The sequence below is a fragment of the Pelecanus crispus genome, chromosome Z (genome assembly GCF_030463565.1).
Source record: "Pelecanus crispus isolate bPelCri1 chromosome Z, bPelCri1.pri, whole genome shotgun sequence".
Lineage (NCBI taxonomy): Eukaryota > Metazoa > Chordata > Aves > Pelecaniformes > Pelecanidae > Pelecanus > Pelecanus crispus.
Window position 1 is genome coordinate 73226845 of NC_134676.1, and position 144179 is coordinate 73371023.

The 144179-nt window shown below is 39.0% G+C and overlaps 5 protein-coding genes across 8 annotated transcripts in view; 3 read left to right on the forward strand and 2 right to left on the reverse strand.

Annotated features, from left to right (window-relative positions):
* Window positions 1–2056: 2056 nt before the first annotated feature.
* On the reverse strand, window positions 2057–44323 carry TEK (TEK receptor tyrosine kinase). The gene is made up of 23 exons (XM_075726777.1): window positions 44000–44323; window positions 31303–31614; window positions 25935–26045; window positions 21526–21678; window positions 19262–19393; window positions 17943–18083; window positions 17103–17231; window positions 15905–16059; window positions 15477–15618; window positions 14925–15086; window positions 13831–13965; window positions 12764–13057; window positions 9960–10259; window positions 9311–9465; window positions 7855–8065; window positions 6763–6873; window positions 6219–6409; window positions 5714–5827; window positions 4777–4847; window positions 4134–4174; window positions 2897–2993; window positions 2331–2430; window positions 2057–2219 (listed from the first exon to the last, which is right to left on the reverse strand). The coding sequence occupies exons 1-23, from the start codon at window positions 44049–44051 to the stop codon at window positions 2145–2147; spliced, it is 3384 nt and encodes a 1127-aa protein (XP_075582892.1). The 5' UTR covers window positions 44052–44323; the 3' UTR covers window positions 2057–2144.
* An 11139-nt stretch (window positions 44324–55462) lies between these two features.
* Window positions 55463–97793, reverse strand: IFT74 (intraflagellar transport 74). The gene is made up of 21 exons (XM_075726778.1): window positions 97689–97793; window positions 96839–96979; window positions 96282–96417; window positions 95733–95781; window positions 94787–94885; window positions 94560–94620; window positions 94029–94088; window positions 92889–92950; window positions 79452–79590; window positions 78366–78428; window positions 76656–76799; window positions 75956–75996; window positions 74628–74707; window positions 74496–74498; window positions 71413–71466; window positions 66585–66682; window positions 65478–65604; window positions 61353–61516; window positions 60599–60724; window positions 58100–58160; window positions 55463–56323 (listed from the first exon to the last, which is right to left on the reverse strand). The coding sequence occupies exons 2-21, from the start codon at window positions 96953–96955 to the stop codon at window positions 56208–56210; spliced, it is 1800 nt and encodes a 599-aa protein (XP_075582893.1). The 5' UTR covers window positions 96956–96979; window positions 97689–97793; the 3' UTR covers window positions 55463–56207.
* Window positions 83703–92759, forward strand: LRRC19 (leucine rich repeat containing 19). Its single transcript, XM_075726779.1, has 5 exons — window positions 83703–83758; window positions 86296–86388; window positions 89015–89525; window positions 89724–89933; window positions 91210–92759. Exons 1-5 carry the CDS (start codon window positions 83735–83737, stop codon window positions 91533–91535), a joined length of 1164 nt encoding a protein of 387 aa, XP_075582894.1. The 5' UTR covers window positions 83703–83734; the 3' UTR covers window positions 91536–92759.
* Window positions 97794–97915: 122 nt separating the features above from the next.
* Window positions 97916–120642, forward strand: PLAA (phospholipase A2 activating protein). 4 transcript variants are annotated; one of them, XM_075725814.1, is made up of 14 exons: window positions 97916–98202; window positions 101372–101565; window positions 103352–103452; window positions 103535–103655; window positions 103976–104143; window positions 105756–105891; window positions 106391–106560; window positions 107500–107657; window positions 108602–108821; window positions 109917–109985; window positions 111581–111652; window positions 112507–112608; window positions 115497–115661; window positions 117174–120642. In XM_075725814.1, exons 1-14 carry the CDS (start codon window positions 97916–97918, stop codon window positions 117737–117739), a joined length of 2529 nt encoding a protein of 842 aa, XP_075581929.1. In that variant the 3' UTR covers window positions 117740–120642. The 4 variants fall into 4 exon arrangements, with proteins under 4 accessions (XP_075581929.1, XP_075581931.1, XP_075581930.1 ...); XM_075725816.1 differs by lacking the exon at window positions 97916–98202 and adding an exon at window positions 100189–100222; XM_075725815.1 differs by lacking the exon at window positions 97916–98202 and adding an exon at window positions 100854–100869.
* A 3520-nt stretch (window positions 120643–124162) lies between these two features.
* The window catches only part of CAAP1 (caspase activity and apoptosis inhibitor 1), a 21191-nt gene continuing 1174 nt past the window's right edge, over window positions 124163–144179 (forward strand). The window contains exons 1-5 of the mRNA XM_075726464.1: window positions 124163–124294; window positions 125266–125466; window positions 126985–127069; window positions 128036–128111; window positions 137012–137085. Of these exons, the coding sequence (XP_075582579.1) occupies window positions 124163–124294; window positions 125266–125466; window positions 126985–127069; window positions 128036–128111; window positions 137012–137085 (568 nt within the window). The remainder of the gene's footprint in view (window positions 124295–125265; window positions 125467–126984; window positions 127070–128035; window positions 128112–137011; window positions 137086–144179) is intronic.

A 144179-nucleotide genomic window follows, 5' to 3' on the forward strand; every position in this document is an offset into this window, starting at 1 on the left:
ATCTGAGACTCTGACAGAATGGGTGGACATTTCTAATAGCTGTAGTTCTGTGACATATAGACTGAATAGAGACATCTCAAGCTGTGTATTGGAGTTACTGCTTTCTTTTGTGTATTTTTTGAAATGGCAAGTTAAAAAAAAAAAAATTCATTACAGCAGATTAGAAAGCTAATGCATGCCACAACATTAAATGAAGATATGAAGAACATTTATAAGGACACTTAAATGACCTTCAGCTAAATTTACAGTGAGACTTGAGCACTTAAAATGCAGACAGTATTAAGACCTACTGGGTTGATGAATGACTCTCTGATTCTTTCTTTATGTGGCATATTGGTCCAAGTAAAAGTTTGCCACAGAAGAAGGGGTTCACATCAAGTAGCAGAGTAGTCAGTTGTGTCTGCTTGTTAGAGATGTGTGAGACAATGAGTTGTTTTGGACCCATGAAAAATTCTGTACAGAAAGCGGAGCTGTTCCAACAGAAGTTGTTAGCTAGCTTTGCCTGGCAGCCTAGAAGGCGCCCATGGAGGTCCATTCCTATTCACCTCACTGATCTGTAGGAACCTGGTTGGACTGCAAAATGCAATGCCCATGCTTCAAAACTGCCTGGCCAAGTAGTCTTTTATGAAAAATATAGTGGAATTTGTTTCTCTCTCCCATTTTGGAGTTGTTCCTTGGTCCAGTGAATCTGTGCACTCTTTGTAAACTCAGGTTGCAGCACCTGTACTTACAGTGCAAGTTCTGCCTATCTCAAGGCTACACAAGTGATCTCAGCACCCTTGTTTGTTGACTTATTCCCTTTTAATAAAGCTCTTAGTGCTTCCTCTATTTGAGTCAGCCTGGTGTATGCCAGTAATGTTACTCTATGCTCTGTGGTGATATCCTTGCCTTGTGACCAACCCAATATCCACCCACAAACTAAGTATCAAAGGGGAAACCTTTTTCTCTCTCTAGCATTTTCCTCCAAGTCCTGAGGTCTGACCTAATCCACCCAGCTAGAAAGCCACTGTGGTCTGATGGTTAGTTACGAGCTGGTGAGTCACGGGGGGATAAGGGGAACATATCTGCAAAGCATGAGGTTAGCTGATACATGAAGTTTGAATAGGGTAAGTCCACAGGGTCCCCCGGGGTTGACTTGATGCCAGAAGCTCAGGCCAATCCTGCCTCTATTTGTCTAACCTAAGAACTAGGAAATGTTTCTGGCAGGACAAATCTCATTGTTTTGAAGCATTTCAGTACAGTATTTTTAAGAGGCCATACCACACCATAAACTGCATAAGGGATAAAATAAGCAAAAGTAAGTAAGTCCTGCTGGTATATAATAGGTAGTAATTTATAATTAAGCAGTGAAATTATTAAATGAAATACAAATTGAATAAGCCTCATGTATATCCAGGCTAATTGTAAAATGTGTTTTACAATATGTAGGACGTTCCTCAGCCCTATGCTTCATGGTAATTGCTGTTTGTCTGCTTTTGATAGCAGTAAACACTTCAAAATTTATGCACATTTTGCATATAGGCAAATGCTGACTGTTAAACTGGAGAATGAAAGAGCGATAGCAGGCCTTATATCTTACAAGTGTCAACAGAATTTTTGAACAGATTATTTCTACTAGCTCACTTCTATATTCAAATACGAGTCTTATTTAATAATTAATTATCCTTAGTGAGCATACTGGATTGACATCTGCTTGCAACTTCCATTGTTGCACTAAGCTTAGCATTTTTATTTGAAACACAATGAAATGTCTATGAAATATTGCTATAAGATACCGACTTTGCTATCAATAGCTCTTGGAAAGTATCAGAAATATCTAAGATGGCAATACCTAATGCATTACAATAATCGTATGTATACACTATATCTACATGACAAAGAAAAAAGAAAACCCTGCATATGAAACAGTAGATTTCATTACTTCAGTCTATTCCTACTCTGAACAGTATATACACTTCTACAGTCTGTGGAGGCAGAGGTTACTGTATGATATACACATACATATCTGTAGTAAAACAGTATTACTGTATTATATACAGTTAGAGCTGTACACAGTTCTACACAACACATCACATTTTGGGCTCCAGCAGATTGAGTTTTGGTTTTCTTCAATACATCATTCATGAGTGAAGATTTGTCCTGTCTTAAGCAGCTTCTTCAGCGGAGCAATCAATGCCTGCGTAAGTAAACTTCTCATATAGGGTAGTATTCACATAGGTCTGGGAAGGAAATCAACAGAAAGAGTGTGATGCAAGGTGCATTACCTCAAGAATCCTGAACTATACTGAAATTATTCAAGGCTTAATTCTTTTCTAGGGATTCATTCTTACCTTCCTTTCTTCTAACATCCTGTTCAGTGACACCAGTATCTGAGCGAATGATGGTCTTTCATATGGTTTCTCTCTCCAGCACTGTCTCATTAGGTCATACCTTTAAAAATCAAGCACCATCATTTGACAATTTAGATACATGGGTTAAAGCTACAAATTCGTGTTTATTGGAAGATTGTGCACATTCCATTTTTCAAAAGAAAATGGATTTATGCATAGCTGGAGTTACATTTTCCCAGCTGGTTGCTGTCTGAAAGAATTTTTTTTTCCTCTTGAATAAGCCAAAACCTCTCTTTGAGCTAAAGCACAGCCATGTTGTGTAAAGAACAGGATATCTGGCAGGAGCAGAGATCCTGGGAATGGGTTCATGATAAATAACAGTGCATACGGTGTACAAAAGGACTTAAGTAATTATTGCCACTTGTGCATCCTTTTCTTTTTAAATGTAGTTTTTATGTTTTCCTGAAAAAATGTTTGGTTTATTAGTTTCTTGTAGACATCATATATTTCCTATAGCAGATGCTGTGTTACTCTGTCTTCATTTTTCTGCTGAGGCAGTTACTTACACTTCATCATCACAGTTGAGAGGCTTTTCCAGTCTGTACCCTTGAGGCAGTTTTTCGTAGAGTTCTGCACATGTCATTCCACAATACGGTGTTCCACCTAAAGCAGAGTTTAACCATTATCATGAACACAAGGGGTTTTTAATAAAAGAAAGTTTAATTTCATAGCAGAAATTAAGAAGAATGACTGACTCAGTAACAGGTAAATTAGTCCAATGTTAGGGAATATTTTGCAGCTACATTTCTGTTGCTAATGTTTCCTTACTGCTTAAGGCACAGTATTGAAGAGAAAAATAAAAGCAAGTATAAACTTTTATTGTCTGTGGGGCTGGCCTAAATTTCTCTGCAACTCTGACGGCCTGCATCTGATATTGTATTGCAACTGGTTTTGCAATACCTTTGATGGCAATAGCCAAGTCATTCTTTCATTAGTATCGTGTTAATAAGATCCGGTATGGATTCATGGAGCTATTACTGTCAAGCTGGTTTGCCCCTTTTTGCAGATGTTTGGTTGCTTAGACTCTTGATTTTCCACACTGCAGTGTGTTAGTTCCCATAGTTCCCATCCATATCTAGTGCAAATCCCTTTAATAAGGAAAGCTGGGAACAAATTAGAATGCAAGAGTTCATGATTAGTCCAGTATACAATGTACACCTCAGTCAGTATGTATCTCTTGGCCAGCAGACCATGGGACACACTCCAAGGCAAATCATAAAGGCTATGTAACACAGTCATTTTGAATGGTTTGAGGCTCTATCCATATATGATGAGTAGAAGTGTGTGCAGCAATGAACTCTAAATTTTATTTGAAGACTAATGTTCAAAAATTTTATTCAAGAATACTCGGAGGAGGAGATGTTTGCCCCCCGGCCCCCAAGTCATTAAAATATGTCTTAATTTAAAACTCAGGAAGGCTAAGGAAAAGCCACCCATCAAACTCAAAACATATTGGATTAGGGCTATAAATCATGTGATATGCTGGATTTTTTATTTAGATATGGCCTAGGTTTTACAGTGCAATGAAAACATGGTCATTATGTTTTTCTCATTTAGCATCATGCCTGAATTGAAAAAGTGACAATTGCATTTCCAAACATACTGAAGCTAAATAAAATTTAGTAGAATGAAACAGAAAAAAATGAAATATGTTGCAAAGGAATAAATTTTTAACAGACTGAGTGAATGGAGCTGGCTTGGCTCAGATTGGTTTATTTGTGCAGTACAAGTCCAGATACTTACCTAAACTAACAATTTCCCATAATAGGACACCGTATGACCATCTGCAACAGAGGGATATTATGGAGTGCAACAAGAATGCAACAAGATTTCATATTTTAAAATGGTAGATAGTTTTGCTAGTATTCAGAGAACACAGAGAAATGTGATTAATTCTTTTATTTTTTTAATTAATTTTTGTATAATGATAGGGTTCATAGACTCAGAAAGCAGGAGTGAGATCTTTAGCAAAATTAATTCACTGTGAGTCCATCAACCAGAGTCCTTTACTAGACTGCGTTCTCAGCAAATAGCGCTGTTACAAAATTGCTTTGCCAAATAGCACTTCCAGTTTCCTGACTAAAATACTGAGTTCCTCTGGGTTTCCCAAGGATTCATCAGGGTTCTGATTTCAAATGAGAAATATAATTAAAGTAGTGGCCCAAATCCAACTAGCTTGTGAACACAGAACTTGTTGAGACACTGATGATGAAATAAAGTAACATTTTTTTTGTGGGTTTTATTTTTGCTTCCATTGCTCACTCATGATGACATGGCTACTGAATTTTTTGAGTTAAGAGTGGATGTCTCATCCTAGCTATTAAACTTTCCTTCATATTGAAAAATATTTCTTTATTAAAAAGACACCACTTGAAAACATACTTACACATCACTGTTTGTGGTGTAAACACTGTAATTCAAGGATTCAATTGCCATCCATCGCACTGGAAGACGTCCCTAGAAATTATTTCATGAAAATTTACTTGTTAGTGGTTGGAATAGCAATATTGCAATTTATATCACAACAACTTTAATGCATGTTACCTTAATGAAAACTGACTTTATGCAAGTAAGTTTAATGAAGTAAATAAATAAGTTGTGCATTTAATTCTCAAAGGGACAGTTCACACTAAAGCTAATAGAGAATGTGTCCAACCAGCATCAAGAGGAAATAGAATAATTCCTGAGTGATGTCTTATAATGCCTTTAACCAATCCTGTTCCCTTGACCACCCAGTGTTATTCCTGGTCTATGCCTGCATAATGCTTATTACACGTCTTCCTCTCTCAGATCTTCCAAAGCATTAGCTTTGGACAGCTGGTTTTTCAGCTCACAGATCCTGACACACCTCTGATTACCATATTGCTAGTTTTGGTCTCATTCAGTAGAATTAGACAAGCTTCCCTCTGCTGGACAAATTCTGGTACAAAAATATTATTTTCATAGGTGTACAGATCCACCCACATGCACATATCCTCTTCATATGTCAAATGTATATTATATGTGGTTTTATAATACATTTTTACTAAATCTTATAACTGGCTGCAAAATTGGTTATTTTACTGCTATCCATATTCTTATAAATAATTTTCAATTACATTGTATATTATATTACAAACATGGTATAGAATTGATTTAAAAGTAAGGTATATATATGAATAAACACAGTATAAATATTTTTCCGTGTTAATATATAACATTTAAATAATCAATTCTGTAGTACCCATGAGTTTGTGGTTTTGTTCATATGAAAACATGAAGTAAGAAACAAAAAAACAAAAAAATTAGGAAAATAGACTATATCAGTTTGTTTTGATCCCTACCATGGTCTTCTTAACATAAACTTCTTGACCTCTTGATAAGCCGAAATCAGCTATTTTTGCAACATAATTTTCTCCAACCAAGATGTTTCTTGCTGCCAAATCTCGATGAATAAACTAAAAGTAAAAAAAAAACCCGAAAAAAAATCACCACAGTATCTGTGAACTTTACATGTAATATTTTAGTGCTAATACTGAAAATTGCAAGCATTCAGAAGAAGACCAAAACCCAAAACAAACAGCTTGGTATGTCACTACCAAGAACATTTTAAACTTTATCTGAAGATGAAAGCAGTTAGTTACCATGTCATTTGTAAGTTTTAATGCCTCTTCCTTGATTCCCCATGACCATAGCATTTGATACCGCTAAGTGAACACAACAAAATAAAACTCATCCAGTAGGTGCTATAGAAGCTAAAATTAAAACCTTATTTTGATTTCATTAAAAGGCATAGTCCCCGAAAAATGAATTTCTGTGCTTTCAGTGGGTAGAGAGTTGAAGACTGACCTGTTTCTGGCTCAAGTAATCCATCCCTCTAGCAACGTCTGCTGCAAAATGCAGAAGTTGCTGAGAAGAAAGTGTAGATGCAGTACTGTTGGCAATAGCAAATGCTGGGTCTGTCTCTAGCACTCTGCTTTTCCGAAGGAAGTCCAGTAAATTTCCATGGGGAGCATATTCAATAGCAAGATAAAGATATCCTAATGAAAGATCACATAGTGAGCATATCACAAAGTAAAAGATAGTCAGTAATAGTATTTGGACACTTATGTTGCTTTGAGTGAAAAAGAAATAAACATAAAACAGACTGGAGAAGAACTATCAAACAGCATAATTCCTAGGTGCAGAGGAGAATGTAGAGCTATTGATGAGCATCATTTCTGAAGGATTAATGTGGGCTTGTAGATCTAAACCTAAGTTTATTTGGCTTTTTAACAAATGTTACAGAAAGACCTGCTTATAAGCTAGTGTTTCTATGGCCTGTATGGGCTGTACTGTGGGTTTTTTTAAAAAAACTGATTTTTAAAGTATATGTATTCAAGAGTCATCTTACCCCGATGTTCACATGCTCCCAGAAGATTTATGATGTTGGCGTGATGACCAAGTTTACAAAGAACTTCAAGTTCTCCAGCAAAGTCTCTATGATCATCTTTTGAGGCATACTCTGAAAATCAAATAAGCATGCATTTGTTTTCCTTGAATTTATGACCATATTGTTGTCAATTATGAGGACTCTGGTCTGCCTGGGGCACTACTGCTTCAGTCCCAATAGAAGGAGAAAAAATCTTAAGATGCATTAGTATTTACTGAAAAAAGTAGGACTTTTCAATCAAAGGAAAAAAAGAGAGAATCTGATGTCTGTAGCAGCCACCTGCAGAGAAAGAAAGTGTCTTAATATACCACATCACTTCCCTTATTATTTGAGAATGTAAAATGTCATAGCAGATCATATGAAAACTAGCTGCCTAAAAATCTTTCCATGTGTGTGCTGTTGATTATTTCTGCCTGCATGCAGAACTTGGCTCTTTTTAAAATGATCATCGTACTTTAGAGTGTCTTCCAATTTGCCTAGATAATGATCTAGTGAATTGCAAGAAAATATATACATTCTTGCAGTGTTCTATGTATTGTAGTTCCCTCTGGAACATAGCAGTCATGCCCAATGAGTACAAAGAAAATGAGTGATCCTCATGGTATGTATACACGTAGATGTATAGATACAGTTGTCTCTGAATGGCTAAGGTAAAGCAAGATGAGAAAATGCTGTGCCCCAAGGCTAGCTCTGTGCTCCTCTTTCTATTAAACACATCTTTTAAAGGCTCCCACTCTGCAGGTGAACTCACACATGAAGTTCATACTGACCTATGAATTGAAAAATACATAATAATTAATGATATTAACAATTGATACATAATAATGAATGATATTAACAATTGGAGAGAAATAGAAACCAACTTGACTGTGCAGAAATACAGTCTTTGCCAGGGGACAAATCTTGGCCTAGTGACAGTTGATACAATTTCACTAGCAACTTTGAATATTTATTTTAGCTTTAGGAGAGGGCTACTAAGCATTTCTTATGATAAACACTTGGAACAAACAACCAAGAATAGTCTTTAGTCGCAGAGTCTCCAATCTTTACTACCTTTCATCCGTTTAATTGCAGCATCCATGCGTAAGCCATCTTTCTTAATGCGTGCTTTCAGGACTTGCCCAAAGTTACCTTCCCCAATCACATCTTGAAATTTTATGTCGTTCCATTCAAGAACTGGATAAATAGTGGGATCTGGGCTGTTTTTGGCTTTCCTGCTCAGGGTGAGAGTACCTGAGTTAAACTGTACAGCTGGTTCTTCCCTCTGTAACAGAGTTAAGCAAATGACATTAACGGTGATTTCTACTGTACTGAGCAATGCTCTGATTACACTCCCCGAATACATGTGTGCTCAGTCATGTACACACACATACATGCAGCCTGATCCGTCTCTTGCTTACGCAAGAGTGAGTACAGTAGATTTACACCTACTTTAGACACTAACTGCATCAAGCACTTCTGCCCAGATCCACAAAATTAATCAGGCTCCTAATTTATCCATAAGTAGACCTAGGCCTCCTGACCAGTTTTATAATCAACTTGAAGATGAAGGAGGTGGGCAAAAATAATTTGGTAAAACTGATCTCAAAACCAGTTTTAAGCCTCAGGTTTGAGATTTATCTCATATTAGATTTGACTAAATCCTGTGCTGATCAGGTTCAGTAGAAAGACTGAGGAAAGAAGAAGCAAGGAGACAAAAGAGAGAGGAAATTATCTTACTCCACGCTTGAGGAGACATCTCTACTTCAGCTACATATTCCCATGAAATACTTCTGTGGGAGAAGTTTCAGGACAAGGAGCAGGAGCTATTCTGTGTGGGTTGGGGACTGATCATCTTTTTGGATGAGTCCCCTGGCCCCCCATTTATGAAACAACCTGTGCAGATCCTGATGGAGAAGCTCTTTGACCCAGCTTCATTCTGCTTCACAGGTTTCTCTCTGAAGTGAGGGAACAGCACTGGAAAGCAGAGTGATAAAGAGACTACAGCAGGATACAAATATATACATGTATATATGTATATATGGAGAGAGATATCTCTACATGATGTTATAACCTTCAGCAATTTCCTCACAGCCAGAATTATGATGTTGCCATTGACTGATCCCTGGTGTGCTGTCCCCAAGTTGAAAAGCCATGATGAAGCAGTTGCTGATGCTCAAAAGCCACATTAAAAAATATTGTAGTTTTCAATATCAAGCAAAACTTCACAGAGGGAGAACAGGCTCCTCCATTCTGTCTGTCATGCACAGGTGCGACAAAGCAGAACAGGGAGAATGGTAAATGGTGTGCAACTTTTTTCAAGTTGGGTTTTCTACCTCATAGCCTATAACTGTGATTGATTTAGCTCTGGGGTTGCTAGCAGAGAAGCTTTACAACAACAGTACTAATTGCACACATGAAGAGAAGACAGTATTTGGGAAGGCCAAGGAAAAGGAATTGGAAAAAACCAGTTAAAGATGCGACCAAAATTAATAACCGCACCGGCACAGGAAAGCTGGAAACCCACCACCACATTTTGGAAAGCCTGAGCCATTCGGCGCTGGAAGTTGGCTCGCTTTAACTGCAGCATGATGAGAAAGGCCAGGAGAATTGTTACACACGTCATCCCTGCAGAGCCAAGGATAGCAATAAGCAGCATCTTGCCTCCTTTTGATTCATATGGAGCTGTTGAGGAAGCACATAAAGACTTCATCATTATTTCCAGCTAATTCTGAAAAAGCCATGAACAATGTATAGCTAAATACTTCTGTCTTGTAAACTGTATGAAGACATAGAGATACATCCCTTTGTTTTCCAGAAATGTCACAGACGTTGGATGCTCTGACTTTCAGATGTATGAGCACCTGTAGGTCCCACTGAATTCAGGCAGAGCAGTGCTGAGGTCACATTCAGTGATCTAATAGTCCTATTATATGCAGCTCCTTTAATTTATGAGCTGTTGAGGACTTTCTAGTGGATACACACAAATGTGGTATGTTGTCACTTCACCAGTACCATGCAGTGAACTGAGAACCAAATTTTGGTGGTGCTGTGTTTTGTGTCAGAATTAAGAGCAAAAGAAAACTAATATTAAAAATAGTATTATGACTTTGCCTTACGTAACTATTTTAAGCCACCATCCCTGGTTTGTGCAAGTCCAGAATGCTGGAATAACCAACCTTTAGTTTCTGGAAGAGTCTTCAGTTCAAACGATGTGTTTGGGTTGCTCAAGCCAACGTTATTCTGAGCATTAATCTGAACCTGGTACACAGTGTTTGGCTCAAGGCCCTTGAGATGGTATTGAGTAATGCTCGTGTTCTTTATGATAATGTCGATGTGGTTGTACTCAGCCTTGCCATAAATTTTGTAGCTGATGATGATGGAGGAGATGGAATGACCCTCAGCAGTTGTCCAAGAGATGACTGAGGATGTGTCTGTGGTGTTAGAAAACCTGATGTTGTATGGTGCAGGAGGGATTCCTGAGAACAAACACAAACACACACAAAGCGTTGGAGTGTACATCCATCTCTTTCTCCTTCCTGCAGTGAGCCAAACACTTTCCTCAGTACTTTTGCTGTGGTAAACGAAAGCAGAATTTTGTTGACGAGTTATGGCAACTGAATGCAACAGCTTTATGAACTTGATGTGCTGTGTCCTGTATTGCAGTACTCCATGCTTCCAGCAGAGGTTGGAGTGGCATTCAGTATACTCCTGTCCTTGGATGGAGATATTAAAGCTCTGAGCTGTATGTAAGGACAATATGATTGCTTTCAAATTAATGCAGAAAGGCTTAATTTCCTTCTATACTGAATCATCAGCCCCATGTGATTCCCAGGTCCCATACTTTCATTGCTTCAGGGAGCAATTCCCTGTCAGGATACAGGCTGTAAGAAAGAAGGGAAATCAATACCAAGCTGGTGAAGGGTCTAGAGCACAAGTCCTGTAAGGAGCACCTGAGGGAACTGGGGTTGTTTAGTCTGGAGAGGAGGAGGTTGAGGGGAGACCTTATCACTCTCTACAACCACCTGAAAGGAGATTGTAGTGAGGCGGGTGTCAGTCTCTTCTGCCAAGTAACAAGTGATAGGACAAGAGGAAATGGCCTCAAGCTGCGTCAGGGAAGGTTTAAATTGGATATTAGGAGAAATTTCTTCACTGAAAGGGTAGTCAAACATTGGAACAGGCTGCCCAGGGAAGTGGTTGAGTCCCCATCCCTGGAGGTATTTAAAAAACAGGTAGATGTGGCACTTAGGGACACACATGTTTTAGTGGTGGACTTGGCAGTATTAGGTTTACAGTGTGACTTGATGATCTTAAAGATCTTTTACAACATAAACAATTCTATGATAACATTTCCACAAATTTCATCAGCAGGGGTGAGTGCCGGACTTGTGGACACTACCCATGATTACTAAGGTAAGTGTCTTCTCCTGGAAAACAGCACCTTATGTTTTCCTTAGTGCAGGAAACTGGACTGTCCCATGACAGCCATTGATACTTAGAATCATAGAATCATTTAGGTTGGAAAAGATCTTTAAGATCATCCAGTCCAACCATTAACTTACACTACCAAATCCACACTAAACCAATCAAGGGTAGACTAGACTAAACCATGTCCCAAAGTGCCACATCTACCCGGTTTTTGAACACTTCCAGGGATGGTGACTCCACCACCTCTCTGGGCAACCTGGTCCAATGCTTGACTACCCTTTCCGTGAAGAAATTTTTCCTAATATCCAGTCTAAACCTCCCCTGGCACAGCTTGAGCCCATTTCCTCTCATCCTATTGCTAACTACGTGGGAGAAGAGACCAACACCCACGTCACTACAACCTCCTTTCAGGTAGTTGTCGAGAGCAATAAGGTCTCCCCTTCGCCTCCTATTCTCCACACTAAACAACCCCAGTTCCCTCAGCGGCTCCTCAGAAGGCCTGTGCTCCAGACCCTTAACCAGCCTTGTTACCCTTCTCTGGACACGCTCCAGCACCTCAATGTCTTTCTTGTAGTGAGGGGCCCAAAACTGGACACAGTATTCCAGGTGCAGCCTCACCAGTGCTGAGTACAGGGGGACAATCACTTCCCTGCTCCTGCTGGCCACACTATTCCTGATCCAAGCCAGGATGCTGTTGGCCTTCTTGGCCACCTGGGCACACTGCTGGCTCATGTTCAGCCGGCTGTCAACCAGCACCCCAGGTCCTTTTCGGCCAGGCAGCTTTCCAGCCACTCTTCCCCAAGCCTGTAGTGTTGTTTTGACCCAAGTGCAGGACCCGGCACTACTTCTGTTAATACATGTGGGATCTCAGTGAGGGCTTCCTCACACGACCTGTAAGGATGAAGAAGCCCACCTTTCCAGTGTGTGGTATGGGCAGTGGCACCCATCAGCCATTCAGATGAACATCTGTTTAGATGGTACTTCATTCAGATAGGGCATTTTTTGTGGCATTAGAAAGGACACTACTCACGCTCAGGGAGTTCAAGGGCAGTCATTGGTCTTCAGTGTAGCACAGTTAACTACTCTTTGTTCACAGGGGCTTTACCCTGCATTGTGTCTTCTCTTCCTTCTTTTACTGCTGGCTATTTCTGTATTGACATAGCTGAATTGCAGTGTCTGAGTGGTTTTTTTGAGTAACAAAAGAGCTTGAAGTAGGGAACTCTGGGTTCATCATTATGAGGAGGAAAAAAAAGCTACGTGTGTCAGAAGCATGAATCACACTGAAATGAAGATGTGGATTCCTAAGCTTTTAATTTGTTTTTCCCATTTTTTTTCTTCAAGCTGATCATTAGTTCCTGATAATTTCCGGTGTAAGAATTTCTTTGGACATGGAGCTATCTTTGTAATAATAGTAATAACAACCACAAGTGATCATCAGAAACTGAGTGTTACCAGAATAAAGGATTACACTGAATGTAGTCATTAAGTGACAATCAGTCTGATCACTGGGGGAAAGAGGAAGAATTAAACAGAAGGATGTGAATCAGCTACTTACTGTCACTGAAAGTCCATGCATACAGATAGTTGCTCCATTCTCCTTGGGACCTGGTGTTCACCCGTACCCTGCACATATATTGCTGTCTAGGCTCAAGATCTTTAATGATCAGGGTGGACATATTTCCTGGCACTTGAGTAATAACACTGCTCTCGTCACCATTGTCATTCACGCTCTTCCTTTCCACTTCAACACGAATGTCATCCTCTGTCCTCAGTGTTAAAGGATGCCATGACAAATTCAGTGATGTCATACTTTTTGGAAAGAGAGTGAGACCTTCTGGTGGAGGAAGACCTTGGAAAAGCCACAGTGAGACAGGGAACAACATTTCATGTCTGGTATGCAAGCTAAAATAGGGGTACCAGTTATTCACAACCACTTGCCCTAGCTTGGAGTGACAAAGGGTAATTCTCCCCGCCACACCACCCAGTTTGGCAGAAATTACATGTAAGAGGTGTTGATAGTCCCAAAGTATCTTATCAACAGCTGTTTTGTCAATAAAAAGGTCTCTTCACTGAGCTGGTGTTGCAGATGCACTTTTTAGACATGAGAAGCCAGCTCCTTTGTTCTCTTGTTAGACAGTTCCTGGTGCAATCCTCATTTATTTTGTATATCTGTGTTCAGTTTGGGCTGTATCCTCAGTGGAATAAAAGCTTTTCTGCTTGTTCAGACATCTTAATTTTTAAAGTAAACTGATCTAATACTAAGGGGAAGGACTGATATGCTATTAGGAGGAAGGACTGGCATGCAAAAGAAGTGATTTCTATCTCCAACTCTGCTGCACAGCCAGCCAAGATATGTAAGTTTTCCTTTCCCAGATCCCCCATCTCTAAATCAGGGAGAATAATAGCTCTGATAGCTCTGCCTTTTTCTGGTTTTTGTCACCTCTGATTGTTTTTTTCTTCTTTTTTTTTTCTTTGCCTAAGATTATTTTGAAAGACTCTACATAGTTTTCATGTCCATCCTTCTGTGCTCAAACGAAAGTGCTCTGGCAGAGATCAGGGAACAGACCACAGAGAAAAACAGCTGAAACAGCCCTTTTGTGAAAAGCCAAGATGATGACTTACCAAGTGCAGCTGTTGTGAAGCTAGCCTGTGGTCCAGGGTGGCCTTCCCCACCATCCCCTTGCCGACTCAGCTGAACACAGAACTGATACTCTGTTTTTGGCTCCAGATTGTCCAGTCTTTTGGTTGTGCCTTTTACTGACAACGAAAGGAGAAAGTAAAGCCATAGACCATGCTGAAAAATGTTAAGGAACAAAAGGTTTGGAAAATGTTCCTGAACCTCTAACCATGGAAGGTAAGATACTCAGGATCTTCTTTTGTTCCTGATTCACTAAGATAAACTATTTAGGCCAGGCTGGATGGGGCTTGGAGCAACCTGGTCTAGTGGAAGGTGTCCCTGACCATGGCAAGGGGGTTGGAACTGGATGATCTTTAAGGTCTCGTCCAACCCAAACCATTCTATGATTCTATTATGATTTAGAAGTATGAAATACGTATTTTTAAGTTGAGCTCCAATCCAGCCCAAAGGATGCTTCCATCTGCCCTTCCTAAGCCACTGGTTGCTTAGGCAGTGTGCATTGTGTATGCAGATCTTGGGTTATCTTAGATTAGTAACAATAGTTGTTTGTTACTTGTTAAAGTTCCTGTAATGTTTCCTATAATATTTTAGGCCTTGCATAAAATGTTAAAACAGGGCTGGAAGAGGTCATGCAACTCACAAGCAGGCTTCATTTTGCCCGTACCGTTCCTGATAAATATTTAGGCAAGATATTTGTCTCACCAAGGGCATAATAGACATGAAGGAAGATTGTAGATGCTCCAGGATGTCTCCATACTGCTCAATACTTTTTAAAACCTGCTATTTACATAGGAGTTTTCCACAGCTGGGCCCAACATTGAGTGCTGTTTATCTTGAGAAAGGAGGGGGAATCCTTTGGTTACCAAAAAATGAATATACACTTTTGACTACTGTTCATGTACCACATCCACATTAACATTATACATAGTGATATGCAGAGAGCCATGTGTCCAGTCATAAAAGATTTAACTTTTCTGTGTTGTAGAGTTTTTTGAGTCTAGTCAAGAGCAGATACCACATTATGTTTCAGCATGCAGCTGAAGTTTGTGCTTAAGGGAATTAAAGAATGTCCTCTTACCTTCCACAGACATCCAGGACTGATAACGTTTTGCTGGTTTGTACAGGAGTTTTGTTGACACAACAGGTCCATCTCCAAGATGTAACTCAGCATTGATATCAATTATGAGAAAATTATGTCCACTGTCTGTAAGCCTTGGGGCATACTGGGGCACAGGAGGAACTGAGCAAGAATGCAAGTATTAAAGCAGCCTTTTAATTCCCTGTTTCAGTAAAACTCTGGTATCTTCCTAGATCTACAGGAAAATGGGAGATGTTCTTCAAAACTCTTACAAAGTTGACAGGGGTTTACACCCTAAAGCTGACAGTTTAGATCTTTAAAAAAAAAAAACAAACCTTGGGCTTTCTTCTAATCCTTACCATCACATTTATTTTTTCAATACACATAATTAGTACATTGTTTATAAAGGGTTTCTGTTCATATTGTGACTTTTCAGAATTTATTCAGACATTTTCCTGCAGTGCAGAGAACAGAAAGCTCTGCCATGTTAGAGTATAAAGCTGCCCTTAGAAGCAGAAAGGCAAAGACATTTGAAGAGATTCATGCTTTTACCTTTAACTGTAACTTGAAATGGTTTCTCTGCCATTCCCGCTACTGTCTGCACACTGCAGACCCAGGTTCCTGTATCACGGGGTTGGATTCGATTAATTGTAAACATGGCTTCAGAGCGATTACTGGTAACTATTAGGGCAGGCTGAAATGAGAAAAGGCGTACAGGGCCTGAAAAACATGGGCATTTAGAAATATTGCCATGACACTTTCTCACAATTTAGGAACTCATCTAGAGTTTAGTGATATCAATAGAAAGGATCTACAATGGTCAATTCCATAGTTTCATATGTGCTCCAGGTCATGAGTTCATGAGGTATCCCAAAATATTGAAATTTCACATTATGCTTGCAAAGCATAGTGTGCATTAGCTACAGGTAAAGTCAATACAAACATCAGAAATAATAGGGATCAATTAATCAGGAGCCTACCCTTAGGACAGTTCCATCTTGCTTCAAAAGTTTAAAGTCTTCAGATTTAGGAAGCGGCATCCCAGTTGCTATACAAGAAGGCTTGAACTCGACGCCCGAATTGAGTTCTACAGGGTCTAGTAAGTTTTCTATATGAGGTGAGAGATCTGCTGAACCTACAGAAGATATATAGTATTTTAATGTCAGCCTTCAAACAGAACTTTAAAAAGAAAGCACCAAACAGTTTTAGGCATACAATGAACATAGGCAGCATAGGTGTCTGGTTCTCCCTTCACTCATGTGGGCATATGCAAGGATCATGCTTACCAAAGTCAGCACTGTTACATCAGTGTAAATATCATTGAGAAGGAACAAGCCCTGTGTCCACTTTTCTTTCTTTTCCCCTCCCCTCTCTTTCTTGCTGACATTCTAAGCACAAACAGTCTAGCTATGGCAAAATCATGCACACATTTTGTACTGCATGTACAGTATCTATTTGCTCTCCGTTTTGTCTGTTTATAAGAGCAGTCAGATCACAATGGTATAGTTTGGCTGGTTGGATCACAGTCTTATTTCTCTGCTTGTTCTTGCACTTGAAAGCTTTTACAAGTTAACAGTAGATTTGTCACTTATTTATCAAGCAGAGATAATAGATCCTGTGTGCATCTTATAAAACACTGTGTGTGAACTTTGCCTGAATCCAAAGAGATTCTGAATGAGGTATGTTCAGCTTTGCAAACTTAACTCTCTTTCAGAGAGACAGAGCTGGTTTAAACTCTCACATTGTCTTGATGTCTCAGTCATCAATTTTGGATCATGAGACACATGGTATAGGAGTGTATGCAGATGAATAAGAGGCTGGTAATGGTAAAATACCATGAGCCTATGCAAAAGCTGATCATGCAGGTATGATGAGCAGCTTCTGCCAGTAATTAATATTAAGGTCAGTGTCAAATCCTGTGGAGTGAGGTTTGCAAATCTACTGCTAATGAAAGCAAAATCAGATGAAAAGGTAGCATACCAGCCTGCTAAATGCAGCACATGGGGCAGAGGTTTAAAAATACTGCATTGCGATAAAGATGTACAGAAGTGCCTGGGCCACTGGAATGTAATTGGCTGAGCAAGGATACCAGCCTGGAGTGGAAATGCTGTACCAGTGTGAAGATCTGTTTCAGTTACACTGGGAAAAGCCATTTACTACCGTGTTACCTTGCTTTACCTTCTTTTTCACATTGTAGACCATGCCATCCGAGGGAGCAGATGCAGCCCTTAAATCTGTCGCATGTCCCTCGATTGTGACAATTACATTTGAGTTTGCAATTGGACCCATAAAAACCAGGTTTGCATTCTGCAAGTACATATGTTTCCAGTTAGTGTAAAGGTACTAGAAAATGTCTTCCATTAGTTTTCAATCTCATGCATCGATTCTCCAGTAGGGTTTAGTTCCCTCCATTGGGTTGAGTTTGAAACTGTGTGTGGTAGCACTAAATCATGCATCCTGAGAACTTGCTAATGTGAAAAAAGTAGAGCACGTTTGTATCCATGCCTGTCATTTGTAGACTAGATGCCAATATGGAAGCTTCTTCAATCTCTACTGTTGTTTCACTTGCACTGTGGTAGTGTCCAAAGGCTTCATCAGAGTTATGTCACCACTGAACAAGATGGCACATATTCATAAAGGAAGATGTGCTTCATGTCCCAAAGAGATTGCAGTTTAACTGACATGAACAAGGCTGATTATGCTCATTATCACTCAGCAATGGATAAATGTTTGGCACCAAATTGCTCAGTTTGACTTGTAGAAATAAAGCAGGACTGTAGCTGCTAGAGAATATTTAACGTCTCAGTAGAACTTTGATTCATTTTGCAGAATAATTTGAATAGCTTTTAACTTTTCTATGTCCTTCTTCTGAGAATCTGACATGGGTAAATATTATTATCCCTCTTCTACAGAATGTAAAAAATCCTGCCTTTTACTCCCCTCTGTTAGTTCCCTTCTATATTTCTTACGTGCAGCACACTAAGGACTCTTCACCATTCCTTGTATTTTTTACTATACCTTTATCACATTGCAGTCCCATCCATCCTGTGGCGCAAGAACAACCATATGGATCTGGTAGACAAAACATATAGTTTCTGCAGCCATAGTTTTCTTTACAGCTCTCTTCACATGTTTTGCCAAATGTATTGGCTCCACAAGCTATTGAAGGGAGAGAGGGAAAGAATAGCCCGAGAGCATTAAGTCCACAAAAGAGCTAATGCTTCTAATGATAGAGCTTTAGACAAGAGAAAACATGAATTAAAATAAACCCCAGCATTTTTACTATTCAGATACCAGATAGATTACATCCATAACTACTTAAGCCACAGCTGCACTAATGGTTAAGTTCAGGCAGCAGAAACAAGCATAACTTTTTCCCGTGTGAGGATACATCAGCAACGCACCCACTGCTTTGGATATGTGGGGACAGAGCTTCAGCAATAAAACCTCTTTATAAGCCTTTTTAATATAAAATGGACAAACAGTGCCATGAAAACCAAATATTCCTCTTAGAGGTCAGTGCATATGAAACTGCCAAGCTCAAGGTTTTGCTTTTCTGATATGATCAGTGCTACAAAAGAGTAGTTCAGATGTCAACTATTCCAATAGCTTAGCTCTAGTATTTGCAGCACTGCAATGCAGTCCAAATATTAGGATACATATTTAGCATTGGGCCCAAAAGTTGCTTGGAGAGATCAGAGCAATATGATGCCTGCTGTAATTATTCGAGAATCCAAATTGTCACAGACACAGATATACACAAACAGACATATACTGTTGATACGCCCCTACAGAGACAGATCATCCTGTGAGCATGTTAGCAGCTTGTTCAGAAGTAGCCAGGGAATCTCTCACACAGGGCTTCATTTCCTAGTGCCAGTGTATCCTTAAGATCTCCTATTCTATCATGCATTTAACAGTCAGTCAGAAGCTTCAAGCATAATGATTTCAGGGGAATCATAGAACAGCCCAGGTTGGAAGGGATCTTGAAGGACCATCTGGTCCAGCCTCTCATGGGAAAGGAGCCTAGAAGAGATTATCTAGTGCACTGTCCAAGTGCATATTGATCAAGAAGAGTTGGAAACATTAATCTTCCCTGGCAATATATTCTCTACTAGGAAAAGAGAGGCAGATGTTAAATCACAATTACAAGAACAGCCTTATTAATTCAAGGTTCATCTCACCCAAAATTGTCATGTCTCCAGCACCAGATGTAAATGCTATAGCTATAAAGAGTAAAACAAGGCTACTCCATTAGATGCTTCCCTCAATAATCTGCCAGCTTCTGCTACTGAGAACAAATTAATAAGCAACCTGTGAAAATAATATTTGCTTACCTTTCTCACATGTTTTTCCCATAAAACCTGGAGGACAGATGCATTCCCCAGTATCTTCATGACAAATGCCATTGTTTGTACAGGAAGGGCAGTGGGAACTACAGGAAGGGCCCCATTTCTGAGCTTCACATCCTTTTATGCAAAAATATAATGACATATTTGTTGTCTTATTCAGTAACCAATCAAGTAGTAAAATTCTTTTTTATTAAGACAAACAGTACAATACATAAAAATATGATCCATATGGACCCCCTAAAGCCCCAGCCAACTGATCTAATGTAAGGAATCACTTTTTTCATTGTGGAAGTGCCCCTATTTCTGGAGCAGAACTGCTGCATAGTATGGTGTAATACTATGTAGCATCTTCAAGGAAGGAACTGAAAAAGTCTTCCATTTTTAAAACTAGAGATAGATTTTTTCATTTGGAAGTTGACAAAGATGTTATATTTAACATTTCTGTGCTTGCAGCAGGAATCTGAGACCTACAAAAGGTCCAGGCTTCACCTGGCGCTGGCTGTACTGGTAGTAAGCCAGCAGGACCAAGTTTGGCATCACTGGCATTGTACCAGCATTTCACAAGTCATGATTTTTTTCTGTAACAATATTTTTCTTGAAAGTTCATTAGACCGGATTCACATCTGTTGTATCTTTACTGTCTTCACTGGGTCTTTATAAGAAGGATCAATCGACTGGTCCCCTGTTTCTGGAATAAATGGATTAAGAGCAATCAGTTGTTTCAATGTGTGTCATGATTTTTTTTCCCACTTCATAATTTAAAAAGATACTGCTACCATTAATCCTGCCAGTGAGAGTTCTTATACTGATTTCATAAAAGCAGAGCTCAAGCTCTAAAGAAATATATATGACCATCATACAAATGCTTAATCTATCCCTGCAAGATGCAAACTTCTCTGTTTTGAAATCAGGGGGAGCTGAGAGGACTCAATAATTTTCAGTATTTGATTTGTAACAATGTTTCTTACATCACAGAAACTGACCTTTATGACTTCCTCTAGTGTAAAGCTAGGACTGCAAAGATAATAAACTGGAAAGTCCTGGGGCAGGCTCATTAAAAGTGGGTAATCCAGACTTGGATCAGCTTTTTCAGATTTCAGCAAGCATTTAATGAATCAGCATGGTACTTGGTGCTCTATTTAATCCTTCTCCTGGAATGAAATTCTTACTTATGGATACTTAAAAAAAAAGCTTTGCTGAAAATCATCAGTCTGCGTCTATACTGCTAATTCAAAGAAAGGCAGGATGTGTGTTTGAGCAGTGCCATGTAATCATCCATTCTCTTTGTTGTTAGTGTGTTCCCTACCACTATCCCAGGCCATGCTCCAGGAGTTTTCCTAATAGGCAGGATGGCCTAGACAAAAGCCTATTTCAATGCACGGGGCAGAATTTATGGATAAGTCTTCTGCTGTGCACCTTGGCATTAGAGCAGAGAACAGATCTTGGACCATTTCATTTAGTAAGGTGGCAATAGGTTCAAAAGCCAAATTCAGGGCATTATAATGATTCATTTGTGACTCCTGGAACTGTCCTGTGGATGTTAGCAAATAAAGTATGTTTTACCATCAGAAACATTTTCTCCATAATGTAAGATATTTGAACAGCTATTTATTTTACATATCAGTTTTATATATCTATTCAAGTTAATAGAATATAATTTTCTTTATATCTGATGAAAATGAGCATAGCAGCATGAGCCACAAAACGTGTAGAATGCTTAGTGGAAGATATCCACCTGCACTGTAAACAGGTCCTGTCATCCACTGGGAGGTGAACTTTAAGAGCTAACTAAGGCTGGCGTAATTTATGAAATTACAATAACGTATGCTAAAGATGAGAAATCATGGGATAAATGGGGTTTGGATATAGCCCAGCATAGAGAACAGAGACATTTGAAAATTCCTGGTTTGTGTTCAGACCTACATCTCATACTCATGGGAGACCCAGTGCCACCTTCTTTGTTCATGCTTACTTAGTGTTTGAAAAGCTGAGATGCTGAGAAAAGAGCTCGCTGTCCTGGCAATAGCTAAGATTAATTGAACCTATATCTGAATTTTTTTCTCTCTCAGCTGCTTAAATCAGCATCAGCTTGTGCCATAGATCCTTGGGAAAAAATTTCTTCTGACATAATTTGATGGCAGCTTATGCCAAGAAAGATTTTGGCCCTTATTTGGGCACAGTGTAAGTTTCATTTGAGATTCATTACAACTTTAAACAATTAATCATCAGCACACATTAATGGAACTTACGTCTTACAATAAGCCTTGTGTAAGCAGAAGTAAAAAGGTTTCCTCCTATATATCTGGCAGAGTAAACCCCTGCATCCTGTGGTTGAACTTGAGGATAGGAGACTTCCAGCTCCCTGGGCACTTCATGCCTGGGCACAGAGTGGATGAAGGAACCTGGGGAAGGAGCACACAGATACAACAGACAGAAGTCATTCACTTTCTACAGACAGAAGTGAGTTTGCCTTGGTTACTGAGGCAGAACAGCTGGGATAAGCTAAGCAGCAGAATCTAAATATTAGTTATGAATTTGCTGACAGCTCTTTAGCTATACTAGTTTTTGATAATTGGAGAGGTGCAAGTAAAAAGGAAGCTAGATCTTGAGGAGATTTAGTGGATGAATGGGACAAACTACTTCAAGTTCAGCATTGCTTTATAGGAATGTTGCTTAGAGCCTGGTGGTTAAAAGTGTTCATTTTGTTTCTTGGCCTTTCCTGAAGTGAGGGGTGACCATCTACGAGGAGTCCAGTGTGGCTGGAAGGAGTCAAATAGCAAATGCCAGCCAGGGTCCTTTTTAATCTGAGTAGCACAAAGATTTACTTAGCAGACCAAAGTAGGAAAAACACAGCACAACTTTATATTTTCTTCCCAGACTTAACATGTTTCTGTATCTTTTTTTTTTTTTTTTTTTTTTTTTCCACCAAGAGAGCTTATTAGTGTTATTCCAGGTTTGCTGTAGTTGGTCATACATGCTTGCTAAGTAAGGCATTTGTTCTTCTATCCCTCTGGGTCGCCAGGTAACAACATCTGAACATTGATTGCTGTCAAAGAGAAGCTGCATCCAGTAAACTTCAGGACCCTGGGAGTTCTTCCACTCCAGACTGTTACAGCAAAGCTGCTGCAGTTGGCTAATGCCAGGTCCAGCCAGCTATCACCAAAACATACATGCACATGCTCACACACACTGTACTGACAAAGCCAGCCACCAACAGACCTACAGGGCAGAACTGTGCCTTTACAGGTACTGCATATGCACATGGGACTCACATACACATGAACAGCCCAGACAACCCAATTCTATTCTCACTTGCCAGCTAGTCAGGCTTGCTGGCAGATCTCATACACTCATACACCAAAAATTGTGTCTTAGCTGGCCTGGACCTATGATGTCTCTAATAGCTATCTATCAGACCTCTTATCAACTCGCTGGTTAGCCTGGCTTGAAGTTCACTAGTGTCACACATACGCACACGCATGGACACACAAATGGGTCCTTGCTATAACTGGCCTTAGACGCTTAGTCTCTCCAGTTGCTAGCCCCAGACATACAAGCCCCTTTGATCCTGGTATGTGTTTCCAGTTACTAGGGGTCAAACCTGTTGTGCCTTCTAGTCTGGCCTGAAGGTCACTAGTGGATTATACCTATGCATACCAGGCAGCGAGTACACTTATGTTGAAGAATAATTAGGAATGGAGTTGAAGGCAGATCAGACCAACTGTAGTGCAGAGCTTGGCCAGATGAGTGTCCTGGCCTGCAGCTGGCACACATGCCAGTGGCACCTTTTACCTGCCTCCTGCCCCATTTTCCCATGCTTGTTCCTTTCCAGTTGACTTTGAGTCTTCCCTTTCTCCTGTGTCCTGGTTTCGGCTGGGATAGAGTTAATTTTCTTCCTAGCAGCAGGCATAGTGCTGTGTTTTGGATTTAGTAGGAGAAGAATGTTGATAACACGCTAATGTTTTTAGTTGTTGCTGAGTACTGCTTATGCTAGTCAAGGACTTTTTCAGCTTCCCATGCTCTGCCAGGCGCACAAGAAACTGGGAGGGGGCACAGCCAGAATAGTTGATCCAAACTGACCAAAGGGCTATTCCATACCATATGACGTCATGCTCAGTATATAAACTGGGGGGGGGTGGCCGGGGAGCAGCGATCGCTGCTCGGGAACTGTCTGGGTATCGGTCGGCGGGTGGTGAGCAATTGCATTGTGCATCACTTGCTTCGTGTATCATTATTATTATTATCATTATTATACTGTTACTATTAGCATTACTATTTTACTTTATTTCAATTATTAAACTGTTCTTATCTCAACCCAGGAGTGTTTCTCACTCTTACTCCTCCAATTCTCTCCCCCATCCCATCGGGGTAGGGGGAGTGAGCGAGCGGCTGCGTGGTGCTTAGTTGCTGGCTGGGGCTAAACCACGACATCCTGTTTGGCTCTTTCTCTAAATATTCCATTATTTCACACATGCTCACAGTCCCCCTCAATCAAGCCGTGATAAGTTTGCTCTTTCCCCCTGAAACCCATGGTAATCCCGCTCCTTGCTTCTTATACCTACAAAGCTCTGGCTGTAGTTGCTCAGGACTTTGTGTTGTTTCCTCAGTGGCCCTCAGAAGCTGGAAAGCTCTGCCCTTTGATGTTTTTGCTGTCATCTGCTACTCCTTAAGGCTTGCGTGTCTGTTTTATTACTTCTCTTGTTTCTTGTCTTAGTCTTTTATGCTGAATGACCATTAACCAGATGATACTCCCACAAATCAAATGCCCTTACTTTCTACATGCCCTTACAGTAGCACTGATAATGAAACAACTTTTTTCACTTCACTGAAATAATTTAGAAGGTAAACTGTGTCAGGCAGGACCTTTATTGTTTGTGATCATACATACTATTATACTACCAATTTGACTATACTCAAATTTCAGGCAGCCTAGAAACATAAAACTTTGCTAAGGACTGTAATCAAAACAGCAAAAAGATCTTGGGTCAGTTTAGTCCATGACACACATAACAGTTCTTCAAGAAAATAGGACCAAAGAAAAAGAGCAAATAATGAAAGGGATTAGTTCTGAAACTGTGGGGCTTTTTTTTTGCATATCTTTTGATTTACAAGCTGCAAACAAACTTGGCAGCAAAGTATTGCGAAAGCCTTATGCTCACAGTCTGTTAGCAAGGTTCAGTTTTTGTGGCTTGTTTTCCAAGATGGCACAAGTTATGCCAATGTCTTAAAGCAATCTTGTTTAGCATAACAGTTTCATTTGCTAGACAGCCTTTGTGAGGGTCTGCAAGGGGGAAGTGGTACTTTAAATGACTGAGGTGAAAGACTGCAATGGTTAAGTATAACAGGACAAGTATTTTCTCTTCTTTGCCAGATCCTGTATCAGGAATCCTCAGGGATGCTATTTCAGCTGCAGTCTCAGGTGAATAATTTGGCCTACTGTCCAGGGTCATGGTTAATTTGAGTTTTTTTCCAAATTTCCAGTTTGAATCCCAGCTAAGGCAGCACTATGATGTAAGCACTCCTGCTCCAACATATCACCCGCTTCTTGTATGCTGACAGGAGATCACATTTCCCTGGGGACCCTGAAAGGAGAAGTGATGGCAAACTTTCTCCACTGTGCACTGCCATAGCTGAATCAATGAAGAGCAAAGAAACAGGTCTTTAAGAAACTCTGTTTTGCATATTGCCTTTTAAAAAAACACCTTTTGGTTATTTTTCTCTTCCAGCCTGTAGAGAAGTGCTCCAAGTATTCAGTAGCTCGGGCTGAGGCGGACCCACTGCATGCATTCTTTTGCAGTGGGCTGGCTTACCTCATCCTGCTCTGTTTACTCTGTGTATCTTAGTAGCTCACTGTAAGCTAGACTATCAGCAGACAAAGATGGGCCCGTACATTACATGTGCTTTCCACAACTATAATTTGTTGGGGTCTAACAGTCTCATTAAGTATCAAGGCACTGTGAGTTTAGAGACCAGTATTTTACTACATTTCTACAGGACGTAGATAGCAAACTGCATGTATTTCCAAGTGTCAAGCAGTAGCAACACACAGCTGAACAGTGAGTTACTTGTGATTTAGGTGCCAAGTTAGATAGAAAAGTTGGCATCATAAATTTCACAACCTGACTAATTTTTGTAGTTGAATGAAATAAGGATTAGATTTTGTTGACATTTTTCCCCTACAAATAGCAGATTAGTAGTGCTTAATTTCTTAGCCTGAAGAGCATCATAGAAGCTAAATGACCTCTAAAAGCCATTTGAATAAGGAAAGGTATGCACTTGAAAAGCAGTAGAAATGCAAAGAAAGATGCAGTAACTAGGCCTTCACAGTGGCACAGAAAAAAAAAAAAAAAAAAAAAAGATGCTAAAATCAGTCAGGCAAATATATGAGGGGTTATAGAAGGAAATCAAAAAGGAAAATGAGAAGCAAAGCAAAGGTATAAGTAGAGGATTTGGCATTGTGGTGGAAGAGAAACAGGTCAGCTCAATATATTGGATATGGCAAATGGGTCCTTTAGGGAACATTAAATGCATGAGGAATTTTGTCTGCTCCAGTTGCACAGTACGGGCTTCATCAGCAATGACTTTAAAACAGTTACATGGCACTTGGCTATGAGAAGCATAGCAGTAAGAGAAAAGACAAGAGGGAAAGGTTAATTACCATTTTTGTAGATCACTGCATCTTCCTCTTTTGCTGTTACTCTGATGAAGGAAATATTCACATGTTCTCCCTTATTTGCTGTAACAGTTAATGCCACCGGGTGGAATGAGGCTGAAAACAGAACAGGACAGAAGTATGGGATAAATAGCAACAGTTATTCTCTCTATCTGGTCTCTGGGCTGAAAGCTGAGAATGGACCCTGACTCAGATTTTGACATTTAAATTTCCTTAGAGCACACACTGACTCTATCACCAGCAACCTCAACTCTACGTTTTGGCAAAGACAGAGGACTCACCTATACCCTGAAACAGCAGACTGCTACTAGAACCTGGGGCATGAAATGTAAAAAAAAAAAAATTATTTTGGCTGAGTAACTGGAAACACTTCCTAACTAGGAGCTCCAACTGGCTGTAAAACACTTTTCCAAGTTTCTTCATCCCTTGAGACTTTTTTAACGCAGAGTGGATAAAGTACTAGAAAATGTATTGTAGGGAACGAGCTGTCATTGGCAGACAAATACCCTGAGTGACTCAGTTCTTTTCTGTTTAAGCTTTATGATGCAGAACAGTCAAGATAGTTCAGGAGACCACAGTCATGCAGGGTCTGGGGGAGATGCAATAAGATAGAGTAGGTCTGTGCTTGTGGTGGTTCACCATGCTCTCTGTAAATACTGAGTGTTGGCTTGCACTAAGAACAAAAAAAAAAAACAACAAAAAAAACACATTCACAGCCAGTGGTACTTTCACCAAAGTATTCTCATCTGAATATGTGACTTAATTAAAATAAAAATTCTGCCTGAGGAACTGTCTAGATTGGTGATATTTTTCAATTTTCCAGTTGGGCAATTGAAATTAACTTTTCTGCTTAAACAGAAAAGTATTTTAATACATTTGTTTATGGTTCTTGTTTTAAGAAAAAGAACAAGGTAGTAGATAGAGGGATTTTCCCAAAATTTTTGCCTTTTCCTTATCATTACTAATGGGAAAAAAGATCAGAAGATAGTTGAGAAAAGGGACAGAAAATCTCAAGAAATCTCAACTTTTTGAAACCAGTGAAACAATAATTTTAATTGCAACATTACTTTGAAACAAGTTAGAAATTAATGATGCTTTCTTTCATTTAGTTGGAAAATTCCAAGGGAAAGCTGTGAGGTTTTTTGAAGACAAATTCAGGTTTTCTGAACATTTTTAGCCCTGGGATTTTATGCCATACTGTATTTGATATGTCATATGGCAAAAAAAAATTACAGAAACTCTTCTAAAATTAGGCAAAGTTAACTTCCAAACTATTCAGCTCTCTATCTGAGTGAGAATGTTACACCTTTGTACTTCCCCTTTTAGAGCACCCAGGGGAGTGAGGCATTGATTTTCACCAGCCCCTTTTCTTTTTCTGTTTTTGAGGCTGTCCAGTCTTAATGTTCCTCCTGTGCAAGTTCCTCTTGGTAAGTCTGTCCTGGATCTTGTTTTTGTTCAGGTCCTGGGAGCCACGTGCCTCCCCAGCAAGGTGAGGGGGACCTTTCCAACAGAAAGACCCACCTGAGCCTCATCTGGAAGGAAACCTTGAAGAGCCATTCATAGTCCTAGTTGGCTCTGCATTTGCACAGGTTCTATTTCTATTAAAGTTGCATTTATTTCACAAGGCATATTTTGTTTAAGGAACACATACACAAGTTACTATGAACTGTTAGACAACTTATTACTAAAAGATTGCCATTTTTCTATAGCCCTCTTTTTTTTTTTGGTCCATTTTTAGGAAACTGTCAATAAAGTATTCTTTGGTTCATACCAAGTTGCAGAAAACAAATTTGGAGTCTGTGGCTGAAATTTGGTGACAAAGAAATACACAGAGATAGGATCAGAAAGCCAAGGAAAAATTATGAAATAACTTTCTGTTATATTATATATGTAATAGAGCTGTAAAAAATGAGCAGGTAGATGATAGAGTTTGTATGAGGCTGAAACTGCATTAGTACCTCCACAATATTATCTGAAAGGAAAAAAAAGAATAGTATTCTTGCAATATTTGAGGAAAGAACATTTTAATAATTCCATTTCAGAATGGCATTTTAATTAAAAATCAAAATGTTTGTGTTATGTCATGTAAAATTAAAGGATGAAAATTTGAGTAAAAATGAAGATGTGTCTATCAATCCATGCCAACCTCTCTCCCAGAATTTTTCCTTGAGAATTTTGACATTTTAATCTCTTATTTCAGATTGGAAATAAGACAACTATTGAAAACTCACAATTTTTTTGCAGAATGGAATTTCCATCTCCTGTGCAGTTCTAGTGTTTATGCTCTGAGCCTCTGCCACATGTTTTCACTCCTTTGTAAGTGCTATCCAATTGATTTCAGCAGGACTCTTCTTGCATGATACTAAGCACATGCATGGGAATCTATTGAGCATTTGCAATGTTACCTAGGCACTGGTATCTGAACTTACATCTTAGAGAAACAGAGAATTCTAATATAGAATAATGAAATAAGATCTCATTAGAAACAGGCAAATGAAAACTGAAAGCAGTCCCAACTCACTGTCAGCTCCCAAGTTAGAAGTTATTTATGAATAACAAATGCATAGTGAAAATCATGATCTATTTAGGAAAAGAAAATTCAACAGCTTTCCTCAAAATGAATTGTTAGTTACAAATGATCCTAAGTGTTTTAGTTGCAGTGTTTTTTGGACCAAATTTAGTGAGGCATTACTAATTGTTTTAACAAGATATTAAACTTTTGTATTCCCATTTTCTTTTCTTTGTATGTTGTTTAGCTTAACCACAAGACTTTTTCTTCAGAGTATTGTTGCAATGGAAAGGAACCCACACTCCCTGGTGGGCTCAGTTCCAATGTATTTTTAGATTGTGACTTGTATTTCATGATTTCACATCTCAAGTGTGCCAATTCCTTATAGAGACATAATGAACTGAGTTGCAGGGCAAGTGCCATAATGCTCTGTTGCTAGCATTTCCATTATTGTCCCTTTGCCTGCCCTTTGCCTACCCTAGAGAGTTTCTGAGGGGGAAACTCTGTCATATATATTAAAATAGACATTTATTGTGTAGAGAAATTGGATAAATTATATTTGACTAGATGCAAAACAGGCTATGCAGTGTTCTATTCTAGATATGTGTGTTGTATACAGTATAAGCGTTACTCCCCATATATATAAAGCATAATCTGTTCCCTCTCATTGCATGTATGAATATTACACATGTAACCACAATGCTAAAATATAAAGAATTCAAGACAATGGACTCATTACTTTCAGAGTGGCAAATGTGGAGAGTAAATCAGGAAAATGAACCTGTTATCTTTCCATATTATACAGCAAAAATCTTCACTGTATCTGCATATCTGATAATAGGTGCATAATCAGGCAGATAACAGTTCCCACTGAAGTCAGTGGGGCTACCCCAAATGATTAATGCTTAGTGAGGATTTCAGCAGCTTCTTGCCCTGAGACTGCAAAACAGTGGCTGGATTTTCAGGAGTGCTCCTCCTTCCCGTGCCTTTTGTGTCCTCAATGGGAAGCTGCACATTTCAACTCTTGCTTAATTTTTGGTGTTGAAAAACACACTATGCCTTTAGAAATTATTCGGACGACAACAACAGTAAAGGGGAAAAAGGCCTGTTTTCCAACTACAGATGCTTTGCCAAACCTCACAGTCCTTCGCTGACCTCTTCTTCCTCTTTCTGTGCACTTTCATAGCTTTGAGAATTTCTGTTGTGCCTCTTTCTCACCCATCTAGCCTGATTAGATTATACACATTCACTGACAAGTTGCTAGCTCAAATTTTGTCAGTGAAAGCTGTTGCAGAGAAAATCTGAGAAATGGATTCAAACCCAGAAATGATTCAAAGAAACCTACCTACGGCTGGTGTGAATGTTGTGTTATTTCTGGTTAGAACAACTTCCGTCCCATAGGAAGTTCTCAATGTTTGATTACTTTACATTCTCTGCCCTAGGTCCACAGATACCAAGTGCAAAAAAAATGATTGATTCAGAAGAGACTCTTCCACCCATGGAGGTTGTTCCACACAACAGCCAGAGATGTACTCAGCTCACTGGCATTCTGCCACATGCAGGGTCACACTGACTTTCCATGGACTGTTATTTTATCTCCTCCTCCTCCTCCTCATTGCATCCTCCTTTGAAAAAGTGGACTTGCCAGCCTACATCTGCAGAACTTTCTTGGTGAGCAGTCCAACCCTTCAAAGGCTACATTCGGTCAGAGAAAACGTAAGCCAAAGAAAAATGCACTTGTTCTGCCCACCTTGCTTCTAACATTCCCATAGTAAAAGAAATAAATGGACACTAGCTGTAGCTCAGACAAATGAAAAACCTCTTTTTCTAAATTTGCTGTATAATTTCAGGAGATAACAACAATGATAATTCCTCTTTCTAAAACCTTATAAAGATTAAAAGTGTCAAGTCTTCTCACAGACCAGCTGCCATGGCACAAAACACTAGCAATGCAGTGAAGTCTACCAAAAAGAGGCTGAAGTTTTGAAGACTTGATTTGCTGTAGAAAATTAGCCAAAATTTCTTACACTTTTCTGTAGTTTATGGTGATCTCTTTGCTTTGGAACTTTGAAATTTTGCACATAAGAAAATGTTTTTTAATGGCCAGAGTGCTGGATCTTAGAAATCCCCCCTTCTCATCCCACCATCTCCCTGCCATGTTTGCTTTTTCTACTGTGCATAGCCTTAAAACCAAAACCAAGTCAATAGTGAAATCCATAGTGGATTTTTGTGAATAACCTTCTTAGATTTTGGGAAACTTTTATGGAGTTTCTTTCCAGTGTTGAGCTGGATTGGGTTTTTTTCATACTGACACAGACTGTGCAGATCCAATGTTGCTGATCTGTGGCTTTACTGAACCTTAGGCAAGGCAGTTATTTTCTAGGCTCATGTTGCCCATTTATTAAAAAAAAGGATGCTGCTATCTAGCTGTCTACATCTTAGACCTGTCAAGACTTTAAAATGGAAGCATGTTTAGAAATCAAGGGTCTGGGATGTGAAAAACCCAGTGCAGGAGTTACCATATGTGTTATTTCATGATGTCACTGAGGCCAGTACTTACCTTATTTGCCACCTGACTTTGTGTTCCTGGCAGTAGCCAGATACAGGCAGAATACCTACAGATGTCTGACTAACTTCCACAAGGAAATGACTAGCAGCTAGTGTCGACCAGTTGTCTCTGCACTTTAGAAAAAAAACATGGGCTTGAGCCAAGTCTATTTTTGTTGACTCCAGACTGCCTTGCCTGCTCTGGAGCCATGTTTGTGCCCACTTGTGTCAACCAGGGGTAACGGCCAGTCTGCAGGCAGTGACATGCAAAATTCAAATCTGACCACCATACAGTACCTCCCAGCGGCATCTTCATGGTATGTATCCTTGTCACCTCATCCTTGAGTTTCCCTTCACAGTAATATGCTCCAATAGTTTCACTGGCCTGTTCCCTTTTCCACACCACTGTTTTGGCTGCTGCTCTCTTTGAATCTTCATTAACTTCCAGTGGTTCCCGGTGCTGGTTTGTCACATCCTCCTGGTCTCGGTCTATTGTGATAGATTCACGGGAACGCCATTTGGAAGTGATACAGATAAGTGATGTCTCAGAGTTGCCCACCAGAGGGAATGAATTGATCAGTATGAGGTCCAGTGCCGCTTCCACTTTACCTAAGGAAAAAAGCAGCAAGTGAAAAAATTTTACTGCAGAGTTTGAGTATGTGTCTGATCAAATCACCAGATAAGCTGTTTCACCCAGTACTCAGGGTTTCTCTGGCTGGTGTCTTGCACAGCTTTTGTGCAAAATAGGAAGACTGTAGATTAACTATTCTGCTACACTGACTTTAGGATTTACTTTTCACGTCATGAACAGATGGAGTTTGTTCTTCTCAGAAGAGGAAATAAGTCTTGCAAACTTGTGGAATTTCTTTTAAGAGCTGTTGCAGAAGACCAAGGAAAACTGTGGGTTGCAGAAGCAGATAGATCCTTGGACAGTTAGATAGGTACGTACATGCCTCAAGTATGGTGCTTTGGCTGGTAACAAGGTCAGTAGATCATAAGGTTGTCAGTTTAATAGTGTTTCTTTTATGTTCTGTACATGGATTTAATACATATTAATTGATGTAAGGCAGGTATGTCTTTCAGTTATAGGAATTGGCAGTACTTTGAACACTTGGAGTATTTTTTTTTTTGGCTGTTGTATGAATTTGGATTAATGATTTCATAATCATTCACCTGTTAACCATTTTAAACCCTAAGAGACAGTAGCAAGAACCATGGCACAAAGAAACTTTCTCAAAAATGAAGAGCAAGTCAGTGGCACTAGCAAAGCCATTTTTTATAAGGTTAGGTTTAAATCAATCAAAATGGCTCCCTTTGATCAATAGAACTGCCCCAAATACATGGGGATGGAAGTTCTTTGAAAGTGATAGATACAGGCCTAATTAAAACAGTGTCTGGTAGAGTGCTACAGATTTATTTGTTCAAATGTGCATGGCAGGAGGGAAATACAGCTCTCCTGTAATCAACAGTTTGCAAATAACAGGCGTTTCCCTTTACTTTCGAAATTCAGGGTAAGGAAAAGGGAAGCAGTAACATTTTTTCCAGCTGAAACAGGAAGAATAATTGATTTTTTTTTATTAATCACATTTATTTTCCTGCTTTGGATACAAGTATATTTTGTATTTACACAGAGACACCCAATATTTAGTGCCACTCAGCTTCCAAGAGTTTCTCTGATTGGAAGGAAGGGGTATAGCCTTAGATAAGGGAGGTCAAAAGGTCTTAGTGCTGACTGTAGTCTTTGCGTGTGTCTCTGCAGTGCTCCGGGCCAAGGGAGGAGGTCCTCCTCTGCTTTCAATGCCAGCAACCACTCTGGGGACTGAAGTATCTTGACAGCACACTGACACTCACCACACCCAGCCAGCCTGCCACAGTCACCACCCTTTAATGTGCCAGCCCAGATAACTTGCAGTTACATAATGGAGAAATGAAACCTTCTGGAAAGGATGCGACGGCTGTTAAAGTAAATATTGCATAAAGGCGCAGGTCAGCGAAGTCAATTCATCCTGCTGCACATTACAAAAATAAATCCTTTGAACAAAGTTAAAGAAAGATGTGATAGAAATGAGGCCAGACTTGTGTATTCATTTTATAGGGCGTTTATCTCAACTTTTTTACTTTTATATGAGGAACATTTGTGCTCTTTCTATGGGTCTGATGCATCAGCTGAAGGCAGGTGTAATTCAAAAGTCACCAACATTGAAAGCAGAGGGCTCCAGTTTATATCAGCAAGGATCACATGCCAGGTAGCAATATTCTTAAAATCACAAATTGCAAGATCCTGATTTCTGCAAACTTTTGTGCAACTCAGAACCAAATCTGGATCCAAACTCCATGACTTGATGTCATTATCTGTGTTGAGGTCAGGCAGGATGCTGCAGATCAGAAATTAAATATGTTGATGTTTCTGCCTAACATGCACAGGGCACAGAGCTGTAACTGTCTTTCCAATACAGAGGTATGGGCCCAAGTTGCTGGGGTCCTTCAGAGGATGGCTGCTTGTCCAGGGCTCCAGTTCCATTTCTCTAGCGTTTCTCTGTCCCCCTGACTTCCAATACAGACTGAAAGGTGAAAATAACACCTCTTTCCCCCCCTGCATCTCAACCTTTTAATACACTGACAAAAAGTAGCAGGAGAAGTCTGAGTTTTGAGGACTAGCTTTCATGTTGCCTTTGATCCCTATGCATGACATAGCAAAGCAATATCAGATCAGATTCAGGGCATTTGCTGCATACTTTCCTGTTTCATTGTAGTAGTACAAATCATGTAATCAAGGTATAGAACAACCGTAGCTCAGGCATATTGCTCATTTACACTTGTGATTATTCCAGATGTATCAAAATCTAGCCACTGGTGGATGGATAGTGTTCTGATTGATTGTCTAAATACAGGTCATTTTTTTGTCGTATTAGACACTGCAGGGTAACCCAGACACCTGCGTGAGGCAGACAGCACAGATGGAGTTTCATGTCTTCCTGGAGAAACACTAGAAGGCCTTTCTGTGTCTCAAAGGGAGTAATATCTATGCAAAAGTATGGAATCATATGCCAAGCGTGATTTGGCAGCTAAGTTTTCACAGCTGGCATATATTGCAAGCAGAAATTAAAATATACCCAAGTGAAAGTATTGCACTAAGAAAAGCTATGCTCGAGGTGTATTTTGAAAAAAAAAAGCACCCTGGCAGCACATTGACTTGAAGGCAACTCAGTCGTTCAACTCCAAATCTAGCAGGACTGGCATTTTACAGTCAGCCTAAGGCCTCTGAGGTGATAAGAAGGCTTTCTTTGACTCCACTGGGAGTTGCTGCCCTCAGACTGTGGAAAAAGAAACCACCCAGAAAAGTGTACAATGCACATATGTTTTATGGTTAGGAATGTCTACAGCATCTCTTTCTGGTAATGGAACTTAAACTAACCCAACCGTCCTTGCTAAAAAGGAATTTACCTAGTCTGTCAAAACTTAGGCAAATCTTACCCTTGATGTTAAATATGACTTTGAGTATGTAAGGACCAAATAAGGACAACAGGATTTAGCTCTCTGAGAAAAGCACAACAAATTCAGTCAGGAAACAGCCTGTCTCTGTATCAGTGACAATCCTCTGTGCTTCCTTGAAAAGGCCCTTTGACTCCTGCCCTGGTCCTTGAAGAACTGACCTTATCAGGAAGGCAATTTGCTGTGCGTGCAAATAGATTTTGAGAAGAGAGAGCACTTGCAGAAGGCTAATGCTGGAAATGGGAGATACCCTGCGGTGAGGATTCACTGCCCAGTATTGATGACACATACTCATTGTGGTGCAGTACTTTGAGCCCTTCCAGCACAGAGAAACTGGCATGCACTAAAGCAGTACGTTTAAATAATAGCACACCCACTATAACTTAGATGGCAAAATGAATGCAGAGAGACCTTTGCAGTTGCTCTTGGCCCACTCTTAACAGCAGGATTGTGCTCTTTCTTGCTAGGGGATACCTGGCTCTATCTTTCACAGCTTCTCTGGTGCATATTCACCTGAGGAAATTGTGCTGTACAGAGAATAAGTGTGTATCACGCTGTCTCTGCAGCCCGTGTGTGTTCCCATCCCTACCAAATTCCCATTCATACAGACACAGAGTCATCACGTTTTCTGTACTGTGTTGCACCAGCAAAACTCAGCCAGGACCAGCTGCAAGAAACAGCTTTCAGAAATTCCCTGGAACACATCCCAGACACAGGTCTGCTCAAAGAGCAAGTAAGTCTCTGATAAAGTTTAAAACTTCACTTCCCTAGATCGGAATTGGTGCTAGACACTAGTTCAGGAATGAAACAATGCAGCTATCTTGAGCTGAGATAGGTTAATGCCATAGATGAGTACACACAACAAGTCTTACGAGAATAGAAAAGTGTTATGACTTGCCCTTTGATCTCATAAAGTCCCTTCCCAAATGCTTACAGATTTACACTGTTAACCCTTATCTGGTCCCTAGGAGAACGTGGAAATATTCAAGAAAATTTCTACCTAATGTTAGGCTTTTGCAAAGTTGCCTGTTAATTGGGAAAGTGTTCAATACTGTGGAGTGGCTAACACTCCTCTACCATAGCAAGCAGCCAGACTGGTCAGCTGTCCACCATACCCCACTGCCCCCCGAACACATATTTAATCACTAGTCCATATTTGCAAGCTGTATTGAGAATGCAAAGTTCTAAGTAAATATTTTAGCTATTAAATAATACTGAGTAGCAGTGGAAGGAAAGAAATTGTTTAGACATTACAAATCTAATGATGTATTTATTTTTCTTATATTTGTAAAGCTTTATTATTAGTTGCTTGAAGTGACTAGAAGCTGGAAGTCTTTCCCGTGGCATTTGGAGCACAACAGAGGAAAAAGAACTGTGGTAAGAGGTAAGTGGAAAGATGAATACTTTTAAAGTATTAAATATTTAAGAGAAGAGGGGAGGGCAGAAAATTCCAGTAAATTCCACCCTTTTGTTCATCAGGTGAAGCAAGATAGATACTATACTAGCAGGAAAAAAATAGAATCTGTGCTTAGTTTAGGTTTGGTGAATGGTGGAAGTAAAACAGTCAGTTGCATATGACACTCACTGCAGGATTTAAAAACCATTTTGAGACTGATGGAAACATATGTCCCAGACTGTCAAGTCATCAACTCCTGCTCCTTCAAGTATCTTAAAAAAACCACCACCAAGTACTCCCTCCGCTTGAAAGAATAGTTTTGATTTAGAACAAGCCTAACTTGCTAAATAGGCTGCACCACAGTATTTCTCATTGTGTCTTGTTTTGTAGCTACAAGTTCAGCTGCACCCTTCTCAAGTGTATTTTTCTGTGTAAAATCACACACCAGATTAAAAGAATTTAACTAATCTATTTAGGAATATAAATAGAAATCATGTAAACAATTTTGCTGAAAAAGTGTAGCATTTGATTAATTCTTAGTGAAGTACTAAACAAATTACTTTGATTTTTTTTTTTAAATGAACTCATTAGCCAATTTGGAAAACAATCAAGAGGGAAATCATGCACGTGAAATATGAAGAAGTTAACAAAATAGAGATCCAATCCCCATGCCTCCTCTCCTTTAAAAAAAAAAAAAACAACCAACCAAACAAGAAGAACACATAGAGTACTCCTTACTTAATATAAAGCTAGTCAGAAACTAACCCAAAACATTAGCTCTTTGGGGATATTTTTTATATGGAGAGTGGAACATACACCACACCAGAATTTGGTAATGTTTGTTTCCCCTTTTCTGTGCACTCAACATTTCTCTTATCAATCATGGTTATTTTTTGTTATTTCTCTAAAAAAATAAATAATTGTGTATATGTGTGTGTGTGTGTGTATGTGTTTGAAATCACGTATTCATTTTATGGGCTCAATAGTCTCTTGGTGTCCTGGAAACCTCATCTGGGATGCAAAGATAGCAGCAGCTCAGGTAATTTCTCCCAGTGAGTCAAGTTCTCCTCTGACAGCTCAGTCCTCCACAGGAAAACAAGGCTGAAGTTATTATTACCCAAACAGATTAAGATTCTCTGCCACATGGCAGCAGCAGCAGGGCAAAAAGAGAGAGACAGAAATGCTGCTGGAAAACAGCTCATAAATGAGCAAAAAGTCAGGTTTTCCAATAAAACCTTTCTTGCTGTCTGTGGAAAAACTCTTCCTGCTTGTATCTTACGTGATACTACTGGGTAGCTGTGGGACGGCTCAGAGCTCAAAGAATACCAAGACCTCTTGCTCTTAGAAATAGGGCATTATTTGTGGAGGGAAGGTATTATGAAACTAATAAGAGACAAAAAATTAGTGACAGAACATCATTTTGCTACTTAGTAGTAGTGGGAAGACCAGAGCACAAGTGTTAAAAATAAAATAGTCTGTCAAAGCTATTAGGGCTAATGGTTTCTTATGCACCCTTGGGCACCTCTGGAGCAGCTGAAAGAAATGCAGTTGCCTTCTTGTAAAATAGAGTGAAATTGTTTTCTCTACACATCAGTTGTTTCACAACCCATCAAAGCAATGTTGTAAGATGAAAAAGCTAGGAAAGAAACACTGGTGCAGCTTGGTTAGCGGTTTCCCAGTGAGGGTGCCTAAATGGGCGTGTGTGTGTAAGTAACCACAATGTAGTTTTCTCACGACTTCTTCTTAGGCCTGGTTGACCATAAGCAAGTAAAGCAGAAAGCAACGTATCAGCAGAAATTGCTTGTTGAGCAACCAGCTGACAATATGCTAGGTAATGCTCAAAAAGAATGAAGAATGTGGGAAAGCTCGAGTAGGACAGGCTTGTAGTTCAGCTAAATCTGGATGGATTTGCAGCTAGGCAAATACAAGTACTACTATCATGAAAGTACTTGCAAACAAGAATAACTATGTCCATAACAAGGGTGGTCCTTGCAAGTTGCATTATGAAGCTGCTGTGTGTACTGCATATGTATAGTCTAAGTTGTTTGTATGCATGTGCCAAGCTGAAGTATGCAAAATAACACAGGTAATTAATTAGTCTTCACAGGATATATCAATGCGTACAACATGCATGAGATTAACTGTCTGGAAGCGTCCATGAGCATTGGCTGCTGGTCAGACATACCCTCACTTTGCTACTTACAGATTTTTCTGAGTAGAGTAGAATCATAGAATCATAGAATCATAGAATCATAGAATCATAGAATCATAGAATCATTTAGGTTGGAAAAGACCTTTAAGATCATCCAGTCCAACCATTAACCTACACTACCAAGTCTACTCTAAGCCAATCAAGGGTAGACTAGACTAAACCATGTCCCAAAGTGCCACGTCTACCCGTTTTTTGAACACCTCCAGGGATGGTGACTCCACCACCATCTCTCTGGGCAGCCTGTTCCAATTCTTGACCACCCTTTCCATAAAGAAATTTTTCCTAATTTCCAACGTAAACCTCCCCTGAGTAGTGGGAGATGTTTCTGATGCTAAGCACACTTTGTGACTAATGAGGCTAAGGTCCCTGACCAGTGGCAGGTCTGGGATGAACAGCCAGAAAACAATAAAAGAGAAAGTCATCAGCACAATCAGAAGTGCAGATGGAACTGCATTGTCAAGAGAGACTTGTTACACTCTGAAGGGGAAATTAACCAAGCCACTTCATTAGACAGGCTGACACAATGCAAAAAGTAAGCAAAATACAGCCAAGCACAATACTGACCTTGAAGCAAAAAGTTTACATATATTACCCTTGAAAATAGAAATGTCATTTGTGAACCTGTCTTTCAAAAATCCTTTCAGAACTTAGTAAAGGCCTAATATCTTCACACCCTGAAAGTGCTTGTATTTCCTAGTGATGAATTACAAAATTAATTCTGATGGTTTTTTTTACTTCTTTATGATATGACCCTTGTTTAGCATTATTAGTGCATATTCTTAGTTTAGGTGTTAGTTGGAGAACAGTTATCAAATCTGTACCCTAAAAAACAATTAGCATTTTAAACTTCTTCCAGGAAAGTCTCCAGTTCAGACATCAGCTGGTTCTTTGCTGTGTGTCTCCACTGAAACCGCAGTTGAACAGCATCCTAAATATGATCTTGCCACTAGCACAGGGTAGATACAGTCTTTGGAGGACAGTTCTTTATTGAAATTTCTCTTAGATTTTCATCCCTCCAGTCCCAGATAGATCTTGCATCACATTGGGAGTTGACTGTGGAACTATACATCTATCTCACACAAGTGGTAGGTGCATCCATTTTTGGTTCATTTCTTCTGTGCCTACCCAACGATATCCACACCACAGTGACTTCTTGGTCTTCCATGGAAAGCTGAACAAGTTTTTGTGTGTCTGAGAGACAGGTCTGGGCTAAGCAGGCTCAAGTCTATGTGACCGACACAGAGCAGGTTTCCAACCCAGGTAATTCTCATTGTGGGCACATGAAGCACCAGCTCCACATCTCCCCTGCCCTAAAGTCAGCTGTTCAGCTGCAGTCAGTCTCTCCAACTTCTATGCTCCCTCTTGTCCACCTAAAGCCTTCCAGATGAAATTCTTGTCGGTATCAGACCGTCTCTGCAAAATGTTACAACTTCGTTTTTTTCCCTGACATGAAACTTTGGCAAAAAAGTAATCCATCCAACCAGCTTAATTAAGAATAAATACCCAAACAATCTAATATACATATACGTGTATATATGAAATCTGTATCTAAACAATAGCATATGTTAACGCTTGTGAATGTAGTGTGGTTTCATTGCACCCTTCTAGATTTGATTCCTCTGGGTCTGATGCGATGCCTTTTCACTCCTGACTATTCCCAGCTGCTGATATAGCCTTTGGGAACACAGGCTTCCTGAGAGCTACTCTACCTCTCACTAGGTCTGAACCAGGCACACACCAAAAGCAAACTCTAAAGCTAAAAAATAAAAGAACTGGAGACAATCAGCCCACTTTTGTTAATTCCACTTAGGGTGGGGGCACAGACCTGCCTGCACAGGCTGAAGCTATTGGTTTTGGCTTCCAGCTGCAGAGTCAGGGAGCAATGAATTAGGTCACAGCTGGAACTTTTTTCTTTGCAAACATATAGTTAGTAATATAAATAAAACAGAACAGATCTCTTTCTCCCATAAAACAGATCCATCGACTTTGTAGTCATGGCCATCCTAACAGAACTGTGCAGAAATACCAATATTCAGCAGGTCAGAGATTCAACCAGTGATTCCTGTGGCAGGCCCATCATTTCTGGATTAGATGGAGGCTGCATCTCAAGAAGAGACTAAATTCCATGTAAATTCCAGACTCATGAAAAAGGCACCAGGATACTATTCCCTCTGGGAAAATAACCTAAGTGTGGCAGGCAGATGCAATTGCTGGGTCTCACAAATCAAATACACTTCAGGAACAAGGAATGAAATCCCTTTTTAAACTTCTCTTGCAATTCACATTAGTAGTTTGATAATTTAGGTGTCTGAAAGGCTGTGTGTCAGTCTAATGTCTAGTCAACATAGTTTTGAAATACCGGACATTAAAAGCTCAAACGTGTTTTGAGTCCACTGCTTTGGCTGTGGGAGGCTCAAAACACCAGCGCTGCAGCCTTAGGACAGACTGTGTGAAGTTCAGGTGTCATTTTGGTCTGACAACAACATATTTGAAGATATTTGCAGAGGCCTAGTCCCTTTAATTATAGGAAGAATGACATTGACGTTCACTGTCACAGGCATGTATTAACCAGAGGTTAATACAGGTTTTCTTTTAAGTTAAGGTTCACAAGCGAAAAACAAGTCTTGAAACAGAATTATTAGAACTTTCCAGGCTAACTAAAAATTATGATTTCTTGTAATTTTGAAGAGCCTACAGCATGATAATGGTGCTTGTGTGTCTGGTAATGTATGTTAAAAACTGGTTAACTTTCTAAATAAGTAAATGAGTCAATAATGATTATATATACAATTTATGGGTTTTTTCATAACACCTACTGATCCTAAAGAAAATGCAGCCATCAACAAGGATGGTAGAGAGCTACCACTGAATCCCACTGCACTGTTAGCTCCACTGTTACCCTTTCTTAAAAGGCTAATATAACCTTTTGAGTGTTTTACCATATATGGGTCCAACAGCTAAATCACAAAAAAAAAGGAAAAAAATCGGGTATTTTTAGGAACCCACTGGATCTAAGATAATTGGTACAGCAGAGCTATACCACAGAAGATTCTGTCCATCTTGGAGAATGGAGACACTTGACAAGGTTTTTTTTTTCCTGCCAGACACAGTCAAAGAAATGTGCTTAAAACTAATTTTAATTGTCACTGGTTTCCACAAATCTCTTACTGATGGTGGCCATCTGGCTAAAATAAGGCCCACATATGAACATTTCTGAGAGTTAGCCCACTGTGAGAAGCTACAAGTAAATTTCCAGACCATCTGAGGATGGTGTTAAGAGACAAAAAGTAAGTTCTGACACTCGTTCCTTGTTGTGTCCTCAGCCTTCCAAGGGAATAGGGGAGTCTGCGGCTCTTCTTTGGTCAGGACTTAACAGATCATACCTAACCACAATCTTGGGAGTTGAATCCATACTTCAGGATGAATGCCAGGATCACTTTGATTCTTCAAAATGTTGACTGGAGTAGAATCAACCAAAATTTCTTTACAGAAAGGGTGGTCAAGCATTGGAACAGGCTGCCCAGAGAGGTGGTGGAGTCACCATCCCTGGAATTGTTCAAAAAACGGGTAGATGTGGCACTTCGGGATATGGTTTAGTCTAGTCTACCCTTGATTGGTTTAGGTGGGCTTGGTAGTGTAGGTTAATGGTTGGACTGGATGATCTTAAAGGTCTTTTCCAACCTAGACGATTCTATGATTCTATGATTCTATGAAAATAAAACCACGTGGTGATGTGCAGTCTAGTTTCAAGAACCCCAATAAGGTTAAATTCAACCCCTTGTCAGTTTAATTGAACATTTGCTATGGCAAGCAGTGATCATATATACAGTACAAAAGTGAGCACTTGTGTATATTTTTAACATTACCTTCCAAATCAGATCTTCAGCTCTAGCTGCGAATGGACTACTGTTATTAAAAAAAAACCAAAAATTAAATCAAAGGCCATTTCTTGTAAAGGGAGCTAAGCCAATAGGCTTCACCTTGGAAAAGGGTGGAGTGGATTTTGTGCCTACCCAGCAACACACCCAGAGAAGCCCACGATCACTGGGGACAAGGTTAAGCCAGTTCACTGTCTGTGCTGAGTGTAAAGCCTCCCCTGCTCAGGGAATGTCAGTCCTGCTTTCCTGAACTCCGCCTGCGGTATCTAGAGGAAAGCGGGCTCGCATTGTCTTCCACTGCTCGCCCCAGGAAACATGATATCATTCTCAAACAAAAGCGGGAAAGCTGACAGATCTATTGAGATGGGTGTGACTACAGTACACACCTCGCTGGTCAGCCCTTGTGGAAAAGGCAGTGACTGGCAACTCTTCAGTACTGAGCTGCCTGCACTGTCCATGTTTACAGCTAATCCCCGCAGCCAACTTTTGTTTCTCCTGCACTTGTGACTTAATGAACTTTGCTTGCTTTCTGTGTCAATCAGGTATATGTTATCATGCAAAGAAACAGGAGAGACAAAGAAAAAGTTGGGGTAACTGGAGTTTCTTTTCTTCTCCATCCATAATGCCTACAGCACCAGATTTCTCCTTAAAGTGAAAAGCTGGAGGTGATCTGAAGGCTAAATAGGTTGAATCAATGTGCAGCTAAACAATCAAGAAACTTAAGCCACAAAAGAGGAATTGGTAAACAATATGCAGCCTATGACAGCAATGGCTACGTAAGAATACTTCCAAACACATGTTCAACAGATTTTAAACACATTTTTTGCCTGTATTAATCTCTAGCCTTTTATAGATGCCAAAAGTAACATCTCAGACTCATTTGCTTGTAATTTCACTTAGCTATTAATATGCTGCTAATCAAGAAGATCTGGAAATTGTAAAGCAAGTTATACGACAATAAGAACTTCTCCTTTTTCTTGCTACTTTCTGGTTTTCATCGCAGCACAACCTGCAGTTTTACAGCACATTACCTTTTTACTGTGAGATGCACTGGAACAACCTATGCATATCTCAATGAAATGGTTAGGAGTGAGTTAAGAGTCTAAGGTTATTGTGTGAGTTGCATTTCTCTTTTACAGATTTTGCTTGGTATGTTACCCAGAAGAAACTGTCTAGAAAATCAAAATATGGATAGTGAAAGCAATACTCAAATGCTGAGCAACTAAGAATCCTGTGGGAAGAGTGCAGGCTTCCTCAGGGCTCTGCTTGCGATAGCTTCAGCAAAGTATCTCTAGCATTAATCCTCTGAATACTATACATTTGCATTAGTATAATCTTACTGTGTACCTTTCTGCAGATGTCTTTTATGACTAACTTCTGACTTGCTGAACTAAGGACATTTGCTGATAATACTGGATCATTTTTTAGCTGTATTTGAAATGTTATTGATTGGTGTTATATAAAGTGCATTTTTCTGCCATTTTTCTCCATTGACCTTCATCTAGATTCCAGTTGTGGAATCTTGTCTAAAAACTTGTCTAAAATCAGGTAGTGGAATACCTAGAAACGTCAACTTTTCCTACCATGCAGCCAGTTCATAAGGCCAGTCACAGAAAAAGTCAGCATTCAGTCTGTATTTAGAGCAGATATTCTTGGGGAAAGACATGAATGGTTTCAAAGTAATGAGCTCTATGGAAAAGTTAATACCGTTAGACAGAAGAAAAACCCTGTTGCAATGTATCTATGTGTCAACAAATTACTTCAACAATTAAAAAGATGTAGTAGTGGATTCTACATGTAGCTGAATCCTCCCCAGGAGCTTGGCCACAGTCCTGCCCTCACTCGCTGTGAGAGCACTGAGAGATAAGTGGTCTCACTGAAACAAACACACGTACTTAAATCGATAAAGATAAGTGCTGGAGTAAGGAGTAGGGAGTCACGCGTTCTGTCTTTATGTCGCGTGAGAAACAAGAAAGGCATGACAGGTCGACTACAGATGGTAAAGCAAAGGCTTACCTGAAATCATCAGGCTGAATCCATAGAGAACTAGATGTGCTAAAGGGTCCATGCTTTCCAAAATATATCCATCCAGTTCTTGCAGTCACTCATGGATTATTCTTTTCTCGAGGTAGACGTTTACTGGCTACTATTCTCCTGCATGGTATGCTGTTTACAAGTCACAGGCAAGAAATCGCAGCACTGGAGCAGGCTGGAACAGTCTCATTGCTGTCTGAGTACAGGGAGTTTAAGTTCCTTTTTCCTGTTTCCTTTGTAGATTAGGATGGGAAAGGCAGGATCTTAAAGGCATTTTTGTATCAGCAGGACTGCAGGGCAGTGCAAATCTCGTCCATCCAGCAATACATCAAAACAGTCATCTGGAGCTGCTGGAGAAGCAGGGGACTGCTGTTGGTCACAGTCAGCAAAATAGGAACAATGATGGTATCCTCCAGTAGGCGGGAGAGTGCGAGTAAAAAGTCCTCCACCTAAGTACATTAGGTGGAAAGTGTCATCCCCTTCTCAAAGTGCAGATCTGCTAATTTGTGAGAGTGCTATCATCTTTTCCCTTATTTATTTTAGCCACGTGTAAACTGCTGGGTGCAGTGCATCTCAGCACACAGTAATAACAATATGAAGTAAACAGTAACCAAACAACCAGCTGAATCCAGTGTAGAGCAAAGCCAGCCACAATCCAGCAAACTACTCCATTAGTTCATGTGCTTTACTGGAAACAATTTTTCTCTATGTTTGACAATTGGAAACAGACTGAAAACATGTTGCAATAATAAATTGCACCCAGAGTTATTATGACTTCAGTGGGATCAAAATGCCACGTCACTCGGGGGGGTCTCAAAACTCAGAAGCTAAAACAAAACATGAGGAAAAAATACAAAGAAACCCACCAAAAATTAATGAAATAAATCGAAAAGCAGCACTCAGATATATAAACAGAATTGCAAATAAAGGGCAATCTTATTTACCACTGGACTAAATATAACCCATGACAATGTAGCATTTGAAAGTCCTGTAGTTCTGCCAAGATGCTAACACCCAGAATGACTTTTACAGAAGTAGAGAAAAGCAAGTGTTCAACATTCATTTTGGAAGTGGGGTATGGGTTGATCCTACTTTGATTTAATTTCCTTAGGAAGACCTTCTAGCCTTTGATTGGTGTAAATTTCACAGGGGAAATCCTTTACACCCAAGATCTATTGCCATGTGGACAGAAGGGTGTCACCTACAACAGATTTCAATGCATTAGCCCAGAGCTGCTCCTTACATGCCACCCACACCGCCAAAAAATAACACTGAAAGCCAAACCAAGTAGGAACTTAAGCTGAAAGTACCCTCTGGGTGCAAAAACACAGTGTGAGGTCCAAACACTACTAGAATTCCATTTTGAGGCTTAAAGGAGGCAGAATATAAGGTACTTACCTGGTCTGATTCCACAGCAAAATAGACACATATATTTTGTCCATCTTTGACTTTTGAGAACATTTTCTTCTAATCTTAGACATGAAGAGGCAGTGATTATCCACACTCCAATTGCACGTTAGCCTTTATAAGCCTGCTGGTATAGACCCCTCCACTATCAGAATACTTAGTGTATTACCACAGAATCATAGAATCATGGAATGCTTTGGGTTGGAAGGGACCTTTAGAGGTCATCTAGCCCAATCCCCCTGCAGTGAGCAGGGACAGCTTTAACTAGATCAGGTTGCTCAGAGCCCCGTCCAGCCTGACCTTCAGTGTTTCTAGGGATGGGGCCTCCACTACCTCTCTGGGAAACCAGTTCCAGTGCCTCACAACCCTCATTGTAAAAAATTTCTTCCTTATATCCAGTCTAAATCTATTCTTCTTTAGTTTAAAGGCATTATTCCTTGTCCTGTCACAACAGGCCTTGCTAAAAAGATTCTCCCCATCCTTCCTATAGGCCCCCTTTAAGTACTGAAAGGCCACAATAAGGTCTCCTCGCAGCCTTCTCTTCTCCAGGCTGAACAACCCCAACTCCCTCAGCCTGGCCTCGTAGGAGAGGTGTTCCAGCCCTCGGATCATTTCTGTGGCCCTCCTCTGGACCCGCTCCAACAGGTCCATGTTCTTCTTGTGCTGAGGGCCCCAGAGCTGGATGCAGTGCTCCAGGTGAGGTCTGACCAGAGCAGAGCAAAGCGGCAGAATCCCCTCCCTCAACCTGCTGGCCACGCTTCTTTGGATGCAGCCCAGGATTCGGTTGGCTTTCTGGGCTGCGAGCGCACATTGTTGGCTCGTGTTCAGCTTTTCACCCACCAGTACCCCCAAGTCCTTCTCCGCAGGGCTGCTCTCAATCTCTTCACCCCCCAGCCTGTATTGATATTGGGGGTTGCCCCGTCCCAGGTGCAGGACCTTGCACTTGGCTTTGTTGAACCTCATGAGGTTCACACAGGCCCACCTCTCCAGCTTGTCCAGGTCCCTCTGGATGACATCTTGTACTTCTGGCATGTCAACTGCACCACTCAGCTTGGTGTCATCTGCAAATATGCTGAGGGTGCACTCGATCCCACTCTCTATGTCATTGATGAAGTTGTTAAACAGCACTGGTCCCCGTATGGACCCCTGAGGGACTCCACTTGTCACCGGTCTCCATGTGGACATCGAGCCATTGACCACGACCCTCTGGATGTGACCATCCAGCCAGTTTCTTATCCACCAAACAGTCCACCCATCAAATCCATATCTCCCCAGTATCTTACCAGATACTAAGTATTATCATAATTCCTATCTAGTGGATAACTCTCTTGTGTTGCTCATTTAACCTACTTCTAACATGGCCTATTGTTAATTTTTTTCAGTGTCTTTTGATTTGCTGAGGAGTGAGGCATTAAGCAACTTCAGTCAAGGCTGTGGTTCTCCAGATTACTGTGATCTTAGAGGGGGTTTTTAAACTTTTCACTTAAATCTCACTCCCTGGGGCATAAACAGGTCACTCAGTGGAAATCCATCATGTCTCCATTTTTAAGGCACCTAAATGCAAAGCAATGCATATGGACTGCTGCTGATACTGATTTTGTAGTATGCATAATTGGCCAGGTCAGCTATTCACTATTTTTTGAAGAAACAGCCTCCGCCTACGGGTCATTTCATCTGCCATGACAAGGCAGCTATCACCAGGATGAGAGCGGACAGCCTAAATATGCAATACTCCACAAATAAATAAAGATTGCAAGGACTTGCTGAAGCCAGAAAAAAGGAAATATGTACTTACCTAAGTCAGAATTTGGTTGGGATACCAGCCTCAGCAGGCTCATGTATTTGCTTTGTGTTTCATTATATCATTTCATTTATGAAGAAATAAAGAACAGCATCAATAATTCAGCTAACATCTAAGTATTTGTTTATGTGTACTAAATGTTCAAGTTCAGAAGTGTTTCTATTTGGAAGGTGTTTGAGTGCCACCATTTGATTATTGCTCCCGCTGAAGTAAAAATTAATCACATGATAAGCTTTTGCTAGACTGTGGAATATAAAGGATTTCACTGTTCTCTTATTCTTACTCATATTTGTCTGCCAGCCCCACCTTCCGTATTTTGATCCTTATATTTCATGTTTTTGGAGTATGAGTCTTCCTAAAAGTAGGTCATATCAATTTTCTGTCCTGTGAGCTAACAACTGTATGATCTGATCATCCCTCTGATTACTGAACAACACAGAAATGCAGTAGGATTTTCTGTCTGCTCCACCAAGCAGCAACGATATCATAGCAGGATCCCATGCATGAGCCCATCTCTTGCTATCCTGTCCTCAGCGTATGTTGACAGATCTACAAACAAGAGGATCCTAAATCTCAGCCTGCATTCACTATTACAGAGCAGAAGAATTGGAAATAGCCTTCTGGCAAAAGCAGATTGCCGGTAAAAGTAACTGGGCTAAAAGTGAGGATGGTAGGAAGAGTAAAGTATGATATGAGTTACGCTAGCTTTTGTTGCATGTGGGACTGATAGAGGCTGTTGACTACTGGGCTGACCAATGAGCATGTCCATGGCACGTCCTCAGATGGGTATGTAGCTGTATTTGGGGCCCATGGACTACACCCTTTGTCTTTTCTAAAGGTACTTGGAAAGACTCAGAAAGGCTGTCCAACCCCATGCGATTTCTAAAGTGTTCCCCTGAGGAACATCAGTTTTGTTGGTGGTTAACCGCTGATTAATACATATCAGCATTCACATCTAACTTAACACCCATCACAATGGCATGCATGAGTTTTTAAATTAGTTACAGCAGGGAAATAAATTGTCTTTCAACATGTAAATATAACCCTAGCATTAAACAAGGCTTTTCATAATTCTGTTTGCTGAAGGCTAATTTTATGATACGTCAAGTGCCCTGAACTCCTGACTCCAGGCTTTCCTCTTTAGATAAGCAGCATGCTTGTCTCAAGGACAATCCATTCATACATGCTGTAGCACGTGGAAATATGTGAGGAGGAAAAAGAAACAATGCCACTCTGCACTTCTTTAATCAGGTAGATGTGTTAGCAGAAAGCAAATATCCTCTTGCAGTGTCTGGCTGTGTTATGCTTTTTGGAAACAAGCCATTACTTTGGCCTTGATGTGATCTTAATAAGTGTTAGTAGGAGGCGGTAAAGGAACTTTAGGAATTATTACTCACGGCAATCAGCTAATGTGAAGCAGAGGCCTGTAAATGATGGAGTTTAAGCTTCTTTTCTTAAACAGATACAGTTCTGCCCTGCAAAACAGCCTATGCCACTGAGTCCAACCACAGTCCCTAAGCCATCTATTTTGGATCACCTGGAAATGACAGGTAGCAGCCAGGTGGCCAGTAGAGGACATGTGCTGTTGCAGGTCTAAGTGGTCAGGATGAGGACAATCCCTACGCAGTGCAGTGGCAGTGTAGAAACTGGAGGGAAAGAAAGGTTTCTGCAGTACATACTTAAAGATAATTCATAGTAACATGGAAGGGATGCTGTGGAGGAGTAGTGATATCATAATAGGTGGTTGTGAGAAAATTTAAGGTGGGGTAGAAAAGATAACCGAGTCTGCTTTTTGTTGCAGCTCATTCTCTTGACTTGGCAGCCAGTGCTGAGGAGGTGCAGTTGCTTCTTGCTTTTTCTACTGCCTCTCCTGCATATGCATACTCAAAAGGTAACTCAGGATTGCACACATAGCTATGATCAGGTTTTTTTGCTCAGCGTTCTTCTCAAAAGAGAGTTTCTCTTGGATTTTCAGGAGACCATAGTCTGGAAAATAGTTGAGTATTGAGCAGAATAGAACAGAACAGCCTCAGCCAAAGGGAGGTGTTTTCCTGTCTTCCCTGCTAGTGAAATGAAATGGAATTTACTACAGTGGAATTAAACACAGGATCTCGTGGGAATCTCAGGTTTCTCTCAAGGGGAAAGTTCAGCTGATGAAACAACACAGGAGTCCTTTAGGGCCTCTGTATCCATAAAGTCATTGTGAAGGACAACAGGCGGTTTGACTCTGGAAACTTTTACTTTGTGCGTCCTTGTATTTTGCTGAAATAGGCTTTATGTAGATTTTAGAATGGGCTGTTGTCAGCAGAAGGACAAAAAAAATATTTTTGTTTCCCTATTCTTGCCTGACAAGTGTGAGAAGTGAAGTTAAGAGCCAGCAATAGTGATGGCCACTGATGATGTCAAACACATAGATGAAGTCACACGAGTGAGAGTTATGCAAGCCAGTTATATCCCACTTTGTATGAAAAGGACAAAACTGCATCCTTGTTGTCATTGCTTTTTGAGCCCATTGTTTTCCTACTTTAAAGCATGTCTGCTCTGCTTTTTAAAAGATCTGCTAAAACAGGTGATTCTGAACATGTGCAAAGTTAACCCCAAATCAAGCTTTTGTTTCACCACCAAGATTTGATTGGATTTTGGGAGCACAAACTTAAGCGATGTTAATACTCCTGCTGCCCCAAAGTCAAAACAAGTCTGGAGATGAAAGAGATTCTCCAGCCTGAAAGAGGTGTCATCCAAGAGGGTGTAAGCAGAGCTCACATAGAAGCTACAAAGTTCACAGTTTTTCTCCTCTGTTCTATTACTGCTTTTCTATTTAATTTTTCTACAGTACATTTTGAAGGATGAAGGAGTCTGTGTCTGTCTGTTTAATGGTAACAAATGTATATCCAAATGTCTTTAAGATACCAACATTGAATCACCCCAAATGATGCACAGCAAAAAAATATAACTGCCTAATGTAGCCCAACATTAACGAGGTGAGTTTCATATCTGTGCAATTTGGAGAGATAAAGACTAATTGCATAAGCCAGTTAATGCATGTGAATTTGGCAGATCTGACTGTTGCTTCCAAGGACCAGGAAATGGGTCATGCTAATTAGATGTCAGGGTTAGTATTTTCATCCATTAAGGTTACAAAAACTCATTCTTAAAATCCTGTTTGCAAGGCCCACTATCTTCCACTGAATTAATCTCACACTGTTAATGTGATTCTAATGGTAATTTTTATTTGATGACTGCATCATTTAACTTTATTTAACTTTAATCAGCATTCAACAAGTGCAACTTTGTGATAAATTTGCTATCCACCCGGCTCTGCTTCCAAATTTATGTCACACTGGAATTGGCTAAAATCTTGTACTGATATAGGAAAGCCACACATGCAATGTTGGTGAGCTGCAGTGTAACAGTTCCTTCTCTTGAAAGCTCCAGCTTTAACTTCAGTCTTCTCTCTGTGTGAAAGACTGCTAAATGGCAAATTTTTTTGAGAGTTTGAACAATATAATTTTAGCGGTTCTTGAAATATGGAAGTGTGAAAGACATGCACATCTCAAGGTGAGAAGATAAAATGTAGATTTGCATATAGGAAAAGAACTTCAGTAACTTTCAGCTCAATAATTCTAAAAAATTATTAAACACAGTAAACTTGAACACAAGTCCAAGCCATTAATTACCCTCTCTTCACTTAAATTGGAAGAAAAAGCAGGAACAGGAAGGATACTGAAAATTTGAAGGCTTTATTTGGAATTTTGTCTCTCATGCATAACTGTTGGGGTGACTGATACTGTTGATAATTTCCGCTATAATCATTATTTACTTTTTCTTCTTCTTTCTAATTTTCAGAGGTGCCAAGTCCCCCTCACCCGACTTGGAATAGTATTTGTCGGCAAACTCATGTTGTATGATGGAGACAGAGGTCTTGCATCTTACTCATCCTTTGCTGCACAGCAGCAATCTTGGGCCCGATCCAAAGATACCAGTGCTCAGTGAATCAAGCTCAGTCACTTTAAATGAATGTGGCTTTCAAGGAATTAGCTTTACAAGAGGAAACAAGAGTGGATCATTTTACATTTCTGGCTCTTTTTTTTTTCCAAATGTGGGAGGCTTCCTCCATTTCACACATTTGGCATATTGTCCAGTTAGTCCTCCTTCCTGAAAGGAGAACCTGCAAATGCAGACCGCAAGTCAGGACAAGGAACATTTCTTCCTCTGCTCCAAACTTCTGCCAATCCCAATGAATGATTGATCAAAGATGGGATTTGAATTCAGATCATTTCTGCAGTTATGAAATGCTTAAAGGCTTCCTTCCTCTTTACCGAAGAAGAAAAAGATGACCACTGTTTTGTTTGAGAGTAATTCAGTTCCCCTTCCCAGTGATCAATCTGCATTTCACAGCACTGCTCTGGCTGCAGTTTCACCTACAATATATATCTATAGCATTCAGCTAGTATTCGCCGTTGTACATGTGTTCAAGTGAACTCCAATTTTATGATCTCTTTCAGGATCTGAGGGGTTTTTTTTTCATTCCAGACCATTGCCATGTCCACCCCACCCAGATTCCTTATCACTATGAAACATATTTCCAAGGAATTCACTCCAAGCAGATACTTGGCAGAATAAAGTAAGCATTTGAATACCTTTCTCCTCAAACCAAGATATACTTTTGGCTAGTGCCTCATCATAAGGTCTGCCTTATGCCTTGTATTTTTGCTTTACACTTGCAGCAGGAAAATAGAAGTACACTGAAAGACTTTACAATAACCTCACTTTGGAAACATATCCCTCTGATTGTGAAACAGCGCATACCAGTACTAAGAAGCATTAATATTAACTAATGTCTTCAGGCAGAAAGAACTAAAAAAGAATGTGTTCTGCCTGTCTAGAATTGCTCACAGGAGTGCTGCATGTTGTCTTCTAAGCTCACTAACACAAGGAAAAAAATCAACTCATTTTGAAAGAAAAATAATTTTTTTTTATCACAATGAAAAGGAGTGAAGGTAAGATGAAGCAGGAAGACCAGCAAGAGGATTAACTCTTGCCTGCAGCAAAAATACAGTTTGCCTGGAGATATGATGATATCCCTGAATACAGGAACAAGATTGGTGCAGTGTCATCCCATCATGAGCTGGGAATAAGGGCAGTCATTCCTATGCTCATCCTCATGCAAAGCACAAACATAGCATAGAAATAACAGACACTTTGGTTGAAGATTTTGAAACAAAATGCTTATTTCCATGCAGTGTGCCAGTGAATCATAGAATCATAGAATGGTTTGGGTTGGAAGGGACGTTTAATGGTCATCTAGTCCAGCCCCTTGCAATGAGCAGGGACATCTTCCACTAGATCAGATTGCTCAGAGCCCCGTCCAACCTGACCTTGACTGTTTCCAGCTATGACTTCTCTGGGCAACCTGTAAAGACCCCTTTATGCAAATCACAAGGCACTCAATACTTCTCCCCTGTGACAAGTAGCAATGGTTAATTCCCAAACAGCTTTCTCTAGGAAGGCAATGCAAGTGTAGATCTTCTATCTTTTGATAAATCTCTAAGGAAATACCAGGATTCTGTGACTGTTTTGCATGTTCCTTTTGACAAAATTTAAATGGGATTTGGAGTGGCAGACGTTGTGACACCTGGTATCCTAATGCCTCAAGTGGGATCTTCCTGGAGGAGGACCAGGTTAGGAAACTTTTAAGCAAACTGGACATACATAAGTCCATGGGGCTTGTTTGGATTCATCCACATGTGCAAATGGAGGTGGCTGATGGTGTTGTGAGGCCATTCTTGATTTTATTTTTTTCCCATGGTGACAGGGAGAAGCTTCTGGAGACTGAAAGAAAGCAAGTGTCACTCCTATCTTCAGGAAGAGCAAGAAGAATGAGATAGGGATCTACAGGCCAGTCAGCCCCACCTCAATCCCTGAGAAGGAGATGGAGCAACTTATGCTGGAAACCCTTTCCAGACACATGAAGGATGGGAAGGTGATCATGAGTAGATAGCATGGATTTATGAAGGGGAAATTATGCTTAACCAACCTGGTAGGTAACTAACTCAGTGAGCAAGGAGAGAAGGGTGGATGTTGTTTACCTCAAAACTAGCCGGGCATTTGACATGGTTTCCCATAAATCCTCATAGACAAGCTGACAAAGTATGGGTTAGGTAAGCGGACAGTGAGGTGGACTGAAAACTGGCTTGTGTGATTGGTGGCGCAACGTCCAGCTGGAGGCCAGTCAGTAGTGGAGCACCCCGGGGTGGATACTCGTGCCAACACTGTTTAACCTTTTCACTGATGACCTGGATGCTGGGTCAGAGTGCCCCCTCAAGAAGTTTGCAGATGATACAAAGCTGGGCAGGAGCAGCTGATGTACCAGATGGGGGTGCCGCTGTTCAGAGGGACCTTAACAGGCTGAAGAAACGGGCAGACAGGAATCTCATGAGGTTCCACAAAGGTAAGTGCACAGTCCTGCCCCTGGGGAGGAACAACCCAGGCACCCATACACACTCAGAGCTGAGTGGCTGGAAAGCAACATTGCTGAGAAGGACCTTGGGGTGCTCCCTGGTGGACACCAAGCTGACCATGAGTCAGCAATGCATGGCAAAAAAGTCCAACAGTATGCTGGGGCGTGTTAGGAAGAATATTGCCAGCAGGCTGAGGCAGGTGATCCTTACCTCTACCCAGCCCTGGTGAGACAGGTGAGCAGAAAAGATTTTAAATTCTTCCACCCCATAGATGCTGCCACTTAATTAATGTCCTCTCAGTTTCAAGTCATAGGATAAAACGCATAAAAGGCTGCCTGGGTAGAGAGACCTGTTACTGAATTAGTGTCTTGATAGACACACAGGAGCTTTGGTGAAAGAACGCCGTGTGTCTAGTACTTAAACTTGTATTAAAAAAAAAAAGATAAAAAGAGTTAAAGTAAAGGTTATTTTCACTGAGACGTTAGGAGCTAGGTATGGATACAATATACTCAGCTCACTACTGGGAATGAGTGATTAATTTCCTAGAGGGAGATCAAATGCCTGCTGCGTAGCTCACCATTTAGAATCCATACAGTTCTTTTCAGCCACGGCACTATGACCATGATCCAGGACCGTAAGGATGAACTGTTAAAAGAAGGAACAATTGATGACATTCTCAGACAGAAACAGGTAATCTGGAGAACCTTCAACAGAACACGGAAAACAACAGCATGCTGGAAAGAGGGCTTTTATGACAGACTAGTGAACACAACAAAAACCTGTAAACTTTACCATGCTATCTTACAGAATGACTACGAAGGAATAAAACCATCGCTGAGTGAAAGCGAATTTAAAGCAGTCTGTTTATTCAGTCTGCAGCTTTTTTCCTTTGTTCATTAAAATATGTTATTGTAGCACAAGTGGAATTCAGGAGGTGATCTCTCCGGCTGATGGTTTGATTGGTGAGAATATTAGACTTCAACTTTATCTCAGCAAATAATGGGCTCTCTCTGGAATAGCTGAAACTTTGACAGGAAGGAAGAGACATTAGTGGGAATTTCCCCTAGATAACAGTCCTTGGTTTATAGAAATCCTGTTCCATTATCTCTAAATATTATACAGACATAAATATACAGAGCGACAGCATTTACTGTGCTGAATTTGGAAACACAGTGCTCTCTGCAAGAATCTTCAATATTTTTGTTTTACATACCTCTCTATACTCAAAATGAAAATCATAGATTTGGAGAAATGTAGTGACAAAAATACAGAACTTCTAATGGACTCAGTGCATTTTCTAATCCTTTGTCCACTCCAGTTCTATAAAGTGAAGCATACAGTCTACTTCTTTTTTGGGAAACTTTTCTCAAGAGAGCAGAACAACTATAAATTCAGACCCCACTGGTTTTAATTATTTTTTGTAAAAGGCTAGATTACTGTCTGGCTAAGATTCCTATCTATAGTCAACTGTGCTTTTTTCTCTTTGATCAGGACTAGCTTACAACATACCAGGTGGAGGAAATTATCAATAGGTAGTGTATAATTACATTGCATGTAGAATGTGAGGGAAATATATACATGGAAACTTTATTTTATGTAAACATTTTCTGCAATTTCTGTATCATAAAGCACATTGTTATTTCCTTATCAGTCCTGTTTTTGTTCTATGTTGAAACTCTATGTATTTTTGTCAAAATAGAGGTTGCATATGACACTACAGCTTGAAACCTAAGGAAAAAAAAATGCAGAACATAAATAATTTTCCTTGTTATTTCCTTTATTGGTGAATACTACAAAAGTAAAATGCTCCATACAAGATCAGTATTAGCTATGTTTCACTACTTTTTATCACAGTTGTCTCCTTATAATTACATTAAAAAAATAGAAAGTAAGGAAGTTAATCAGTTCTCCACTGGGAAATGAAAAATTGCTGACAGATCCGAAGCACATTTGCTTTTATTGTAAGACTTTATACTATTAAGCAATTTGACTTAAAAGGATGCATCCTTAGATGTTTTCCTTACATGTTATAAATTGCTATTTAAATAGGGATGGTATGCTGATATTACCATTTATCTTATTATACACTTCATTTAAGATAATCCATATGAGAGCCTGTCAGTCAGTTCTTATTCAGGGCAAACTCCTGTTCTGTTTGGCAGGGATAGGACTACAAGACAATCAGAGATCCATTGTGTAAAGCAGACTTAAGTTCCACATTTGAGATGCAATCCAGCAATGGGCCTCATTAAAATGTTCTGATGACTTTACACTCACTGTACAGTATTTCCTTTTTATTTCTACAAGTTTCTAAAATTCAGAAGTTTATTTCTAAATTTTTTTAATGTTGCAAAAAGAGGGATACTATTAAAACCCGTGACTTCTAAAAACCTGGAAAAATACTTTTAAGAATATCTGTTGCCGTAGCAGTGAGCAAATGAGCTCAGTAGTGCAGCTTTCCATGCTGCCTGTGCACATCTCTCATTGTTGGTCCACTGGGGAAGGAAGGAAGTGCCTGGGTTCAGTTCTTGATGTTCTGTAAAGCTTCTATGAGAGCTCTGTTGTATTCTGTGACCAGCTTTCTCACGTTCTTCATTATTGGCTGGTAGTCACTCTCCTGACTTTTTGTTGCTATGACTGATTAAAAGAATTAAGGAAACAAACTGCCAGTATAAATATTAGCATAATTAGAGATTATAAGGGAACCACAACACAGTCAGTTTCCTTCTGTGAAAACTGTCAAGGGTTGCAAACAATGGAAAAAACTCAAATTGGGTCTAAAAGATTTACACCAATTTACTAGCTGCCATCTCATGCCAAGTGTGGTAAAAAAAGAGATTACATGCCTAAGTCAGTTTTGGTTTTGTATATATATGCAACAGGTCCCTCATGGAAGACTGCCCATTGTTACATTGCAAACAAAACCCATTTCAAAGCACTCAGCTATTTACAGCCTTACAGTCCAGCACTTTAGAACTCTGGCTACAAAAATCCCAGTCCAAGAAAGCAGGACCTTTCTTCCCACTAGCCCAAGCAGACATACAACTCCATATATAAGGGTCCGCACTTGGATAGGTCATACATTGTAGCAAGTTAAGAGGCACTTTTAATATCCTGATCAACTTTTTCTCTTGGTTTGTTCTAGATTTTTTTTCTGTTAGAAAAAATAGGATCCAAGATCCTTGCCTTAATAAAATATTCCTGTAGATCCTTCTTCATAGAAGAGGTGGCTCCGATTACATTATGTTGTCCAAGACTTTCTTCAGATTTCTTCTAAGAATTAGAGCACTTACCAGATACTAGAAATGGGATATTTGGTATATGAAGAAGATAATGCTATATGCAGATCCTATATTTTTTTATTTTTCCCAGTGGCTACACTATTACAGAATTGCCTGAAATATATTCTTGTGCCATTTTCTGAGACATGTAGCAATGTCTATTGTCCAAGACACAACACTGGATGATACAGTCTAGTTTTGCTGTTACTTTTACCAATTATATTTGTGCTATAATCATGTAACAGTGATTCTACGCATCTTTGAGATTTCAGATTTTTTGTTTCCTAAATAATTTTAAAGAAGTGGATTTATTGCAGTGAATTCAAAGTCCCTAGAATATAAAAGTGCAACTATGCCCTACTCAGATCTCTACAATAACTATGGACAATAGTACAAAACAACAAGAACCATCAATTAATATTGAAAAACTTTAGTGCTTTTGCTAATTTCAAAAAACTACCTTATGAAAGTCATTTGCAGCAAATAAGATTTTGGTGATGTTTTGGAAGGTCTTATATGATTAGTGGGATGTAGCTCTTTAATTAGCATCACATAATGAGAGAGCTACAATGCAGTTCCCCCATCCCAGCCTATTTTGCAGCTAAAGCATCTCCTTGTTGTATCTTACCACATTTATCTGATTTTTTTCCCTCTAATATGCCATTCGTCTTTTATTTTATAAGAAATACATATGCATACAATTTGTTATTTACTATTTCATCATTGATATTTATGGTGTTTTCAAACTGCAAAATACCAAGCAGAGTCACCATGCTATACAGATTTTCAAACAATACTACACTTGCTGGATAATTTCAGATAAGACTGGACAGATGTGAAGATGATCTTCGTATGAAACCTAATGACAAAATTGACCCAACAAGAAAAACTCCAGACTGCAAGACAAATCTTACGCTTTAGGACCCTGTAAAATTGTTTCAGACAACACATGCAAGTTTTGCTATATATAATATCTGTCAGCTAACCAGATATTTGCAAAGCATTGCCTTTCCCCTCCTCCCCTGTCTCCTGCTCCCCATTCCGTCCTGTCTTATTCTGCTGGAGGAAACAGACTTCTTCCTCAATTAATACAGTGCATGAATTTTACTGTATTCCTTAAAGAAAAGGATACATTCCTTCATCATAAAGTTATTTTGCTCATGGTGCTGCCACTTCCTCTCCAAATTTGTAAGCTAAAAACACAGAAATAGCCAAAAATGAAAATGATAATTATTACACATGTACTTTATACAAAGAATCTCCAAAAAATGTTGTATCAATACCTTGTACTCTATCACTTGATAAGATCAAAGTTATTTCACAAAAAACCCACAGAAATGAGAAACAATGGCAAAATTATTTTTAAAGCTGCCAATGATTAACCTGTATATAATTTAGCACTTCATACATCTGTTTATATAAAAGCACTGCATGCAACTACAGTGGTAGATGGAAAAAATCAGATTGAGAATTCAAGACCTGTCATATAGTGAAATGTGTAAGCAAGTCAGAAGTAAGAAGGTGAACACTGCAGGGAGATACTAATTCTCATTATACTGCATATCATTTAAATGATCTCTTCTTAAAATCAGTAAGATCTAAAATCACCAAAGATACAATATTTCCTGACACTGTCTTGGACTTTGAGCTATACAGAAGAAACTTCCTTACTTCCATAGTTAAGTTTCCTGTCTGATGCCAGAAGCTGTGATAAGAACAGAGCTGCAGCGAGAAGATTGTAGCAGTGTGGGTTAAGTGCTGGCACTTCTTCAATACTTTCAGCATCAACAGGAAACTAATGTGGACATTATATCGATGGCTGCTTCCTTACAATACAATTTTATAATATTTGTTTTTCTGATGCTACTGTTCAAAGTTCTGCATTTCAAGATATGCAGATGTTATTTTTAAATGCAAATAGTGAAAATCATTCTGAGACTAAACTTTCAGTGGAAACTAAAGTAATAAATTAGGGAAATACTGTGACATTTTACCTAACAGCTTATTCTTAAGCTAGAAGATATGACAATAGTTGCTGTACTACTCAAAATAAATCTTACAGTGAAGAATCAGTTATCTAGTGTACTGGTTCACAGCAACATGGCAGTCATTTATTTCCAAGATATGACATTTCTGACCAATTACCGTTTTTATTGCCCCCTTTGTAGATGTTGCTACATGCAATACAGCCGGTAAAGGAGCCTAGGTTTAAAATACTAATACATAACAAAAGAAATATTCCATGCATTTTTATAGTAACTCCTTGAATGCCACAACTCATACAGTCAACTGCTTGCAAAATCACCTAAACCCCTCAAGATATATAAACACTATTTGTACTTCAAAATGCTTGATGCATGTCAACTAATCAGCTATTTTAAGACATACCTTTATTCACTGTCATGACATTTATACTGATGACATAAAAAACAAACAAATCCTTTTTTCACACATTGAAATAGAACTGCCACAGCTTAATGAACTGAAGAAATGCTGTACAACTATTTTAATGTAAACTTTTTAGCACCATTATGCAAGTACCTTAACACTGGCTGGGTATCCATTTCTGTTTTACATAATCTCTAGGAGTAAGAATCTGATCTTGGCATAAAAAATATACAATATCTGAAGTCTTGCAGACTTTGGCATGCAGCTTTGGGGATTTATATCATCATCCTAGAGCTAGCCCAAAATGCTCATATGCTACAAGTGTATATGTATACCTCCTCATTTAGAACTGTGCCCCTCATCTGCTGCATAAAGTTCACTCCAAAAGGAAGTTAACTTAAACATGTACAAATATCACTTTCAGCTTTTAACTGAATTAGAAAAAAGTAACAGTTCCAAAAGACAAAGATCTCAACAACCTGAAACAACAAAACCCAGTGAAATACAGAGAAAATAATCGATTTCCATTTTTCAGCTTATTTTGAGGTTATCCATTTTCCCCCTGTGCATTCAAACCTATATGCCAGTAAAATTCTGTTGCCAAAAAGACAGCAATTTATGGGTGTTTACAATGGAAGAACCAAAGCTGCTCAAGAGTTTATAAACATCTTCTTTCCTGATTCACTTTTGAAATGCAAATGAAAATATACTCATATACCAAAGTTCCTTGGGTTTAAAGAAGCCTGAACAAACCTTAAAACTTCAGTGGTCTGCAAGGAGCAGAAGGACTGGAAAAAGGGAAATGGAATAGTACAGGTTGCAAGAAAAAACTTACCACCATAACTTTAAAAGCAAGAGGGATCTTATCTAATTAGTAGTTACTTTTTATCCTGTAGTTTCTTTCTAAGTTGGTCCTCAAAACTCCACAAGCAAAGGAAGGGCAAAAGGGAAGAGTTCTGAGCAAGATTAGTACAAACACTTAAACAAACGATTCACACAATTTTTCAGCTCGGACAGACCTCTGCCTAGCAACTTTGAAATCCAAAGCTTACAAGAAATTTATTGGCATGATATTAACTTTTGTTTGAAAACAGAAAATATGGCTATGCATTTACAACACATAACTTTGAAAACTCCCTGAGAAGGAATAAACTGATTCCATCCACCTAATGCTTCATGTGTGTAAGAAAACCGAAACGGTGATAGAAACAACTGAAGAGATAATATGTAGTTTGAGCTATACCTGAGAATGTGTCTCATTCTCTTGCAGCTCTCTTTTTAGTGTTTCATACTCTGTATTCAAGTGTTCCATTATTTTCTTGAAAGCATGGCTACGTTTTGTTAATTTTTCTTTGTCATCCTGGAGTCTCTAGTTGGAAAAAAATCAAACTGATTAATGGATGAGTTCATTTTCTGTGGGCTACAGACAAATTATTTTAATTCAGCTTTCAAGATACTACTTTTTCTTCCTTTCAGAACAGGATCATATGCATAAAGAACTCATAAGGCTTTTCTCTAGCAACACATGCCGTATCCTAAAGATAATATTCGATGGTTACGACCAAGTTGTAGGCTTAGACCATACCATATCAGCACAAGTGGGAACGCTGATGTTAAGAATTTGTAGGAAATTTATCACATGTAAAATGGGACGTGCTCTAGATGGAGTTTGTCTTAGAGCAAATACGCACAGGTTAGATTTTTTTCTTTTTTGTTTGGGTTCTGTGGTTCATGGGTAGCCATAAGTTATAGCAGAAAAGTTCAGATGAATCACTAAAATAAATGGGAAATTTTGTGGAAGGAAGTTATCAGAAGGTATCTAGCTGATAGCCTGCTACATGTACCCAGTTAGTAAGTCACATATATAAGCAGAGAAGCATTTGGATTCATCTGCACTGGTCAGTCAGGATTGTCAGTTATAGACCTGGATTGCCCTCCACTAGGTGCTTAAAACCACACAAGTTCTGTATAATCCAAGTTTTCAGTCCTTTCATTACCTTCTTCTTCTCTTCTCCTGATGCTTTCAGAGCTGGCAAATTATTATAGACCTCCAACTCCATTTTTGTTTGTTCAATTTTGTCTTTAAGAGAAGCCAGTTCATCAACCATCTTGCCCTCCAAGAGTTCCATCTTCTGTAGGTCCATCTGCAGTTTTTGACTCTCTAGATCACCAGATACACAATCTCTAATTAACAGTACTTTTTATTTCATAATACATTGCCCGGTATATACAGGTTTATGCTATATTTACGCAATACAAACAGCTCCTGCATATCTTTCTGATTTTGATATTCATGGGAATGTTAATGTCAATGAATGAAAACAATCTGATCTTCACAATCGTCCCATAAGACAGACTCCTATATCACAATTACTGTATTAAACTCCATAGTGAAGACTAATGAAAATATGGTGATTTTCTATATCACACTGTGGTATTTCTATTGTTACAGTTGTTTATAGCATCAGTCAATTTCAAGTCTTAAAGCAGTGGTGATACCTTACAAAAAGTTGACTGCAATAATGCAGACAATTAAAAAAATATATTTTTGTTAGTTTTTTAGCATCATGTTGTTTTCATTTATGTTGCTTGTATATGATAAAACTTAGTTTTATGAGAGTAAATAGCCAAATTTGCTTTAAACATTTGTTCTGTACAGGAGAACACTTCCATATCTCCACAGAGTAAGAACTGTCATAGCTTACAAATTGAGCATGTACTACAATAGACAGCATTTACTTCTGACAATCCATTAAGAAGAAACACCAGAGATACAGGTAATTAAAGGAGTTGGTAGTATGGATGATTTCTTATATGAAGAGAGAGGTAAAAACTGAAACTGCTGAGACATGAGATGCGAAAGAGAGGACACAATAAAGATACACAAAATAAAAAATATACTTTGATCCAGTTTTGGGGATAAGTTATCCACCCTGAGTGTGGAAGGGCTCGATGTGGCTAGACTTGTTTTTGACGGTTTTCTGACCTGCAGCCTTGTCATTGTATTTTCTTCATGTTCCTGAACATTCAAACACATGGCTACCTAATCTTATGTTTCAGAACTGTGTCTGACACAGAAGAATGATATAAATAATGCAGGAGTTTTCCCTACATTCTAAAATATCAGGCAAAGTGGACTATTGGGAGGGCTGAGACAGCACGAAGAAAATTCTCTCGGCATAGATTATAGAATCATAGAATCGTTTAGGTTGGAAAAGGCCTTTAAGATCATCCAGTCCAACCATTCACCTAACATTACCAAGCCCACCACTAAACCAGTTAAGGGGAGAGTAGCAATTTCATGTTTCCTGGCTTGGTGGCTGGATTATTTATAATGAAAGTAAAAACTAGGAATCATGGTATATTTTGCTTACACACTCATATTTGTGCCGATCATCTGGAAAAAGGGTAGGAAATTTTCTCCCCAGCTTAACCAAGGCAGTATAGATCTTTATGGCAGAAGGGAGTGGATGTGTATTTGTGACAGAGAGAGTTCACCTTTCCAACAACGGTGGGTATCGTTTCCTTAGTGGAATTATTTGGGAAAAATCTCACCTGATCAAAACCTGTCATAGCAAGATTTTGGTACTCATCTCTTCTCATTTTTTAGAGTGAAATATTGGCTTTAATCAACATTTCTGGCTTATTACAGAGTGCTTTGGTGATTTCTTTAAGAACCTCAAAATAAAAAAAAAGACAAGCCAAGATTTTTGTGTACAATATGTAATTATCCTGAGGAACACACTTCCTTAACGTAAGACTGAAAGGGTCCTGTATGTGCAAGGAGCACTTACATAAATACAAAAAATTTCCATACCGGTAAAAAGAAGGGTTTAAAAATAAAAGGTTTGGAACTGCACTGCATGTCTGTGATTCAATGTTTATGCTGTCTTCCACCCTAAAGGGCTTAAGAAAACACTTTCCCTGTGTCTAGAATATTTCATAACTGCCAATAGTTTCACTTTGAAGTTCCTGGTATTGGTCTATGTCAGATCCTAAAACACAACTGAACAGACCACAGCTCTACTCCTCTTGTTCCTACGGCACTGCGGTTTAAAGACAGACAAATGCTTAAGGACCTCGGTAAATTAGGGCTTTAACATTAAGAATGGTAAGAAATAGAATTATAAAATATAAATAATTCAAATTGGAGAGAAATAGCAGGAAACAACTTTAAATTTTCTTAAGGATTTATTTAGGCCTAATCACAGCATTTTTGGTTTTGGCATAGTTGTTCTAATATTTATATTTTGTTATTTTAAAATAAAACATAGTTGACTAATTGGGATTTATTTTACCTGTAAAGATTAATAATAACATAAATGCCAAAAAGCCAGAAAGGATTCTTAGACTGTTTTGTCTATATACTGATAAAAACTATGTTGAGACAGCAATGGGCTATTCCTATCCATTCACACTTTCTGGAATAAAGGGAAGAAAAGGGAAGGGGTGAATTTTATCCGTCATGTAAAAAACTCAAAACTAAAAAACCTCAAAACTTCTCTAGGGGAAGAGACAGGAAGAGGATGCAGCCTAGTTCCTTCTGATACGCCATGAAGTGGCAGCGTCTAGCAGGCAGTGTGTACACAGTAGCAAACTCTCAGACCAAACTACAGTGACCCAGGGAAATGTTTTTGGGAAACCATACCATCAGCACTTTTGTTTACTCTTCATGGTTTCCTTTTCTTCCCTTCCCCCCCCCCCCCCCCCCCTTTTTTTTTAAGGATTCTGCTGGTGGACTTTTTTTATCTTTGCTACGGCAAGAAAATATGGAAATCCAGATTTTAATCACAACAAAAGAATCCTGAAGATGACTGTGCTATAATTCAAGGGTTAGGAAGAACTTTAACTGTGCAAACTGAACATTCACGGTATTTTTGAAAGAATCTTAAGTTGTTTATTACAGTATCTGTGATTTCTTGCTTTCAGAAGTTTACTTATGAATCATTTAAATGGTCTGTTGAAAATTATGTACGGTAACTTCCCTCTCTCCCCTTGCAAAGAAATAAATATGTCTTTCAATAATGTCTCTATAGTGCTATGTGCTTCCGGAACATCCTTATATTGTAAAGCAGTAAGAATTGATGCTTACATGACAGGACAAAAAGTCATATTTGAACTTGTAATGTATGGCCCAGCTTTTTAAACTACGCTAGAATTGCAAAATGAGTATTCACAGACAAGCGAACAAGCAAACACAAAATGTTCAAACACGCAACGGAACAATCAATTTCTGTAACACTTTGTGCATAACAACTTCTTATTTGCACGTAACTACTTTGAAGTTATAACACAGGCTCCTATTTTGAAAATTACTAACAAGTACAGCACGTAATAACCTTCTAACAGAATGATTTATGGTTCTTAATTCCTGCCCCTTCCTTTCAGCCAAACAAACAAGGAAAGGCTTGCTGAACCAATAATGATATTGGCAACGGCTTAGAATTATGAGAACAATTCCACTATGAACAGTGCAAATAAAGAACTAAATAGATACTTGTTACGGAAATGAAAGAAAAATGCTGTCTGCTTTTTGAAATTATAGGCAAGATACTGCAGATTCTTACACTTAATTTTAAGTATTTGTGTATTTCCAAAATGAAGTCAAAATGAATATTCACTTTGCAGAATCAAAGCCTGAGAATTTGAGAGCTATTCGCTATGGTTGCCAGTTATTCTCCCATGGTACGTACCCCTTTAGAAAAGCAGAAACCGTAAGTAAGTGATACTAAGAACTACATTTACATATAATACATGGTTATGTAACTGTGGAATTCTCTACCTCGATTTCTTAAACACTATTTTAAGATTGTGAAAAACATTTATTTTGAGGTGAATATTAGTAAAGTCAAACTTCTAGCTCAAAGAACATTGTGCCCCTGTATTAAAATACATGTTTAACATATATCTGTGCAAGTAAGCTCATCATTTACTGATGGTATTAAGTTAAATACTCCTGAGGAATATAAATAACTTGTTACCCACAAGAGTTTGAATTCATCAACTTGCCACTATATTTTAATATTTGGAGATCACTGATCTTGTACTTGTTATTAGTGTAACAACTGAGGTAAGTTTAATTTTTTTAAGGAATGAATTTGAAAATTCATTGCTAATCTCACCTGTAATCAGATTCTTAGCAGTGCTCTGTGATTTCTGCATTTCATTTGATTTGAAAGTGAGGTCTTCCTGCATAATCTTCAGCTCTTGATTGGTAACAGATGAAATTTGTTTCATACGATTCACATTCTGTGTGTTACCAATAACAATAATGTGAACATGCTGTATCTTTGAAACAACAAACGGTAACTGGACAAGTGAAAAACTCTCCTGACGTAGTGCGTTGTCTATTATTTGGCTTTTCTACTACAAAGACTACAAAATACTGGAAATAACCTGAATGGATTTAAATGTGAATGATTTTCATTCTGCCAACTTTTGATAAAAGATATATTGAAAAGCCAGTGAAGATGAAACAAAAATGCAGCAGGTATAAACTGTGTTGCCATATCGATCTCTTCAAAGTAAGTATCATTGCCTAAAATGTACTTTATGGTATACCACAATGAAAGAGTTAGAAGACAATTAAAGTGATGATATAATCAAAGTACTACTCAGCTGAAAGATTTCTATAAGATAAAAACATCCATGAGTACCAAAAATGTTAAAATAAAAAAATGTTTGAAAGTGCAAAAAAATGGCAGACTGCAAATGGGAACAACTTCTAAACTGTTTACATTAAATATTACACAGCAGGGTTTTCCAGACATAATTTTAGTAGATCAGAGAGACAACTGGAATATTGTCAGTTAGTTAATAGTAGTGACAGAATACCCATGAACTGAGATTTGCAGACTTTAGGCAAACAAAACATTGCAATAGTTTTATTTGCAGTATTCTGAAATGTTTATCATGAATGGAATAATATACATTATAGCAATGATGATGAGTTACAGCAATTATGCAAAGTTTTCTTTTATTCTGGTCACAAGTATTATCTAATGTTCAAAACTCCTTCCCCAGAAATGAAGACAAATTAAACAAATCTTTTTTTTTTTTTTTTTTTAAACTACAGTTGTACATGGTTTAATGTTTAATCCTCTTAAGAGATTATTATGCAGATACTGACTGGATAATGTATAAAAAAACCATCCTTCTTTATCCATTCATTCTCCTGTTCTGTGCTTCTGACCTCCTAGCTTGCCACAGGAGGAGAGAAATGCACTTACCCTGCTTGAGTGCTCCAGGAGTGCAACAATATTAGCTTCTATTTGGGCCTTTCGTTCCAATTCCTGATTCTTCACCTCTTCAAAAGTCTCAAGAAAATCTAGAGATCAACAAATATGATAAAGGCGGCTTCTATCTGCATGGGTACAGCACAAACCCTTGTTGTTTCCAGTCAAAACTTTGTATTAAATTGATAAGCTGTACAATTTCAGACAGGTTAGTTTAATAGTTTATCTAACAGGCAGGTGGTAGAGTCCTTGAGACTTGCCCCCTTATGGGTTGGAAGGAAAAAGAGGACAATTCTTCCAGAGACATATGTTTGTCTGATTAATAACATGAGGTCACCACCTTCTTGGACACTGTTTACATGACGGTTGCCACCCAAAGGGAAAGGATTTTCATGACCATCATTTCTGACACCTTTCTGAATGCTTGTCCCTGCAGCAGTAGGTATTCATTTTTCTGAAAGTTATCAAAATGGGCTATTGAACAAAGGAAACAGGTGACTTCACTATCTCTAATGGCCTGGACTAAATGCCAAACAGTGCTAAGGACCTGAGACCAATATTCACCTGGTATCATCTCTTTCTTTCTGTATGATGTCTCCTTGCTACATCTTTAATTAATGTTCATTCGAGTAAGTGTCCAGCTGAATCTGACAAGACAGTTGTAACGCTGGTATGCACTTTGTGTTTGTGTCCTAGGCATACTACATTGTATTCCTGGTGACAGACATATTGAAAACAATGTGCTGGAGACATCACATGGAAGTCAGAGGTCCATCAAGATGCCGCCCAAGGGCTGTAAGTTATGATCATCCCTCTCCTGCTGGGTCTCCTCCTGAAACATGGCTTATACACAGAGGAGCACTCAGGAAATGTGAGAGTTTGTAAACTTTCTAGCTGGTTAGATAATAGTAAATTCAAGATGGATTATTTGGGAAGAGATAAAGAAGACAGGAGGAACTACTTAACGGAAATACTGACAAATCCTGACTAGACAATTGTGGATCCCAGAGCATCCATCCATTTTTTTAGAAACACCTAATTTTTAAATTCTTTAGCAATAAGACATTTATGGATAAGAAAACTCTTGTAATATCTGACATCATCTGCAATGCTGTCCAAGAGTTAACAGAGATGCTTCACAGAGCACAGCTTCTAAAACTTTTAGAGGGGAAAATGTGCATTATTGGAGCCAGGGGACAATACTAAGATAGGACAAAGACCATCTCTGAGGCACAGATTTCAGGATGAAAGACACTTGGAATTCTTAGAGGTCAACAAATGGCATTAGACAACACATTTGTAATGTGCACAGTTGATTGCTGAAAATAATGACTAGTTCTGATGCAGATTCAGTTGGCTTAAAAAGTTGAAATAAAGTTTCAGTCCACCTGACACCGACTATTAACTGTTGAGAACAGTACCTGGCAAGAATGTAAGAAGGTTTACCTTTTGCCAACACTGCTGTGAACTAGTAACCAGAAACATAGTTAAAACCAAAGCTTAAACAGCCCGCAATGGAAAAAATCTAGTTAAGTCCCAAGAGCTGAATAAGACCATTGCCAGGTCTGTTTTTCCCCAGTACCCAGGCTGAAAATGAAGCTACCCTTAGAAAGGGAAGTTTTATTTTCTCTCTGTGATGTTCTTTTCCTTCAGAATGAACTTGTCTTGTTTTATCTTAAAGATAGCACAATTATACTTTAATAAGAGGAGCAACAATGACAGCTCCAAAAAGAGCTCCTTCCTCAAAGGGAACTTACCAGATATTTCATACCATCTGTTGCTGTGAAATATGGACAGGAATTTTCTACACTAAGAAAATATCTGAGCACAACGGAAGTAAGGGAAAGGCAGTAAGGAAAGTAAGAGTATTGAAATTCTCACTTCATGTTTTTTGTTTAAAACATTGGAGATGTTCTTTCCTTTTTTGTTTAAAAAATTAAGTGGGTAGTTTTTACAAAGAGAATCACTCAGATAACCTAACACAAAACTTTCAATCACAGTTAACTCTTTAGTTCTCTAGTAGCGAGCAAAGGCTTCATTAACATCTGTCTCCTGTGGGGGTCTAAGCCACTTCTTTTCAACATAACAGATGATGCCATGGGTCTTTGATGTGTCTTTACAAGAGGTCTTAAATAAGTTCATTGCAATATCTTGATAAACCTGTTTATTTGCTTCTAAAGGAAGCTGTAGGCAATGAGGATATTGAATCTTCCAAAGCATATACATAGGGAAGGCACAGGAATGAAGTAAAAGCGCCTTCATGAAAGAAAAGCATTCTCACACATTCAAAAATATGAAACAAGAGAACAAAGCTAAAGCACTTTACATCCACAAATATATAATTTTATAAAACTGAGCCCAAAACACTGGAATTAGAACCTAAGAATCATACCTATATGATTTGACTAGTGTTTTTCTCATTTGGCATTCTGGACCTTTTTACGTGGGTTTTTTCAAACCGTCTTGGAATTTATTTAGAAACATTAAGTAAGGTCCATATTTACATCTCATTTCATGTCTTTCTGCAGGCAGCTTTCCTTTTCATCACACCTGTCTGACGGACCTTGTTTCATTTGAGCGCTATGTGTTTCACAGATTCGTAAAAAACTGAATGGAAGAAACTGCAAGAGGTCATCTAATTAATTCACTTGCTCCAGGACAAGAACAACTGTATGTCAGTAATTCGTATTTGTCTATACTCTTCTTACAGACAACTCATGATAGATACTCTACAATTCTCCTGAACAATCTGTTCCAACATTTGGTGAGTTTTAATGTTAGTAAGTTTTTTATAATATCCAATACAAAATCTTTTTGCAAATATTTGTGTATTACTCCTTTTCTGTCCTGCATGTATATGCAGAGATGGATTGTTCGCTTATTATTTGAAACAGCTTTTTTACACATTTGATGACTGTCACAAATTCTCTAAAATTTTAAAAGACTTGTTCTTTAGTATTTCCTTACAAGTCATGCTTTCTGTGTCCCTCATCAGTCTCTCTTCAAGACTGCCAGCCTCTTTCTTTATGTGCAAAACTAGAGACAATACTCCAATTGGAAGCCTTCCTCAATGCACAGAGAACAAGATTACTTCTTGTGTTTGACAAATTACACTCCTATGTATACCTACTGCTGTGGTATTTCCTCTTCCCTGTTAGGGTGATACGGCTGAGCCGTGTTCAGTTTGCCTTTCCCTGCAACTCTGAGCCATACCACAGAGCTGTGCCTGATGAACTGCTCCCTATTCTGTACTTTTGCTATTGAGTAATCAACTCTCCCTAAGTGTATAAACTTAGACTTAATCCTTTTTGAACTTTTTGTACTTCATTTCTAATCTGCTGTAAGTATTTTAAATTCTAACCCTGTTCTCCAACATGGTTTCAGCTTTTCTGCAAAACTATGTATTTAGTCTCCTGTCATCCAACTGATTAATAAAAATATTGACTAACCTGAACATCCAACACACTTGCAAAACTCTACTCAATACATCCTTCCATCTTGGCAGTGAATCCTTCATAATTAACAATTTTTTTAATCAAATGCAGAGTATATATTAATAAGGGACAATATTTCCCTAGCTTGCTTCTAGGAACACCACAAGACAGCAGCAGCAGATGTATTGAAATCAAAGTACAAATCATCTGCTGCTCCTCCTTTATTCTGCAGTATTTTTCTGTCAAAGAAGGAAATTAGTTGTTTGTTCCTTACAAATCATTACTAGTGCTATTCATATACCTGTTTCTGTAACGTTTACAAATTGTTTGCTTGCTTATTTTTTCCACAGTCTTTCTGGATATTGACACTAAGCTGACTGGTCTATACTTCCCTGGCTTGTCTTCTTCAAGACAGGTACCATTTGCTCTCTTCCCATCTTTAAGATTCCTGCACATTCCCCCAAACCTCTCAGTTAATCTCAAACAGTTCTGCAACTGCATCAATATCCTCTGATAAAGGGCAGAAGCAGAATCAAAACCCAAAAAGTCAGAAGGATCATGAGGCCCCACTTCCACAGTCTGTGTTTGTACTGAAAATCAAGATCAAGTGAGCTTTTGCCCTTCTGCTTCTCAGGAAATCAGGTAATTTGAAATCGCAGAAACTCTCTAAGTATGGTCTTATCCATCTTTCCTTATTGTCAGCTGAGACCTTTCTTTCAGTATCATGCCAGCTGTAAGTTATCCTGAACACTTTTAGGGAACACTGTTACAAAAAGGTACTATATACTTTGGCCTTCATGGCATATTTATTGATCATTTTCCCCTTTTGCTGAGTAACAGACCAACTTTTTTTGTAAGCTGCCTACTACAGTGTGCTAGCAACAGGGTGTATTTTAAAAACAGTTCTGTCTTCATCCTCTGTTAGTTGCTGCTGAGGTCTCTACAACATTAGAACCTTTTAATATGGAAGAAAGTTTTAGTAGCATTCATCTCGAAGAAACAGATATGAGAAGCTTTAAAAAATTACGTGATGTCTACACTTGTCCATTTTGAAGTTCTGCTTTTAATCAGACCTGAACAGCTGGTTTTATATATCTTTTATTTAAATTAATTTTAAAATTAATTTCAGCCTTGCTTTCATAAAATAAAGCTGTGTTCCTAAGACCTTTAATGTTTGACGAAAAGCCTTGAAAGATGCTCCAAATATTTGTGACTGTCCTGTAAGTCCTAAGATATCAATGATCTTGTCCTGAGGTAGATCACAGAAACTTTATGCAAAGATCAGAACATCAATTCTTTTCAGCTCTAAATTAACTGAGTGTTAACAATACAAGAAAACCTGCATTTTAGTGGAATTAGGCCTAATTAAAGTATGTTAGACAACTTACTGTCCATGCTTTCTTCCCTCTTCTTCAGCTCCTTGTATTTCCAATTTTCCTCTCCTGCAAGAGATGTAACATTGATTTAACTTTATATTGTCTCAGTCCTGGATTCCTTTAGGTAGGCAAAATGTCAGTTTTAAAAATAAAAATTCTACATGCCTAGAAACTTCAGGACTCATCCCATGTCATTTAATGTAGTCACTTCAACTGACTATGTCATACACACTTTTACATTAAAAAAAAACCCTAGCTTAATAAATCAGCCTCAATGCAGCTGTTAGAACCTTTTAGAGGTTAGATTTTTTGATAAATAAGAGTGGGATAAATACTTGGTTTGAACAAAGGAAGTTCATAGGATTTTTCTGAAGTCAGGTGAATTTCAATAATAGAGAACAAATGCTTTTGTGTATTTGGGCACCATAGTTAAAACTTTCTGCAGCTCTGTTTAACATATGGGCCATTTCAATGGCACTTTCACATCTTAGAATGGACTTTCATAAGGTTATGCAGCTTGTAAGCAACAGTGTGACAATCTCAGGGAAATAAACAGGAAAACTCTACAAGCAATGGTATAGGAAAATAAAATGCACAGAAAACTTTCAACAATTAAGTTTCAAAGAACATTTCCATACACATTCTTTATAGTGGTATCAGGAGTAATGAAAAACATACAATACGTAATTCACTCCATCTTTAAATCTGACTACTGTCTATAAATAACTCTTTATTAAAATGTACTAGTAAAGTGGAAGACCTGATATATCTGTCACAAGTTTCAGGAAGATAAGACAATTCACTTCATAAGAATAATTTTAAGTTTCAAACATCTAAATTTTTAATTGTTTGAGTCTTGGTCATTGATTAATTTTCAGCATAATCTTGTAACTGTAAAGAATGCAAAGAAAAAGAATGAAGTAGATACAGATATAACTGAGCAAGCAACTTTCTCCAGGTCTTTTTACTTGTACACCCCCATGCTTTCCTTTTTATCTAGTATATACAAACAATAAGAACGCCTGTGGGCCCCTAAGGGACTGTGATTCTGCTTCAGCTTCCTTGCAGCTGTGGCTTTGTTCCTTGCTGGACTCTCTCTTTCATTTTGCAAGTCAAGTCTCCAATACTTAATAACCCAGTCTGTTCTACTCTTAAAAAGTCTGCTTACAGTGAGGCATGAAGCAGAGAGCTACATCATCTGCCAAGTGTTTAAACAAACAAACAAAAAAATTGAAATAAAGACCACAATTTTAAAAATGTCTTTACAGAAGAGTTTTCTTTAAAATATGGCATTATTACATCAATATCTTAGCCTCTCATGCAATTTATGAAGTGTTAAGTCTATCCCATTATGAGTTAATGTTTATATTGACTAATCAGTTAAAGGTAACTGCTAATATATGGAACATATAATAAGTGGATGAATTTTTTACTTATTTAGATTTTCTTAAGTGAAAACTAAAAATAGTTATTTCTATTTATGGTCTGTTTATTTTGTTTTTCCTGCTCAAAAATATTCTTAGCACTAAAATATTTATCCTGAAACAGTCAAAAAATCCTTAGTTGTAATTTTTTTTTTTTCCACTGGCTATTTTACCTTAAATTTAACAAAAAAACTTTAAGAGCTGAAGTTTGGGGAATGCTTTGTAACAAACAGTTTAAATACTGAGCCAGAAGTAAGCTGACCGGGGAGGGAGGGAGGACAGGAATCTTGAGGACACACCAGGATGCTGATTTATAGCAGAAGTATGAATGGCCCTCTGGGATTCTCTCTCCATTCACTAGAGAAGAGGGCATTGGGAGTTTAGATTGCTGTGTCTTAAAGCTACTCCTTATAAATATCTTCTTTTTTTTCTCTATGTTATACCAATAGGTATCATTCCCTCTGTATTACACCACAAGATAACTTTATTCTGAATATCCTGACCATTCCTGATATGTTGACAGAGAGCACATGCTTTCTCCTACATATGCTTTAAACCCTCTTCTTCAACAGAGGTCTTTTTCTAAAACAGTGAAGACATACAGTCCAGCAATGAATGATTGTGTGTGTAAACCTAACTATAAAATGCGAAAAGCAACTCACTTCTTACCTTCTGCATTTCTCCAAAGGTACAAAAAAAGAGTTGCAAGCCAAACAAAAGGGAAAAATTAAAGCAGAATAGTGAAGTTGGCAATGATATTATCTGGAAACACGAAAGCTAATAAAACAGTCTTAACAAATTATTTGCACAAAAATACTGAAATATCTGGAGAAAGATGAAATATTTTGTAATGCAAAAGATGAGAAACAGACATATCAAACATTTGTTTAGGGTCAATTTTAGAAATATTTGTTCACCTTGAAGAATTTACACTTAATTTTACACTGATCACCCAAGAAAAGGTATAAAGTAAAAAGTACACAAACACATTAATTCATCAGTCCTATAGAATTTAAGTAACTTGTTACAAGGTTTTCCAGAAAGTATGCACGTATTTATGTAACTCCTATCTAAACAAGATTCCTTATAATTCGAAGAAGGTTTTCCATGTGATGATTTCCATTTTAAGGAAAATCTTCCGCAGCCGTTGAGGGCCTATGCACAAGCTAAGTTATGTCCTCCAGAAGCATAACTTCCAGTGCTAGGGCAAATCCCAACCTAACCTAGCCTAATGTACTACAGCAGGTGTTTGCTGGAGATAAGTTTCTAAGCTAATGCCATTTCTAGGCAGTTCCCAAACTCTTCTTGCAAAGATCAACCCAAGAAGTTTTAAAGACTGATAAATATAGTGCTGAATACTGTCTGCTTTACACGTTATTGTTAAGCATTCTCAATTCCACATTCACTGACAGTATATCAGATCATGTAAAACGTAAAATAAATAAAAGCTTTTCCAAAGCTGAGCTGGTTCTGCAATGCTGCCAGTAAGAGAAACTTCTATTCCTCCAGTAGTCCTAAAAATAAAATTGGGACACAAAACCAGACAGCCATACTATTATTTTATATGGCAGTTTTACTACTCAATATGAACTTGATGAACATGCCACTAAGGGTGGGTACTCCCCATCTCTCACATCTGAAAAGAAAAGCCTGTACCGTTAAGCACAAAACCTTCTTCTGATGGTGAATAATGGACATCTGCATAAGCCTAAAAGCTTCAGACAACTAATGTCCCTAACAATATGTGTTATGATATGAACACATGCAGCTCTGCATAGTCAGATTAGTCTCTGGTCATATTACCTTGATGATTCTCCAGATCCATATCAAGTCGTTGAATAACCTTTTTAAAATGGTTTGTTTTTTCTTTTACTTCTGTCAGCCTGACAAATAGATAATGAAACCCAAGGTTAAAAATGTGTTGTAAAATACTTATTTTTTAGGCAAAAATGGAGAGAAAAATCAAGAATAAAAATAGCAAACCTAAGTTTATCAAAATCAAAATAATATCAGGCAGTTTGCTGCTATTATAAAAGGTATATGTAAAGCATCTGTCACTTCAGTCCCTATATCTATTAAACATAAGTACTGGTGCTTTTTTATTAAAAACATTTTTTGTTGAGTCATCAGTGGTTCTTAACTTACTCAACCGGTCCCTCTGGCGGTTGCTATACAGCTTTGCAGAGGTAAAACATAATTGGTAAAATGCAACAAGGAACTTTATTCCTTAAAAATTACCTATGTGTTCACTAAAATCCATCAAGAAATTGCCAAGTAAAACCTTGTATTACATAATCAATCGAAGTGAGAAAGGAAATTACCTTAGAAACACTTCTATGTAAATTCTCAAATCTAATTCTGTTATTGTTTCTTTCCAGAAATTCTGTTAATCAATCTATTATCCAATCAAAGGTGCCAATGCATTAAAAATTAACCAATGATTACAGTTGGGAATACTGCTTAAAGGAATTTAAAATTGTTTCTAGGAGATTTCAGGAATTAGCTCAATTTTTCTGTTAACAGAGAGAAATCAAAAGGCTCAAAATCACAAAAATATTGTACTGTTTTATCCTCCCCCCCCCCAATACTATTTATTATAACATTTACCAGAGTTTCTGGAAAATCTTCAGAAAGGCCCAGTACCCAAGAATCAAGAAGCAATGCCCTGTTACTCTTTAGAACTGAACTTTCTGTAAGCAACTTTGTAACTCCTAAGTTTTAAGAAAACTTAAAACCTAAGTTTCAAGAAAATGTAAAAAACTCTTCAAACTGTGACTGCAGCATAATGTAGGCTCAACTTCACAGATGTCCCAGATGAGTAGCTCTTATGGATGAATGTCTTCTTCAGTCTTAAAGAAGTTTTTGTCAGTGCTATTATTGATTTATATTCTCAAGGCATGTTCATAAGGCTAGGAAGTATCTTGTTACGCAGATCTAAATGTCCTATCACTATAAAAGTTGTTTAGCTGAAACAGAAGGATATTATCTGTTCTCTGTGAAAGGCTAACACTAGCAGAGGCTCGAAATCGTGGTGATGTTCTAGAAGTCCATAGAAATATGTGATGGAATTCAACTATCTGTCTTTAGGGTCTAAATGTAATTTGTAGCAATGGTATAATGGGATTACTCACTGTCTTTCCATGCTTGCTATTTCTTGACTATCGTCCTTAACCTATAAAAAAGTATAACAACTTTAACATATGAAATAAAATCTACAAATGAAAAAAGGAAAATCAAAAATGATTTCTTAATTCAGTATACAGGGAATAGAAACTTGGCATATAAAATCACAAACTTGCTATCACATTGTCCAACAAGGGCTCTTCATTGAAGAGAAGTGATATGATTTAAGTATTGTGTATTCCAAATGTTCTCCTGCTTTCTCAATACACATTTAAAAATCAGACACACTTACCAGTGTCATTCAGTCCAATAATCCATATAGTATATATAGATAGTTACATAACACAGCATAGACCCTTGTAAACTAACTAAATTGTTCCTGGATTACTACGTCTGCCCAGCACTCCACAAGGATACCATCCTGAGTTATATTATAGAACTGTTCAGTAGGATCAGTCTTCCCACACCAACATGACCGATGAATTGGAGTAAGTCAACCAGCTGAAAAGCTGACTGTGCCAATTTTGCTTTGGCTGAAGCTGAAACACCCCATCCAGCTAATTCATTAACTGTTCTTAATTTCAGATGATTTGTGCTGCTTAAAGAGGAAATAAAGGCAAGATTCAAACCCAAGTATTTTCAAATATTATCATCCCTTAAAATACCGACTCAGAGAATCTTTTATGTGATAACATTTTATGTTCTTGCCTGCTTTAGTAATCTCTCTCTTTCCTCCTGTGGAGATTCCATGTTCTTATCCTCAGCAATCATTTGATCTCGACGTTCCTCAAGCTCATGGAGCTTTTCATACAGCTGCACAGCCTCCTGTTTCACCTGAGAGTGTGCTATTTCCTGTTGGGAAAAGCAAACATCCACTAGCTATTTTCAGATGGCAAAAGAGCATTGCAGAATTTACGCTTTAGTTAAGCAGAAGTTATCTATCCAACCCAAAGCATTCTATGATTCTATGATTCTATACATTGGAAGTGAAGCTTATTTGTTACAAACAGTACAGAAACAGTATAAACAATTAACTTTATAATCCATATTCTCAATATTGCATTTTCTGGAATAGAATATCCCAGTCAGCTACTTCTTACTTTATGAGTTCATCTTCAGGCCAATTTTCTGAGTAGACTTACTACTTCATCATTTCTAGGGAATCACAAACCATATACAGTACTCAAAAGGGCTGGATAAATGTCAAGTACTATTTGAAAGTTATACTTTCTAAATATAAACGACTACGTTTCAGCTCATAGATCCTTTTATCCAGGAAAGACCTAATATGGGAAAATTCTCCTCAATCTAGCAATATGACAGTGTATTAGAAGTGTGTGTTTATGTATGTATGTGGGATAAAAACTGTCTTAGCAGGCACCACTTTGTGCTTCAAATGCCAGTTGCTTTTGAAATGGAATGTGGAACAAGAAAATCATTCTCACACATCCTGACAGTTGAAAACATATTGAAAAATCAGGTGTCACAAATCCTTAGGAAGGGCGTGAATGATAATTTCACGTTTATCTTCAGAGAGTAATTCCAAATCAATCAAATGTCACTGTCCTGGTTTCGGCTGGGATAGAGTTAATTTTCTTCCTATGTAGCAGGCACAGTGCTGTGTTTTGGATTTAGTAGGAGAGGAATGTTGATCACACACTGATGTTTTAGTTGTTGCTAAGTACTGCTTTTGCTAGTCAAGGACTTTTCAGCTTCCCATGCTCTGCCAGGTGCACAAGAAACTGGGAGGGGGCACAGCCAGGACAGTTGATCCAAACTGACCAAAAGGCTATTCCATACCATAGGACGTCATGCTCAGGATAGAAAGTGTGGGGTGTTGGCCGGGGGGAGCGATCGCTGCTCGGGAACTGTCTGGGTATTGGTCGGCGGGTGGTGAGCAATTGCATTGTGCATCACTTGCTTTGTATATTATATTATTATTATTATTGTTGTTGTTGTTGTTATATTGTTACTATTATCTTTACTATTTTACTTTATTTCAATTATTAAACTGTTCTTATCTCAACCCAGGAGTTTTCTCATTCTTACTCCTCCAATTCTCTCCCCTATCCCACGGGGGTAGAGGGAGTGAGCGAGTGGCTGCGTGGTGCTTAGTTGCTGGCTGGGGCTAAACCACGACAGTAACACAAAACATTTGAAACCACATGAGTAACTAAAGCTAGGAAACCCCACTATTGCTATTGAAAACTTGCACTTGGCATCTAGCAAAAACAATTTTTACCCACAACTGATTAGAGGTGGAAAACAGAGAGGCAGCTTTGCCTTCCCATTCTAGGGCATGATCCTACAGTATCTGAAAATTTAAGGAGAAGGATCACAGGTAATTTTCTACTGTATTGTATTTTACACTAGAGTTCAGTGAAGATTGGTACAGAGATTACTTCTTATCATACATACGGCTCTTAGAGCTTCCTCCTTTACATTTATTGCGTCCAATTCCTGCTGTTGAACAACCAATTCCTAAAGAGGAAAAAATGCAAAGTTCAGATAAAAATTACTACTTGATGAGATTACTTTTTTGTTCTGCAACTTAGTATTATAAAATGCTGTAAAACGTATCATTGCTGCTCTTAAAAATTTAAAAGACAAGAATGTGTCCAGCTTCTCCAAGTAACTCAGATATAATATCCACTTACTTTCAGCACCCAACTTTTCCAACAAACTCTTGTTATTTGCTGTTGGGTTATAACAAAAAAATTGTTTGCCCTTTTTCCACTATTCTTCTTAAAATCAGTACTGAGTGTGGAATTTATCATTTCTACTTCAGAAGTTTAAAGTCAGATTTTAAAATCTGAACTAGCCACCACAGTTTCTTCACAGTCCAGAAAGAGACAGGTAGGCCCTGACTAGTGATTCAGCTCACCTTGAGACAGCTGGGAAACACTAGCCTCAAAAGATGCCTATCTCTCTGTACAGACTATACAGAGAAACTTTCTAAGACTGGATGCCTGAAGCTAGATGATCCCAAAGAACACAGAAATCTTATTGCTTATGTTAACATCAGGATTCACAAAGTCACAAAAATTTTTCAAAGCCTGGTTCATTTTTCTGATACATTCAGATGTACAAGAAGAACAAAAAAAAAACCCAGTCAGATTCAGTCTTGCACACAGGAAGAAAACTTTCTACTAAAGTGAACTAAAAAAATTGCTGGGGTTGTTTTTCCCTTTTGATTGCTTTTTACACGTGATGCAACATCTAAGCACTACAGTAGCTTGTAAAATCTGCATGTCAGTCCCCAAATTTAAAACGAAAACTATTAACATCATTTGTCCTTAAAAAAAGAAATACAAAAAGACAAAGTATTTTGTTTTAGTCAATTCCTCGATTTATTTTTCAGGCACTTCTACAATTGATTAAGGTACCAGCAAGCTTTTTTATTGTATTACTCTGTTCTCAAGCTCTTTAGTATTTAAATTGTATCTGGAACCAATAGAGCCAGCTTGAGAAACGTTTTAGGAAAGTACAATGAAGTAAACCAACCTGGGAGAGTTTTTCATTTGCAGCCTTCATCTCCATGTATTTAGCTTGATTTTCCTGTGACATGTCTTTTATTATGTCATCTGCTACAACCTTTTCACGTTCGATATCTTCTTCTACACCTTGAATTAACTTTTCTGTGCTGTAAAAATAGAACAGTTTTGCAACTTTTACTAGTTGATGTTTATTTTAAGCACCCATTTCAAACTCTGGTATTCCCTCAGCCTCACTAAAAGGACCCTTAACAGAAAAACTCCACAGACTAAAAAAAGGAGTTACCTACTTGTATCTAATCTCCTTGGAGTTGGATTAGCTATATAAACATTCACACCATGGAATGCAGAAGATGAAGAATTCTTTGCCCTTACAGTACCCACATAGTACGTTCCAACTCTCCCACCCTGTCTACCTGCATAGTCCCCAACACTGGCAAAAGTATACTACTCCCTCTCAGTTGCTCTCAATCAGTGAATGCCTGGAATAAGAACAGGCAGTTTGAAATAAAGAAGCTGGTATGTGATTTGTGAATACACATAAAAAAAGCATACCAGGACTTGACAGTACTGGATAATGATGATAAGACAACTTTCTTTTAGCAATTAATTGTTGGATTCCTCAAGAATGAAGTGACTTCAGAGTCTTAGGCAGTGTGGAGGTTCTTAACCATGCAAGAAGTAAGAAATTAGCCATTCCTGACATTCTTGATTCATTACTTTAATCTCCTTAGGAAATCAATGGGCTGCAACCCTAAAAACTTCTCTACCATTGCAGCTATAGTGAGCTACAAGCAAATGTTTTGGCAGATTCAAGGAAGGCATGAAGAGTTGTTCTCACTGTTTCATGCAATGTCTAGTAATTTCTATGAAATGACTGAAAGCTAGAGTGTCGATTTGAGAACATAGCTAAAGACAAAGGAAATCAACAAAAACTCCTGAGATCCTGAAGGGTATAACTTCCTTCCTTTCACAGTTCATGAAAGATTGTTTAACCTCTCTGCTTGTTTCCAGAGTGACTTCTACTATTAAGAATGACAAAATCAGCTGCATACCTTCCTTCAGGATTTATTTTTCTTCTATTTTTCATTAACTCTTCCTGAGTTGCAAGATGCCAAAAATTTTAAATTGTGTAACTGACATTATCAGATCAATGATTGCAGCCAAGAATGCTCTCAGGCTTAAAAGACAATGCAAAATACTGGAACTGCGCAAGGATTATATCAGGGAAAGCAAATAATGAAAACTTCATAGAAGCAGAGTACAGCTGATGTTAGAATGCACTTCCGAAGGTCATCTAGTCCAGCCCCACTACGGAAAGCACAGTCATCAAGAGCAGGTTGTCAGTGTCTTGTTCAGGCAGGTTTTGAGTGTCTTGAAGGATGGAGACCCCACAACCTGTCTGAGCAATGTTTCGATGTTTGGCCACTCTTAGAGTAAAAAAAGTTTTTTCTTACATTTAAATGGAATTTCCTGTTCTCCAATTTGCGGCCATTTTCTCTTGTCCTGCCCTTGGGCATCACTGAGAAGAGACCAGCTCCATTTTCTTTACTCCTGCCCATCAGGTATTTACTTTGATAAGATACCCACTAAGCTTTCTCTTTCAGAGATTAAACAATTCGAGCTCCCTCAGCCTTTCCTCATAGCTTTCACCACTTTGGAGGAATTCTCAAAAGCACTTCAAAAGTGTAACCAGTCTTCCAACTGGCTTCAAGAAAAATCTATAATCTCCAGGAATCTGAAGATGCTAAGTAGAAATTCTGTCAGGTTAACAACCCATGCTGCAAAGAGGCTTTGCAGCCTGATGATGAAGAAACAAATCAAATTGATGATCTCCCACCTTCTGTGGCAAATTTGCAGTGCACTGGGACTGCCCAAGAAATACTAGATGGTTGTAACATGACATTAAATGGAACACCCTCTTGAGAATAGAAATGGTTTGTTCAGACCCAGTCCAAAGAATGAGGCCCTGACTGTAAGTACACCAGTTTATGAATGGATAATCATGTTACGCTTGGTAGCAGAAATGAGTAATTTTTTAAGTGAAGCACGTTCTTAAGCTATGAGAGTAGATTGACTGAAGACCCTCTGGAAGGCACAGAACTGGGAGTTGGCAGGGAGCTTTCATGTTACTTCTTTACTGGAGGCTCCTCAATCCTCAATCTGGGCCTATGAAAGAAGTTGCAAGGTCTCAGCAGTGAGTTTCTCTCAAATCAAGCCCAACTGAAGACATGAGAGAATAAAAACAGAGAAATTGCAATGAAGAATTCAAGAAAATGTTAAGGTTGCCGATTTCCAGAATAAATATTCATGCTAGATGTAATTCACCTGGAGAGACTGTCAGTACTGATCATAGGGAGCTTGTCTTTAAGTACAAACAGGGTGCCTTTTCCTGGAGTTCACTGGGGCATTTAGGGAGGGAGGGAGAACACCAGTCGCTACATTTCTCCCATGCTGCAAAACACCATGTGGAAGCAGCAGTCTCCAATCTACCGGATTTTTCTCATCTATGCCTGAGACTGCAAGTGTGCATTGCAGAGTAAGGAAAGTAAGCCTACTTTTCCAGCCCCAGCAATATAAAGCATGTGTGGACACATTACAAAGCAACCTCTTTACCTGAGGCAAGCCTATTTTTCTTATGTGATACAGACTCCTGGTTAAATACTTCAAGGTGATCCAGTATGTCCTTGAGACCAGAAATGTCTGACTTAGCTGTGATGAATCTTCTCTGGTAGAAAGAAGGTTAAAACTGAGTGTTTTTCTAAGAGGCAAAAAAAATATCAGCAATGGCCGTCACAGGAAGATAATTCATTACCACAAGTAATTTGAAGACTACTGATGAAGCTGAATCAGGTATGAGGCTTGGAAAAGTTGCAGAATGTTCTGCGATATTAAGCAAAAAATCAAAGTGGCAATAACATTAAAGAGATAGTGAAGTAACATGGTTTCTACAGCCACATATTTGAGAGGAATGGTGAATGAAAGGAGACTGAACTGTTCCGTAGTTTGATGCTGTGCACTGGACAGAATGAGGCTTAGTGAATGAGCACCAATGCAAGAAAAAATTTATTGGATATAGTGTTTGTGTATCGGTATTGTGCTGGTTTCGGCTGGGACAGAGTTAATTTTCTTCCTATGTAGCAGGCACAGTGCTGTGTTTTGGATTTAGTAGGAGAAGAATGTTGATAACACGCTGATATTTTAGTTGTTGCTGAGTACTGCTTATGCTAGTCAAGGACTTTTCAGCTTCCCATGCTCTGCCAGGTGCACAAGAAACTGGGAGGGGGCACAGCCAGAACAGTTGATCCAAACTGACCAAAGGGCTATTCCATACCACAGGATGTCATGCTCAGTATAGAAAGTGTGGGGGGTTGGCCAGGGGGAGCGATTGCTGCTCGGGAACTGTCTGGGTATCGGTCGGCAGGTGGTGAGCAATTGTGCATCACTTGCTTTGTATATTATTATTACTATTATTATTATTATCATTGTTATATTGTTATTATTATCATTACTATTTTACTTTATTTCAGTTATTAAACAGTTCTCATCTGAACCCAGGAGTGTTTCTCACTCTTATTCCTCCGATTCTCTCCCCCATCCCATCAGGGCAGGGGGAGTGAGCGAGTGGCTGCGTGGTGCTTAGTTGCTGGCTGGGGCTAAACCACGACAGGTATAATCCTTTTTTCAACCTGCACATAGATATGCTCTCAAATCAGAGAAAGTATCATTTGTTTTTAGAATTTCTTTCTGAAATATAGCCCATATACAGATTTCCTTAAGTGCTTGTAATTCTTTGTAAATAATAAGCTTTACATATCACACCCTGCAGCTCCTCTGATGATGTTTCCAAAACACAACAATTTAACACAGATTTAACTAACCACTAGAGATCTTTACTTTAGTATGCAAATATCTTGAAATTTTCTTTATTTGATGACTGATCACATAAAAAATGCAAGTCTTTTTCTGTCTTCAGCATTCCTTTAATTCATTATAACCCAACTTGCTTGTAAATTCCCAGTGGCATTTTAACTCAGTGCTTCCTATGTGAGCTGGAACTTGACACTTGAGCATACTACTATCAGACTTCGCTATTGGCTGCAGATCCAATTAAATCCAAGATGATTATAGAAGTTGCTCAACCTAGTCAATCTTTTGCTAAGGATTTTCTAGGTTTATTATTTTTTTACACTGCCTGCTTATTCATCAGGTACAAAGGTTGAACAAAAACAAAGTGCTGTTGCACCATATTATTTCTTGTCAGTGCACTGAAAAATCTACACATGTGTACATATGCCTCTAAGAAGCAACAGAAAGGTAAGACACTTGACACATCTTTTTCAAAATGTAGGCAAAGATTTATTAGTGTAACTGTTGCTTGACTGGAAACAAATGCATCTTGAGATACATTAAAAGTTCAGGAATTACTACAAAACTTGGACATGCCAAGTTGTTAAGTAAATTGTACTTCAGTAGAAAGCCAGGGAGCAGTCTGTTTCTTCTCTGAAAAGCAGACTACATGATTATATAAACTCTATTACCTCCCCAAATCTGCCTTTTTCTTTACAAATGCAAGAAAAACAATAGGAATTACATTACTATTAAACAATCAAATAAACAATAAATTAAACAATAAAATTTTCTGAGGAAAATTTTTTAAGAAAACACTTCTAATTACAAGGAAATGTCAAGGTATTACCAATGTATTGCCAGGCTCAGTTTCTTTCCAAAGCAACTAGTTTAAACAGCAGTTCTTAAAGTCTGGTTCTAGTAAAAAGCTAAACTGCAATTAAAATTATAGAGGCTTTCCTATTCTTCTACTGATTATACACATTCCCACACACACAATGCAGGAAATCTAATTTGTGAGAAAACCCCTAAATTTTCAGTAGAAACTAAAGTAAAAAATAGGAACTATGTTTTTGACTTAGACATATGTAGAGTGAATTTTTAGACAGGAAAAGGATTTTTCAACTTAATGGCATCCCTTCATTCAGACATATTAACTTTTTGCTTGAAGTTTTGAAAAACTTTAAAATTAACTTCCATTTTCAACTTGATTGTTATTGATTAACTTACAGACTATCTTTCAAAATAATATTTTATTTTTCCCACTCTATTAAAGACAGTATTTTTCTTGAAATCTGCAAACTACAATACTACTATTAATCTGTGCTTCTAGATTGCCTGGTTAACGCCTGCTCTGTTTCTGAACATCTTGGAAGCGGTATCTTTAAGGTCCAAATATGCCATGAGATCCAACTGTTTACATAGTCTATATTGGGATTTCTCAAACTGCATCATGTTTTTCACTAGCAATACACAAACTGGCTCCAAAATGTATGCAGGCCACCAGTACTATCACTGACAAGAACAATACCTATTACAGAACATAATACCACAGTGGCTGCTGCTGCTAGTACCCCTTATCCCTGCCACTGACAATGTCTAACAAAAAGGTTTATGAACTCTTTTTGTATTTAATGTAAATTTCCAAAAGCAGTAGAAATGTACAATGGATCAGAGTAGTATAAGTGGCATTTATCTTCTGTTTCTTTCTAAGAAGTTAGTAAGTTTCCAGGCTGACTGAGTTAGGTGAATGAGGTCAGTCCTCAGACACACAAATGTATAGAAGCAATCAGTTAGACTTGACCAACTTGTTCTGTCTGTGACCTCATCTACTCCATACTGATCAGCAAAGGCCTCCTGGCACTCTTTTTAAGGATTGGTGGAGTTTTTAAAAATCTGACTGGCTGCCTATATTTATCATTGTTTGTGTAATTGAGCTTCCTTACGTAATTTCTCCCACTCTGTTAAATTCAGTGACTACTCTCTACAGCTCAAGATACAATAGGCACTTTAAACAAGTGGGAAGGAGATACTGAGGTTCACTTAGCCCACTACCTTTTCTCTTCAGATGCTTAAGAAAAAGTGTAAAAATGAAGGGATAATCTAATGTTTAATAACATTTTAATTCAAGCCTGGCATAAAGACGGACTGATTTAACATCTGACAGAGACGGTTTAACATTCCTGTTCCAAATGAGTAGATCTTGCAAATAATGCCTAATTCAAAGAGAATGGATGAGTGACAATTTATCTGAGAGTAGTTAACATCACAGTGAATAATTTGTCAGAACAGCTTTCCTGACTCTTCAAAAATAAGGTTCAAATCTGTACAAAAACTCCAGCACAACAGATTGAACCATGTTTACTTAGTTCCAAAGATCAGAGCAACAACTACACCTTCACAATACAGAGGTCCGGGTTTATGTCATATGATACATGTTACATGATGGATAATACAGAGATTAGAAGATCAATCTACTCATTAAAAACAATGACAAAACCTGCCTAATAATTTATGTAAGAACATAAAAGAAATCTGACTGGATAAACCAACAATCCATCTAGTACAGTATTCTGCCTCTGTCAGCAGCACCAAGAGAAATTATTTAGGGAGAGCATGCAAGAATACATTCTGCAGTTTACTGCTATCATAGTCTTCCAGTACCCATAATTGCTTTAACAAGGATATTAATGAATATATCCCTGCCTATTTGTTTTAAACGTTTATGAAACTGTTGTCTACTAACTTGTCTAATCAATCCCTTTTCTATTTGCTGATACAGTCTGCTCACTGGATTTTAGGTTTGGGTCAATTAAGTGAAAGCTGAATGCATTAATTCTGATAACCTGTGGTTTTCTTCTTAATTTTACATTTCATAGTATCTATGTAGAAAAAAATTCATTACATTATCATTGAAATAACTATATCTATTAATTTATTAAACTACTACTACAGAAGACACTGGTATTCTGGTCTTGGTATACAAAAGTGTTGTTTTTTGCTAGGCTCTAAACATGAAACTCCCTTGGCTTGTAATCATGGCTGGAACACTGTTTTTGAATTCAGTCACTGCTGACTGCAACGTTACGTCCCAAACTGTAAGTTTTATATGTATGTAAATTACCCTTAATTTGGAAGATACACTAGAAGCTAAAGGCATTTTTAAAACTACCTTGTAAACATAAAATTCCTGAAGATAAAGCACACAGAGACAAGTAAGAAGACGTGGTTTTCTGCAAAATAGACAACTAGCTGCTGGCAGCCATTGTAAGTTGGTGAATAACACTGAAGCATATTTGAGATGGTTTTATATCTCAGTCAAGTCTCTCTGCAGACAACAGGAATGCCTCCTTTATCTTTTTGGAATAGACCTAAAAAGCAACAGTTATTTAGACAAGGCCAACTACTGCTCAAGTTAGAGAGATTTATTGAGTCAGCATTTGCCCAAGTCAGGTCCAAATATATATAAGAAATTTTAAAGTTTTTTTTCAAAAATTAATTTAATGGATTTTGTATTTATTGGGGAATGGAGGGGAAGGAAGAAGTCTTGATTAACAGCCAAGTGTTAAAACTGGTATTGCATTATTTGCTCTGACTCAGTGCCTGCAGGTCCAGTACTGTATCTACTGCTTGTTCAACTTTGGGACAAACATGAACAAAAAAAAACCCCACCCCACACAAAGTGTATATACAGTGTAGAAAAGGCACTCCACCTACATTTGTTTTTAACTAAACCATCCAGACTCAATCTGGTCACAGCAGTAACAAGCTGAACATAGCCTACTTATTTAGGAAGAGGAGTAACACAACCAATCTGTTCCTAGTACTTAGAATCTCCTTTAAAGCCAGTTCAATTGTCTTGACACTAAAGTGTAGTCTGCAGTGATGCATACACAGACATTTAAAGAAATCTACTCTATTCAGAAAATAAAAATGTTTCAAGGTATTGAGAGTAAACAAACACTCTAAAACCTGAAAAGACTGCAGCCATGCTAAACTTCAGCCCAGAAAACCAAAACTAAGTGCTATATTTATAATAAAAATATATACTAAATGTTTTGTTGAAGGTCTGCTCCAAAGGTATTTAAAGAGTAAATATAGCTGGTTGTTAAACAAAACAATACCTTTGAAAAAGCATATTTGAATTATTTTTCAGCCTTGAATCCGCTTCCTCTAAGACACCTTCTTTCCAGATTATGTGGGAAAGGAATCCTTTTTCTACCCAGCCAACCTTCACATAGAGTTCTAAAACAGACAGCTCTACTGATTCCAAAAGAGCATGCCAAACTCATTTTATCTTGGATAATCATCACATAAAGAGCCTTGCATCTCAAACAGAGTTTAAGCACCAAGTGATCTGGAACTTCAGGTCTCTATAGCATTCTCCTTGGGAAGCTGGCAGCTCATGGCTTGGACGGGCATACTCTTCACTGGCTGGGTGGCCAAGCCCAGAGAGTAGTGGTGAGTGGAGTTAGGTCCAGTTGGCAGCCGGTCATGAGCGATGTTCCCCAGGGCTCACTTTTGGGGCCAGTCTTGTTCAGTATCTTTATCAATGATCTGGATGAGGGGATTGAGTGCACCCTCAGTAAGTTTGCAGATGACACCAAGTTGGGTGGGAGTGTCAATCTGCTCAAGGGTAGGATGACCCTGCAGAGGGTCCTGGACAGGCTGGACCGATGGGCCAAGGCCAACTGTATGAGGTTCAACAAGGCCAAGTGCCGGGTCCTGCACTTGGGTCACAACAACCCCATGCAACGCTACAGGCTTGGGGAAGAGTGGCTGGAAAGCTGCCTGGCCAAAAAGGACCTGGGGGTGCTGGTTGACAGCCAGCTGAACATGAGCCAGCAGTGTGCCCAGGTGGCCAAGAAGGCCAACAGCATCCTGGCCTGTATCAGGAATAGTGTGGCCAGCAGGAGCAGGGAAGTAATTGTCCCACTGTACTCAGCACTGGTGAGGCTGCACCTGGAATACTGTGTCCAGTTTTGGGCCCCTCAATACAAGAAAGACATTGAGGTGCTGGAGCGTGTTCAGAGAAGGGTAACAAGGCTGGTGAAGGGTCTGGAGCACAGGCCTTCTGAGGAGCAGCTGAGGGAACTGGGGTTGTTTAGTCTGAAGAAGAGGAGGCTGAGGGGAGACCTTATGGCTCTCTACAACTACCTGAAAGGAGGGTGTAGTGAGGTGGGTGTTGGTCTCTTCTCCCAAGTAGTTAGTGATAGGACAAGAGGAAATGGGCTCAAGCTGCACCAGGGGAGGTTTAGGCTGGATATTAGGAAAAATGTCTTCATGGAAAGGGTAGTCAAGCATTGGACCAGGCTGCCCAGAGAGGTGGTGGAGTCACCATCCTTGTAAGGCATTCAAAAAACAGGTAGACGTCACACTTTCGGGACATGGTTTAGTCTAGTCTACCCTTAATTGGTTTAGTGTGGACTTGGTAATGTTAGGTTAATGGTTGGACTGGATGATCTTAAAGGTCTTTTCCAAACTAAACAATTCTATGATTGTATACACTAGGAGGATTCATTCCCCCATATCACCAGACCACGAGTATATTAAGAAAAATATAAACTAAATTGCATAAAGAGCAGTAGAACTTTTCTTTTAAAGTGCTTGCATTAAAAAACACACAAAAGATTTTTCATGCCCTTAATTGTCACCACCGAGACACCTTCATTACCAGACTTCCCTGCAGTATTTACTTGTTGTCATTCTCTTTTTTTTCAACAGGTCACTTGTGAGGAGTCTGGAAAGAACCTCTCCAATATCCCCACTAAGTTTTTCCAAAACGTTACTAAATTAAGCCTCAAAAATAATAATATCACTTTAAAACATAGTGACAAAGAGATTCTTCAAAGCTTTACTAACCTCACTGAACTTTATCTGAATGAAAACGTGATTACTGTACTGTACAATAATAGCTTCTGCAATCTGACAAAACTCGTAATTCTGGATATCAGCAACAATAATATTAGCACAGTTCATAAAGCAGCATTTGCAGGATTAAATCAACTGTCAGTGTTGAATCTCTCCTATAATATGATTACTCAACTAGATTCAGATGCATTTACTTGTCTAAAAAGTCTGACAGTTTTAAATCTACAGTATAACTTCCTGAACTCTTTTCATATAAAATTGCCTTTTAAATTGATTAAAATAATTTTAGCTGGAAACCCATGGACCTGCTCCTGTGACCTCCTTGATTTACAGATATGGCTAACTGCCTCCAATGTCACAATGGGTAAGTTTTGGTAAGAGCAGCATTTCATACTTGTTTACATCAAACAGCCTTATCTTGTTTTTTCCTGATCTGGATAATATCCACCATCAACTTATCTGTGTTTTGCAGTAATACATTAGTTTTCCATGAAAATTTTTTAGATTAGAGTTCCAATTCATTAGCAATATCTCATAGCTTTTCCACTGCTCACATTCACAGAAAATGAAAACAGCACTGTATGTACATTCCCAAACACCAAGAAAAAATTCTCCATCAAGACGGCAGCTATCCAACCAGCTGACTGCAAAATTGAAAAAACTTCTTTAGAAAACAGTATAACATCCACTTCTGCCATTAAACTTAAAAGTAGTGCCTTACTAACAGCTCTGGCTCCAAACAACATCACTGGAAACAATGGAACACATGCAGGTAATAGACTGATGTTTTGCTTTACTGCTTACAAGCTGTTTGATTTGCTGTTCCATGATTTCATACTATTTTGTATTTCTAGCACACTGTTATTTTTCTATAAAAGCCAGGGCTACAGAACAAGCATGTTTCCAGGTTTTGGTAGCCTGTACACACATTATGGCGGATGTTAAGTTCTACTGAATAAGTGTTCAAAACTGATAAAATCACACCTGAATTCTCAAATGATACTACAAACTGATTATGAAATTTCAAAAGCTTGAAATTCAGATAACTGTGCAGATCTCTGCCTAACAGAACTAGGGAAGCATCTTTATAAAAATTCAACTACTTCTTCCAAACTGCTTTCTAGATGTAGCCGTCTTCTTAAAATGTGAAAGAGTGACCCTATTAATTTTACTCCTGCCCTCAACTGTGTTCAGTGCAAAGGATGTGCCCATCTCATATTCTTTGAAAATTTCAGTGATAGTCTCCTTACTTTTCTTCACACTTTGATGTTAATTCTATCGTCACTCTGTAATACTCTAGCTTTTCTTTTGGTAAAGACAGGGTTTTTTTTTTTTCTTACATGCAAATTAATGTTCTTCTCCACCCTTCCATACTGAAATGCTTTACTTCTTGCTTTTGGCTAAAGCAGAAGAAATATCAATCTCCAGATACATACAAAAATTGTAAGCCACCACTGCCACAGACTTCTTTTACTTTTGCCTAATCTATTTTAGGACAGTGGCCAGCACACAAAACCAGCTTCTAAATAAAGATTACTAGCAACTACAGGCTATTGAATTGTTTATTATAAAAGAAATACAATTAAAAATATATGCCAAGCAAAAGATGTAGTATTTCAGGGTGCAGACATCATCACCACACAGAAATTTAAGCCTGGGAAACAGAATTTGAAGTCAATTGCTATTTTTTTATTTTTCCCAAAGCCCAATTTTGGAATTTAAATTTTAAAAAAATGATTATTTTACCTTTGGTATGTCCCCAGAACTTTATCTGACTCTGAAACTATTATTTAATTTTGATAAATATGCATGGTGGATTTATATTGCTAGGAAATATGAGATGTACATGCATTTTTTGTGTGAGTGATGTTACTGACTCTCTAATAACATAGCAGTACCATTCTACTAAAGCTTTAGAGATACTCAGTAATTCCCCTGTCATTGTTCATTTTGTGTGTTCTCAATCTAACTATGAAAAAATTCATACTAGAATTCTTGCTGGTATTTCTCAGGAAGATGACTCTACTTTTTTCCTGTCTGTTTTAAAGAGTTACCACTTCTTGGCAAAAGTTGGACCTTCCTAGCAGGTGTCCTAGGGTTTGTCCTAAGCACTACACTCCTGATTTTTACTGCTCTAAAATGCCCAACATGGTATCGCTATTTGATCAGCTACAGTCACCGTCGTCTGGAACAAAATGACTCAGAGATGTTTGAACAGGAGTTCTCAGCTGACATGAGCTCTTTTCCTACAGTACTGGATACAAACAATGAAGATCCTGTAGTAATATTTGAGAAAATTCATGCATTTGTGCCTGGGGAGGATGGATTTATTGAGGATAAATACATAGATTCTTATGTAACTAAGGAGAGTTAATGTCTTAAACAATGGATGATGAACTGACTTTTTCAAAACTGTAGTACACTTGTAATTCCACATTATGCTACCTATGTATGCTACAAAATGAAGCTAAGCAGTCCATGTCCTTTCATCTTGTCAAATCCGTAACAAGGTATTGCTGCATGAATCATGAAGCTAAAAAATGTGGTGATGTGCATGCATTAGTGTCACAACAAATATTACAAAACATGTAAAAAATACTCATAATCCACCTTTTATAAAAACCTGTTTGGTTATTTATGGGGGGGGGGGGGGAGCTTACTGTACACTGCTTAACATGAAGGAGTCTTTACAAAGTATCTTGTGAAGCTGGCATAATCACCAATGCTTTATATGTGAGTAAGTCCAGAAAGGAAAAATAATTTATTTAAAATGTTGAAACAGACCACAGCCAGACTGGGGGCCAAATCCAAATCAATGGTGTCACCGCTCAGTAGTCTATTAGGTAAAACTACCACAATCAGAGAACAGAGCATTTGGGTTTTTTTTTTACCTGAAATAAGAAAGCAAGAAAGACCAACTGCTCCATTCCCTTAAATGTGTCTACATACAGTAGAACGATAAATTATCATCACTGCATATCTAATGCCTTTATGCCTTAGTTCGCTACTGAACCAAGTTTTTTCTCTTGATATTTTCTTAACACTTAAAAATGCATTGAGGGGTAGAAAAGACACATTTGCAAGCTGTTGAAAACTGCAGTATTACTGAAAAGTGGTTTATTATTAAATGGTAAATTGTTTTTTAAAAGTGTTTATTTATACCTAAAATCTCATTGTTGAGATTGCTCTTACCAGCAACAAGCAGGATCATCTCTCTTTCTCCTGCACATCTCCTGTCCCTAAATTAAACATCTCAGAAACCCACCCTCTCAGCCTATCACTACACAAGCCATTCTCATGGCTTACAAATTCTTACTGCAAGCATCTTGCTGTCCTCATCTTCCTCTCCACATATGCTTACATTACCAGACAGGAATCTCAGTTCTAGTTCCCACTTCTGCTTGCTTTCCCCACTGTGCTACTCCACAACACAACCTCCAGAACTCAGGAACTTGACAGCAGGTTGTCAAAAGACAGGAGTCTCCACTGCCACCTAACTCCTCCTGGATGACATGGTAAGTATCTCCACAGCAGTTACTCAGAAGAGTTTAAAGCTGGGAACTCCAGCTGCAGTCTGGCACTTGTGTATCATCTTGAAATTGCTCAGGTATCAATTGTGGCATGCATCGCACTGTTAAGGAACTTCCGAGTTAGGTAACACCTCAATTTTGTCAAGTTCAGTTATGATTTTAACAGCTTTGGAGAAGCATACGCTTCAGGTACTTACGCTTGTCTTTCTGTGAAAATTTTATCCACACTCTGAGCGTCTCGGTCATTCTGAACCTTTAACTTAAAAAAAAAAAAAAAGATATTTTGATATAATACATAATAATAAAGATACAGATTTTATACACAAATTCAAAGTTTCCTTTAAACGAGCAACAAGCTGCTCAGATTGCATTAGAGGAAGAAGCAGCAGAGGCTGCCTGCTCCAGAGGTTTTTTGCAGCTGATACTGAAGAAAGGCCTTCTGAAATTGCAGTCTCCCACTGGAAACCAAAGGCATTAAGAAGGCATCTCTGTGTTTGAAAAGGAAATACAGTCACGTTTGTAACAAATCAACTCACTTACTATTACTGTGGGATCTATTCTTGGAACTCTTAGTACAATACTGTTTAAGCCTACAAACAAAATGGAAACTTAACACCTGCAAAGCTTTCTTCCCTTTATGACACAGACACTGTGACTTTATTTTTCAATCAAATGCAGGGGAAAAAGAAATTGTTTTGACCAAGAAATACTCAGGTGTTTTTTCAAGCTACCAAAATAACCTTTTCTAAAACTAGTTTCTTTTGCTTATGGACAAAGTGATCACAAGATATGGAACATGCTTAATGCCACTCACACCTTAATACTTAGAAAGAACACTCGTAACTGTGCTAGAAAATAAAGAAAGAAAGTAAAGAAAGAACAAAGCTTATTGATTTTGTATCGGCCATGTCAGAGACCTATTTAATATTTATTACACTGGAGTAATTTAAAAGGCAGAAGACAAAACAGAGCTAAATTTCCAGAAGACCAGGCAGCTTTACAAGGCAGTGCAGTCTAGTGAATTTGCCTTTCATAAGACTAGAGCTCTATGCTTCCAAGTCAAATAAAGAAGATATTTTAACACTCGTAATTTGGGTTGAGATGACAGCCTTCTCAAATCTAAAACACAGAAAACTATTGTGGGGCCGTTAATGCAACACTTCAGACAACTGTCTCACTACAAACACGTTGCCAATATTATTGTTAATTTAACCAGAAAAAACGGGTAAGTTTTAAGTTAGTGCTATGCTTTTATATATATGTCACATCTTTGAAGCAGCAAGAATGTAATACACACCATTTCACTGTTCAAACATAGCAAGTATCTTAATTCTTACCATACTGTAATCTCGAATCACTTCTGCCATATCTGTATTGGTGTTAAGTATATCCACAACCTGAAATGAGACCGAATTCCAACCTGTTATTGCTCTCCTTTTTTTTTTTTTAATTACTCACAAAAAAATCAGACAAATAGGTAGCAACTCACAAGCGCTCATGAAAACACAGCAATTTTCTGTTATTGCAAATGGAAAAAAACATGATTTGGGAATCTTAATAAATTACACGTAGTTTTCAGAAGTAATCATCATTATGTGTAGCTGTGCAAAACTCAGAGATACTATACAGCACTAATTTCTTACATCCATATGCAACTGCTTCTCCTAACGTACAGTACACTTCCTTTTTTTTATGTTTTTTTTTAGTTTCTATCTTTTTCTTTTCCAATAACTGACTAAAAGGCAGTATTAACCACTACATTTTTACAGAGAAATGTCAATAAAAAAGATGCTGACGTAAATAAAAAGCAGTACAAAGTAAATGAGAGAAGGGAGAGCATTCAGTATCAAAAGCTGACAGCAGCATACCATGTTGTAGTCTGCTAGCTGACCTTGAAATTCTTTGATTTCACCAGCTAAAGCCTCAGCCCTAAATACAAAACAAAAAGCCAAACTTAATATGGGAAGATTCATACATGTAAAAATAAAATAACGAAAAAAAAAATTATTTAATGGTTCCTTGAAGCGTGCACAATACCCGAGAATAGTCTTGTGACTGAAAATTTTAGCACTGCACTAGCTGCAATACATCTCACCTTTTTTCATATGACAAATAGACAGATTTCTCTTGCTTGTACATTTCTACTTCTTCCTGCAGCTTGTTAATTTCTGTTGTGAGTTCATTGGTTTTGCTTCTGCAAAAAAATAAACAAAAAAGAATCATTAACATTTGAATGTACAATTAAAACACAGACAGAACAGACATCATATTTTACTACAAGAGATGTGCAAGCAGTATCTCTTTCTCACACTGTGCCGTGTTTCAAATCAGTATTTCAAAGAAGAGCTGGATGAGTGAGCAAAAAAGCAGAGTGGTTCTATCAGATAAAATCATCAGTAGCTGTTAGAAAACCTGGATATGAAATAAGATGTTTTAATTAGCTTTTTGTCCCTGCTGATGAAACAGATGTGAATTATTCTTAAATGGACAGGAAGAAAAATCATAGTATCATTTCACAGAATGTGGATATCATCATATTTAAAATGACATCTTTTAGGACTGATTATTCAATACTGCAATATGAACAACTGACAAAGCATATGCAATACAGTTTCCACAAGGCCTTGCCTTTGTCAGTGTTAGCTCAATGTATAGTCCAAGTAAACCCCCCAAAATGTATACTAAAAAGTGCTTAGTTTGTGATGCTACTTCTTACAAATGGAGCTATCAGAACTATCAAGCGTTACAGGTGAAATCTCAAAGTCACTGACTCTCCTTTTACTAACACTGTCGGAGTCCATCTAAGTTAGCAAGCCTAGTAACAAAATGTCAAGGAAATCTACTTGTCCTTAGACATAAGCATAAAATTCCTTTCCTCCTACAAACTACAAGCAAAATGACCTTAACTCTTATAACAGCACAGATTTCTTTATACGTGAACACAACTTATCCCATGCTGTCGTTAAGCACAACAAACTTCATGTCAGAAAGGGAACAGAGCATTAAACCTTCTGCAGTTTGATTGTGGTGTTAAGGCATACCTCAGCAGTCCAAGGTAATATGTTTTATCCATTATCTGTCTCTGAGGACCTGACAAAGGAGAACAAGATGACATTTCATCAGAAAACAACTAATTTTGATGAATTATAAATTATGGAAACAATCTGCAGAATTTGCAGGCAGAGAACTTCCATCTTCTCAGTGTTCTTAAACAGATTTTACCTCATTAAAACAAACAAAGGCAGAAATTAATTTTAGACTGTTGTGAAGATAAACATTATTTTTTCAACTACATGAATAGTTACTATATAGCAAAGTATTTTAATTATTCTGCAGTGATGGAAGAAGACTAATTTATCGTGTTCTATTCTTTTGAATGATTTTTTTTAAATACAGCTCAGGCACAGAAAAGCCTTTGTCTTCTCTGACTGCAAAGAGCAAAGGTAATAAAAGAGGGATGCTTTAATCTTCCTTTCCTTTCTCCTGTCTCTCTGCAGTTTATACAGCGATGAAAAGTTTTCCTTTAAAAACCTAAATATTTCTTTAAAACGTTTGCAGACACCTTCATAGATATTTTCAGTAAAAAATACCTTTCATTGCAGTTTTCATTCCACTTAATCCCTGTTGGGTCACTGGACGGTCTGCAACTTTAATCTGAGATGATAAAACGCCTCCAGTAGTTGACGAACCACCACGAGAACCGGGTCTTGATGTACTAGGAGGCATCTATTAAAAAACCCAAAACATAAACCTCCCAACTCTGAATTATGAATTTATTATCCTTATGCAATTGCCAAAGCAATTAAAAACTTAACTTAGTCTCTATACTGTTCCTGTAAGAATCTTTTGCCATTCACGTCTCTTCAGTCAAATGTCTGCTGCAGAAGGGTAAGAGATTACCTTTGAGCAGCTGTTCATTGTTCCCTCTGTCTGCAACATTAATACTATTAAAGTCTCCCGGGTGAACTATTGATTCAAGACCTCCTTGACCCCTTTCAGTCAAAATTAGAAAATAAAACTCTCTACAAAATGAAAATCTTAAAATTCTTCCTGAGAAACTATCACTCCAGTCACCGTACTAAAAAATTACAAAAAATAGATAAAAAACTAAATATATCGACGTTAATGTTCAAATTTTTTAACATACCCCTGTTCCTATTCTGGTTGCTGATGGAGTCCTTGATGAAGACGTCGGCCTTGCAGTCAGCCCTATTCCTGCTCTTGAAGAAGGACGAGCTACGGGAGGTCTGTGACTGCTGGCCATATTTGTTCCCTGTTGAACTTCTCCCTGGAAACCAGAATAGAAATAGTCCTTTAATTTGCACAAGTACTTTAAAACTACCAGAAAACAACTCTTTAAAGCTTAATTCTTCCCCCCTATTAAAAGGAGTTTAGTTTTCTTTAGCAATCTGCAAAGCACTTCCTTACTGGAAAAGCATGGTACAAGACAAGAGACGGCACTCGGAAAGGACCACAGAATGTCCATCAGTAAGGTGAAACAGCACTTCCTCTCCAGTGCTTAGCCAGTCCTCAGTTTATATTGTTAAACAGATTAACTCCTGCTAATTCTTGTGGCATTTATTACTTCAGCATCTGCCCGCAGAATTCAAGTCTCTCATTCAACAAACTGGAAGTAAACAGCTGTTATAAATATCCATTTGGGTTATCTGGAGACAGTCCTTTAGGCATCACCAGCCACCACTGCAAACCCAGGCTGCCCTACCCCCGATCAATCCCGGCAGCTTTCACCAGCCACGGAGACAGCTTGTCGACGGCCGAAGCCGCCAGACACTTGCTCGGAGGGGCCTGTGGGATGGTGGTACTGTTGGCCATGACCCAAACAGGCAGCAAGTACCCCTGCTCCCCCGGGGCGATAAAAACCCGGCCCCAGACGGGCTGAACGCGCCTAGAGCCGAGGAGGCCGCAGCACCAACGGCCCCTGCTACCGACCCGGCGCGGACCCCGCTTCGCGGGCGGCAGCAGCCCCTTCCTCTCACCGGACTCCCGCGCACCCATTAACCCTCCGCAGACAGTGGAGCCGCTACCACAGCAACCGCCCAGCCAAACAGCACGGCGCCCGGATATCGCGACATTCAGAAATCTCGCTCTGGCCGTCGAGGGACCGCAGCCCGCGGAGGCCCGCGGAGACTACACCTCCCAGAGTGCCCCGCGACGGAAGTGCGGCAATCTGCCCCCCGCTCTGGGGCGCGATGCCTGCCGGGACATGGAGTCTCGCCGCCGCCCACCGGCGTGGCTGCTGACGCCTCTTCCGGCGCGGCGCTTGGCGGTTTCCGGTGGCGGCGGCGGCGGCCGCGGCGGCGCGGATAGTTGCTGTGTCAGGACAGCTCGGCGGCCTTCCGCTATGGCGGGCGAGGGCGGCGCGTACCGGCTTCGCTGCTCCCTGGTGGGGCACGGGCAGGACGTGCGGGGCCTGACCCGCGGCCTCTTCCCCCAGGGCGGTTTCGTGTCCGTCTCCCGGGACCGAACTGCGCGGCTCTGGGCTCCTGACGGGTGAGTGCCGGGCCGCGGCCCTCGTCGGCAGAGCCGCCGGCGCTGGGTGGGCCTGGGCGGCCGCTCCGGCCTGCGCTCTGCGGGAGGAAGGGCGCGGAGGTGCAGCCGCTGGGGTTGGTCCCCACGGCCGCGCCCTCTCTTGGGACGCCCGGCCGAGCCGGCGGGGGCCTGGGGGAGGCGGCGGGCTTTGCGGGGCCGTGGCAGTCTGTTCGCTGGAGGCATTTTGGAGAGTTTGCGAAGGGCTAAGGCATTACTGCTTGCACGCCTGCTTTTGGGGAAGGTTGTATTTGCTCAGTTAACTGTGATATTTACAGCGTGCGAAAATACAGACGCTAATAATGTCTCTAAATCTGGGGGTCTTTTACCCGGGTGGTATTAATGTGATTGCCACCTCTTGGTATTCCGTTCCAAAATAATCCTACTAAGTAATAATGCTTCATTTTTGACAGTAAGGCGGTAGGCTTTGAATATGTTTTAAAAACTCTTTTTCTCACCCTTGCTCAGCATGCTTTGAACATGAAATGGAATACACACCAAAAACTACACAGAAGATTTAAATACACAAAGACATTGAAAAAGGAAAAAAACCCAACACTTTTTTCTGATGTGCATGTTGTACAGGGTTGTTAGCTACTGGATTTGTCTTACTGAATTGTCCTGGTTTCAGTTGGGATAGAGTTAATTTTCTTCCTAGTAGCAGGCATAGTGCTGTGTTTTGGATTTAGTAGGAGAGGAATGTTGATAACACAACGATGTTTTCATTCTTGCTAAGTACTGTTTATGCTAGTCAAGGACTTTTCAGCTTCCCATGCTCTGCCAGGTGCACAAGAAGCTGGGAGGGGGCACAGCCAGGACAGTTGATCCAAACTGACCACAAAGGGCTATTCCATACCATAGGATGTCATGCTCAGTATAGAAAGTGTGGGGGGTTGGCTGGGGAGCAGTGATCGCTGCTTGGGAACTGTCTGGGTATCAGTTAGTGGGTGGCAAGCAATTGCATTGTGCATCACTTGCTTTGTATATTATTATTATCATTATTATACTGTTACTATTAGCATTACTATTTTACTTTATTTCAATTATTAAACTGTTCTTATCTCAACCCAGGAGTGTTTCTTACTCTTACTCCTCCAATTCTCTCCCCCATCCCATCGGGGTAGGGGGAGTGAGTGAGCGAGCGGCTGCGTGGTGCTTAGTTGCTGGCTGGGGCTAAACCACAACATGAATTCACTCAGTGAATTTTTCAGCATATCACTATGGCCAGAAGACGTACTGCTAAGTGATGTCAGTAGGAGATAGCGGAGATCTAAGGTATTGCAGGGAGCCACAGAACTTATCTCCTCACCTGTCTATAGTTTCAAATCGTGAACTGCATTCTGAAGTTCCTAGGCATCAATATTTCCACTGCTTTCCAGTGAAGCAGAGTGTTGTGGTTTAACCCCAGCTGGCAACGAAGCACCACACAACTGCTCACTCACTCCTCCCCAGTGGGATGGGGGAAGAGAATCAGAAGAGTAGAAGTGGGAAAACTCATGGGTTGAGATAAAGATAGTGTAATAGACAAAGCAAAAGCTGTGCATGCAAGCAAAGCAAAACAAGGAATTCATTCACTGCTTCCCACGGGCAGGCAGGTGTTCAGCCATCTCCAGGAAAGCAGGGCTCCATCATGTGTAACAGTTACTTGGGAAAACAAATGCCATCACTCTGAATGTCCCCCTCCTTCCTCCTCTTCCCTCAGTTTTATTGCTGAGCATGACATCATATGGTATGGGATATCGCTTTGGTCAGTTGGGGTCAGCTGTCCTGGCTGTGCCCCTTCCCAGCTTCTTGTGCACCCCCAGCATACTTGCTCGTGGGGTGAGGAGCAGAAAAGGCCTTGACTCTGTGTAAGCACTGCTCAGCAGTAACAAAAACATCTCTATATTATCAACGCTGTTTTCAGCACAAATCCGAAACATAGCACCATGCTAGCTACTGTGAAGAAAATCGACTGCATCCCAGCCAAAACCAGCACACAGAGGTAATTGGCAAATTTGCCTGAATGCTCACATGTGTGTTTAAGTTGATCTCTGTAGCTCTGCAGCTGAGGGGGTGGAAGACTAATCTCATTAAGTGTGTCTTATTAAATCTGTCATCACAAGGGGAAGAACTTGTTAAATTGTATAGAAATTTATCGCAGGAAAGGTCTAATTCTAACCCATAATTTTTGAGGGCTGTGTGAGGATGACATGGGTAACTTATGCAGAGTCATAGTGCTGGTAATGATTATCTTTCTCTGCTTTGAAGACTCTGGGATTACAGTAGGCAGGGTTCAGTGAGTAAGCAAACTGCTCTATGTTATTTTTGTTATTTAAATTTTCCAGGATGGTATGTTACCTTTGTTTGTTCTCTGTACCTTCAGCAGAGAAGATGTTTCAGAGTTTAGAAGAGCATCATGATTTCTCTACATATCCCAAGCTTTCCAAGCATTAGAGTAGGAAGGATGACAGTGTGATATGATATGTTGTTGTTTTTTTTTTTTTATGGGGAGTGGGGTGGGAAACAAACATAAGAAGGAAAAAAACTCAACCAAACATACACCACCACAACCCACACATTTGTTGTGTGGGGATAAGCAGCTTTTTCCAGTTAGTGCTGTAACTATTGAGGCTGGATCATGATGAAGAAGTAAGCGTGCTGCTTGAATCAGTTATAATCTATTTAACTATTAAACCTCTACAGTAGTCCTAATTAAGAGCCAGTGAATAGTTTTGACAGGTGGTAGATGTTCATTATTTACATGCTCTGTTATTTTAGGGTGTATTGGGGTACATATTTGAGTCTTAAGAGAACAAAAGGTTTCATAAAGGCAAGCTGCAACTACTTCTGATCGAATTGGGCACAGTGTTTGCCAATGAGCAGGGAAAAACAAAACTAAGTTCTTCCAGGCCTACCATTACTGAAAAATAGGTGGAAAGCTTTAAATGTTGCTTATTGGATTGGGATGCTGGGATATAATTTTTTCTCTTAAGTTTTTCATTCTTTCTAGGTAATCCATAGTATTTATTCAGCACAATGCAAGCATAGCTATTAATTCAAGAGTTGAAGTATAAAACACCTGTTGTAATTCAGTGCCTCAAATAAGTACTGTTTCTGTCATGACTCTGAACTGATTATCATATATGTTTAGTCCTAACAGGGGTTTTACTGAAATGCACTGTATGAGTGGCCATTCAAATTTTGTATCTTGTGTGTGCATCATACCTCCAAGTGACCTCTATCCTCGTGGGCTGATTGCGACTGGTGGCAATGATCATAATATTTGCATTTTCACAGTTGACAACCCAGCTCCTCTTTACGTCCTTAAGGGTCATAAGAACACAGGTATGTAGTAATTTTATTTTGGAGTTTGTTGCATAAAAGTTAACGTGATTTGTTAGAGAGGAAACTAAGTTGAAGCTATAAAACTCAATTTTGATTTCTTTGGTATTTAATGTAGCAAATTTTTAATTATGGCCTCTGCAAATAGGATTTTATAATCTCAAGTCATGCAGTGACTTCATTGCAAGGACTTCCAAGTTTACACTGATGAATGCTTGAGCTTTTACTGTATATGTGAACACATGACAGTTTACAGAATGATTACCCTTTTGCCAAGAGTGGCATTTTTAAGAAGCACTTAATTTAGTTCTCCATGTGTTAAGCTTAATTTTTATGTCAAAGTTGATAGCAGTAGAAAAAGTGAGCTTCCTAAATAAACAAACTTTCACTGCCCATTTTGTTACCTAGATGGGGATCTAATATTGATCTAATTAATGCTTTAAATACATAGTGAAGACTAAAAGCTCACTGCAGAAATTTCATCTCTTTTTGGTCAGGTCAGTGCAACATGTGACATCTTAAACCAACTTTGTGTACCTTTTCTTGAGCTATATAATAAAAGATTTAGTGATTCTCGTATTAGTGTACTGAGTTTGTCTTTTCGTGAGCTGATCTATTATTTAATAGACCTTTGAACAGTTTAATCATGTAATTATAGGGTGTCAAAAATAAACATTTCAAGTCTTGGAGGTTTTGGGGTTTCTTTAAACTGTGTTAAAGAATGCTTGTGGAGACCAATTTGAAAATACCCTGGACTGCTAAGCAGCACCAGAAATTTATTTTTGTATTATAAACCTCTTGGCTTTCTTTGAGAAAGGAAAGAAAAAAAAAACCCAAACCAATGTCACTGTGTAAGGAGATATGGAATAGCTTATGTACTTTATCAGAACCTTGGGATGGGTGAGTAGTTAAAATGTGACATACTCCCTCCAGAGGTGTAAAAAGGGATGAGGTGTTCTAGGCAAGTTATAGATTCCCCTACAAAAAAGTATTTGTAGAAATTTTTACAGTAATGTAAACCATAAAAAAATGTAAAATTACATTAATTGTAAAATCTGTTTTAAAGTGGGGAAAAAATAGGACATGACAAGTGACAGGAGTAGAATACTGTCCAGTTCCCACTATGGAGTCACAGAAGCAAGAAACATAAGGCCATACTTTCTTTTTATGAGCAATTAGATGGACAGGGTACTCTGTGTATGACTTAGCTCTTTTTGTAAACTTATTAGTATAACCTTATTAGCACTGTATGTGTTCAGTTTTGTACCTACTACTGGAGCATTTGCAGATTATATTTTTGCTAAATCTTTAAATGTTACCACAGTTTCTTGGTAGTAGTATTTCACCTTCCAAGAAGATGAGCTAAGCAATTTTTGTACAAAATCTTGCTTCTTCAGGACATAAATTAATCTGTGCTGATGAAATCTTGGCTTTCTCTGTAATCTTAAAACTAAACCTTTGCATTAATTCTGTGTCTTGACTAGTTATCTAACCTGCTTGTCAACATATTTTAGTCTGACGAGAAGAGATCTGGTACTAAGAAAACTTTAAAAGTATGAATAGCAAAAAGATGTGAAATTTTGTAATCTAAGGTGAAGAGATTTTTAAGCAGCTCCTTTCTAGGTTGCAGTGCAAGTACAGTTCCACTTAATTCTTCCCCAAACTCCTCAAGACTAAATATGCTACTAATAGCAAGTAAATCTCCTTAAATACATCTCTTTAAATGGCTGGCATAAGATCTGTGGCAATGCAGGAAACTTGTCAGTGCTGATTTGAATGTTCATTCCAGTTTGCAGCCTTTCGTCTGGGAAATTTGGCACATTATTAAGTGGATCATGGGACACGACAGCCAAGGTCTGGTTGAATGACAGATGTATGATGACATTACAGGTATGAAGTTCTTCTACATGAATATAAAATTAGGTACTCTGAATTTGATTCTGACGAGTCTAACAATATTGTTTTTTTGCAGGGTCACACAGCTGCAATATGGGCAGTGAAAATACTGCCTGAACAGGGATTAATGTTGACTGGTTCAGCTGACAAAACTATTAAACTGTGGAAGGCAGGCAGATGTGAAAGAATATTCACTGGTAAATGTTGCTGCAGTTGGTAATTTCATCAGGGTCAAGTACTCTTTTAAAAATAGAGAAATACTAAAACTAAAACTCCACAAAACTGTAGATAAATTGAACAATTTTTAGGCAGGATTTCTAAAGTCTCTCAAGTTGTATGCCCAGAAATCACATCACTTCTAAAAAAAGAATTGCTTTTTTTAAAAAAAAAAAAAAAAAAGAAACTGCTTCCATAATGAAGATTGGTTGCCAGGATTTAGATGCAGGCTGAATAGAAATGTATACTGCTGCTAATGGAAAGAAAAGCTGCATTAGAAGTTTTCCTTTCTTTTATAAAGGACATGAAGATTGTGTGAGAGGTTTAGCTATTCTCAGTGAAATGGAATTCCTTTCCTGTGCTAATGATGCTAGTGTTCGAAGATGGCAGATCTCTGGCAAGTGTCTGCAGGTGTACTATGGACATACAAACTATATATACAGCATCTCTGTCTTCCCTCAATGTAAAGGTAAGATTATTTTTGTGACTTACCCAACATTCTTCTAAGATAGAATGACAAGTTAGGCATTCTGTAGTTCTGTGGAGCTGCCACAACTAAAGAACTCGGGTAGCATTTAATTTACTTCTTTCCTTTAGCATAAATAATTAAAAAATTGTGATTGAATCCAAATCACACCTCCAGCAGAATTGCTCTGGCAGTAGGTGAGATGAAAGGTCCTGAGTTAGGCCTAATTGTAAGGCTTAAGTGAAACTTCAGCGAAGCAATAGGCAAAACTATCATCTAGGTTGTCATGTGTATTGCAGCGCTGTTGCAGAGTACTAAAATGGTAATGCATGGTTTGAGATAGTGTAAATTTAGATACTTGCACAGAAAATTTTCACAGTACATTATAAATAGTTTAAGAATTTTATGTGTGAGGCTTAATTGCATTTGTTTTCAGAGTTAGAGGTTTAGAGGTTCAGAGCTAACTGTTGCAGACAGTTGCAGAAGAAATTCCAAGTCACTGACATTTGTGTGGTGTATGGGACACTTGCACATTTGTTCAACAGGTAGAGTATGTGTATACTAGTAGATGTGTATGTCATAAATCTCTTATGCCTTAAAATTCCTCATTGAGGAGTTTATAGACTTTTGAGAGTACTTTATGCATGTTTCCTGAAAACGCAGGCCTACCTTGCAAAAAATCTGAATTTAAAACGAACGTGAAACTGTCCAAGTATAGTGTAAGATAAAACAGTGATGGTTACAAAATTGTTCAAAGTTCTTTGTTTAGACTCTTGAAAGGAGGAATACATCTGTTGTGGTTTAGCCCCAGCCAGCAACTAAGCACCACGCAGCTGCTCGCTCACTCCCCTTACCCCGATGGGATGGGGGAGAGAATCGGAGGAATAAGAGTGAGAAACACTCCTGGGTTGAGATAAGAACAGTTTAATAATTGAAATAAAGTAAAATAGTAATGCTAATAGTAACAGTATAATAATGATAATAATAATAATGATATACAAAGCAAGTGATGCACAATGCAGTTGCTCACAACCCGCCGACTGACACCCAGACAGATTCCGAGCAGCAATCGCAGCTCCCCAGCCAACCCCCCACACTTTCTATACTGAGCATGACATCCTATGGTATGGAATAGCCCTTTGGCCAGTTTGGATCAACTATTCTGGCTATGCCCCCTTCCAGTTTCTTGTGCACCTGGCAGAGCATGGGAAGCTGAAAAGTCCTTGACTAGCATAAGCAATACTCAGCAAGAACTAAAAACATCAGCGTGTTATCAACATTCTTCTCCTACTAAATCCAAAACACAGCACTATGCCTGCTACTAGGAAGAAAACTAACTCTATCCCAGCCAAAACCAGGACAGTATCTTTTGCTTGACTTGAGCATAATTTCATTCCCTGCCTGGCTGCTTAGTCTGCAATGTATGCACTGTATTTTTTTTTGAGAAAACAACTATGCAGTGGCTTTCTTTTAGCTCTCTTCTTGCAACTGAGAGAAGTATTAAATTGTACAAAGGTTCTTTTACTGTTCTAATTTTTAGGTACCCAGTTGCAGAACGGCATGTAGTATCACAATACACTAAAAATATGCTTTAAAAGTTTTTATATCTTTTCAGATTTTGTCACTACTGGAGAGGATAGATCTCTTAGAATCTGGAAACAAGGGGAATGTGCTCAAACTATCAGACTCCCAGCTCAGTCTGTATGGTGCTGCTGTGTGTTAGACAATGGTGACATCGTAGTTGGTGCAAGGTATCCACGTTTTACCCTCAGTGTATTTTTAGATCTAAATCTGAAAACCCTTGATGAAATTGCAGGCATCACTCTAGATATCAATTTCATCTATATTTAAAAATACAGCCGTCAAAGTGTGTGTGTGGATTAAATTTAAACATGTGCTATACTTATCCAAAAAGTCATTGTTTTGTTATGTGAATTGCAGAGGTAGAGTGAATTCTTTGCGACTGTAGTAAACCATGAATAGACTGAGAATGGACTTTAAAGGGTTCTTTATACAGTACTTGTGATACCCTACCTTGATCTTAAAATTATGCTCCAGATAGGGTTACCTGCTTAAGTTCTTCTCTGGGTGTTTCTAGCATGAGAACGAATTCCTTTCATAAAAATAATTGGGAATGATGGTTAGGAAATAATGGTGGTTTCTCAAGACATAGAAGTCAGTGTTGGAATGTATGTATTGATTTTGACATTTAAAATATTATTTGTGTTTGAATGTTTTCTCTCCATTCAGTGATGGAATTATAAGAGTGTTTACAGAGTCTTTGGAACGTACAGCAAGTGCTGAGGAGATTCAAGCTTTTGAAAATGAGCTTTCCCAAGCATCCATTGACCCTAAAACTGGTGATTTAGGAGATATTAATGCTGATGACCTTCCTGGAAGAGAACATCTTAAGGATCCTGGTAAGTTATTGTACTTTTGTCATGGTAGAGAAGCCTCCAAGTCTTGGTTCTAAGGTATTGAAACTTTCCATAGTTTCGAAAATTAAGGCTTTGATGACTTTCAGTAGTTGCTGAAGAAAACAGCTTAATTTCGCTCTACTGTCCTTTCATTGATTCTTTTGGAGGCAAGGCTCTAGTTTAAATACTTTTTTTTTTGTAGACTAAAATGATAAAAATATTTCTCTTATGAGATAATTTAGAAGAAGGTGGAACTCAGGATGTTGCAGCGTGTTCACGATGTTCCGGATCTGTTATGCCAGCTGTGCCAATCGTATATGAGACAGTTACGTAATTTGCAAAAGGACTACTGAGCGTGGAATTATTTTCCTAAAAGAAAAGGAGATGCAAATTTTCTGCTTTAGCTTTTGGCTTGAAAAATAGTTTATCTTGATTGACTCAGTTTACACTTTCCAGGTACTCAGAGGATTACTGAGAATACAGTGGAAGCAGTGGTAGTTAAGAGTAATCTTAAACAGACAAATACTTTTTCCCAAGGCAAAGTAACCAGTGACCTCAGCCCTTGACTCTGGTCAGGAAGTGGCATAAATCAAATCTTACAGTCGAATGAAACTTCCTATCTTGTTAGACCATGGGAGAATATCACCTTTCTTGATTGTCATCTCCCTGGGAAAATGGTAAACTTTTGAAATACTTGACTTAAGGATTACTTTTACAGCTTAGTCTCGTGGCAGATACCATTACCGTAACTGTAAAATGTTGTCAACGTTTCTGCTATTCTTGCAACGTGTAGTATCTGGTTACTTCCTGTGCTGTGGCTTTAAATGTTGGTGAACTATCTTTTCATCTTTAAATTTGAGCGCTATTTGAAGACTTTTTTTCTCTCCTAAAGTAAATTGTATTTTTGAATTTGTTCAAACTCTTAAACACTCCTGTCTACAGGAACAAGAGATGGACAGACACGGCTGATTAAAGATAATGGGAAAGTAGAAGCGTATCAGTGGAGTGTTAGTGAAGGAAGATGGATAAAGATTGGCGATGTTGTTGGTTCTTCTGGAGCCACACAACAAACATCCGGAAAGGTTTTATTTGAAGGAAAGGTATATGCAAGCTTTAATTGGTTTTATTCCTTCCTAAGTAAAATGCTTAATTTCCCCTTAAAAATTTATTCCAGTCTTTTGCTTAGATAAAATATAATTTAGAAAATAGGTATTTGTTGGTACTGTTTTGTCGTCTTTGATCTATTAAAACTCAGAGGTAGAAGTGTAAATAAGTACTACTTGCTTTATTACTTTTGAAATGCATTTTGTAAAACAAGCAAGCCAAAGGAGACAAATTATTTTGGAGAAAAGTAAACTATTAGTAGAGAAATGATCAAGTTCTCTAGTATTTATTGCTAATACCTTGAAAAGATAGTTTTAGCTTCTTTTTCAAAGGAAGTGAACCATAAAATTTACAATGCGAGCCTTACCTAAAACATTAGGCACCAGGCTTTCTGTACCCTTTCTCTATAGTAACTTTTGAACCTAAAGACAGATACGGTGAAAAATATTTCCCTTACTGAAGTATACACAGAAAAGTGTCTGTCTAATGCCACCACAGAAGGAATGCCTTTGAGATACTAATTTTATCTCTCTCATGGTTTAAAGAGACCTTAGGAATTTGTTGTTTTCAAGTATTAGAAGTGTGCTTTTAAGACTGAAGGTTTTTGAGGCATCTGACTGCCCTATAGCTTTGCAGGCAGCCAGAGCTGTCTGTGAGAGGTACCTGATGCATCTGTTATTTTGTAATGTATTTGCATACACATTATCATGATATGCTGTTCTAGCCTGCTCTTCTTGAAACAGAGAATTCTGGAAAACACAGGGTACGGTTTAAGTATTTTTTACTTCCAGCCTGCGTAGGAGAGTATTATTCATACAATCTGCAAGTAGCCGTATTAAAGTTTTTAGGCTTGGCCCTGGGCCATTGTTAGCCAGCATTTTATACATCCTTATGTAAAAAGTGCTGACAAACTTCTAATTTGTTTTTATTCTGCTTAAAGGAGTATGACTATGTTTTCACTATTGATGTAAATGAAAGTGGGCCTTCCTACAAACTGCCATATAACATCACTGATGATCCTTGGCTGACTGCATACAACTTCCTGCAAAAGAATGATCTAAATCCCATGTTTCTGGATCAGGTGGCCAAGTTTATTATGGACAACACTAAGGGGCAAACACTGTTGAATACAAGTCCTCAATTTTCAGATCCATTTACAGGTAAAAATTTTAAACTTAAATGATGACATCAGCCACTCCTCCCAGTTTTGTGTCATCAGCAAACTCGCTGAGAGTGCACTCTGACCCATTTTTCAGATCATTAATGAAGATGTTGAACAGGACTGGATGCAGTACTGACCCCTGGGGTACACCACCAGTGACTGGCCTCCCAGTAGATGTTGTGCCACTGATCACCACCCTCTGGGTCTGGCTGTTCAGCCAGTTTTTGGTCCACCTTACTGTCTGCTCAGGCAGGCATCGGTGTCATAGCTGCTGAACTTCTTGTACAGGACTTTCATGTCCTCAAATGATTGAGGGCAAGGCGCAGATAGATCTGACAAGAAAAATACGAAAACTTGACAAATTTGCGAAGTATTTGTCAGAACAAATCTACAACAAAATTTTTATCAAGCCAGTTGTATTTTTCAGTCCTGTCTTTTTTTTCTAGTGGAAGAAAATTCCACTTTTCATGCTACTCTCAGAGGTGGCCAGGTGCTGTTCAGGCAATTAATAAAATACAAAAATTCAGCTAGAGAATGAACTGAAACTCAGTGAAATACATAAATGACCCTTTTTCAGGCAGGAAATGCAACTAGAACAAGTTAATTACTCATAAGCTGAACCATGTTAGTCAATTACATCCTGCTTATCACATTTACAAAATAAACCAGTCGTCTTTCAACTAGTTTCACAAAGATGAAGTTAGGAATAAAATGTCATTAAAATAACTGAGCTAAATCTTTTTCTTGCAATGAACTAGAAATGAGAATGCAGGCTGTTAGTCAGGTTCAGATGTAACTCACGGAGCTGCAGTCATCTGAACATACGCACATAATTTTGATCTGGCTGTGTCTAAATGTGTAATGCATATGCCCCAGAAAATTATTTCTGACCCTCAAATAATTAGGAAGAATTTGTTCAGCATCAGGAGACTTCTGCATGGATAGAATCAGATTTCTTATAATGCCGCAATAAACAATAAGATATATTTGATGTTTGACTTTATTTTTGAGCTGCTTCTGTTGGAAAAGCATTGACATTTTAATAACATCAAGCTGTGTATAGTAGTCATTGCTTTTCTTACTGTTTCACTAGGTGCTGGACGTTATGTTCCAGGCTCTTCATCTGGATCAAGTACAATACCTGCGGCAGATCCATTTACAGGTAATGTAAAATTCATAATCTGTCTCACTAGCATTTAAGATGCATATTTTATCGTGTTCAGTTGCATTCAGCAACCAGACCACTGTTTCTTGCAGTTCTCCATTTGGGGCAGTAGTGTGGGACAGGCTGATAAGGTGGACTCTGCCACTGTCAAAGGATGTCCAGGTCTGTTCAGTAGCGGAGGGCCCTCTGCTGTCTGGTCTGCCTCATTTCACTGTCCTCTACAGAGAGGAGTAAGGTCTTAAACCTTACATTTTTTTTTTCAAACTCTTGTATGCGTGGCCAACACAAGAATGGGTATATTCATGGAATTAGTTCTATTTTTTCCTTATTATTCCTTTTTTCTTATTACATGACTTTTATTGGTACCTTCCACCTTAAATTTTAGATTCTAACCCTCCCTGGCATAAAGTCTTCCTCACTAGTTTAGCAAACCTGTTTGCAAAGACATTCCAGCCCTGCTTTGTCAGACTTATCCCATCCCTGATCAGTAGGTCTTAATCCTTAAAGAAGGTCCTGTAGTCTATAGGTGCCAAAGTCCTGCCATGCAGTGAGTTGCTGACCCACTTGATCAGTCTGCTTCTACTCTAGTGTTTTGGCTTTGCTGGCAGCATCAAAGAAATACCACCTGGCCCCTTCGTGCTTGCCCCCAAAGCTCTCTAATCACTCTTGATCCTCTCCAGGATTTCCTTGGCAGTATCATTGATGCCCATGTGGAAGAGTAGCAGGGTAGTAGTCTGAAGACCAGGCAAGGTTTGGCAGTCTCTCTGCAGCATCCTGGCCCCCAGCAGACACAAACCTCCCAAGATACCAGGTCATGTTAGCAGGTGGGCACCTCCATACCCTGCAGGAGGAAACCTCCCACGACTACTGCTTGCCTTTCCCCTTTTTGCAGACACAAAATGCAGTCTGAGTTGGCTCTGATGCATCCCTTGTTGGGTGTTTGTCCTCACCAGTAGTAGGGCGGCGTGCCTGTTCTGCAGTTGCAGATCTACAGGTGGAGCAGAAGCCTTGATGCTGTTGCCAAAAGCCACAGCCTTCAGCCTTCCCCATCCTGACAGTCTTCATTCCTATTCCACTTGTGGTCTCCAGCTCTGTCTCCTGCCTTGGTTTGTGTGGCTCAGGCTGTGGCCTCTGCAGATGCAAAGACCCTGCAGTTCTTTCACCTTGAGGCCTCAGTGCCACCAACAGAGTCCACCTCCCACAGGAGAGGCCACTGCAGGCCGCAGGCACAGAGAGAGGCCAGGCCTGGGCAGCGGTGCCCTCCTTTTGGAGCTTGTCATGGACAAGGTATCTGCTGTGCTGAGGGCCACCAGTGGGTGCCTTTGCACCCATGGGTGGCAGAGACCATGCCAGAATGTCTCCTAGCTGTGGGTCATTTAGCTTGCAAATGCCATCATCACCACCAGCACCACCCTCACACATATGCATAGATTTAATCCTTAAATTTCAGGAAGTGTTGAAGACTTCTTTTTAATTCCTTTAGTGCAAAATAACACCTTTAATAGTGATGTTTGACAACTAGTAACTAAACACAGGTACGCATTACCTCTTTAACAGTGGTGGTGTTTAAAAAGCCTGATGTCTCTGTTCAGGTGCTGGTCGCTATGTTCCTGGTTCAGCATCAAATGCAGTAGCTGCAGTGGGTGGGGTTGATCCCTATACAGGTAAGAGATGATGCCTGCCAATGAAAAGCATTGCTGTCTTTTGCTTCATTTTTTCCTTTGACGAGGATTCTGTATTGATGCAAATTTTATACTTAATTAAAAATAATGAGCCAATTGAAGCTGCTTAGACTCTGGAAATTATTCAGAAAACAGGGATAACAGAGCCTTCCATTACACACAGGAATCATGCACAGAAGCTTTAAAATATATGACAGTAATCTGTTTTGGGGAGGATTTTTGGTTCCTACTAGTTATGTTGTTGATCAAAGAAATTGGTATGTGTACTTAATGGAAATTCCACAGTATCAGCCACTAATTCACCTGTGATTCTAGGAAATCATTATAGGTCATAGATTAAAGCTTTTTATTATTCTTTTTCTAAAGAGATTTCAGGCTACTATTGCATGTGACATAACTTGATCATATCTGCAAATCGTCCAATATGTAAAAACTTTGCCTGTTCATTATGAAAATAATCGAAGGGTAAGATTTCAGAGGCAGAAGGGATCTTTGTTCTAAAATGACCCTTGCCATTTTCAGGTCTTAACTGCAATACCCATTCCTATGAATGACTGTGTATTTAGTTCATGTAATTCAGAAATCACTGGTAATAATTTACACTTGTATAGTAAATTTTTACATTGGGGTGAATAGTTTGTGAAGGTATTGCTTTAAGCTGTAACCCTTGAATGTAAAAATAACATACAGAATGACAGCTATTTGCATAAGCATTCCATTTCTTTTTAAAGATATTTTTCTGAGTAATGTCTAGCAGGAGGGACTTACTGGTAGGATATGGTTCTATGTCAGACACTTTAGTACACTGTTGAACTTTTTGGATTTCCTTTATGTAGGAATGGGCGCCTACCAATCAGCTGCAGCGAAAGTTGAAAACATTTATTTTCCGAAGAAGGATGCTGTCACCTTTGACCAGGCCAATCCTACACAAATACTGGGTCAGTGTTTTTATTTCAAGGATGGTTTTATTTTTCATCTGTTGGAAGTAACTTCACTTTTGATCTTTTCAAAAAGCTAAGTGATTTCCCATAGCTTTCCTACTGTTTCTTGGTTTTGACCTTTTAAAATTACATTCATCACTTTAATAGTGCATGTATTTGAAGGCTTAGGAATATGAGTAAATTTCACAAGAACTCTATCTGATACAGGATATCCAATTTTTTTCCGCTGTTGTTCAGCGTCTTTTTTTTCTCAAGCTGGTACATTTAAATACTGTACTTTTTTTCACCTACCTGCTGGGTATGCAGGTCATGTGCAATACCTTTCTGATTTTGCTCATGAAAGTTTTAGTTCACCAGATAGCAATACAGTGTAATCTATGAAGGTTTAAAGTAAGGCATTCTGCAGTTTCACAGGTTGTAATAGTCACTTCTAAATTCAAGCAGAACACTCTGCATAACTGAAAAAGAAAACAGTGTACAATATTCAGTAATTATACACATTTTTGGTAAATGTTATTGGCTTGGGTTTCCCTCTGTTTTCCCATGTTTCATTCCTACTCTACTATTTCTTCTATATTTTCTGTAAATGTTCCACAGAATCTCTACCCTATTTGTTTATTTCAGTATGTTTCTGTAGAATGCCTTAGTACATTTAGGGGTTTTGTAAAACTAGTTTGTATTCACAGTGTACCTGCCTTAAATACCTCCAAATTAAAATTCTCTTGCTTCCTTCTCTCCTCTTTATATAGGGAACTTAAAAATGTTGTAGTTGTCTAGATAGTCTGATGAGGAAACTTAAGAGATTCTGCTTTTTAGAAAAAGTATACCTTCACTTTTATCCAGCTTCTTGAAGAGGGCAAGCTCCTGGCCTTACAGTCATGGCATCATAGAATGGTTTGGGTTGGAGGAGACCTTTTAAAGATCATCTTGTTCAATGCCCCTGCCATGGGCAGGGACATCTTTCATTAGGTCAGCTTGCTGAAAGTCCCGTCCAACCTGACCTTGACCACTTCCAGGGACAGGGCATCCGCAACTTCTCTGGGCAATCTGTTCCTGTGTGTCTCTTGGTATAAAACCATTACCCCTTGTCCTGTCACTACAGGCCTTAGTAAAAAGTCTTCCTCCATCTTTCTTATAAGTCTCTTTTATATATTGAAAGGCTGCAATAAGGTCTTCCCAGAGCCTTCTCTTCCCTAGGGTGAACAACCCCAACTCTCTCAGCCTTTCCTCGTGGGAGAGGTGTTCCAGTCCTCTGATCATTTCTGTAGCCCTTCTCTGGACCCGCTCTAACAGGTCCAGCTCTTTCTTGTGCTGGAGACCCCAGAGCTGGATGCAGCACTCCAGGTGGGGTCTTACGAGGGTGGACAATCACCTTCCTCAACCTGCTGGTCACACTTCTTTGGATGCAGTCCAGGATACGGTTGGCTTTCTGGGCTGTGAGTGCATGTTGCTGGCTCACGTCCAATTTTTAATCCACCAGTATCCCCAAGTCCTCCTCTGTGGGGCTGCTCTCAATCCATTCATCACCCAGTCTGTACTGATACCGGGGGTTGCTGTGACCCAGGTGCAGGACCTTGCACTTGGCCTTGTTGAACTTCATGAAGTTTGTATGGGTCCACTGCTCAGGCCTATCATGGTCTTTCTGGGGCCTTCTGCCTGCAGTGTTGCTCTTCCATGTATTGTTCAGGTTTAATTTTCTGTTTAAAAATATCAGTCAGAATCTTCAGTCAGCCTCATCCTGTTTCCCTGAATTTTCTTGTGTTCTGGTATTTGTTCATTCAGGTTGAAAGTAAGGGATTCACAAACTCGATTTGGTTTGTGGTTTTGGGGGTTTTTTTCCCCCTGGAGGTTGTCACTAGTAAATAGATTTAGTCTCCTCTTTGTTTTGCACAGATTTTACAGTAGAATTTTGTCCAGAATTTACTAGGAGGGAGAATGGCAAGACTAGCTGACTTTCATTCTGCTATGTTATAGCAAAGCAGAGACTTTTACTTAGTCTTAAAAACATACTGCATCAGTTTATTTTTGTCTGGTATTCTTGAAGGGTAACCATATTAGCCACAGGCTTAATGGGTTGTTTGGTTTTTTGAAGCCTAGAATCTGAAAACTAGGTTTACTGAGTTTCCTGCAGTTTTGTAACCGTGCATGCTTAAATACACTTGTAAATATTAGGGCTGGACTGAGAGAGATTTAATAGCTGTATGGGTTGGGTTTTTTTTTTTTCACAAGAGGCCCACAGTTGATTTTTGTGCATGCTGTAAAACTCATAAGGGTGTACTAATGTAACACTGCCTGTGTGTGTGTTTATTGATGTGGCCCTCATCAATTCTGGAAGAACCAGGGTTGGCAGGTGCTTAATGCTAGACCCCTTTTAAGCAAAATGCTGTACATTAAAATAATTTTTCCAACACTTTGATTTTTAAATTACATTGAAATTTGAATATAGGACATGGTGCAATCCTATTTTGCTTATGGTACTTCATAAAAATACAAAAACTGTGATCACACTAAGAACATACAGTTTCTTTATTGTTTTTACTACCTAATAATAGAAAAGAGCAAAAAAGGAATGTATTTCAGTTTTGAAAACTAATGGTCTTGTGGCTCTTTTCTGCATTTTTGCCTGTATGTAGGCTAAAATGTGAATTCTGAATCTCTGTTGCAGTATTAGAGGGGGTTTAATAGTAGCAATCATTGTCATGATTAAAAACTTAAAATTAGAAAGATGATGAAACTGGGAAAAGTAATGTTGAAAAATCTAGAACACTGCAAAACAATTACAATAGTTGTAACTTGTTTGTAAAGTGCTTGTAGTATTTAATTTGAGATCTGGATTTGTGAAGTTCTAATATCAGAAAGCCATGCCTCTTCTATTGGTCTTACAGGCAAACTAAAGGAACTTAATGGCAGTGCAAATGAAGAACATAAGCTTACAGAAGATGACTTGATAATCCTAGAAAAGTTACTGTCTGCAACATGCAACACCTCTGCAGAAACACCAACAGCACAGCAACTTCAGACTTTATGGAGAGCAGTTAACTGGCCAGAAGGTAGACACTTGTGATCATTTTTTGTACCGTCATATCATTAACACTTCACCATGAACCAAAAGTCTTGTTGTCCTGCCTGTTACACAGCGTCTTTCCCAAAGAGTTCATAACCCAAGTAGAAACCAGAAGATGATAAACAGATGCTTATAGCACTGATTAGTGGCATGAACTGCAAAACTGGGAATTGGTTGTCAGGTTTTGTTGTTGGCACAACAGTAAACATCCAGGAGAAACTTGATATAAACATCAGTCATGGTTATTAGCAGGACCATCCTCAAGAAAGAGGTGTGAGACTTAATTGGAAATAGGACAAAGTAGTCTGAGGGTGGAGTTCTAGGTTATAAAAAGAGAGATGAAATTATGGAGATCAATTATGAAAAATCTTACAAATAGCTCCTGTTTAATATGGTAGAAAAGAAGTTACTGAAGCTAGATTATGTGGTCAGAACTGCATTAGTGAAATGACATTCTGAATGAATGCAAGTGGAGGTGATATAATTTCATTTGATAATGTATTGTCAGCACTGGTGGATTGGAAAGGCTATTTTGGTTGTTACTGCACATTCTGGAAAAATTGGATACATTGCATGTACAAATACCTAAATATGCAGTTAAAATTAACTGTTTTCCTGAAATTGCAGTTAAAAATGTATTAACAGGAAGAATATTTTTGGTGTTAAAAATTCATGTGCATTATATAACATCACTTAATCAAACTATGTTTTGCACAGGTGGGGGAGCTGGTGATGGCTAACATCTTCGTATCTTTCAGATTCTTTGTACAAAGTGTTGATTCTAAAGATTCTGCATATCTGCAGGAAAAACTGCTCAATAAATAGCTAAGCAGGTTCAGCTTTGATTTGGTTATAAGTGTTAGATACCGATGGTAGACCCAAGGAGCCACATATATTTGAAATTTGGTAAAGTGGGGGAGAACTACTGAACAAACTCTTAAGTTCAGTTTCCTTACAATGATTTCCAGCTGCTCAGTTGAGGACTTTTTTTTCTTCGCAAATTATGTCTGAGAGTTGACGGTAGTCTAAAAATTTTTTTCTCATTTTTATCTCTGTAAATAGCTTTGTAGCTATACTAAACTGTAAGATACGGAATGAGGACAAAGGGAGATGCTGCCTGTGTAGGGGTGTTCAGTCACTGAGAAGCTTTCAGAGACTTTTTTGGATTAATTATCATATTTTTTGCCTGCCTTCAGTATTATCAATTAGACCTTTTATGAAAGATTTTAAGATTTTTTTGCAAAGCACTGTTTATCCTAAATTAAGAGGCATGTTTTTTGTGATTAATTGAAGCATTACTGTAATGGGTTTGTCAATACTTGTCTTTATGAATTTCAAACAACTTGTGCTTTACTTGAATCTCTTCCTGCATGAAACTGTTACTGTCTGTTCCCAAAACTAGGGGTTTAAGAATGTCTGTATCTGAAAGAAACTCACTAGCACATTTGCACACAATGCAATATTAACACTAAAATACTTTTTTTGTTTTGTTTCTTAGATATTGTCTTTCCAGCCCTAGACATTCTTAGATTGTCTGTCAGGCATCCCACTGTGAATGAGAACTTCTGCGGTGAAAAGGATCATGTACAATTTATCATCCTTCTCCTTAAATTTCTGAACCCTAACGGAAAGCAAGCAAACCAGCTGTTGGCACTTAGAGCTCTTTGCAATTGTTTTGTCAGCCAGGCAGGCCAGAAACTCATGATGGAACAGAGAGATGAAATAATGACACAAGCAATAGAAATGAAATCGACCCATAATAAGAATATCCACATTGCGCTTGCCACCCTGACATTGAACTATGCTGTTTGTTTACATAAAGTCAACAACATTGAGGGCAAAGCTCAATGTTTATCAGTAATCAGCACAGTTATGGAAGTTGTTCAAGATCTTGAAGCCATTTTTAGACTGCTTGTGGCTCTTGGGACGCTAATCAGTGATGATACAAGTGCTGTGCAATTAGCTAAGTCTCTTGGAGTTGACTCTCAAATAAAAAAATATGCCTCTGTATCAGAACCGGCTAAAGTAAAAGAATGCTGTAGGTTTGTTCTTAATCTGCTGTAATTGCTTTTGTTAGCACTTGGGCGACACAGCATATGCAAAAGAGAAAGATGCTTTTGTTCATATTTTGTGACGGACTGTAATTGAGAAAATACTGTGGATTAATTAAACTTGATTTGTTGCAAGATACAGAGCAAATAAAACTTTTTACACTGTTGTCATTTGACTGCTTTTCTAAAGTATGTAGTCTGCAGGATCTTTGCAGGAAGTCCTTCTAATGTAGCTCAGATCAAAATAGATCACCAAGAAGTCAAACCATCTCAGTACTTAAAGGTCATCTAGATGCAAATTTAGGAAATGGCTGTGATTCAGTGACTGTCAACTTTGACACCCACCTCAGCCACATTTCTTATGTTTCAGCACAATGAGTGTCTTTCTTGACCATGCTTTTTGTCAGTGGAGAACAGGCCCTGAGAAGTGTTAAGTTCAATGGGGATTTTCACAAGCTTATTAGTTAACACTGGTTAATATTAACCCTGGTCAAATATGCTGGTAAGGAAATGGCATTCACCTAACTTTCCATCAGCTTTTTTCCACTTCCTTTTTGAAACCTAGTTGTTTTATGACTTACTGTTTTTAACCTAGAACTACGTGACTTTTTGAGGGGTAGAATCTTTAACTGCCATATAGATGTCGTGCTTCACTGATAAGTGAATATCTTGTAGCTTGTAAAATGGCTTGAACTTCTACAAAAGCTTTTCTCTGTCTTTTAACTTTTAGTGACAGGAATACTCCACCAGTTGATAGCAAGTGTCTTACTCTATGTTGTAAAATACGAGATGATTAAAAAAAGAAAATCATCTTGAAGAGGGGGGGAGAAATTTAGGTGCAGAGAATAGATTGAGCAGCAGAAACTGAAAGAGGCTTCCTAGAGGTGGTCGATGCCCCATGCCTGTCAGTGTTGAAGAGGCGTTTGGACAATGCCCTTAATAACATACTTTAACTTTTGGTCAGCCCTGAAGTGGTCAGGCAGTTGGACTAGATGATTGTTGAAGGTCCCTTACAGCTGAAATATTCTATTCTAAACTGTACAAATGTAACAAGTTTTAGGAGGTAGCTTTAACATAGTAACTGTGGTGACTGTGAAAAGGGAAAATAGGATTTTACAGCTATTCCAGCAGATCCAAGGTGTTCAGTTCAAAAGGGGGAATGTTTTTTCCTACATTTAAATGTTATGCTTTGGTTTAGAATTAAGATGAAGTCATGGTGGTCAATGTTCAAGTTACATTTTTCATTAGACTGACAGAATGGAAAACATGAAAAAAAGGGCAAGCTTTTCTGGCATGTGAGTGCTTCATCAGGTGATACCTGTCTGCCTCATCTGTGCCAGATGTGAAGGATTTTGTGACCAAGAGCGCCTAACTTTTTTGCCCCATCTAACTGAACTGTCTGAATTACTAGATTACTTCCAGCAAACCTTGTTTCTCAGATCCTTAGTTGCACACTGGTACTGTTACACTTCTGATAAATTTCCAGATATGCATCCTCACAAACAGCCTTGATCAAGACCTTAGTTACAGTTTTTCTCATCTGATCCATTGCAGGTTCCTGTATAAGGCAGTCCAAGAGATTGTTCAGGATTTACAGTGCTTAACAATAGATGAAGCCCTTCCTGGGAAAACATTCAGGAAGCTACCTTTAGGAAACATATCTGTGAAATAATGTGCCTGTCTGTTGAATTCTGGTTGCCTACTATGTAATTGTTCTTGAAGCTTTACCTTTTTAATGTTGTGCTCTTTAACTGTGTTTGTACATGTGCTATTTTAAGAAATCTATACGCATCTAACATTTTGCTTTTGTTATTGTGGGATTGATCTGTTACAGATTACCTCTTTATGTGAAAGTTGTCATGAATTTCCCAGACCAAAAAATTAATGTTTATACTAATAAACATGTTCTGGCAACTCCAAGAAATGGTATATTAAAGGATACTACAAAATTCACTTAAATTTGCAAGGAAATGATGGGGCACAGCAAAACTGGGAACTGTAGCACTACATGTTAGGCAAGGTACATGAGGCAGGCCAGGAACATTTGGATAGGACAGCTGCTGCTACAGGGTACTGCAATACCTGGCCATTCCATGATGTAGCATTGTCTGAGGGAACAGAGGGAGTGGGGGACATTGGATTCCCTTTCCACAGGAATTGTCCTTGGAGGGTCTGTCTCCACAGAGATGTGCAGTGGCAGCATAGGCAATGGCGGTAATAGGAGGTAATGAAAAAAAAGTTACAACACAGAGCAAGATGTTACAGTATGTTGTAAGATCCTACAACATGGGGTTTTTTTTTTTGAGTTGACACAAGCATGTTGGCATTCTTATGACTTCGTGCATTGTGTGGTAGCCTTCAGTGAGGATTTTCCCAAGCTAGCAAAACTGGGTATGTGCTAACAGGTTGAGTGCAAAAAGGGTAGAAACTCACATCTTTTTAAAAGGAGTGCACCTTTTTTTCTGTTTTGCGACATAAAACAACTAAATATCCTCTTTTTGTCAGTATTTTCTTGAAAATGAATAATTACTATTGCTCTTGTTTTAAATGACACTGTTCTAAAACTCCATTGTGGTACACGTAAGCATGCATGTACATAAACACAAATATATGTAAGTGTACTACAAAATCTGCTGCTGAGATCACCAACAACTAGAAAACTTTAAGGATGTCACCAGCATGAAGATTCTGTTTCAGTGAAAAGATGTTAAGTCTATGCCTAGGAAATGTGCCAGACCCGAGGTCCACAGTGTACAATCTTTTGAGACCAGAGGACATTGAAAACAAGTATGTGCCCAGCGCAGAACTCTGAGCTGGCTTGCTATCTACAGCAATAAACCTCAAATAAGTTGATCTGTGTGCTAAGTGCTCCTGATTTGATTCATTGCGGAACAGTAGAAGTACGTTTGAGATACTTCAAGAGCCCCTTGAAGAGAAACTGCGTCTTCTGCTAAGAATTCAAAGCTTCTCAGTAGGTGATGTAATTCTTCTGTTGGCATCTTTTTCTAAGCTAGAATGGAAACTTGTAAAGAACAGCAAACAGCATGTAGTAGCACTTCACATTAAACCTTTGTTGTTAGGCCTGCCTTGGGTTTTATGAAGTGCAAGTACTTGGGATCTGCTTAGACCAGAACTCAGCACACAATATAAAATGCCTTACTAGGGAACTGAGTGAGTAATCAAAACTGACTTAGGTAAGCACCAACTGCTGTACTTGCCAAGACAGACAGAGACTATAGTCACATAACCTGGCATACATGAATCACAAGATGACTCACAAGAATTCTGTAATGATTGTTATTATGATGCACCTTGCTCTCATCAGGGCCTAATCTTAACCAGGCTTTTAAAAACTGTTCAGTCATGTCCAGGTTGTAGACAGAAATAGACTAACTTCAGTCTGCAAACCTGTTTCATTAAAAGCACTGTACATTGAACTATAGATTCATGAACCGCTGGATGCAGTCACTTCTCTCTAATGTCATATGCTAAAGTAATCTACTATAGAAGAGTAGTACCATAGATCAGTACTAAAGAGGGAACTGTAAATGCTTTAGGAAATGTTGTAACCTGCTGGTTCCAATTGTGTGAAGTTTTTTTGTTTAAAAATAGTTAAACTGTCCAAGCTGAATTTGATCCATTGCTATATACTGTGATTACTTTACTTTTTTTTTTCTCCCTCTCTTTAAACTATCAACAAATCCAAGCTCTAGGAACAGTAGATATTTCCCAGCTTTTCAAAATGTGTACTGAATAGACTGTGAAATTAAATGTTCAGCAACAAGATGCCATACACGACTGTTGAGAGCCTAAGGAAATACCTGGGCATTTTCAGATTTCCTATTCTTCCAATGGGTTTTTCATGTTTATTGAGCTTTCCATTTTGGTGGGAAATCTTTTTTCTAGACTTTCAATTGCAAAGATGAATTTGCAAATGTGGACCAAGTCACTGCTGATCTGTATCAAACACATGGAAAAAAGAAGTATGAACTACCCTTTTCGACAGTAAATTTTGCAGCCTAACTGTGACCACATAAATGGCAACATTGTTAGAAATCATTTTATCAACTCACTCAGCTTCTGTATTCTATGTGAATAGATGCTGCATTCATTGAAAACATAGTCCACACAAAAGTTGCAGGTTTTGTATAAAAATAGGAGCCTAGGCAGTTACTAGGTATTTGTTTATTCCTGATTCATCTTTAACACCTGGCCTGTTTGCATGCCTAAGCATATACTGCTTAACCTTCTATTTTCCATATAGTTGCTCAACGGATCTCATTTTCACGTCAACCTGTACACCCCTCATCAACATTTCCTACTTACCTCTGCCATCTTCAGAGTACACTAAGGCTGTCATTTTGTGATGATAAATATGAGGATCTATTCCCACCCATCCAGGTAATCTAATCAGGATCGACTGACCCTGTGACTGCACATTATCCGACTCCACAGGGTCTCACACTTACTGAAAAAAGAAGAGATGACACTTAATGATTCTTCTAACCCTTTTGAAAACACAATGTCAACCACTGTGTTACTTGTATTGGTTCATTACTTTTTATCATCAGGCCACACCACTTTTGATGACCACTAGCTTTGTGCAACTTGCATTTGGTGGACCTCTACCTAAATGGGGCAGTGCCACCAATGCTGTTTGAAGATCCAGCACAATGTGGAATGTATGAAACTGGAAGGAACTATGTTTGAATCTGTGAAAAAACTAGACCCAGAAGAAACACAAATGGACACTCTGGTGCATTAAATAAAAAAGAAAACTGTTGCATGTCTCTGCACCAAAAAGGAGGTTCTTAATACAAACTCCTTCTGTGTAAGGATGGCCATTTGTCTACCCTGGTCTTTATTCTTGGCTAACTATCCTCTTTAACTGGCATTTCCCTCTATAGCTACTCTTGGCACTGGTGGCTGAAGGCTGATCAGCGTCTTACTGAATTGTGTGCAGTCACCTACCTTCAATGGGCTTCTCTGCTGTGATTCCTACTTATTTGTGTCCCATGAAAAATTGTTTGTGTCACACTTCTGCAATACTGATAAAACAGCACAGAACAACTAAATTTATTGTTGACATTAGCACTCACTGGGATATGCATATTGATTGTTTATTATGGATATTTCCATGCTTGAACCATCTTTAATGGAGCACATCTCAGTAGAAGTTAGCAGTACATGAACTAAATCAGTAAGAACAGGTTTCTGGGGACAAAAGGTTACATGAGAACAAAGTTAAGTTGATTACTGTGATGTGTAACCTGTTGCTGAAAGCTTCATAAAAAAGCGCTCAGAATGGCAGCTCTAATGATTTTCAAGCAAGTCTGAGAGGCGACTCTCTGGAACCAGAGAGAATCAAGTCGGATGTCTCTCTGCTGGGCAGACTATATGGACTATAGCGAAGACTAGAACCAGACTAGGCAAATTTAATCATTAAAGATTTTTTCTTTCCCCCAGGCAGAACATCTTACAATTCTATTCAGATGTTTTGTGGGTGTTGCTGAGCATAAGAACAACGTTACCTGGATAATGTCGTTTGCTTGGGTGTCACCTACTTGGGTTTCCAAAAGGCTTCAGACAGTATCTGCGGTTCCAAAGACCTGCCATAGGAAGAGAATGAAGATCCTCACATTGTTGGCAAGCAGGTTGAATGGCAGGGAAAAACGGTCAGGATTAAATACACTAATTACGGAGGATTGGTGGTATGTGTACAAATGGGTGGCTTGCCTATGTTTGGAAACAGTTTTCATAGAATCATAGAATCATAGAATGCTTTGGGTTGGAAGGGACCTTTAGAGGTTATCTAGTCCAAACCCCCTGCAGTGAGCAGGGACAGCTTTAACTACATCATGTTGCTCAGAGCCCCATCCAACCTGACCTTGAATGTTGCCAGGGATGGGGCCTCCACTGCCTCTCTGGGCAACCTGTTCCAGTGCTTCACCACCCTCACTGTAAAAACTTTCTCCCTTATATCCAGTCTAAATCTATTCTTCTTTAGTTTAAAGGCATTATTCCTTGTCCTGTCACAACAGGCCTTGCTAAAAAGATTCTCCCCATCTTTCCTGTAGGCCCCCTTTACGTACTGGAAGGCCACAATAAGGTCTCCTCGCAGCCTTCTCTTCTCCAGGCTGAACAACCCCAACTCCCTCAGCCTGGCCTCATAGGAGAGGTGCTCCAGCTTTATTCCCACCTCGCTACCCGAAAAAAAACAGGCAACAGAACTGCGGAAGGCCCACCCCCCCCCCAGAGGCAGGCGGGAAGCCCAGCTGCGGGGCGGGGGCGGGGCGCTGCCGCCGGGCAAACCTCCCGCCCCCCGCCGGAACGGGCGCGGACGCCCGGCGAGCCGGCCTATCAGCGCGCTGCCGGAAGCGCGCCTCGCTCTGGGCGCGGGGGCGAGCGCGGCGGGCAGCGGCGGCCCCGGCCGGGGATGCCGGGCAGGAAGTCTTCGAGGGAGAAGAAGCGGCGCCGCTCGCGTTCCTGCTGCCCGGAGGGAGCCTCGGGGCCGGGGGGCAGCGAGAGGAAGCGGCGCAGCACCGAGTCCAGCCACGGTGCCCTGGAGGTAGCGCGGGAAGGAGGGGCGGGCGGGCGGGCGGCCGCTGCGAGGCCTGGCCGTTGTCAGTGCCGTGAGGCGGCCGCGGCGAGGGCCGGGGGCAGGCGGCTGCGGCCTCTTCTTGTCCGGGCGGCTGCGGCCGGCTGCTCTCCGGCCCCGGGGCACCGGCGCAGGCCCGGTTGCGGCCGGTCGGAAGGTGTCAGCGCGCAGCTGCGTGCAGGAGGGCAGTCGGAGGGACGGGGCGGGGAGCTGCGCCTTCGGGGCTGGCAGCGCCGCGGTGCTCCCGGGCCTGCCTTTTCCCAGGCGTCGGGGGCGAGGGGCGCAAGCTCAGAGGTGACCCCAGCCGTGGTGCTCCGGCTGGCAGGGTTGTGAGCCTGTTCGGGGAGGTGTTGGTGCACCAGTACAAAGATTCGCGTGACGCGCTCCTGAGTGAATCGTGGGGCTGTCAAAATCATGTATTTCTAGCAGGTTTTTTTAACTGTAGAGGCTTTCCACTGATGTGTGGAAGATAGATTTTCTGATCCGAAGGCTGCTGCTGTTCTCAGAAGACTGTGCCGTGCAGGGAATTGAATCCCAATTTCCTTCCTAGCAGAGTAGCTGTAAATTATGAGCTTACTGGTTTCATTGCACAGGAATCAGAGAGATGGATTTCTTCTGTCTTAAAGCATACTTTCATGCATAAGGAGCAACTAGGTATTTGCAGATGATATTTCTGGTTGATATTTAAAAGTACTTTTTGCCTCTTGAAGCTTTTAAAATTTCCCCTAGCATAACAATGGTTCCAGTAACCAAAAGTGTCACTTCTGTAATGCAGTTACCTTGCAAATGAAAACGCTATTTGGAATCTCTGAAGTCCACCTTAAGAGGTACCTTGCAATTATGAAGGGAAGACTATTGCGAACACAAATGAAGCTGTAAGTTTCCTTTTTCTCTCGTTCACTAGGAAATGTGAAAATTGTACTTGCTGTCCTTGATTTTAGGAAGAAAAGTGCAATGTACCATCTGGAGAAAAAGTGGAAGAAGCTGAGCAACCCAGTGATATAGAAGAAGGAGGATTAGATCTCAGCGTGTCACTCAAACCAGTCAGTTTCTACATTGCGGACAAAAAAGAAATGCTTCAACAGTGTTTCTGTATCATAGGGGAGAAAAAACTACAGAAGATGCTGCCTGATATTTTAAAGGTACTGAAATACACTTATATAATTTTTACAAGCTTGAATGTTTGTGTAACAAAGCACGTTTATCTCTCAATTCTAGTGGACTTCCAGCTTAAAAACTGCCTGTATATTTCTTAAATAAAGATGATATCAAGTGTTCGAAAGTGAGAGTTTTTTAAGATTTGATACAGTTATTCCAGGTTACTCCTTTTTCTACTGCTCAGCCATTGCTGAACTGCAGGCTGCATGTTTTTATACTGTCTGTCTGTACTGGTTAGTTAAATGCAAAAAGAATTCATAATTGCATGGAGTAAATTCAGTAGTGGTGTTCACTAATAAATATGCTGATTTGTTAATAAAAGTTTGACTTCTGTTTGTGTCAGCTGAATTTCTTTGTATGGTATTAATGTCTGAGATAAGGCAATAAAACCCCTTCTTGATAAACAGCTTCAGAAGCTTTAACTGCTGTGGACTTCAGTGATAGTATTGCTAGAGTTTTACTGGCTTAGAACATATGCTTTTTGAGTCTTGTGAATTGCAGGACTTGGTAATAATAAATTAGGCTAGAAGCCTGTACAAAAGAAGAGGCTGCAGGTGAAATGCCATTTGTGTGATGTTTGTTAATAGTTTTAAAATTTTTGTCTTTATACTTACGAGTCATATTATTCATATAAGTGGGGCAGGACTTCTTCATTTTAAGCACATGGTGAATTGCATGCAGTCTCATCCATTTCTCATCTCTGAGAGAAGAGGTCTGGTGCAGCTGGAGGCAAAGGCATTACTGATTTTGAAAGGAAGTTGCCTGGTGGTGTAGAACCAAATGTACAGCAGGGTCATGAATGTTACAATACGCTTAGCACTTTCTAATTTTGGTGCTTGTACGTGGTATCATAGCTTATTTGAAAGTGTGAAATTATCACTTTATTTCACAAGAGGGCATCAAGTAGAATGAAAGATATAAAGGTAACTGGAATACCCATAAAATCTGGCAGAGTGTGATAGTATCAAGCATGAGAAATGGATCTCAATTTACATATTTATTATGTTTTCTTTCTTATGATATACAACTGTTGGTGTGTTGTCAATAGCAGTGTTTGCATCAGTTCATGAACTTGGATTCAACAGTTAGCTCTGGTCTTTGGAGGCTTAATTATGTAATCCACCTGCTCCCGAGTGTTGGAGTATTAGGAGTCTTCAGGGCTACAGTTGTTTGCTATTCCATGCTTCACACATTCAGCCCAGTATTTCTGCTGCTCAGTGTTGCAGCTGCAGTGAAAACACCAAGCCATAGGTCAAGTAACAGTTTGTATTGCTCAATTTTTCAGAAAAACACACACAAACACTATTTCTGGTACTTTTGAAAACTGAAACACCTACCTGGTGTTCTCCAATAGTTGTATCAATGCAGGTCAGAATAGGTGAGGGACTTGCAACCTGAGTTAGCTCTTCATTCAGTACAGCTGGAGTACTACTTACCATACATAATTACTCTGTCCTCGGAAATTTTTAGTAGCACGTGGTCTGTCTTATCTGTCTTCTTAGAACTGTTCAATGGATGAAATCAAAAGGCTTTGCTTGGAGCAGTTGGAGCTGTTATCTGAAAAAAAACTCTTGAAGATACTTGAAGGTATGAATGAAACTTCTAGGCATGGCTGTACACCAGAGAATAGTCTGCCTCTCAACTGGATTTTCACTCAATTTCTAGCTCTATATACATATATATACAAATACTCTCTCTAATAAGTATGTATTAGCGTGTATATATATTAGTATACATATATATTAGTATGACATATATACACATGCTAATAGTAAATACAGCATGTGTGTATATATATGCTGGTTTTGATCTTTTAAGCTTGGATGAAATCGTCTATTGGTTTAGAAGCTATTAGGGATATGTTCAGAAAACAGTAGTATAAGCTTCTTTTCCTTAGTACCCAAACCAAGAACAAAGCTTTTGACTTGATGGAAAAAACAAAGCGACGAGTGTAGAAGTATTGTTTGAAATCCATTATTTTAGGTAAACTGATGTTAAGTTGCCTCTTGGTTCTCTGCAGCGGAAATTTCACATGCTGCAATACCAGTTCAATTGTATTAGCAATTGCACGACAGTATGCACTGTAGTTAAAGGATTCTTGGTGGATCCCTTTGCTCTGCTGAGACACACAGTTCATGTACTTTGATTAAGGATATGACATTCCAGTTTTTCAGTATCCTATTGAACTTCCATTTGATATTTAAGGGCTGTAGAATTTGTTTGTAAACATACTGTTGTCTTCTCCATTACATGGAATTATTTGAATCTTGAATGCTGTGGAGTACCTTCTATTAATTCTGTCTCCTGTGCTTTATTTTTAGTGCCTATAATACTGTACTAGCAATAGCTATTGGTTTTTTTCATAGTACAGTGTAACTGAAATAAGGGGTTTGGGTTTGAGTAAGTCTAATTTTAGAACATCTGCTTTAAGTGGGAAGAAAAACTCCTCTGCTTATTATTGCAATAGAGTTAATCATTAAGAGTAAGCCTAACTATATAGCATTAATTACATTACCTGCCTAAATTTTCATATTTGAAACTGTGTATATCTAGGGAAGATTGGAGCTGATTCTGATACTGACGAGGAGGCAGATGGAGGAGACAAGACTGGAGGTGAATCAGTCAGTCAGTGAGTAAAAGATAAAACACTTAAAACCTTAATTTAAGCATACTGAACAACACAGGGATTTTTCATGAGAAATGATCAGACTTAAACCTCTGGGACAATACAATTCAGCAGTGTTGGGCAGATTAAAGTACCTCTTAGTTGCTGGTTTGGTTAGTTCATCTAGACTTACTAAATAGGGACAAATGGATGGGAAAGGTAGTGATAGTAATCCAAATTTCACATTCTGGTCAGTATTTTTGATTTAACAGAGATCTGGGTTCTGATCCTATTTTTGATTCAGAACAACATACGAAGTTATTGAACGAAGTAGTTTTCTTTGATCACATCTCATCATACATCATACAAATATACTAGAAAATGGAGTGATACTAAGTTAAGTGATGTTTCAGTTTTTCTCATGTGATACGTTCCTAATACTGTCTGGCACTACTCCATCTGGGGTTCCATCTGGAGCTGATTTGTGACTCTATGCCCCTCTGCTATTTGTTATCTACATGATCTATGAATGGTGTCAGGACACCCGTTTATGTGGACTAATTTTCTTGTTTTGGACATTGCCCTCTGCTGGCTGTTTAAAAAAGCAAAATAAAAAAAACTACAAAAGACACTAAATATCAGGTCTCTTTATGTGAAGGGGTCTCTGTTAAGTGATTGATGTTTTGCCAGTGAACTTGTAAATAGAATGAGAAGGCAAACTTGTTGGCTAAGGAAACGAGGAACAATGCCACAAAATTTTGATGTCTGGATAAATTATATGATTTTTTTTTTTAAGGCCTGATTCACAAGCTCTTTACTATTGCAAATTACATGAAATGTTCTTCATCTTAAAGAGGTATGGCAGGATTAGCGCTGCTAGATTTCAGGAATGTAGTTCCATGGCTGCAGGGTGTTTCAAAGCTGCTGTTGAGACATCTATTTATGACCCTCAGCTACCAAAGATTGAGAAAGTCTTGCTTATATGCAAATAAAGTAATGATTTGAGCTGGTAAAAACCTAAAAAGGGGAAATTATTATTGTCAAGTAATGAATAAAACAACACAATACGGAAAGCAAGCAGGATTTACCATTTTTTTAACTAGTGGGTATCTGAAGACACTTAACCCATTTGCCCATGGCAAGTAGGAAAGTTTCAGGAAAACAACATCTCTAGGATCTAAATTGTGGTTTGGAAGTCTACTGTTTTTTCCACTGTACAGATGGTATTACAGGCATAAGCAGTGAGTAAACCAAAGTGAGTTGGTGTTGTCTACCTTTTCTCATAGCTGTGTTGAAGTACAGCAGAATTAAAACTGACCAAGTTCTTTAGCCATTGCTGCAGTTGCCAAAAACTGACAAAGCTAGGTCACCTTACATCACTGGTAAGAAAGATGTGAGCAGTAACTGACAGCAAAATCAAGATGAAATTGTGCTTTTTAAAAAAAAAAAAAAGTAAAAGAAACTAAGATGTTGATCAAAGTTATAGAGCAGATTGCTTCCTTTGAACAGAATGGTTGAGGTGCCCCTGTTTTTTGTATCTCTGTCTCCATCCTGATAGTTTATTTCAGACCCCTCCAAACTGGCCAGGCAAGATATGTTGGTGTAGGAATTGTGGCTTTTCTTCTCCTTTTAATGCAGTGGGTTAAAAAATACATTGCTATACACAAGCGTGCTATCTCAGAACCTTGGCTCAGCTGTGTGCTGGCTTTAACAAAAAATAAAAAGGGAAGACGACTGTTTGGATGGTAGAGAAATAAAGGGATAGGAAGAAATAGGTGAAACCAGGGAAATTAAGGTTTTATATTAATCATTTATCCCAGTGCTCAGTAAGTAGAACAATATTATGCTTTTACAACTATGAAATGTCACAAGCCCTTTTTACTAAATAGGTCTAATCTTTGGACATTCTGGTTAACTTTTTTGCAACCTGTGTGTAAACAAGTACAAATGCAAGTTGGCAAAAATTCAGAAGATTGTGTTTTAGCCAGAACAGCAACAAGTCAGTCAGTAGGCGGGGAGGCTAAAGACACAACAGTGAAGAAATGCTGAAAACTGCATTGCTGAGCTAAACGTTGGTTGTTTGTAATCATTAGTATGTTTTTAATTATCATCTGAGTTTAAGCGGATGAATTTGTTTGCCCTGGGAAGAGAAAAGACTTTTCAGAATGAAAAAGACAGTTTCTTTGTTTATATTTTCACTGTTGGTTCTTAATAGTTTGTCTTCATTACTCATGGTTTTCTTGTAAATGACTACCTTTTTCTGCATTCTATTAATGATGTGACATTAAAGCTTTTTTGTTTTAAGTCTGACTTGTCTTGTTTACATGTCTGTGAAAATAACTATGGGAAGGGAAAATGTGAATAGCAAGGTTTACTCTAGTCAAAAATTTGTTAACTGGAAACATTGGGTTTCTTTCATCCTTGCTCTTTAAAAAACAAAAAATCCTGCAAGCATATACCTTCAGCAATATCCATATATCAATAGAAATCCAGAGACCTGAAATCAATACATCTGAAGAAATGAAACGTGTATCAATGTACAGGCTTTCTTAGAAGGCTATCGTTTGTACTGTGTCTTTTTTTTCTCCCCAAAATACGCAAATACTTATCTGTCTCTAAAGACCTGCTTCCTGTCTGTACTTTCTAAAAGTAGCAGGGATTTAGAGAAGTTTCTCCAGGTACAGGGAAGATTGCAAAATTCACATCTTTATCTGAAGCTTTTGGATAATACCGCATCTGTAATTTTAAATTGACCCTTCCTTTTTCTGATGTACATATCCTCATTCTGTCACCAGAATCAGAAGTCCTGAGGCTTTTCCTAAATTTCAGCTCTGTAGAAGCTTCAGATGCTGCCATTAGTATGTGAAACACTTGCTCTGTTACTTTGTCACCAGCTTCTTCTGAGTTAAACACTAGAAATCCTGGAATAAGCATGCGAAAGAACCAAAGAAGCAGGGTCTATGTTTGCCAGTAACTGGAAACTGCTGTTTCAGTAAATAACGCTTCATTACTTGTGAGATTTGTGTAGATTTTTAACTATGCAGTTCTCAGATTTTTGTTACTGCTTCTGTGTTACTGTCTGCAATGGAATACCATTAAACCAAGAGAACTGCTGTATACCAAGCTTCCAACTAAATGACAGATATTTAAGTGAAAGGAGTTAGCCACTTACAGTCCTGCAAAACTGAGTAGGCATTCTTCCCATTTCATTCAAAAGGTATTAGCATGTTCTTGAGCTCTTTCTTTCCTGTTCCCTGCATTGGCATTTTAAATACCCTCCAACAGAAGGACTGAAAGTAAATTATTTGCTGTAGTAATAAAACATGTATTAAAAGAACAAGCATGCTAATATCATTTTAGCGATCATATGTTCATGTGTATAACGTGAGTAAATGATCTTTTGCTTTGAAAAATCTAATCTGCTTATGTTTTTCACTGTGTGAAAATTTGCAGTTTAATATTCTCTCAAGAATTTACAGGCTTTTTACTACTTTGCAGTCATGAGTGCAGTTTTCGCTTGTTTTAGAAAGGTTAGCAGTTTAAAAGCTTGCCTTGTTTTAACATGTTTTGCTCCTGGGTACTGGGCTGTTCACAAGCATGCAATTGCCATCTGATATTTACCTGTCTGGGACAATTTTGTTATCTTCATCATTTGGAATCACTGAAAGAATAGGCTGCATGAGTCATTGAACACAAACATTAGCACTTTGCGTCTATTCGCTGTCTTCTGTTCTCCTGGTGTCCTCGAACTTCACCTGTAATCGGACTGATGGACCTTTCATAGCGCATTAAACTACTTGATTAGCATCTGTCATTTGGGATACCTTTTCTGAGCAGCACTACTTCATATGAAATTTTTTTTTTTAAATTGCTTGCTGTTAATTATTTTAGTTCTCATTTGTCACGGAAAACTATCCGTGGAACAAAAATTTGCAGGAAGCTTATGAGGACTTGGGACTTGCAGAAATATTTTTTCAGACTTGGAACTGCAAAGGCAAATTTTAATTTAGGAAGGTACATCATCTTTATGTCAGAGTAGCAGAGGTACTGATCTCAAGCCTCACTCCAGGATTCAGGTGAATGTTCCTTATGGACAATTAAAAGCCCTGTAAGGAAAGTATCAGCATGATTGTATCTCATGTTATCAGACTGTCTTCTAGTCCAGCATTAAGATACTTTTTTTCTGTCACAAAACTTCTCCTGCTGGTCTCCAACCCCAGTTACTGCTGATGCTTGGAATCCCAGCCACCGGTACTGCAGTACTGTCTTAATCCTTAGCTGTCCACTGCAGTGGACAGTCTTAAGACTTAAGTGCAGTGCAGTCTTAATCCTTAGCTGTCCACTCCTCTGACCAGTACCCCTTTTCCCTAACCTGTGCTGCTGTCTTACTGCAGTCTGCATAGTCTGCTGGAGTTGTGGTACCAAATCGCCCTCAACCCCAAATTTCTGACAGCTATCCTGAAAGTAATAGGTTCTGTACAGAATCCATGTGGGTGAGCCCAGGTAAGCATTGCACTACCATGGAGCATGCCAACATGAAAAGCTAGCATAGGCTAATTTAAATTTAGAGCATTTGTCACCTACAAACGGCAATAGTTAGCTCCTTTCTGCTGAAGAGAACATACTGTGCAAATGTTGTTCCATTAAAAAAAAAAATTGCTGAGTTTCAGTCTTGGAAGAGTGACTTTGAACTTAACTGTCAACCTGAGCGAGAAGTCTCTTTAAAGACTGATAAAAAGAGGGAGCTCCAAAGTACTGTGGTCATTTATTAGTATGGCACGGAAGAAGAGGGTATTAATTTTGTATACTGTACCTTAATTTTAGATTAGCATATCTTCTGCTCCTGTTGTTTGGAGAAATGAGGTTGTGCTACCCTTTCTTAATCTATACCGCAGTATAGATAATCAGGAAAAAAATATTTCTTACAAACAATTAAACAAGGTTAGTAAGTTGAGAGCAAAACTGAACTGTGAACTGAAATGCTTCTGCTTGGCCACAAGATGGTGCAAAATGCCCACCTGTTAAATGAAGTAGCACAGGTTCACGAGCCATACAGTCCAATCCAATCAATTCTGAAAGAGTAAAACATGCTGTAAAAATACTTTTGGGTTCTAAAAATTCTTTTGCTGACAGTAGGTAGTCTTTAAAGGAATGGTGTTTTGCTGTAATCGGTGATAGTGTCAAGGCAACAGAAGGAAACTTTACAATGAGTTTTTGTGTGTGATTTTTTTCAATTGATAATTTCTTTTTACGTAGCTGTTAAAATGCATTTAGGTAATTTCACAGCCAGTGTTTGAACTGTAGAGGTCACTTGAATTTTCTGTCAAAGGGGTGACAGTGAAATTTGGCATCGGAGCCCAGTATGATACCAGACTTACGAAGTTTCTTGACTGGATACTATTTGTGCAAGATCAGACTTTTCCAAGTGACATACTGCTGTCCAGTGCAGAGATGACTACTCAGTTCAAAATCGAGGGAGGGAGGAAGGATGGGGTAGAGACAGCGTAAGCAGGTTTAAATGCTTTTAGTGATGAGCAGGGTACATCACAACCTTATTTTGGTCAAGATTTGAGTGACTAAGTATAACAAATAGTTATGAGTTGCTTTAAAAAAAAAAACCAAAGTGAAGTAAAAATAAAAAGTAGTTCCTTCCAGATCTGTTGAGCAGTAACTAGTCCCAGATCCACTGCTTTCCCCAGTTGCTGGCACCTGGACATACAAGCCCGCAAGGTGTGCATCCCCACTCCAGTTGCCATTCAGACCTCTGTGCACACACAGGCATCTCTGATAGCTGGTGCAGACCTATGATTGTCCCCACTAGCTGACACTCAGACTGTTCTCTTGGGAATCTAGCAGAGCTATGGTCCCTCGGATTTGCTTTCTTGCAGACCCTGGTCTCTTTCAGGAATGTGGCCTCTGATCTTACAGTCTGCATGGTACCTGACTCCCAGACCTCTCATCCTACTTGCTGGCTAGACTAGCCCGAGGTTTGCTGATGAATTACAAACATCCGCATACACACTTATGCATGACATTGAAGTTTTCCAAGGAAGCGTGTACATTTTTTATTCTATCTAGTTTCTGGCAACACAATCCTGCAGGACTCTTATGACCTATGGTTCCATTTGCAGTTGCTGGCACTTAGAGAGACACACACATGTGTGTGTGCATATTTACAGAGAATAGCATCCTCCCATTTGGGAAAATAGTATAGCAATAGAATTCGATAAGAAGGCAGGACAGACTGTGGTGATCAGGTCCAGGGCTCGGCCAGACGAGTGTACTGACTAGCAACCTGCTTATGCTCTGCTGGCCCTTTATCTTCTTTTTTTCTCTTTTCTTCCCCCATGCTTGTTCTTTCTCAGTCTGCCTCGGTCTTTTCCTTCTCCTGCCTTTGTTTTTTCCTCTGAGCACCCCATGCTGCCTTAACAGTTTCCTACACTCCTCTTTAAAAACGTCCATCAGTATGTTGCATGCAATCCTGAAATGCTCTTCCCCAGCATCCTCTACAGGCCCCCTTGCTCCTATAGACAGTAACGCTGTTCAGCCTGTAAGGTGATTTCTCTAGCTGACTGCTCTTACTAGGTTTAATTCCCAGCAAATGGGCTGGTTGCTCTCCTTTCACAACCCCAGGAGCAACTCAGGCAGGGTGATCCTGCTGGACTGATGAAGTTACTAGGGTTCTTCTGCTTGCAGTTTTCCTCTGTTCCTCACTGGGCCTTTGTGCTTATGGTGACTCACCATTAAACACATATCCAAATGGACAGTACAGTACAATGGAGAACTGAGTGTGATAAACCTTGGCAAGTGACAGGAGAGCAAACGCCAAAATTTCTGGGAAGGTGTGCTGTGGCAGCACCATGGACAGATTTAGCTGGTGGTCTGTGCTGGCATCTGACCTAACCCCACCCAGTAATGGAGGTGGATGGGGAAATGTTGCTATCCAGAAGTCTGGCGGTGTCTCAAAGCAGAGGACCAGTTAGGCTTTGGTCCTAAGCTGTGGCCTGGAGCCTGGCACTGAGAATGCTGAGAGGGTGTTCCCCCTGGGCTAGGTTGTGCAGGCTTACTGGAGTGGTAATTGGGGTGGGTCTCAGCTAACTCTGACCTTATGGGTATGTGTCCTGGTTTTGACCATGACTGTGTATGAGTGCAGAACTCTTCCTCACAGCCTACCCTCTGCTCGACCCACTTAAATTGAACATGGTAATGTCATGTTGTCTGGTGCTCCTTTTCCCCTATGACAGCAGGAAGATTGAGACTCTGGTTAACATGTCTAAACCATCACATACAGCAGACCTAATTTTATTTGTTGAATTCCTGGGCTTATTTTACATCTAACAGGTGAGGGCTGTAATCCATCTTGCAACACCTCTGGCCTTTGTACTACAAGACTGATGACTGGAATAGAAAATAAATGAGCAAACTCTGTTTGTTTGTGAAGAGGGAAAGTTTAAATGATTTTCTGAAGGGGTTAGCCATATATACAGAACTTCCTGCTCGGCATAGCTATTTGAGCATCTAGTTTGTATCCATTCCTTCTCTTTCAGCCCTGCCTGGGAGTGGAAAGTCCAACAAAAATGAAAAGGCTGGGAGAATACTTCCTGAGTTGACCAAGTAGGAAAGCAAACTGAAAGGATACATACCACTGAGTTCTGAGAAAAATGCATCTCAGTGAATAGGCTACTCCTAGTTTGTTATAATGGCATTGAACAGTACATTTCTCTTGGTGTTTCCTTATTTAAGGTGCACAACATTTAAAAACCTTTTTTTCAGGTGCTGTGTATATGAAAACAGCTACACATTCTCCTTAATCAATTATTACATGCTACCGTACACATTTATGTTGCAGTAGGTACAAAAAGTGGGAGAAACAGAAGAGGCTATTGATTTGTAACCTTTGCTACCACAGAAAAGGAAATAGCAATCAAAATATCTCCGTCTCTCAGACCAAGATGGCTAGAAGTATTATGGTGTTCTCCTTCCAACGTAGCCATTGGACACCTGAAATAAAATAAGTCTTTGAGAGCATGGGGAAAGTAGATCTGTATTCAATTTTAGGAAAAGCCTTCAGGCCATTACTGAGAAACAAGGATAGTTCCATTGATTCCATATTAATATGTATGAAACCAATGCCACAACATTCAGGGTAGGAAATTGGCAATTCTACTGTCAAAATGCTCACTAAACATGGCAGTTGAGGTCTTCCTGTGATTCTGGGTCCTTCTGCCTTCCTTCTTCCTGTATATTTCACAGTATTTTCACAGTTTGTATAACTAGTATGTGCAAAATGTCTGAAGGACCTGAACATTTCACAAAAGTATCTCTTCCTTATCCCTTGTATAAAGTAGTTGAAACCTTACAGATCAAGTGTAGAAATCTTTAAATAGAAGAAATTGAGAAATGCAGATACTGAATACAATTTAACAGTTGAGTTGCATTTCATTTTAAAAAGTGGCCCTTTGTGAAACTGTGAGATTGTGATGTAGGAGAGGTGGATGGTGGTGGGGTGATGTTAACTTCATGAAAATAGCTTCCTAATTTCAAAAGAAAACAGTTAATAGTATTTGAACGCAACTGGAACTATAGTTTTTCCAAATCATCTAACTTTGTGACAATTTATTCTGAGTTTTAGAGAAAAGCTTATAATATTAGGGAGAGGCTACCAGTGATGATTGTTATTCTGAAAAGCTAGGGTGTAGTGGAAATACTTGCTTTATCCTTGTGTATCACTAGGCAAAGCAAAAAAAAGCTAATTCTCAAGTGCTTAGATTAGCACTTTCTGTGTTCCTTTTGCCTTTATTTATACTGTAGCTGGCCTATTGGCCTACCACCACATAATTTCTTTAGTTATAGTAAAATTTTCTTAGTAAAGTTCTCTTAATTGTAAAAGATATAGATTAGAATGTCTTCTTATTTGTTTCCAGACAGGACAACAGTATAGACTCTACTTCTTCTCTGAGAGAAGACAACAAGCTGGAAGGTCAGGAATCAAAACAAGGTATGTAGTGGAGAAAGATGAAATTTTGTTTTCTTGATGTTGGGCAGTGACTAATTCCAGTTAACTGATAGCTCTCTTTTGAACGGTAGCTGCAATCACAGAGAATCATTCTCTTAGAAATCAGCTGGTGTAGGGTTACAGCCTCTCCCTTGGGCCCAATTTCAGAAAAAGAGAGTGGAACATTGAAGAAGACATTGTAGGAACTTTGGCTTCTTAATTCTGTGAGATTGGAGAGTTTTTTGTGGCTAGAAGCAAATTACAACTTTTCAAAGTTTGCTAGTTTAGCTTCTGGAACATGACTGAAGCTCTTGCAAGGCTCATCTGGCTCTTCATATCTAGCTTTTCAGCTGAAGAGGAACTTCAGTCATTTCAATCTCTTGGTATATAGGTGATTGCTCATACTGCTATTACTATTTGCTGAATTCTTCGAGATTCAGTTTTACTTTCTGTTCAAATGATCATAATAGTCTACAGTACTGTGTTTTGACATTCATAGAAATCCATTATAATAATTGTTTGCCAAAGGACTGCTTGTAATTTAATCATTTTGTTCAGTCTTGATATGTGATACCTTGCTTTGTTTGATTGTGCAAAGCTGAGGTCCAATGGAATGGTGCTTAACAACCCACCACTCCTGGTAACCGTCGTATTTTACTTGAAGTCAGTGCCAGTGGAAGTACACACCCAAATCTTTGAATCTCTGAGGATGAATGTTTTGTCTTGTATATTTTCCCTTTTTAAATGCAAAAAGGCAGTGGGTGAGGCATTCAGGTGCTACAGTGATTGGCAGAATAGAAATGCAAACGCAGGTAAGTTAGTGGTACGCATTTGAGTACCTGTTGTGTAAGGAAACAGTTTTCTTAACCTGCAGCAGTATTTGTTTTATTCCAATCATTAAATCAGCACCATATAACAACTGCCAGTATTATTTTGTACATGAAGCACTAGAATTGTAGGTGTTTCTGTCTCAGTCTGTTTATTTTCATTTGGACTAGCTGTATGCAGTAACATCAGAAATAGCTTTTCCAATCAAAGAACGTTGCAAAGTCTTATAAGCAGTATTTCTCTTCTGTGAAGATCTAACATTACTTGCCTCCTGCAACTCCTATTTCACAATTCAGAATGTTGTCCAAAAGACATCTCTTGGAATAACCTTGTGAAGCATGTTTTTTTCTGAAGTAATTAGTGAGGGGAATTCAATGGAGAAGTAAAGAGTCATAATAAAAGCATCAAAACTTTCAGGAGCAGGTTGCTATGGCTGTGTGAGGAATGCTTTAAATGTTGCTTGTTGTACTATATGGAGTGACCTTGGAACTGACAGATTTCCTGCAGATTTCTTCCACTTTTGTATTATCAAAGGGAATTGATGACTGTTGCAGGTGATTGCTTCATTGTTTTTTATGACTTAATCAACTAGAGTATCATGATGGCTTTGGGCTATAACAGTGGCTCCACTCAAGCTGGTGGCTTTAAAGAGCTTTTGAGAATATCAATATAAATTCAAAAATATAACTCTAATCATTCTGCTGAGCTGCAGCCTGTGATGCTATGGGACAAAAGAGAGAATGAGGGGGTAAGCAAAAGTGGGTAAAATAAAATTAAAAAATGGAATTAAGTGTGCTAAAATGAATTTTGCAACTGTAGCTGAAGGAAAAAGTAAAAGTTATCAAAATTAAAAAAATAATGAGAAATGCCAACCATGCTCTTTATTACTGAGTAAAATGACAACTGCAAAAGAGGGAAATAAAGCCCATTAGCCAAGTAAAAATCTACAGGCCAGTGAGCTTGTATGAACACTGTATTATACAGTTTTGGAGGCTCCAAATTCTGAGTGGAATCTGAGGCGGCTTTGCCGAGATTCCTGGTCCATATTAATTCTGGGACAGGCATGAATGACTGTTAATATTTTGTTTCTGCTTAATATGTGACCAACACCAAAAGGAGTCCTGTGGTGGGTTGATCCCAGCCAGCAGTGGGCACCCACCAGCCACTCAATTACTCCTTCCCCAGTGGGGTGTGGCAGACAATCAGACCAGCAAAAGCGAGAAAAACTTAAGGGTCAAGATAAAGACAGTTTAGTAAGTGAAGCAAAAGCTGTGTGCTGAAACAAAGCAAAATAAGGGATTTGTTCACTGCTTCCCATTGGTAGCCAGTGTTTTAGCCACTTCCTGGAAAGCAGGGCCTCAGCATGCATAGAAGTTACTTGGGAAGACAAATGCCATAACCATGAACATCCCTCTTTCCTCCTTCTTTCTTTGAGCTTTTATGGCTGAGTACAGTGTCACAGAGTATCCCTTCGGTCAGCTGGGCTCAGCTGTCCTGACTGTGTATCCCTCCCAACCTCTTGCCCGCCCTCAGCCTACTTGCTGTGCAGTCAGAGTGAGAAACAGAGAAAGCCCTGAGGCTGTGCAAGCACCATTCAGCACTAGCCAAAACACTGATGTGTTTTCAGCACTGTTTCAGAAACAAATCCAAAACACAGTACCATGCAGGCTGCTATAAAGAAAATTAACTCCGTCCCAGCCAGAGCCAGGACAAAGTCAGTTTCTCTTTGGCAGTGAATTAGGACGAGCAGGCTCAGAAGTTAACTTTCAGGTTTTGAACTACAATCCATTGATGCACCTGGTTTTTTGATCCATGGAAATGCTGCTTGGTTGAGCAGCGTGTTAGGTAAATACTGACTGATGCCATGCAGCAAGACAGAAGAATTTCCATTTCTTGATCCTGTTGATTCCCATTTCTTCTGATCTTTCACATATTTTGTGTCTTGCAAGGTAAAGTTGAAAAGATAGTTTGAAGCTGATTTCATAGTATGGGAAATAGGTAAAACTGCATCTGAAACAAATACTAATCTTGAAGTTACTGTCACAGTAGGAACAGGGCAAAAATACTTAGGATTGAAGAAGGCCCTGGTATGTTCATCTCTTATGAGTACTTTTTATACACACTGCTGTGAGGAGGATTTTTTATAGCTTCAGAATCATTTATGTTTCAGGCTTTCTGTTTTTATTGCTTGAAAATTGCGATTTATCTTACAAAAAACAAAGATCAAAAGTAAACTTCATCTATATGGCTTATCTTACATTTTCCGGAGTTGAATTTGCTTTCTTGTCAGCTTTGATTAGAACACTGGAGGTGCCACATATGCTATCTCTATATGTTCCCATATATGCTGTATTTACCAGTATGATGGCCAGTTTTTGCAATCCAGTAAACCAGTGTTACGAGGTACTGGATTGGTAACTATGTAAAATCCTAAATCAGGAGTGCATTCTTAGTCAGGGTAACATGCAGTATCCCTAAATCAGGACTTAAATGCTGTGACAAATAATAGCCTGTGATCAGGAGTGAATATCTGAATATCTTTTTTTAAGTGTATATAGGAAAAAAATCTTTAATCCTGAAGCAATAAAACCCTTGGAGTTATGTTTTAAAATGTTACTATTGTTTATAAAACAAATTTGTGATTTTTTTTTGACCAGATAAAAAACTTTCCTCTCCCCTCCCCTCCCCTCCCCTCCCCTCCCCTCCCCTCCCCTCCCCTCCCCTCCCCTCCCCTCCCCTCCCCTCCCCTCCCCTCCCCTCCCCTCCCCTCCCTTGCCCCTTCCTTTCTTTTCCCCTTACTGCCTTCCTTTCTTCCCCCCTTCCTCCCTCCCTTCCCCCCCTTCTTCCCCCCTTCCCTTTGTTTTTTAAGCAGAAAAAGTGCATTTCAAGCTTTCTTAGTAGTCAGTATTGATTTTTTTTCATACCCTCAGGATAGCGAATGTTGTGAACCCCAAGAAAAATAGGTCTTTCCTAAGGTTTTTCTGCACTGCTCATGAATTAAAACCAAATGCATGCATGTACCAAAAAGACACTTTAAAATGTTTTTAAAAGAGTTATATTTTTCTAAAGCCTTATTTGTTTTTCCTTTAAAAGTAAAAGTGGTCTCTTTTAAGGTTGGTTGGTTGTCACTGCGGTGACAAGTGGAGTCCCTCAGGGGTCCGTACTGGGACCAGTGCTGTTTAACAACTTCATCAATGACATAGACAGTGGGATCGAGTGCACCCTCAGCAAGTTTGCAGATGACACCAAGCTGAGTGGTGCGGTTGACACGCCAGAAGGACAAGATGTCATCCAAAAGGACCTGGACAAGCTGGAGAGGTGGGCCTGTGTGAACCTCATGAGGTTCAACCAGGCCAAGTGCAAGGTCCTGCACCTGGGACAGGGCAACCCCCAATATCAATACAGGCTGAGGGATGAAGGAATTGAGAGCAGCCCTGCGGAGAAGGACTTGGGGGTACTGGTGGATGAAAAGCTGAACACGAGCCAACAATGTGCGCTTGCAGCCCAGAAAGCCAACCGTATCCTCGGCTGCATCCAAAGAAGCGTGGCCAGCAGGTCGAGGGAGGGGATTCTGCCGCTCTGCTCTGCCCTGGTGAGACCCCACCTGGAGTACTGCATCCAGCTCTGGGGCCCTCAGCACAAGAAGGACATGGAGCTGTTGGAGCGGGTCCAGAGGAGGTCCACAGAAATGATCCGAGGGCTGGAGCACCTCTCCTGTGAGGCCAGGCTGAGGGAGTTGGGGTTGTTCAGCCTGGAGAAGAGAAGGCTGCGAGGAGACCTTATTGTGGCCTTTCAGTACTTAAAGGGGGCCTATAGGAAGGATGGGGACAATCTTTTTAGCAAGGCCTGTTGTGACAGGACAAGCAATAATGCCTTTAAACTAAAGAAGAATAGATTTAGACTGGATATAAGGAAGAAATTTTTTACAATGAGGGTTGTGAGGCACTGGAACTGGTTTCCCAGAGAGGTAGTGGAGGCCCCATCCCTGGCAACATTCAAGGTCAGGTTGGACGGGGCTCTGAGCAACCTGATCTAGTTAAAGCTGTCCCTGCTCAGTGCAGGGGGTTTGGGCTAGGTGACCTCTAAAGGTCCCTTCCAACCCAAAGCATTCTATGATTAAACTGATTTTGAACAAGGAACAATTTAATTTTTCTAATCCGTACTCTACTGCTAATCTTTGTACAGGACTTCCACCTAGTGTGAGAAGTTTGCACAAAAACTCAGGAAGAAAATAGAAACACTATGTGGATGGGGCGGTTTTTTACACTTCACACTTGTGTTTTCAAGAAAAGTCTCACAGTCTTTTTTGTCGCATTTTTAAATATTTCCTGTATAATAAGACACTGAAACATTAATAGCGTAACACAGGCACTTCTAAAAATGTCATTTGAAAGATGCTTTACTCTTTTTTTAAAGGGGAGAGAATTGTTTGTATTGGATCTGAAACCCACATCAAAGGAACATTCTTATTGAGATGAATTATTAAAAAAATATTGCCAGAAGTTTTCCAACAGTAAAACATTAAATGTGAGCATCTTGAGCAAAAAAGCCAGTGATGGGAAGAGAATTAAAGGTATTAAAATCGTAGGTCCCTGCTGTGTTAGACTGGATTACCAGTTTTGTTTGTTTAATAGTTTGAATGTCAGATTTCCTGATATTAAAAAAGAGCAATTCACAGAGGAAGTACTTGCTTGGGTTTGCAGTGTATTGGTTGTTTTGTTGTTGATGAGCAATCCTTGCAAATCAGTACTTCTAGCCCTGTAGATGTGAGGTTCAGGAACCAAAGGTATGGACGGATGAAACTAGCAATTAAAAAAAATTAAACAGTTTGGTGAAAGAGAACCTTTTAAAGCCAGATACGAACATACTAATTTTAAGAACCAGAGAGTAACAGAATTGTTTAGGTTAGAAGAACTGTTTTGAGATCATCGAACCCAACCCCTGCTCAAGGAGGGCAGCTACAGCAGGTTGCTCAGGACCATGTGCTGTGGAGTTTTGAATATGTGCAAGGATGGAGACTCCGAAACCTCTTGGGGAACCTGCTGCAGTGTTTGACCACCCTCACAGTAAAAAATTTTTTACATGTGTTCAGGTGGAATTTCGTGTGTTTTAATTTTTACCCATTGCCACTAGTCCTGTCAGTGTGCAGTACTGAGAAGAGTTTGGCTCCCTTGTCTTCATGCTCTCCCATATTTTTAAAGAAGAATTAAAGGAAATTAAAAAAAAAAAACCAGGTGTGCAATACAGTCTGTATATGTATTAAATAACAAATATTTTTGATATATAGAGGATCATTGTAGACTAAAGTAGCTTACATAGGAATGTAAACTTTCTTTGAATCGTCATGGTAAGAAATTATATGTATTTCAAACCCACAAATTTTTAGCTCTAAACTCTCATTATTAATTAACAGGGAACACAGCCATAGCTTTGGATACTACCAAAAAGTGGTACTACCAAAAGCAATTAAAAAGCCTTTAGAATCAGTAACTTTAACATCATCTGACTATAACTTGTTCATTTTAATCAGGAACCAATCCTACTGTAGGTTTCCTTAGATACAAAGGTTGGGGAAGGACTAACCATTTCTGAGGCCGATGTGTCAAAAGTAGTAGTCTCTCTGTAGCCAAATTGTGAGAACAGTTACTCAGATTCTGTTAAGAGTTTTGCTTTTATTTTATTGCACTGCCTCTTCTAATTTTTTTTTAAATAACCTCCAACTTTTAGCCAGCATTAAAAGCCAATGCCATAACTTTCCCCATGTTTTTACTGAGTTAAATACATCTGAAATACTTGTGATAGATTATGCATAGCTGCACTATAAGTTAAGTTTCCATTAATTTTAGTACTGTGCCTGACTATAGTGGCCCACTCCTTTTAAAATACATAAAATAGTTTTAAAGTGTCATTTTTAAAATTGCATTTTGAAAACTAAATTTATTTTAAAGATAATAAACAATAATCAATTTTGCATTGCAGAGGCTTCCTTGTGATATAAAACCTTATGACATTTTAATTAGGAAAATAGATCATGTAACTTCACAGGATTTTCCTGGTACTGCTGCTTTGCTATACTGCATGTTCTTCTAAATTGGCATAAAAATGCATTAACACTTGTCTAAATTAGATCAGCCTTAAAAGTTGGAGGAGGAAAAGGAGAGGAATTAGTTGTCTTAAATTCATAGATCTTTTTGCCACTCTCATAATCTGCAGAGAAACACTTTAAGCAGAAGCTATTTTGTAAGTTGAAAGAAAAATGGTTCTGTTAG

Coding starts and splice junctions, on each gene's coding strand:
- TEK (XM_075726777.1), bottom strand. CDS start 44,051: ATGGACCCTTTAGCACATCTAGTTCTCTATGGATTCAGCCTGATGATT. Junction 17,232..17,942: donor GGGACTGCAATGTGATAAAG/GTATAGTAAAAA, acceptor ATGTACTTGCAG/AATGCAAACCTGGTTTTTAT. Junction 8,066..9,310: donor CTCAGGCTTTCCAAAATGTG/GTGGTGGGTTTC, acceptor ACTCTGTTACAG/AGGGAAGAACCAGCTGTACA.
- LRRC19 (XM_075726779.1), top strand. CDS start 83,735: ATGCCTCTAAGAAGCAACAGAAAG. Junction 86,389..89,014: donor GCAACGTTACGTCCCAAACT/GTAAGTTTTATA, acceptor TTTTTTCAACAG/GTCACTTGTGAGGAGTCTGG. Junction 89,526..89,723: donor TGCCTCCAATGTCACAATGG/GTAAGTTTTGGT, acceptor TCACATTCACAG/AAAATGAAAACAGCACTGTA.
- IFT74 (XM_075726778.1), bottom strand. CDS start 96,955: ATGGCCAGCAGTCACAGACCTCCCGTAGCTCGTCCTTCTTCAAGAGCA. Junction 95,782..96,281: donor AATGAAAACTGCAATGAAAG/GTATTTTTTACT, acceptor CTCCTTTGTCAG/GTCCTCAGAGACAGATAATG. Junction 75,997..76,655: donor GAGAGAGATTACTAAAGCAG/GCAAGAACATAA, acceptor ACTTTTTTATAG/GTTAAGGACGATAGTCAAGA.
- PLAA (XM_075725814.1), top strand. CDS start 97,916: ATGGAGTCTCGCCGCCGCCCACCGGCGTGGCTGCTGACGCCTCTTCCG. Junction 112,609..115,496: donor CAATCCTACACAAATACTGG/GTCAGTGTTTTT, acceptor TTGGTCTTACAG/GCAAACTAAAGGAACTTAAT. Junction 115,662..117,173: donor AGCAGTTAACTGGCCAGAAG/GTAGACACTTGT, acceptor TTTGTTTCTTAG/ATATTGTCTTTCCAGCCCTA.